This window comes from Zootoca vivipara, chromosome 3 (assembly GCF_965207765.1).
Source record: "Zootoca vivipara chromosome 3, rZooViv2.hap1.1, whole genome shotgun sequence".
Classification (NCBI taxonomy): Eukaryota; Metazoa; Chordata; class Lepidosauria; order Squamata; family Lacertidae; genus Zootoca; species Zootoca vivipara.
The window spans coordinates 37,408,387-37,530,282 of record NC_142586.1 but is presented as its reverse complement, the minus strand read 5'-3'; the positions used below and the strand labels follow the sequence as shown (position 1 = coordinate 37,530,282).

Below are 121,896 nucleotides of genomic sequence, written 5' to 3'. Positions count from 1 at the left end.
TAAGTTTCCTGAAACTCAGCAACCCAACAGTAGTGAAAGGAATGCCAAACATTCATTTTCAGAAAGTCAAATTAAAACCATGTCACTACCACCTGTAATTATAACATTTTGTAAAAATAAAACCATAACGTCACTAGTTAGACTACATCATTGTTACATATTTTAAACAGCTATTTTAATCTGAAAAGGGGTATCTTACTTGTGTAGGACAAGCCTCATTATAACAGAAGCAGTTCACAAAGAACCTATTACATCTCAATGACAGTGGAACTAAAATATTTCTCTTTAAGGATAATGCAACTCGACACAAATGCAGGATTTCCAAAATATACTACTGGAGACCGTGTGAGAGAATTCAGAAATACATTTTTCTAGCAAAGAAAACAATAACATTACTGGGAATTAGCACAATGCACTGCTGAGATGTCACTGATAATAAGCTGTTACAATTAAAAGAACGAACAAACCTCAACATCCTCTATTCTAAATGTACAATACCAAAATAATTCTAAGACTTCTGTAGAAGAAAAAACAACCTTCATGCAAAACAAAAGCCAATGATCTTATTGCAGAGAAATAATTTTAAAATTATAGAAGTGCACCCTCTGCTTGTATTTTTAGTGTGCTATACTACTGATAATAGAAATGTCAGTGTTTTTGCATGTGAATTCAAGCAACAGAATTACTGTGGGATATATAATACAAAAAAGGAAATCCATTATAGTCACAATAATCTTTCTTCTAATTAAAAACTAATTTATTTCAGAGTAAGTAACATTGAAATACAGATCCAATATCAATAGATCATAATTCATATAAATACCTTAGCTATATTTGTACACATATAAGCAACTATAAAAAGAGCAGGATAAACTTGCAAATCTTATTAGCACTGCCTATTCTGGTCTTTATTCACATTCTACATCTTAAATATAAGACTCCAGAGTAACTGAAAAATATAGTACTTTGTTAAAAGATTGATGAAACTAAAACCTTCATACAATTCTATAATGTAAAATAAAAGTACCAGGTTCAAATGGGGGCCACAAAAATAGTAGGAAAATGAATGGTGAAGATGCTTAAACAGAAAAGCTTGTAGTACAAAATGACTTCAGTTCTAACTTAATATTAATCCTGTATTAATTTGTTACTCACCTCAGGGTGACATGTGTACCTTCTAGATATCAATTTTTCTAATTCCAGAAATAACTAAAAGCAGTGTGGGACTTACTGCAAATCATACCTTCATACATTTTCCAGATATATGGTCTCTCTTTTTTGTGATATAATGATGCAAATGACTACTGTAACAATTGCTCTTGCAATGCAATCATATTCAAGTTTACTCAGAAGGAAGACCCACCGAGTTTAATGGGGCTTATTTCAGGATAAGTTGGTGTAGGATTGCAGTCTTACTACAGTTCCAGTTTTGTGCTGAAATAAGCATATATGTGAGCTGGGGCCTTAATAACTTGAGACTTAAATATCATTAATACAATATATTATGTAAGTAATTATTTACTTGAAAACTACATACCTTATTTTAGTTCAAAGCTGCAACATTGGAGAGAGGAAATCATTTTGGCATCGCTTGAGCATCTCTGGAATATATCACTGTAGCTTTATTTGATAAGCAGTTTTTAACTGATCTGCACTAATTGATTAAATGGCCGCTTTTTTCTTTTTTGGAAATACAAAAAAATGCCCTATGCCCAACTTTCAATCCCAAAACATTGATATATTACATAACAAATGCTGACCACTGTTTACTCTGATAAAATTAAAACTACAGTATAACACATAATGCCTCTAAAGACACTTCCCTAAAATGGAAATGAACACTTTAGGCAGGTGAGCCCTGTTCATTACCTAAATACAGCATGAAACACAAAATGTAAATATAACCATTAATCATGCAATAACCCTTCTGTATGTTATCGATCCAGCTGTAAATTACCTCAAGTCCAGCCATAGGTTGCATCCATTTTCATCCTTTTCACTTGTCTGCTTTCATAATAATATTGCTGTCTTAACCTGCCGTCTCCCACTATCTAAGTAATAAACCAGGGCAAACGCAAATGTTAACATCGCACCTTTTAATAACACCAGGAAGTCATTTCATGCTCATCTTTAAGCCAGAGGGAGAGAGTCAATAACAAAGGAAAAGCTGTAGAGACAAGGCGTATGAAAAATATATATGCATTTTTATTTCTTGCTCACACACAAATACATATACACAAGCTCGCCCACCCATAATGAGTAACACTTAGGAAAGAGAAAGAAAACAAACCAAAACCACGCATGACATTGCAACTTACAAGCAGATGGGAATCTGTAGCATTTAAAGGCGACAAGGAGGCATGTGGAAGAAGAGAGAAAGCCTGGAGATTACGGGCCCGACCTGCTCACCCCCTCCCCCAGTAGGCCCTGGCACGACGACGGCCGAGAGGAGCCTCTCACGCCCGCCTCGCCCAGTGGGTCCTGCGGTCCCTGGGGGCATTTTTTTTTTTTGCCTCATTCGGTTCCCAGTTCGGCTACATTGAAACTGAGCAACTTCCAGCGCCACCGCTGCCAAAGGGCCTCTCGCGTTCTCTCTCGCACAACCCCCCTCCCAATCGCTCCTCCCGCCTCCGCGCGCGTCGTATCCCTCCGCCGCCGAGGCCTCCCAGCCCTTCTCTACAGAGAAAGCGCCTTTCAGCCGAAGCTGCCCGCCCACCCTTCCACACCCCGCCTCTGCCCGCTCGCTCCGACATCTTCTTCGCTCGGCTCCCCCCCCAAGTCCGGAGCGAGCTCCAGCTCGAGCGCGTTGTTGTGTGGGGAGGAGGAGGAGGAGGGGGGAAACAGGCAGGGCTCTCTAGGGCGGGGAGCGCAATACCACCACCACTACCCAACCCCGGGGGCAGGCGACCTGAAGGAAAGGGAGTGAAGTGGGTTGGGGGGCGTGCGTGTTTGTGTGTGTGTGTGTGCGCGCGCGCGCCGAGGGGAGGGGGGCTGGGACTCTTTGTCTCGGCGGAGGGATCACGCTCTCTCCTCCGCCCGCCAGCTCGCTCGCGCCCGAAGCTGGCTGGCTGGCTGACGAGAGCGGCAGCAGCGGCAGTAGCAGCAGCTCTTGGGTTGGCGGCGGGTTTTGCTGCGAGTTGTTGTTTCCTCCTCCTCCTGCTGCTGCTGCTGCTGCCGCCGCCACAGCCGCTGCTACTGCCGCCCGGGGCTTGAATGGTGGAGCTGAGCGCCTTGCTGCTGCGGCTGTTGCCGCCGAACAAACAGTGACAGCTCCTGGGCGAGCGCCGTCGTGTTCGGCTCGCAGGGCCCCGCCGCCGGGGGAGCTCGGCCTCAGCCAGCCGGGCTCCTCTCGCTCGCCATGTCCGGGGACGGCGGCGGCGTTGGGAGCAACAACAGCGGCAGGCACACGGCGGAGCTGCGATCGGGTGAGTGAGGGGCCGGGCTGCCGCCTCCTTCTCCAAGGCCGTGTTCCCCCCCCCCCTCACGGTGCGTGTTTGCCTTTCTCAACCCCCCCGTTTTTCCCCTTCTTCCCAGAGCTCTATTTCCTCATCGCCCGCTTTCTGGAGAACGGACCCTGCGAGGAAGCGGCTCAGGTAAGCGCGCTGGCGCCGGGGTCTGGGCCTGCGGGGTGGGCTGCTGCTGCTGCTGCCGCCTCCTCCGGCTTCTGACGGCCCTTCTTCCGCTCCTCTTTTGTTGCTCCCGCAGGTCCTGATCCGACAAGTCGCCGAGAAGGAGGTAAGCGCTGCGAGCGCCTTCCAGCCCGGCGCTCTCCATCCGCCTCAGCGCCGGCGGCTGCAACGGCCTCCCCTCCTCCCCTCCCCTTTCCTCCGCCATCCCGGGCGGGCGGGCGCTGCTGGGGCGTCGGGTGGGGGGGTGGGGTGGGGGGCGGCTAGTAGCCCTCGGTGACCGGGTGTGTGTGTCTTTTTTTCTCCCCCCAGTTGCTTCCTAAGCGCACGGACTGGACGGGGAAGGAGCATCCCAGGAGCTACGAGAGCCTAGTAAGAGAAGCGGCCGGTCGGCGTGGTTGCGATGTGATGTACTAGGGAAAGTTTGTGAGCAGCCCTTTAAAAATTGAATTTCCCGCAATTTTTTTTAAAGCAACTTAAAAAAAAATAAGGGCCAGTTTTTCAGCTCCCGGTTTCTGCTTCCTGGACGTGGCGGTGTGTGTTGTTTATAGGAAAGCAGATGGTGCCTCCGAAGTCAGAAATCTGGGGTCCCCGAGTTAGGGTAAATAATAATAATCCTACTAATGCGAGAGCCCTAGAGTCACTATGCTAGAAATAAAGGTACGTCATGGATGTTGTGCGGGGAAAGCGAGAGAACAGGGAGGGGAGGAGCGAGCAGGAACTGCTTGCGAGAGACAGGCAGGCCTGTAGGAGATGGGGGCGCTCTATTCCATGCAGTCTTGCTTCACATACACAATGGGGCTGAGCAGATATTGAGCAACTGTAAGCAGGCTTTATTCAGGGAAGCCCTACAACTTCCTTAAGCTTTTATCTTTTGCTTGGAACATAATTAATAAAAGCTGCTTTCTGGTTGTAGTCTCAGTCAGTAATCATACCGTAATCTGCTCTTTGTGTTTGAGTTCTGGTAATGTGGAATTTCAGAACAGAACAATAATTTTAAATAGAGATCTGTTAGGCAGTGACAACTTTGTGGACTAGCGTGCTGTTTTATGGAACAATTATTGTGTGTTCATACAGGTATATTGTTGCAGAATTTGTTTTTTTCTGTCCTGCATTTCATTCTGCTTGTCAGTTTTAGGTGGGCTTTGTTTTCTATACTTGATTGAAGGAGTGCTTGCTTTAAAAAAGTCAGGCTAAACTAGAAGAGGAACTCAGATCTGGTTTTTTTAGGGGGGAAGTTCAAAGTACTGTAGCATTTAAGATGCCTGCAGGATATATTTTACTCCCCACCCTTTTCAGGCCAAGTAGCAGGTGGGTGAAGAGTTGTAGATCAGGAAAACAGTACAGAGGTGAGAGCTAAACATCTTTTCTAGCAATTTCACTCCTTCACATAGCTGCTTTTAAAATGTGTGACAGAGAAATCTGTGAGAAATTTAATCATTTAGCTTTCAGTGGTTTTCCTAGTTGTGTCTAAATCAACATTTTTCAAACTTCTAATAGTTGGGACACACTTTTTATGAGCTAAAATTAGAATTGTGCCATCATTTGTACACTCCCCAAACCATACTTTCATAGTATATCGGAATAAGAATTATCCACTTAAAGAACTGTTCATCCTGTGTGTTTATTTGAGTGAGTGATCTGGCCATGCCTCCCTGACAGAAAGCAAGCAGGACCAGAACAGTGACTCACACAGGATAGGCCCAGCTAGCTGCAACATCCAAGGGCAGGTAGTTCTGCTTTGTTTCTCAGCAGGAGTGACTGAATGATAATCACACCCAAAATTTCCAGTGCCCAGTGAAGTCTTTATTACAAGGACACAAGGCCAAAGCAGTAAAATATGCAGATTTGCAGTGGTCTGCCTCTTTTCTGAGTGGGTACTATTGGCTCACAGAAGCTTTTAAAGTATTTTTGACATTCTAACAGTTTCTCATGCAATGTCAGTTTTGGCATGGGCCTGAATATTTTTAATATGCTAGTAGTTCAGATCAATAAGCTGGAAATGTTTAGTGAAAGATAAATGACTTGTTTTCAAGTCAATCTTTGGCTTTACCTGCATGTTAAACTACTACAGTCGGAATGTTCTTCTTTATACATCCATTGCAGCATGTGAGTGATATCCCTGGGGAGATAGCTCTCGAGTGCTTATGTTTTCCAGTGATGTTAATATTTGAATGAGGCACAAAGGCACATGGAAGGCAGCAGTGTCTTTGGAAAGTAAAGTTTATGTATAATTACTTTATTTTTGTGTGAAGTCTTGGATTTTTTTAATTTGTTGGCTCTCCCCCCCCCCCAAGTTATAAAGCCAGAAATCTCTCTTGGCTCCTGGTTACCAGTACTGTACAACAGCAAACTTTTATAACGGCACAACATGATTTGAGGTCATGTTTGTAAAGTTCACTTTTAACAAATTCCTGAAGTGCTTTGACTTGACAATGAAAGAAGAGGTGAGGTGAGGAATCATAGGAGTGCATTCCTTAAAGAGGAATCAATACTCCTACAGTTACTTAACTCTTCTTTCAGTACAGAATTGAAGTGCTTTTAAGAATTTGGACTCCAACTCTTCTCAGTCGCAGCCAGCATGGTTGGGGATAATGAGAGTTGTGCTCCAGCAGTATATGGAGGGTTCAGGTTCTCCATCCCTGCTTTAGATCAATGTAACTTAGTTTTAAATACTGTAGTGTTGATGAATTAACTGTTCTGCATTCCCAGAGTTATATCCATGTTGAACATAAAAATGCTGAATGAAATTGCTTGTATGTATCGCATTCTAAGTCAACAGCCAAATTCTGTAGTCTAACTACGCAGATTCCTGGTACTTGGACTCTTATTATAAGCAAAACAGTTACGGTATCACATATTCAGCCAGCAGTGCCCAGCTCTACCAGCATGAAATAGCAGAATTAAAATAGTGTTAAACAAAAGGACCTGTAACACACCTATCTGGTTTTTTCCAATTGCATAAGTTCTCAATCATTCATGTTGCAATGAAACAGTTTTCCTAGCAACACCATAGAGAAGACACTGGTTGGGATGGCTTGGTGCCAATGCAGACAGCCAGTTTGATAATTCCCAATCGTAGCCAGTGACCAGGACTGAAACCATAGGTTAGAGTGCTACAATATTAAATGAAGGACGAAAGTCCAAATTCTATTCTTCTTAATTGATGCCATTTATTTCTTATTAAGGACAATTTTTTCATTGCTTAATAATAAGAAAACTGTGATGTATATAATAAAATTATCAGCAAAACAGATAAAATAAACAAGAAGTTGTTAAACACACATAGATAACTATATTATATGTTTGGGTAGGCTTGCTGAAGTAAAATGTGCCCCATGCTCACTCTGGATTTGAAGTTGAGCCCAGTTTAATTTTTGCTGCAGTGAAATTTGTGGATACCTACATTAAAATACAGTACATTATGTCTACATTGTAAAAGTGTGTGTGTGTTAAAGAATGAACAAGAAGGAGGCACAGTTTTTCAAGAAAAAATAGTGAGACTAAAGTGAAGGGTTAGTCAGTGGCTGATGCAGTATTGGGATCTAATCTGGCTCCTGATAGACATTACATTGATTTTTTAAAAAAATATAATGATATTATATTTATTTTAAATTGAATGATACAGAAGCAAGGATGAAGTTAGCCTTTCCTTATAAATCTGATACACACCTTACTAATCACATGAATTCTTGCTAACCTGTCTGTTTGCATATACAGTGGTACCTCGCAAGACGAATGCCTTGCGCAACGAAAAACTCGCAAGACGAAAGCGTTTTGCGATCTTTTTGTTGACTTGCAAGATGAATTTTTCTATGGCTGTGCTTTGCAAGACGAATTTTTTTGCATTTTTTTTGCTTTGATTTGTTTAAATTGGAAAACCGAAGACGAAATTTTCACAATACAAAATGATTCGCGGAACGAATTAATTTCATCTTGCGAAGCATCACTGTACTACATACTAATTTGTGTCATATTAACTGCATGAAGGAAGATAAATAATCAAACCTTAAAATAAAACAGATAAAACCCCTTCCTTCTCTCACAGGGGTTATTCTTAATTGTGTCAGGCAGCCTGGCAAGTAAGTGTTGTAAACTCAAATGAATAAATTCAGTAGTCATTGAGATTAGAATCTTGTTTCTCAATTGGAGACTTCCTAAACAGTGTCAGACACCATTCACAGTAATGCTTATTTAATCTCCATTAGACCTGAACTGTGAAGTGCCACTTCCTTGTCCTCTCACACCCTCAGTTTATTCCTGGACCCCTAAGGTTTTGGGTGATGTTGTGCACCTTCAAACCACAGCTCTGGGGGAAAGCATGTGGCTTAAGGTCTCAGGTTCATGTGTGTCTGGAGACAAATCTTGAAGACACTGGAGGGAGCTATGCTGGTCAATATGTTTGGATTTAACGAGTGATCCAACACAGTACTATTGACTCCTTACACCATTAGTCCCTTTCTTCCTCATCTTTCCACTGTTGTCCACTTGTATACTCTTTTGGTTAATTTCTTGTACACACACACACAGAAACCAACTAAGTTTGTTCTTGGTATGAGCTTTTGTGTGCATGTTCCGATACAATGAAACAGAAGTCACCAGACCTTTATATATAGTGAGAGGGTGGGGAGGCGTATTACTCAGAAGGGTGGTGGGAATGGGTGATTGGCTGATAGGTTTGGTAAATCTGTTGACGACTGTTATCGACTGCAGTTGGTCTTACAGGAAAAAGTAAGGGAAGAGATGGCCAATTATATCATGTATGGCCATTATATCATGTATAATAAGATAAGAATCCAATGTTTCTATTCAGACCAGGTCTCTCCATTAGTTTTCTAAAGGTGTTGCCTTTATTGGACCCCTGCTGTTAATTACTGAATGAACAACACTGCATGTTTTATTGGGCATATGGTCAGTAATACCAGAAGTGGCTGTTGGGGATTGCTTAGTCATTTCTTTAGAATCTTCGCTCTACTCAATTCAGTCACTGGGTTACTGATCGCTGCACTTCTGTGTTCCGTTGTGAACATATTAGATGTATGTTTTAAGGATAAAACATGTGTTTTGGATGCCTTTAACCAAGTATCCCCTCCTTCTCGAATGCTAATGTGTGTTCACATTCTCAAGGTGATTCCTATTAGTAGTTTCACTTCTCCACCTGCACTTTCCGCAGTCCTTTTTGAAAGTCCAAACTTAGGTTCTTTGATGCTGCTTGTACAAGGGATAGTGGAGATGCCTTTTGGGTTGGTTGTATCTATTGGTGGAGTACCTGGTCCCCTCATGGTAATTTATGCTGTTCTTCCTTCTTTTTCTGAAGCCTTCCAGGGGCTTGTGGTGGTTTGTCTATGGAACTTTTTTTTTACTCACTTATTTTTATGACAGTAGTTTGTTTTTTATGAACTGCTGTGAGATCTTCATATGCCTCACGTTGTGTGCATGGTTTGTGGTACAGAAGTGCATTGTTCCAGTTGCAGAATTGGAGTTTTTAGTAGCTGGTCATGTCTGCAAAGTGGAGAAGATAACACTGTGACCATTTCTCATCACCAGTTTGTCTTCCACTCAGTGATCCTGTTGTGTATTTCTTGTTGCTTGCATTAAGTATTCACGATCAATTTTTTCATAATGTTGCAGAGTGTGGAGCAGAGTAGTGATATGTGTGTTCCTCATCCTCTGGTTGCAATTCAGATGTGACTGTGCAGCATTGACTTATTGTGGCAATGTGTGCTGGCATTTGTTTTTAGTTGTGGTGCTTCATAAATATGTATTACAGTATGTGTTGATAAAACATGGCTTCTATTTTCATAGCAGAAGCATTGTGAGATACATTGAGTCTGCAAGAACTGAAGTTCAGAAGGTATTTATGTAAAGTTTATGCAATAGAAATCCAGACCTGTTAGATGCTCAAAAAGGGATGTGCAGAATTGAACTACTTTTATTCTAGAGCTGCATGTGTGTTTTGATGTTCACAAATACCTCCTGTAGGAATAAGCTTTCCAGTCATTTCAGTGGAAGACACAGCAATTCATGAGTATCAGTAATGTTTGCTTCTTTTGAATTGAGCTTTAGAAATCGTACTGGTATGAGAACTCTGCTTGTTCATTGAAGCTCCTGTGCCTGTGAGATGTTACTGAACTTGGGAATTACTGGTACTTGCTAGCATGCTTTTAATGTGCCACTTAATGTATTGGATTCCTAGTTCTCACTGGGGTTTCTGAGTACTTCTGCAGTTTTCCTGTTCTTCCATAAACTGGAAGGATATGTTTAGTTGTCTGAAAAATTAGATAAGTGTAAGAACATAAGAAGCCCTGCTGGCTCAAAGGCCCATCTAGTCCAGGACCCTGTTTACATAGTAGCCAACAAGATTCCTATGGGAAGCCTGCAGCAACACTCCTGCTACTTGTGTTCCCCAGCAACTGGTATTCAGAGGCCTGCCACCTCTGATACTAGAGAAAAAATTCAATATTGGGAATGCCAATGATTTAAATAACTACCTGATAAAGCTACATGTCCCAAGTTGAGAATGCAAATCTAGACACTGCCAAATTCTTCTAAACATTTACATCTTTCAAACCAGGCTTCCCTAACTTGGTTGCCAACTGGTCATTCATTCAATGGAAGGCAAGGATGGGATCTGTTTGTGTAGACTAGGGACCCTTATTGTGAGTACAGATTCTTGTTTGTAAAGCCTTTTTTGACTTTCTGCTAAAAATGTGAAAGTGGGGGCACTCTGGCAGATTCAATACTACTCCCCCCAGCCATGTTTTGATAGAATGTGTGGCTGGAACATGTAAAGAAGCTGTCTGAAAAATGTAATCACACATCAGAAACCATTCAGTTTACATGTATCATATCAATTCATTATGTTGTTAATTAATTTTATGAAGCAATGCCTTTTTAGAAATTGATTTTTTTTCTGTCAGCAAAATATATCAGCGGACAATTTTCTGGCACATATCTGTAAGTACAGTATAAGGTAAAGGTAAAGGGACCCCTGACCATTAGGTCCAGTCGTGACCGACTCTGGGGTTGCAGCGCTCATCTTGCTTTATTGGCCGAGGGAGCCATGCATGTGGCCAGCATGACTAAGCCACTTCTGGTGAACCAGAGCAGCCCACAGAAATGCCGTTTACCTTCCCGCCGGAGCAGTACCTATTTACGTACTTGCACTTTGACGTGCTTTCAAACTGCTAGGTTTGCAGGAGCTGGGGCCGAGCAACGGGAGCTTATCCCATCGTGGGGATTCGAACTGCCGACCTTTTGATCGGCAAGCCCTAGGCTCTGTGGTTTAACCCACAGCGCCACCTGTGTCCCATCTGTAAGTATAGTAAGAATTAAATTAGACTCTTGGAAGTGGCAAATGCACTTGCTAATTGTGGTATCACAACATTGAGGATGATTCATATATGACCCTTACTCTGATAGGTGTAGAGTTGTGTTGGGAAAGAAATATTTGTTTAGAAGTTCATGATAGTTGCTTTTCCGTCTGTGCTATATGATTGCTTAGGGGAAGAAAAAGTTATAGCATGTAGCATTCTTGTTATGACGTGGCTGGCATAGTCTTTTTTAGCTGTATGTATTCTGCATACTGGATTGGAGCCAGATTAATTTATTTGCACTTTGATTTTGAGTGAGAGTATCAAGTATTTCTCAGAATGCATATACAGAACAGGAAAAGATAGGAAAAAGACACCTAAACTGATTTAAGGGCTGGAGCACTTCCTCTACAATGAAATACTAAAGCAATTGCATTTCCTTGTTGAGAAAAAAGAGAGATCGTGGGAGAATAAGGAAGTTGGTAACATTTTCTTCTTTTAGAGTGAGGCTGGGCTGGTAGCTTCGAGGCTAAGTCTCAGTGGTAGCAACTGAGGATGAGATTGGTAATAACAAGCAGCAGAAAGTTTTTGAAAATTGCATGTGCTATTGCATAGTTTATTTTCCTACTATCTATTGTGTTTTTAAATGGATTGAATTGTTCATTTTTTAAAAAAAGTTGTGGCCTGTCTTGAATAGCAGTAGACCAGAAAATAGAATATGAAATAATGTAATAAATGCTTTTATTAACACTTACCACAGCTGTCCTTTCAACTTTTCTATTGTGTAAGCTCTGCGTATTACACTGCTGGGCACATTTACTTGCATACCCACACTACATCACACCACATACAGAAGCTCTCGAGTTGTCCTGTTCTTCCAGGTCTTGTTTATCAAGCATTTACAGCTCCTCTCATGTTGATTATTATAGCTGTGAAAGTTCCTAAGCCCATGTTGGGATCCCTCACTTTGTCTCTACTTTCCAATAAGTATTATAAACCTAGTCATATTTCTGGACCAGTCCAGACCAGAGTCTATTGTCTTGCATTCTATTTAAAGTAGTGACCAGCTGCATGGTTTGGAGCCTCTCCTATTTGTTGCTGCCTCTAAAGTGGGGTATCCGTTTTAACACAATTATAATCCCTAGAGCTATTAACCACAAATTTGTGTAATCCCTTATACTGTCATCTAAAACTAGTGACAACCACCATATTTTAACTTTTCATTCTAGCTTTGTGTCTCTGTTTACATTAAAATCATACTGAGTTTGTTAGTTTTTGTTTCCCCCTAAACCTTTTTCTGATTTCATCTGTTTGGAAGCATCTTCTCACTTTTTGGTTTTAATGCTTTTAGTGGCTGTGCTTGGTTATCATAGGAATGAGCCACACTGAGCCTTGAACTTGTGTGCTCCCCCTCCTCTGGCATGGCTTTAAGGAAGCTTTTGCTTCCATTTTTGATTACGTTCAACTTGTCATTATGCCTAAATCCTAAACTTTTGTTAATCTATGGTTTGTTGCTTCAAACTATGCATACACCAGAGTCATGTTTTCATTTACTCATGGTTTTCTTGTTTGCTTGCTTTAATTGTTTGTTGCTATTACTTTAATTTACAAATTCTAGGGAGTAAAGCTACATTTAAAAAACATCTACGTAATTTAAGTACTTTGTTAAACTGGTTCACATTCATTGTTGCAAATTCAATACTTGCAACAAAAGTGTCTATGAATTGAAAGTTGTTAATAACTCTGCAGGAAGTTCCCCCGCCCCCACCAGTTCATGTTTGCTGAGCAGCTACTTCCAAATGTTGGAGAACCAGGAGCTGTAATCAGAAGCATCAGTTGCAGAAATCCTGGTGCATGCACGAAAGTGCTTGAGGCGATTGTATGGGGATATTTAGATGCTGCTGTTATTTGCACACTTGTAATACAGTACCACATTTTCAAGAATGAATTAAAGTGCTTAGAAGGAGAATGAATTTCATCCCTCCAAATGATCATTCTATGATAGTTCCAATTGTGGTTATACTTTTCTAATGTAAACTAATTGATATCAGTTAGGTTTATTTTTATGGTTATGTGTGCATCTCCCCCATAGTACAGTAAACAATATTTTTACTTTTATTGACAAGGAAATAATACTTTCAAACCTCCACCCATGAAGGACCTATGCATTTGTGGCCCTTGCTTTGTCTAGGCAACATTCGGCCCTCCAGGTGTTTTGGACTACACTTCCCATTATCCCTGATCACTGGTCCTGTTAGCTAGGGATCATGGGAATTGTAGGCCAAAATATCTGGAGGGCCGAAGGTTGCCTATGCCTGGTCTAGATGTTTTTATGCTTGAATTGTCACACACTTTGGGAACCTGCTAAGGTATCTGAAAGTAGATGAAAACTGATATATATTAACAAATTAATAAGATTGTTTAAAGAGGAAGGATGGACTTTTATTTAAAAAGGAAGAGGGGGAACAGTGATGGCACATATTCTCTTCCTAGGCCTTAGATGTTGCCACTTCTGTGTCTGTTTCAACTGCTGTTCTCTGAAGGTTCCATGGAAGCCATAGAGGATAGTAGACCCCTCCCTTGTTTGTTACCTATAAATCAGGGCCAGGGAGTACCAGATGTTTCAGTCCCCAAGAGAATAGAGCATCTTTTCACATGGGCAGCTGGACAATCAGCAACTCCTGGCGTTTTCTGATGACGAGGGCCTGATGAAGGTTCTGGGGGGACGGTGATGGAAAATGTCTTGTCCCTGAGCTTTGCTACTGATGCTGTGATTCTTTCAACTGCTGCTTTTTAAAAGTTCCATGTTGACACTATGGGTGAATATCACCCCTCTCCAAAAAAGTATGCTACCTTAACCCATGACTAACAGATATATTAGTAATCATCTGGTGTTGCAGCTCCAGACTCGCCATAATTTAGTTCACTCTAATGGTCCAGTATTTTTACCCCGATTCCTTCAGTTCCCCTGGTAACTGGCAAATGGGTACTGATTATAATTTTCATGGGGCACATGATTGAGTTCTTCCCTCCAGCCCCAAAGAATTTTTTCCCACCCTTTCACAGCTAAAGAAAGGATCAAAATTCTTCCCTGCAGGGAAGCAGTTGAATTGGTAGCAAGTACTTTTTAACTCTACAGTTTTTATTTGAAGTATTTTGGGATGTCTAATGCAACCTCTGAAGTTCAGGATGGTGGCATTGGATACAGCCTTTCTCTCACTAGTTGGAACATGGTTCCCTTCTGCTAAGTGATTATGCCTGATTCTCATGGCAATGGCCTCAGTCACAGCAACAGGCTTTGCCTCTGTTGCCCTTTGAGATTGAGAGCATGGACAGAATTCATGATGAATAGATTAATCAGATGATGTTCAGTCATGCACATTGTCCTTCTGCACAGCTCAAATTACCATCCATGTCTATGGGTCTGTGGAGGAGGATGGATCCAGCTGGCTGGCTAACTGGATCCAGAGGCTGCTGGCTTGCGAACTGACACAACAGCTGAGACTTCCTTCCTGTTCACCTGTTTTGGTGCTTCTTTCTGGACATGATTTGGCCACCATGAGGCCCCTTTTATGTCTTTGAAAAAGCTATTTGACTGGGCTCAGTTTTCCATCTGGTGAGTGCTCTTGGCAAGGCACTCTGCGAGTCCTGTTTACTCCACAGATTTCCGTGGCAGCGGTCATCACATGATTCTCATCAAGCTTGGGGAGTAGGTTGTATGAAACTCCTCATTTCTTCTTTGTGGTACAAGGCCCTTGAAATGTCCACGTCTTCCACACATTTTGGCCTGCAAGATTCCCCTTGGAAATATCTCTTCACAGCATAGCAATCATTCCCAGAATAAGTAATTAGAGAAGTATTGAATCAAGTGCTCTTGCCTCTGAACTTTAACATAGCAGTGGGGCGTACACAGTGGCATCATTCCTACAGCAGTTGATCTCTGGGAGAGGATGGGGATCTCACAGGCTTCTTGGTCAGATGGGATGCTGATTGCACTGTGGTCCAATACCTGTTCCATTTCTGGGGATCTCTATCTCTGCTAACAACGAGTACCTCTAAATCTGTTGCTGAGCAACCATGGGTTGTTGGAGAATGCATTTCTTTTAAGGTGGGATGAATATTTCCTTTCATACTATCTTGCTGATAACAAGGACCATCACAAATATAAGATGGGACAAGATGGACTACGTTCTTTCCAAGACTGCCATGGTTACTACTGTTTGCTGGACTTTTCAGACCTTTCTCCTTCAGATTAAGAGCAGACTTTCCTTCCCAACAATGTCAGATCTCAAGAGGATAGTCTATCAGGTCTTTCAGATGAGACTGAGGGGCACACAAACAGCTTATGTGGCCTCCTCTAAGGATCTCGCCTGACAAGGACCCCAGGGATGCTTTGGAAGAACAACAACCCTACAGAGAACTCCAGCACAGCTGGGACCTGGAAGAACTCTGTTTCTTTGCTGATTAAGCAAAGTCCCCCCCCCCCAGTTTTTTAAAGGGGCAGGGGAAACCTTAGGAGAAGTGGAAGGTTATGCAGTATTTTCTTATAAAACAAAACTTCTCTGCTTTAACAAAATAAAATGTATCATAACTTAGAATATAAAATTGCACCATTTAATATATTTTTAATGAAATTTAAAATGGTGAATGCAAATATCCCAAATTTTAGTCTACTTCTGTGGTTGGTGCTCAGTTCTTACTCAGACTTCCAGATTTTCCCTTTCAGGCTCTGGAACCCATAGTTCCTGTTCCACCTTTTTCCTGACCTTTTTAAAAAATCATCCAGCAGGCCAGGGCAGTAAGTTACTTGTTTCTTAGTTTGTAGCCAGGTGTCTGTCACAGTCATTTTGAGGGAAGAGGTGGAAGGGACCACCTTTGAAAGCATTCCACTCATTCTAAAAGAAAAGCAAATTTCATAGGACACTCACCCACAGTGCTCTCCTCACATTTCCACTGGAAACATTTTTGAGGGGAAATAATTCTTCCCTTCTCTGTATCTCTCTCTCTCCCCCCCCCCAACCTGGGTCTTGGCATCTCTAACTTGACCTCTTTGGGCCTGGAGTATTTGCTGCATATGCTGGAGGGTCTTCAGAGCAGGGCAGCAGCTTTTAGCCAGGATTTCTCAGTGGATCCTACAAGTTCAGAAGCACTCACTATCAGGGTTGGGGGGAGGCAGGAGAAGGCTGCTTCTAACCCTAATGTTTCACTCATCTTTAATTAACCTCCTCGGTTTCAGAGATTGCAGTTCTGAAAGCTGAAGCAAACTATCACCTATTGAGGAGGAACTGTAATGAGGCTGCTCAAGTTCTTGTTCATCAGATCCTTGACCAAGTTTTTTAAAAAAAGAAAACAAGTTTTTGTGTTTCCTCAACCTGTAATAAGAGTGCTGCTGTTGAGTTCCTCATGACTCTCTATGACTTTCTCCAGAATGCTAAGCTGTAAAGTGCTCATAGAGGCCAATTTTGTTCCCCCAACATATTGCCCCGCCCCATAGTTTCTGGTGTATACTGAGTGTGCTGAGTCCTCATTCTGTTCTTGTGAGGTCTTGTACCTTCTGCAAGCATGCTACATCTTCACCTTTTTCCCCTCAGTGTCTCCAGTTTGTCTCCATTGCTGTAGGTATGGTTTTCCTATTAGAGAGATAATAAACCTTTTAGAAGCCATGCCAATTATCTTGGAGCAGTGAATTTCATAGTCCCATCATGTGTTTTATGTAAAAGTTTTTTTGTTTTTTTTTTGCCTGTTCTGAATGTACTTCCAATATGTTCTGTTGGGTGGCCCTGAGATCAAGCATTTTTCCTTTCAGGCTCTGGAACCCATAGAGAGGACAAAATCATTTCTCTATCAGCTTTTTCTACACTGCATAAGTTTATGCAGCTGTCACACCTCACTTCTTAATCCTCCGAAACTAAAACACTGTAGCTCTTCCTTACAGGGGTGATGCTTTAACCCCTTATTTTGGTCACTGTTTTCCACATTTCATTTTAAAAGATATGGTATTGGAAAAATCTAACATCTGACATGCCATTTTAAGAACAGTAACTACTTTTTATATATTGGTTTATTTCAATTTGCATTTACTTACTTTTTAATGATTATCTTAAATATGTTTTTAATGTTTCTTATTTTATCAGTATTTTAATTTGTGTGGGTCGCTTAAGTCTCTGGGTGAAAAGCGGAATATAAATATAATAATTATAATAATATTAGTTACTAGTGTCCTTTTTCTTGCTTGTTAATATAAAAGTAAGCCTCTAGAGGAATACATTAAAAATACATTTTTGTTCTTCCTAATTCGGGGCCTTACTTTCGTGCTTCTAAAATTTTGCTTGCATATTGACTGATAGGCCTCATTGACAATCATAAAGGCATTTATATACAATCATAATGATAGAAAAATCGCATTAAAAGAAAAAGGGAGAAACCTTTTAAATTTTCTCTAGAAGCTATAACTGGTAGTGATAAAAGCAAATAGAAATAATTTTTCACTTCTAGAACTTTGGTTTTGATTTATTGTTATGCAAAGTGTGGCCAGAACATGTTGTAAATTTAAGTTCTTACTAAAAAGTTAGTGATGTCCTTTAAATCTAGCAGTTTGTGTTAATTCAAACCATGCCCCAATTGGTTTTTATCCATTCACTTTGGTGAGTACAGCAAAATATTCTCCTGTGCACTAAATAAGTATGAAAGGGGAAGGTGTGCCACCTTTTTCTTTTATAAAAAAATAGATGTGTCATTCTGCAGCAATAGACAAAAAGTGCAGTGAGAAAAACACCACCACACCTATCTATAAAGGCAAGGTAGGGGTGGGAGGACCCTTTAAAAACAAAAAAGTTTTTTTTTTAAAAAATATTTTGTCAACTACTTCAGTGAAAAGGGAGAAAGCTGGGTTGCTTGTCACTTGATTACATCATAAATTGTCTCCTGTAGATTGATGAACTTGGATAATGACATTTTCATGTGGCAATTAAAATAATAATGAACATTTTTATCTGGGGAAGAGTACTGCATTTTCCTGAATTCTGAATATAATAACCTTGTAACTTAAGTGCTATTGAGAGAAAATACTTGCAGATGTGCACACAAATTAGAAAAAAATATTCTTTTAATATATAATAAACTAGTCATCTGGGAAAACCCGTTGTTAAAAAGAGTATCATCACAACTGATATTGTTTGAGTGTTTGAACAAGAAGTGCATGAATTGCATGATGGAGTTCATACTGAGAGGGAAAATACGGTGCGAAAAAGTTTCCCTGCTGAGATATAAAGAATACACAGTTCTGTCTTTGCAGATCCAAATTTGGCTGCATTTGCATATAATGGTAAGCCAGGGTTTCTGGCTTATTGTGGTATACTATAAATAAACTGTGCTAGTGCACACTGTGCGATCACTCCTGCTTTGCTTCTCTTCTGGTGCAGTAAACAATCCAGGAAGCCTTGGCTTTCCATTATGTCCAGACCCAAGGATCTTGTTTTGTTTCTCCCTAATAAGTCATGATCTATAAGTTATCAACAAACCCATGGCTTAAGATTTGACGAGAAACATACCACAATCCCTGGTTTGGTAGAACTGACTTTGGTAACTCCTCCTAGTTTGTAGAGAAACAGACCACAAGCCTGGGTTCAGACAGCATTACAAACCAGACTGTGAGGCAGCCAGAGTAAGGGAGGTGGTCAAGGGAACTTCAGTGTGCACTAGCACACTCATTCATATTAAATGCATCAGGCCTATGTATGTGAAGTGTTTTAACTATCAAAACTTTAACATTAAAGTGTTAATGCTTGTTTTCAAATCAACTCATTATGATACTGCATATTCAATACTATTTCTGTAGTGATTCAAATAATTTTGTTTTCAAATTCATTAATATTTTAAACATCAGGTTAGGAAAAAATCAGTCTAGATTTTATTTGTGTGCATTTGAGTCCTTTTTTAAATACTACTTTCACTGCTGTGTATACTACTAGAAATCACAGAAGCATTTCAGGTGTCAAATACTGTCCCCTTTTCAAAACACCACACCCCCCTTAATAGTTTTCTAAATTAACAGAAGAATATTGGATATTTAACTCCTCGCTTCTTAACAGGTAAAATACTATAGACATTTGGCACCTGATCACCTGCTTCAGATATGCCATCGACTAGGACCACTTCTAGAGCAAGAAATTCCTCAGAGCGTTCCAGGAATCCAAACATTATTAGGAGCTGGAAGACAGTCTTTGCTTCGCACAAGTAAAAGTATGTTTCCCCCACCCCCCCAAATGACTTGAACACTTATTTTGTTATGTTTCTATGTTTATGTTTTATTTTATATAATCAAATAGGCTGCAAGCATGTCGTGTGGAAGGGATCTGCTCTTGCTGCATTGCACTGTGGAAGACCTCCAGAGTCACCAGTAAACTATGGCAGTCCACCTAGTATAGGTAAGAGTCTTACTAAATAAGTGCAGCATAGTTAGTGCAGCAGTTGGATTTATGTCAGTAAGGTGGACATTTGTTGCTGTGGTGTGTGTTACTTCTACCACTTAGAATTCTTCTGTATGTTAGTCCTAGTGCTCATAAATCCTGGTATTACATCTGATTTCAGGCTTTAGGAAGGTATCTACGTATTCAAAGAGCTGATTAGGTGCCTTTGCATGTGTTTGTAACCACCACCCACATCCCAGTGTCTGGGAGACTTCAGCACTGACTGTGAAACCTGCCAGACATTTGATTATAGTGTACATCTCATGGAACATCTAATCCTGTGTCTACAGCATTAGGAATATTACATTCCATATTAGATAAGTTATGATCATTTTCTGATTATTTCTGCATGCATGCTGTCTCTTTACACTCTTGTTTTTTTGCCCATCAGTCTAGGTAGCAAGTCCAAATTGCTCCCATTTCTTGTAGTTAGTAGTTTCAGTGCAAGAAGGTACTTGGGAGCTTGGAGAAGATTACATGTTTGCAAGTTAGTATAGAGAATGGCCAAGAGGAAGTCATAATCTGTTTCTTTCCACATTTGTTGTCTTCCTATTGAATAGTAACAGTGAAAGAATTGGGGGATCACTGGTGGTCAACTTTGTACTATCTAAAAAGGAACAATTTTTGTATTGCTTTAGGTATGGTATTTGCCTCTTTCTGGATAGCCACCTGACTGACATACAAAATGCTTTTTTTTAAATAGCTGAAACACTCTTTTCAAGAAAACTAAATGGAAAATACAGACTTGAACAACTTGTTCCAACTGCTGTATATCAACATATGAAAATGCACAAGCGAATCCTAGGACATTTGTCTTCGGTTTATTGTGTAACGTTTGACCGAACAGGCAGACGGATATTCACTGTAAGTGCAAATTCATGAAAATGTGCATAGTCATGAAAATGTTTAAATATATCTTTAAGGATTTCTCCACTTGTGTACCTTCCGTTATTCTGGATAGGAAAGATTAAAGGTTGATTGGGAGTGACTGGAGGATAACATGGAATAATTCCCATTTCAGTTGGATGTAGTAGGTATCCAAGTAAGTTATGTACCCTCCTGCTGCTTGGAAGGCAGAAAACCATGTATCATAGCTTTGCTGAAGTTTTCCCCATCAGCTGAGTCTTCATTTCATTTCTTGACTCAGAACAATCCAGTTTCCTTTCTTCCATTGTGTTTATTTCTCAAGCTCAGAGAAATGTGCTTTCCCCCTTGTATTATTCTATTTTTCCTGCCATTTTTGTCTTTGCCTCTTCTCCGCTGTTGCTGCTGTCTATCATTTTTTATGTAAAAAAGAAGAGAGAGATCATTCTATTCCTATGCCCTTCTCCTCAGACTTGCTCCTTGCATTCCTGCTGCTCAACTCTTGGGAAGGGAAGCGCCTAAGGCTACCTCTTCTGTAAAGCATATCTTAGTGGTCAAAACTAAACAAGTGGGCTGTCTGAGCAATGGCTGCAGTGAAATTTCTGCTGACCTCTTCACCCGTTTTACTTGTTCATCAGGAGCAATCAGATTGTCTCCTGGAAGGGCTTCAGCTATCCTGGCTGTAGATGCAACTAGAGCATTGATTTCTGCCATTTCTCCTTTCACTCCCAGTTGACAGCCCTGTGTCTTCCCCGCTCCCCACAGAAGCAGCTAATACTGTCTCCTGCCCCTTTGTCTTCCACTCTTTGCCCCGCAGGCCTTAACTGAATTGCTTGTAACTGTACAGTGCCTTATTATATGAACCAGCAGAGGGTGCAGGGTCCCAACAACTTGATTGAAAAACACAATTGGGATGGGTAGGGGACTCTTAATGCAGCTCTTGTTGTAGGTGCCATGCAGAGGTTTGGATAAAACATTGGAACATTGATACCACTTCTAGGTCTAATATAGCAACTTCACAATCCTAAGATTGCAGCATTTCCTACCTGCATGGCAACATTAAATGCAAGATATCTGGAAAAGGTTAAAAGTCTAGTGGTGGCAATATTTGTATTAGTAACTTTATGGGTTCAACTCCCCCTGCCCCCAGACACAGTCATGGCTATATGTGCTTTGTATTTCTCTCTCTATTCCTCCCCCCAATGTTTGGAGGTTTGGAGGAAGGCTTAGATGGGCTTGAGCCCTTTTGTTCTGGTGATCATGATAATTGGTGATGGTTGTGGTGGCAGTTGAAGTTGCTTCCTGTTTGCTTTTTCTGTTCTGGTGAAAAAGTTGGAAGTTGTTTATGTATGGGGTCACTGGGAAAGATGTAGTCTACTCTCCCCTCTCAATATAGGTATCACTGAACTTCCTTTCATACATTCCCTTATTAAGAGAATTTGCTGTCAGACTTAATGTTGTAATGCTTAGATCTCAGCGAAAGTGATAATTAAAAGTAGGCAATCAGACGAAAAGGATTTTGGTTTATTTTCTTCTCCATGAATTAACCTATGCCAGCACTCATACACTGAGAACTTGTAAATGATACTAGGGATAGAAAATCTTTCTTAACATAGTTCAGTAAATAGTTACTAAAGGCTTATTTTAACAGAAATGCTGGCATTTAATGCAGTGTTTGGAATTCGATTTAATTGCGTTAGTTTTGTAGCTTTACTATCATATCATTAATGTTTTGCTCTTTCTTAATTTTTAACGTGTAACTTTTGCAGTGGTTGAAACATATATGTCTATTTCTGCTGCAGAAGGAAGGTGTGTGATGCTATTGGGCAGGGCAGGGAGGAGAGATTCACATTCGGTACAATGACTGAATAGGAATCAGAAGCAAACTTCATTGCAGAAGGGGTTGCTTGGATCCAAATGTGTGTATATTAGGGTCCGTATCAGGATCCATATGAAATCTGTATTAGAGTCTCCTAAACTAGCTGAGCTCTTACATGAACTTCAATTGGGCAGTAATTGTGGTTAATCTGTTTTAAGGGTTCTGATGATTGTCTTGTGAAAATCTGGGCGACAGATGATGGAAGGTTGCTTGCTACTTTAAGAGGACATGCAGCAGAAATATCAGACATGGCTGTTAATTATGAGAATACCATGATTGCTGCAGGGAGCTGTGACAAAATGATCAGAGTGTGGTGTCTCCGAACATGCGCCCCTTTGGCTGTTTTGCAAGGCCACAGTGCATCCATAACATCACTACAGGTAACAGTTTGCTTCCTTCTATGGCATGATTTGAGCATTATTAATGTTACCTTCTCACTTGTGGATATCTATGACACTTGACTTAAACAAGGCAGGGCCTTGGGCTGCTCAGTCAGATATCAAATGCCTAGACAAATGCTTATGTGTGAATTGTTAAGTGGATTATTTTGCATTCCTGTTAGAAACAGTATATGTTTTAACTGTTCTGAACAAAGAATGGCAGGGGAAAAGGAATATTATTTGTGATTTTGTGTGTGTGTGCGCGCGTTCTTCTGCCTGCCGTGAAGAGCTTTCTGATAGATTTATGCATGTGGCTGATTAAGTAACTTTTTATAGAAGTGGTAATTATGATAGAAATTTCACTTTATACTGAATCATTTGGATCACTTGTTTTCACTGTTTGCTAAAAATCAAGAATTATAAATAGCTTTATTTGTTTTGCAGTTTTCACCACTATGCAGCGGCTCAAAGCGATACCTGTCTTCAACTGGGGCAGATGGCACTATTTGCTTTTGGTTATGGGATGCTGGTACACTTAAAATAAAGTTAGTTTCTCTCTTGTATGGTATTAAGTACACTGTGGAATTAAACATTGCAGTTGATAATGGGTGGCTTTTGGAAGTTATGGGCTTTTATTGTTGTTGTTTAAATTTATATACTCCCCTTCACCTGAGGATCATAGGGCGGTTTACAGCAGGGGTCAGCAAGCTTTTTTAGTAGGGGGCTGGTCTACTGTCCCACAGACCTTGTGGGGGCCGGAGTGTATTTTGAAAAAAAATATGAATGAATTCATATGCCCGACAAATAACCAAGAGATGCATTTTAAATAAAAGAACACTTTCTACTCATGTACGAACATGCTGATTCCCGGACCGTCCGCGGGCCAGATTTAGAAGGTGATTGGGCTGTATCCGGCCCCCGGGCCTTAGTTTGGGGACCCCTGGTTTACAGAATGAAAGCACAAACATACATTATATAATAACAAACAAAACCATACCCCCTCACAGTTTAAAAGGTCATAGATTGTTTAAATAGCCAAAGGCCTAGGAGAAGGAGGTTTTTGCCTAGCACCAGGGGAGCTTCCCTAGGGAGAGCATTCCACAAACAGGAAGCCACTGGCGGAAAAGCCCATTCTTGTGTTGTCAGCCTTCAGATCTTTTGCGGAGGAGACACACAAAGAAGGGCTTCAGATGATGATTGCAGCATTTGGGTCGGTTCATGTTGGAAGAGGTGATCCTTAAGGTATTGTGGTCCTGAGCCATTTAAGGCTGTGTAGGTCAAAACCGGCAGTTTGAATTGTTCCCAGAAACTAATTGGCAGCCATTGAAGTCGGGTCAGGATTGGTGCAATATCCTCAAACTTTCCTGTGCTGGTGAGCATTTCTTATTCTCCCCCCCCCTAAACTCTCCAGAGGTGATTTTGTGTGTGGATTGGGGGCTGAAGGGGACAGGAGAAGTAGAGGAATTCTGCCCTAGGTTGTTTCTGTGTGTGTCGGTGCTAATATTATAATTTATATTGCTTTCTATATATCAGGAAAAAGTAGCAGAAGATTCATAATAGCATAATAGAAAAATCCTTTTTTGTGTGTAAATCATTTTTATTAAATTTTCCACTTTAACAGTCAAATAAAACCACATTAAATATTCCAAATTATACATATACATATCAAATAAGCCAAATATTTTTTCCTAATTATAATTTTTTCAGGACTTCCCATGCTTCAAGGCAATATTTTAATTTATATTGCTTTCTATATACAGTATCAGAAAAGTAGCAGAGGATTCATAATAGCATAACAGAAAAATCCTATGCCTGTTCATTCATAAGTAACCTACATTGTCTTCAGTGAGGCATGCTTCTTGGTTGATGTTCTTAGGATTATAGACTTACAGTTTATTCTTATTCAAGTCCCATTGAGTTTAATTAAACTTCTAGTCAAATATGTGTAGGATTGCTGCCTAAGCCACGAATCTTGTGTTAGGGTTCAAAAGTCTTCTTCCATTACTACTTTTGAAATGATGATGCAGCATTTAAACACACTCTGTTTACTATTTTACTAATTTCAGTTACAGTATCTTTTTAATTATAAAAATGTTTCAAAATGTCTGAGCTGAAGGTAAACATCCATGTTAAGGCTACTAATGTAACCTCTTTGGTAAATCAATGACTCTACTGCACATCATTGTGACATTGGATGATTAACAGATGGGCAGCCTTAGACACCTGTCAAATTGGGCCATGAGGGAGGAAGATAAGAATCTAGCCCTTTGGCCAGATCCAGTTCTCCACCCTCGTTATAAGTGTCTACATTTTCATAGAGCAAAATGTAGGTAGGTAGCACGGGCATAGGTTTTAGATAGTGCTTCTATGCTGTATGACAGATCTATTTAATTACAAATCAATACGTTTTTTAACTACTGTAGTATGTGTTCTTATACAGGAAATACTCTTAATGAAACTGGCTTCAATAGGCCACTGATTTATGTTAGTAACCCTTGATTGCCTTTCTCCTATATTAGAGCATAAGAAAGAATGGGATTCTAGATTTGTGTATTGAAATACTAGGAGAATGTACCTGGGATATATACCTGGGATTCACAATGTGGCTGTAGCTCTAGGGCATGTACCCACTGTGTGTTTGGAGACTTGTCTCCCTGTCACATCTTTCATATTTATTGCAACAAACACCAATGTACCTGTAGTGCAGGGAAAAGTTTGAAATAGCTCTAGGCAAAGAGTAGACAGTTTATGAAATGACTTTGTAGTCCTTTCAAAAAGAAATAAAAAGGCATGGCTCTGGAAAATACTGACAATACCTAACACAGAGATGTGGTTTCTAATGCATCACAGCCTTTATTTTATTACTAAGAAGTACTGTTCAGATCCCTGTGAAAGGAACTAAAACTTATACTGTTATAAAAACCTGTCTTCGGTAAGGTTGTATTTTGCTTTTCTGTTACAATGGAGTTTGCTTCATTATCCTAATTTGAATCCTACAATATTGTCCAGGGAATATAATTAAAGAAGATTTCCTACATGTTGTCCAGGCCTAGGGCTTGTGTCTAGATTTAGGATCAGAAAAAAACCCAGCTACTTCCATCATTATAAAGCATAATAATAATAATAATAATAATTTTATGAAACCTTGGATTCTGATGCACAGCATGGTGATTTTTGCAATTATGAAATGAATGAGACTCTGATTGATAACAAGCAGTTGGTGAAGTACTGCAAGAAAAAAACCAAGCCAATCTTTTCCCCAAAAAACTCCCCCCCACCCCTGCCCCCCATAATAACATTGCATGGAGTTGGTTGCTGAATGCAACCTATTTGTCAGAGATCACTAATAAATTAAAAACAGATTAAAATATGTACCAGCATTGTCAATATCTGGGTAGACTTATTTAAACAAAAATGTTTTGTACAAAGAGTACAGTGAAGGTGCATGCTTGATACCAATAGCCAAGGAGTTCCAAAGTGGGTACTGTGTGACACCTGTAACTATGCCAGTTCTGCAAATTGAAGCTGCTGAGTAGGAGTATATGGGATAAGGAGGTCTCACAGGTAAACTGGCCCCAAGTTGTTAAGGGCTTTATATACTAGCAGTAACACCTTGAACTTGGCCTGGCAAAGCAGTAACACCTTGAACTTGGCAAATTGGCAACTGGTGCAGGTCTCTGAACACAGGTGCTATATGCTGACAGGTCTCATTCCTGCTGCAGTGTTCTGCTTTAGCTGCAGCTTTTGGATCAAGAACATGGGAAACCCCACACTGAGACTTGAAGTTACCAATCCTTTAACTTTTGGGGCTCAACTTTCCCAGTCTAGGAATAGCTGTAGCTGTTGAGCCAATTGCAGGTAGTTCTAGCCACTGAGGCATCCTGAGCTTCCAGTGACAGAATATATCTTAACTAAAATAGAGTTCATCCTATTCTCTTAGGCTGCCTTCTTTCTCATTTAGATTAATACCTTTATGAGCTACTGACTAATTCAGTTGCTGTCTTAGATTCTGTTTATGCTTTTAACTGTGTGTTTTAACCTTGCAGTCCAAGACCAACAAAGTTTACAGAGCGTCCAAGACCTGGAGTCCAAATGATCTGCTCTTCTTTTAGTGCTGGTAAAGTGCTCCTCCTCTCAAACCCTGTATTAGTGACATATTCATAACTTTTAAAAATGTAGCAGTAGAATTTGCTAAGTAGTATCCTGATGCTGAGTTCTAGATGTCTGAATTGTAAACAGTAAGCAAAGGATTTGTTGAAGGAAATCTTGTAAGGAGAGCAGTGTCTGAGAAAGACTTGTGATTTCCCATTAAGTGGCAATGTTCTTAAATGATACATAAATGATATCCTGTACCGTTATCCTCTTCTGCCTATGAAATTTAATTGCTAAAATATGTGTTCAGGTGAAGTATCTAATAATACTAGAAAATGTATAGAAACATTGAATCTCAATATAGATTTGGATAGTGGTTGAGTAAAAGTACTATTGTTTTGGTGTTGAGATTTTTTTTGGCCATGTCCATAATGGTCAGTACACTGGAGCAGACCTTTGGAAGTGAGATGGAAGATTGTCAAATTGAGAAATAGAATATGATGATGATGATGATGATGATGATACTTTTTGTTTTCTTTAGGTGGAATGTTTCTGGCCACTGGAAGTACAGATCACATCATTAGGGTTTATTACTTTGGATCAGGTCAGCCAGAGAAGATATCAGAGTTGGAGTTTCATACTGTAAATACCTCCTCAAAATTGCTTAGCTATTTGTTTGAAGTGCTTTGGCATCTTGTAGTCATGATGTTAATTTTTTTCTTGTTTACACAGGACAAAGTGGACAGCATTCAGTTTTCTAACACTAGTAATCGGTAAGCAACTTAACCATTTGTGTATATCATAAGGGATGCCTGTCAAATTTGACCCCTATGGAATCAAAATCATTTCCCACCCATAGCCTAAGGATTTGGCAAGCTGAAAGGGTGTGTGTGCTGGTGAGCAGGGGGAGAATGGTTTTGATAAGGAGTAACAGGAGGGGAGTGGGACGCAGGTGGCGCTGTGGGTTAAACCACAGAGCCTAGGGCTTGCCGGTCAAAAGGTCGGCAGTTCGAATCCCCGCGACGGGGTGAGCTCCTGTTGCTCGGTCCCTGCTCCTGCCAACCTAGCAGTTCAAAAGCATGTCAAAGTGCAAGTAGATAAATAGGTACCACTACAGTGGGAAGGTAAACGGCTTTTCCGTGTGCTGCTCTGGTTCGCCAGAAGTGGCTTTGTCATGCTGGCCACATGACCTGGAAGCTGAACGCCGGCTCCCTCGGCCAATAACGCGAGATGAATGCCGCAACCGCAGAGTTGGTCATGACTGGACCTCATGGTCAGGGGTCCCTTTATTTTACCTTTAACAGGATTGTTTTGGCAAGGTGATCGGGGGTGGATACGTGGGTTTGGCCAACAAAGTGAGCAGGTGCAGCAGCCCTTAGATGATAAAATATATACTGGGGAGGGGAAAATGCTTTTAAAAACATTTGCTCCATCCCCATGTGAGGTTTTTTTAATAAAAAAGCTCTCTTTCATAATCCTGACCTTGTGTTCTGTAGGCTTGTGTTCTGCCTCTACTTACTTCCTTTCTTCCAGTTGTGTTATCCAGCAGTTCTTTCTTTTTAGTGCCTTTTTTGCTTGGTGCCAGACCATTACCTGTGCTGCCTGAATCCAATGGCAGCTGTAGTCCAACAGCATCTAGAGGGCACCAGTATTTGCTTCCCCTGCTTCAGATTATATAGGTTGGAAGCTTTGGCATTGGGCTCAGGTTGTTGGTTAATAAAAGTTGGGCTGCAATCCTAAACACATTTCTCTGGGAGTAAGTCCCAGTAAATCCATTGGACTTTACTGAGCATTGGTCTACTTCTGAGTAGGCATGTATAGGATTGCAGTATTGTTCTCGTTACACAGCACTTTGTGTATGTCCTGCAGATTCCATCTAAAGCTGTTAGTCAAGAATTCAAGAAACCATAAATAGACTAGTGCACTTAAAAGTATTACTAGATTGCAATATGATCTTTTGTGAAATCTGTAGAGAAAGCATTGCAAAAAAAGTTTTGCTTGTGGAAGACAATAAAAGCCATTTTTCTCGTTGTTAGATTTGTCAGTGGAAGTCGTGATGGCACAGCACGCATCTGGATGTTCAAGAAAAGAGAGTGGAAGAGTATTTTGTTAGATATGGCTACTCGGCCTGCAGGGTAAGCCATTTTGGTCTTATTTATGTTTAGGTATCATCTACTGTAATAAGGTGGTCACAAGAACTAATGTTTCCTACTAATGTTATCGGTGGTCACAAGAACTAATCTTTCCTACTCCGAATTTGAGTAAGATGTCTGAGTGGTTTGAGGGCGGGGTGTCCCAGCTGTGTATCGCTTGGTAACGAATTGATGGGTCTATGGACCGTAATAAAGATTGTTGTTGTTGTAATAAGGGGTTTAGGGGTACCCAGCGTTCGTGTGCAGAAATTCACAGGCTCAATCCTCTCATCCCCATTTAGAAGGAATGAGCTATTTTCATCCTTGCATAGTTCCTTTCAGTCCTGCCAGGGACCTTTTGGGCTTTTTGCAAATTTCATTGCAGATCCAGCTCTTCTGCAGTGAGACCTCAAAATACACTGAGAGCACCAATGTAGGCAAACTTTAGTTTTTAGAACTTCTGCTACAGATGGGAACAGTTTACCTGAAGCTGGTGGGTATTGGAATCGATTAAGTGGAGTTATGGTCTGGCAGTGAAATCCATCTCTCTCTAGGTTTCTAGTATTTCCCAGGCCAAGGAATACTGGAACTTCTCAGAATGCTGGTGGTCATTGATTTACCTTCTCACAGTTCAAGCAATAGAGATAATATGATGGCCAGAGATATTCTGCAGTACCAGGGAGATTCTACAATACTTTCTCTTTAGAGCTTTAAAGATTTAAAGGTTTGTTATCAGATTTCTAGCAATGAAGAGGTTCTAGTTAGGTTCTGCGAAGAGCATCTTGGCAGCAGCTATTCACCCAGGGGGCTTCATCTGTCAAGCTCATTGAAAGTTTATTTCGACTGCTGGAACTATCAGTTCCAATACAGAAGTGTTTCTGTTGGACCTGACTTTAGCTCTGGCTTCCATGATTTTAATGTGGTTGCTTGTAGGAATAGATAAGGACACCATGGTAGATGCCACGGATCCTTCACCACCATATTCTTCACCAATCTTGACGGATCTGTCCATTGCACTGTCAGTAGAGTCTGTCTATACTTCCACCACTAGAAAGTTTCATAATTCAGTAAGAAGGTGCTTGCTAATGTGACAGTGTTGTTGAGAATGTTGTGGCTTCCTGTAAACATTTGACCAACTTCCACAGGATATATTAACTGATGCTTTCTAGGATGAGGCAGAAGGAAGAAACAGGTACCAATTAAGGCTCTCATCCATCATTTGCAGGATTTCTTAGAGGAAGCTACATCTCAGGGGTGCATCCTAGTGCTAAAAAGAGATGAACTTCAGACATTTACTTAGTCATCTTAGAGTTTCATCTTTTTATAGACATTCACACATTAAGTGGTTACTGAAATGGGGCATTTTCTTATAGAGTTTCTTGGGTAAAAAATTGCCAGGTCAAACTGTACCTGTCAGTTAAGTACTGTATGTGGTTAGGAGTAGCTGAGGCATGAAATATTTAGAAGAAGAAGAGTTTGGATTTGATATCCCGCTTTATCACTACCCTAAGGAGTCTCAAAGTGGCTAACAATCTTCTTTCCCTTCCTCCCCACAACAAAAACACTCTCTGAGGTAAGTGAGGTTGAGAGACTTCAGAGAGAAGTGTGACTAGCCCAAGGTCACCCAGCAGCTGCGTGTGGAGGAGTGGGGAAGCGAACCCGGTTCACCAGATTACGAATCCACCACTCTTAACCACTACACCACACTGGCTCCCAGGAGTCTGTTAAACAAAACAGGAAAGGAAGGGCAGGGGAGACAGGAAAAGTGATGCCACTTAGAAATCAGTGAGGACTCCATCCATACCACAGTGGTAGGGATTGTGGACAAATGTTCTGATTCAACTAAGAATGTAAAAGGAATGAAGAATGAATATTGTAGGATAAGTTAGTAGAATGTTGGATTTTATGCATTGGAATGCTAGTTTTCAGGATAATTTCCAGCCACCTGTGTTTTTTTAATGTTCAACTTTATTGTGCAGTCTCTTTGCATCTATTACCTAGTGACTGTGTGAAAGTATCATGACAACTTTCAAGTTGACCAAATCTCTAAAAATAATCTTTGCACTCCTGAAACTCTTTGATAGTTTCTGATTAACGTTTTTATATGCTATTTTGTTTATTAATTGTAGACAAACTTTACAAGGCGTAGAAGACAAAATCACAAAGCTGAAAGTTACAATGGTGGCTTGGGACCGTCATGACAACTCTGTTATTACTGCAGTTAATAACATGACTTTGAAAGTCTGGAATTCTTTTACTGGGCAACTTATTCATGTCCTTATGGTAAGTAAATTAACGTTCCTCTTTCATTGCTGTGCCTTCCTACTGAAATTCTTCTGCTGTATATAATTTTTTTAATCGTTTCAGATAGTTTAAAATATTGATCATGCAAGATAGGAGAACAAATTTTTGGAGGGTGGAAGTGTTGGAAATATTATAGATCCTAATGGGCTGGTTTGCATGTAATACTAAACTATGGTTTAGTGCTATGTAGTTGAGCTTCAGTGAGTGCCTCTCTATTTCATCCACTTTCTGTATGGCCAGGAAGAAAACTGCTTCTGAGTTCACACACAGTTTCAAAAAAATTGGATTTAATAATAATAGATAAGAATCTATTATTAGTTGCTTAACAAGCCAACTTTATAACAGGATTCCTGGTTTTTACGTAATGCTAAATCAGGATTCTTTGAAATGGAAAGTAATCTCATCATGCCCATGATGAAAATGTCATTGTATGGGATTTGGCTAAGGGAATGCTTGGAACTTACTACATGTTAAATAATTGGATTTAACATGTACAGTTGAGTTAATTTGTTTTCTATTCTTTTTTAAAAATCAGGGTCACGAGGATGAGGTATTTGTACTTGAGAGTCACCCTTTTGATCCTAGAGTTCTCTTCTCTGCTGGCCATGATGGAAATGTCATAGTATGGGATTTGACAAAGGGAGTAAAGATCCGATCTTACTTCAACATGGTAAATAATTTGGTTACTTATATTAAAAAGGGTGTTATAGAAGCTCATTTTGCCTTTAACAATTGAAATCAAGTATGTGGTATATACTTATTATAGATGCATACATAATACAGACAGATTAGTAATGTAAACACTAGTGTGTTGATACTTTACATTTTTCTAGCCTTATTAATGTTAGATTAGGTGATTTAAAAACTAATTGCTGCTTAGTCAAGTTAAATCTGAAACCAAGAATATGGTGTAGATCCACCTTATTCATTATCAGTTACATCTCAGCTAGAGCTCCTATTCATCACTTGAGGAATACATTTGGGTAAAGTTTAGAATTTTTTTGAGTCAGCATTGTTTGATGATGTTGTGTCAGTCCATCACTAGTCTGTCCAAATCTGGTCCATAGTTGGATCAGGTTTGGGCAAACTTAAGTAATTTAGGACACCTTGAAAATGACTTGAAAGATTAGATTACGGTAAATTTCTTTTATAGAAAGAGAATGAAGAACAGTATCCCCTGGCGGAGTTTATAGAGGTTTAGGGGGCTGCATTGCTGGTGATGATCACATGTAACAGCACAACTGTGCAGATTGATGTTGGTGACATGGTGCTATATCTAGGTCATTAAGCAGAAATTAAACCAGTGTTTCTGAGTTGAGGTGTAACAGGAAACATTTCATATGATATTGGAAGTCAGGAGTGCAAAGAGGAGGGAGCCACAGCTTATTTTCCTGATATCATTAAGTAAACTGGGCCTCTGTCCAATCTTGCAAATGGAAATGTAGTGTACAAGATAGCATGTTGAAATGAGTTGGTCTCATGCCATTCATTGCATTCAGGCATACCAAGAAGGTATATACAGTTGTACCTGGGAAGTCGAATGGAATCCGTTCCGGAAGTCGGTTCGACTTCCAAAGCATGGCTTCTGATTGGCTGCATAAAGCTCCTGGTACGACTGTACCAGATGAACAAAGAAGCTCACCAAGATGCTTACCTGCTCAATGGACCAAGATACAAATTAGCCTTTTGGTCATGCTCACGTGCTCTTCCCTTCTTGCTGTGCCTGAATGCAAAACAGATGCTAAACATAGTTTTCTGTTCTGTGCAAACTGGGAAATGGTGGTTACCAGCTTTGGAACAAACCAGGATCATAAATCAAATTCAGAACATGCTTTAAGATCCTGGCTTGTTCTGAAACTGGTGGTCATAGTTTCCCAGTTCAGGCAAAGCAAGAAGCAATTATTGTTTATGTATTTCCTGGTTTAATTATGGCTTGCAAGAAAGGGCTGTGTACACTGACAAAGGGTTTGTGGATATCTTCGTTTATTTAGCAGAAGTATGATCATCTGAATGTGGCTGTGGTCCAGTTGCCTAGAACAGTTATTGTTTGCCAATAGCTATAAACTTGCTGTATGAAGGAATTAGGACCACTTCCTTTATCCCTTGTAACAGGAACATTATTTGTATACAGTTACTGCACATGACAATTAGGGGAATTCTTCTCATGCTAATATTGCTCATTTCTAAACTCTATGGTGAAATCCAACTTTAAAAGAGCACTTGAGATTTATTGAAATGTTATAATTGAATTCTTTTTGCCTAGACTCTCTTTGGATAGTATGATACTATCTACTAATTCAGAGCAAATGGGTTCTTGTAAACTGTAAATCAAGCAGAGATTAAGGTTTGTGATACTCGTGATTATTCCACATCTCATGCTCATTCAGTAAATCCCTTGCATTTTTCAGTTGTTGTCTCTTGCTGAAGATAGTGCTATATAAAAGGAATAGATAAAACTGAGCCAGTGCAAACCAATGACTTGCCTCGTGATCTTTTAGGGTGCTTCTGTTAGTAATTGTGGTTATCCCACACCATTTTGCTGTTAAGTGTAGCAGACGGCTATCCAGGTTGTTGAAAATCTAGTCTTAATTTTAAAATTAAGTATTTCACATCTCTACTGTTGTCCAGTACTTCCCGCACACCTTTTCAGCGTCTGCCACTTTTCCAACCCTAAGCCTGCACTATTAATTAGGTTGCCCTTATTGGGGATTAAATCCTGTTGAAATCAGGACTTTCTTTCAAGTAAACATGTATAGGATCAGGCTCTGAATGTTCTGTTAAGAAAAACTACTAAACTGGTAGTCAGATGACTTTTCTAAGTAAACTAATTCTGTTTAATGAATTTGTAGACAAACTTGTAAGTCTTATAGCATTGAACGTTCGAATAGCAACTGATGTGAGATACAAGGCTGTATCCATCAAAGGCATTGTTAGCACAAATGCATTTTTGAGCTTGTGCTGTATAACTTCCTCCCTTCCCATGATACAAAGGGTCCAACCTCCTTTCCCTTTGATATCAAAGACTAAAAATTGTGCCATTTAGAGCTTGAGTTGATACAAAATTTATGTAGCTATCTTTAATAAAGGTTGCTTATCCTCTTAAACAACCCCTTCTTTAACTCCTTTTTATGATAGAATAGTAAATGCTTTTCTTCTACTCCTTGGTCCTGTTGTTTGGAAGTAAATTCTATTTGAACTAAATGGAATTTACTGTCAAGTAATATGTTTATTACTATGACTTCTTGTTTGCTGATCCAGAAGCACATCTAGAATTTTGAAGAGCATGGAGTTACACCATAATATCTGGGCCCGCTATGCTGTATACACGAATCAAGACAATCTCTGTACCTTATTTTCTTGATGAGAAATAGGACTATTTATCATTCTCTTTCTTCAGAGAATGCAAGGTTCAGCTAGCTCTTATTTGTGGAAGGGAACCCCATTTCCTCACTTGCCTTGCCATGGTTAGTGTTTTGCTCTTAAGTACCACGGAAATTATTTTGCAACTGGGAATATTGGTAGAGTACATAGGGCATGAAAGTTCAGAGTGGTGATTGGTCACCTGTGCTTGGTTGACAGGTTTCAGGGAAAAACAAAAACCCATTTGTTCTGGATTAATGGAAGTGGAAAACCTGAAAATGAGTATCAGGTAAATTCTTTTTAAAAATATTTGCAGTTCGTTATATGAGTTGCAATCAATCAAATACAGTGTTCAGGTTGAAAGTAAAAAGCAACTCGTTCAAATATCCTTATTGCAGTGGCAACAATTGGGCAAGTGATTTAAATATACAAAATTCATTGTGGTTTGCAAGAAGGCCAAGAACTAATTTAGCACTTAGTCATGAGATGAGACCAAAGGGCAACTGTCAAATACTTCTGTTCCCATGTTGTAAACTAATTTTGATTGCAGCTTTTAATGATAGTTACATTAATAGCCTGATCCTAAACATGTTTACTCAGAAGTATCTTCAAATGAGACTCGCTTCCTAGCAATAGAATATTAGGATTACAGCTTTGTCTTTATTGAAAATATAGTGGAGGAAACTGTATATCCTCCTTAAGAATAACTATATGAAAGACAGTGTAAACTTAGTTGAGTAACCTTATATTTTTTCTTAAAATGTCAGAAGATAGGAAATGTAGTATTGTTTAATTAATGGTATATCTGACTTTGCTTACAAGTGATATAAAAAAATAAACTGCTGAATGTAATTTTCATCTAACAGCATATTTCCTTTTAAAAATAGGTTTGTCATGTGTTTGAAAAGAATATGATAATTTTGGTTAGAAGTTTGTTGATATTGTGTGTTGTTGTATTTTAGATTGAAGGACAAGGACATGGGGCAGTCTTTGACTGCAAGTGTTCTCCTGATGGCCAGCATTTTGCCTGTACAGACTCTCACGGTCATCTTCTGATCTTTGGATTTGGCTCCAGTAGCAAATATGACAAGGTATCGTGCAGAAATCAGCTTAAATTTGTTTCAGTTGTAGCTTTTGTACAGGATCTAGAACATGGGTAGGCAAACTAAGGCCTGAGGGCAGGATCTGGCCCAATCGCCTTCTAAATCCGGCCTGCGGATGGTCCAGGAATCAACGTTTTTTTACATGAGTAGAATGTGTGCTTTTATTTAGAATGCATCTCTGGATTATTTGTGGGGCATAGGAATTCGTTCATTTTTTAAAAAAACAAAAACAAAAAACCATAGTCCGGCCCCCCACAAGGTCTGAGGGACAATGGACCGGCCCCCTGCTGCAAAGGTTTGCTGACCCCTGATCTGTAACTTATCATGGCCATCTAAACTGACTCTGGTTTATATCCAGATATTCCTGCATTTACATAGCTTTTCCTATTTAAATAGCTTTTCCTATTTGTACCTAAAGAACACAAGTGTTTCTATAGCTTGCTAGTGCTTTATGGCTCTTCTGCAGTTGACTCTTAAAATAATAATAGGAAAGAGCTGCAAATAACAATGGAATACTAGTTTTGTCTATAATTTAAAATTTGATTTATTTACAGATAGCAGATCAGATGTTCTTTCACAGTGATTATCGGCCTCTCATCCGTGATGCCAACAACTTTGTGTTGGATGAACAGACACAACAAGCACCTCACCTCATGCCTCCACCATTTTTAGTTGATGTTGATGGTAACCCTCATCCATCAAGATACCAGAGATTAGTTCCAGGACGTGAAAATTGTAGAGAGGAGCAACTTATTCCCCAGATGGGGGTAACTTCTTCAGGTATCAACAACTTCAACTTGGCATGGGCCTTTGAAGTTTTATTTGAGTATGCAGTATTCAACAGGATTTCCAAGGAAGATGTCTTAGCACTGTTACCAGACTAAATTCACAGAGTGGTGTGCATATGGGAAAATCAGTGAGATCATGTTAATGGTTTTTCAGCGTTATTTATGCTCTCTTAATGATCACTAATAAAGGGGCAATTTCACATTCATAACCTCCAGCTAGCTTTAATGCAAAGGGGAATCACTTGCTAATATTCCAGTACTTCTAATACTTATTGAGAAATTATGGATCATCTGAAGAACTAAATTCAAATTCTGCTTTTCATAGGACTGAACCAGGTTTTGAGTCAGCAAGTTAGCCCCTTGGACAGCATGATACAGAGACTTCAACAAGAGCAAGATCAAAGGCAATCAGGAGAGGCTGGAACTAGCAACACTAACAGAGTTGGCAGGGGTAAAATAACTCTTTATTTAAATAGCCAAATAAGCAGAATCTGACTTGCCTCCTTTCCGTATGCTGTATCACATTTGTGGAAAGGGGGCACTTGAGCACAATAATAATGCCTTTCATCACTTTCCAGTAATAAATGCATTTGTTTTTAAACCAGGGAACTTCATCAAATTGCAACTAGCAGGAAAGCTTAAGGGAGTTACATAAGCTGTCTTCAGACATTAAAATAAGGAGTGGAGCGAACTCACAAGGAGGGCAGTGGGGATGAATACTCAAGTTTTATGCTGTGTTGCCATTTTGGTTACACAGCATCTTGCGAAAGGTGACTGTTTGCAGCAGGGAGCCTTCTGCTCACGAAGGTTCCCCATGCATTATAGATCCCTGGAAAATCAGAAGTTGCATTGTGTGGGGAGCCTCCTTGTACAAGAGTAATACAGAATAGTACAGCAGGTTCCCTGCATCAGATTTTCACCCTCTAGAGGGGGCAGTAGAAGTAGGGTGCTAATTTCTGCTAGCTCCCTCCATGTGTTCACTTCAATCATTGTAACACCTGAAGAAGGCAATAGTGGCACCCATTTTACAGTTTACAGCCGTAAGTAGTTGAATATAGTGGACTTACAGTAGTGCTTTATAAGGGTGGTTAATTCGGATTGCCAGGCTACCAAACTATATTTAGAAATTGTATTTTTAATCTACCTGTAATTAATTACCTTGCTTGAGATCCTGAGTTGTATTTCTGTGAACAGAACAAATATTCTGTCTGTGGAAGGGGTTCAGTTTCAGCAAAGGCTCTTGGAGCTGGGAAGGTGATTTTTCCTGATTCTACGGCTTTCAGTGCCACTTTTCACACTGTTCTGGGGGGGTTCCCTAACTCTCTGGAGCCAACTTTTGAGCCGGACCATGGGGAGATGGGGAAATTGTGAAAATCCCCCTTTCTGCCAGCAGTAACATGCTGTGAGTGAGTTTGTTCACAGGAATTAGGTTCAATCTAAGCCATTAATTTTATGCATCAGATTCCCTTAGAACTGTCTCTGAAAATATTAAAAAAATTCCTTCAGTAGCACCTTAAAGACCAACTAAGTTTATATTTTGGTATGAGCTTTCGTGTGCATGCACACTTCTTCAGATACCTGCACACTTATCTGAAGAAGTGTGCATGCACACGAAAGCTCATACCAAAATATAAACTTAGTTGGTCTTTAAGGTGCTACTGAAGGAATTTTTTTATTTTGCTTCGACTCAGACCAACACGGCTACCTACCTGTATCTGAAAATATTGTTTTTCATTTCAAAGGCTCTGTAAACTCTACCTCTGAGGTACATTCACCACCAAATGTGGGGTTAAGACGCAGTGGACAAATTGAAGGAGTGCGGCAGATGCATAGCAATGCACCAAGAAGTGAGATAGCTACTGAGAGAGACCTAGTGGCATGGAGTCGAAGGGTTGTGGTGCCAGAGCTGTCAACAGGAGTAGCTAGGTAAATTCAAGTATCTTGGTATCAAGTTGCTAAGTTTGAATAGCTAGGCTTTCCTTGGAAGTTATTTGTACATATTTCATTTAAAAGCCCCAAACTGGTATCAGTCTCCACAGGATGCTTTTGCTTTTCTTTAAATCCATATAACAAGCAGTGTTTCCAAATTTATTATGGGAGGATTGGCTGATGATACAGAATCTCTTCTTTCACTTGCTGTGCCCGGAGTATATCTATTATGTCCTTAGTGGTCACCTTTAAAACAAAAAACTACCACCCATGTTGGTTCTGGAGAATCTATACCATTAGAGTCCTGAACATCTAGCCTTGAATTAATCATTCTTTATCTTTTACAGTATCTATTCAATGTTGCAGAAAGAGATGTTCTACGGTACTGTTAAAAGTTCATCTTTATGACACAGGGAAAAATCACCTGTTTTTAAAATATGGGTTAATTTTAAAATATGGGTTAATTCTGTGAGCCAGAAGTGGGTGTGCATTCTTTGGACAGAACATTTTAGAACTCTAAAATGTTCATTACAAAATTGTTCAGTTTTGTGAATATGAATAAATGTGTGTACAGATCTATCATCTTTTTCACCTTTTGAGGGGATTAAAATTTTTGGTATGCTATTTTAAAACTGCAGAAGGAGTTTTTGATTTATGTTGGTATAACTACTTTGGAGTCCTACGTTGTCAAACATAGAACATATTGAAGTGTGTGGGCACATGGCCTCTTCTTCAGGAATTGCCATGGACCTTGTAATTCTACCGTATGTAGAATTATACTGTAAAATAACGTGCACATTAGTATCTAAATTTCTCTTTTGTAGTAGGCAGGAGGAATGGAGAACAGCAAAGGGAGAAGAAGAAATCAAGTTATACATGTCAGAAGAGAAAAGAAAACACATTATTGCTCATGTTCCTAGAGAGAATAAAATACCATCTTTACCTAAGGTAAGCAGTGAACCATTGTCTCTAATGTAATCCCTCATGAAGGATGCAGCCCTAAACAGAATTTCTTGCAACTAAGCCTCATTGCCATCAGTAGGAATTATTGCTGAGAAGACTCAAATATAATTGGGATAGAAGTCTGATATGATTTAGAACAGGATTTCAACCATATCAAGGCAGATCTTATGGAAAGCTGAGGGTATATGGGATAGTAGGGCATGGCTTTTTAGGGGTGATTTTTTTTTTGCGAAATTTCTTCTATGAGGGCGTCTTTAAAATATGCTTTTGGGTGTGAGGAATTCAGCACATAAATTGCTTTTGGAAAACCAAATAATTTTAATTTTACTTTCTGAAAATGTAAGCTAAATGTGAACGCTGAATAATATTAATATATAACTGCAAGTACTTGGAAATTATTTTTACTGATTTCTGTGTAATTCTACACACATTTTACTTACCAAGCAAAACTAAATTATATTAATTTAAACAAAACATTTTTGAATTCCCAAGTTGTGTTACCACTTTTTAGTACCACTCATTTTTTGAATTTGAAAAATGAAAAATTCAACATGCCCTAGGACATTGTAGCAGTATGTGAACTGGATCAGTTGCTACAAGCAGAACCCTACTTTTGTATACTTAGATAAAATGTTGCAGTTGCTTCATCCCAATCTTCTATATCATAAAAACCATATAAAGTTAAATCTTTTTTAAAAATTCAATCTACATGTTAAGATCGTTCATCAAAAATAATTTGGGAACAGTGACTTCTTGTGTATCTTCTTGTAATGGCTATTTCATGTCTTCCTAGAATCATTCTCATGATCATCTATTAGATGTTGGTGATTCAAAAAAGCAACAGGCCAACCAGCATAACTACCGTACTAGATTTGCATTGGAAGAAACTGCCAGGCCAAATGAAGATGCGGAAAAAGGAAGCAGTTCCTCAGAAGTAAGACACTGAATTATATTTTATGGGACGGTCACAGTAGCATTCATTCAAATTTATGTTGGTGGTGGGTCAAAATTTTTGTGTGACATTTAAGTATACATCAAAATTGACATACTTGCTTTAGCAAGGCAGTGCTGCAGTGTGGAGGGCTTCTGTTCATCATGCCAGGCAGCCAGACCCCTCTACCAGGAAACAGCATGTGGGTGGGGGAGTGCAGGGAGCAGTAGATGAAAATTGGAGAGGAATCTACAACAAAGGGACCTCTGCTGGAAGCTGATTCTGCCTTTGTGAACAGAAGGAGCCCTTTGCTCATGGGGGGCAAGTCTAGACCCAACCCAACTAATATTTATTAGAAGAAATATTATTGGACACACATTATATATATATATATATATATATATATATATATATATATATATATATATATATATATATATATATATATATATATAATGTTTATATTATGTTGTTTATGTGGATAGATATTATATTCTAGTATGTATTACTTGCTATAAACAAACATTATATTCCCTTGCTCTTAGGAGGGAGAAGTAGTTGTTGCAAATGGCAGAACATCTGAAGATGAGAGGAAAGCATGGCACAGTGATGGCAGTTCTAGGTAAGAGACTGAATATAAAGGTCCATAAAGGCTGTTAAATGCCTGTGTGTGCACTCTCTATATAGCATAAAGGAAAGAAAGAAATTTAAAAAGGAAAAAAATAAAAACAATGAGATTAAGAAAAGATGGATTAACAGTTATGGAATGCAAAAAAAAGGGAAAAGAAAGAGAACAGAAAATACTTAGCCTTGTATCCAAGCTGCTGTACATGCACAGGGGATTTTCGTCCTCCCCTTTTAAGCACCAGTCTCTTCCATACATCAAAACCCACTTTCAAGGTAGTGAGATGCTCTAGGGTAGCAGTCCTATATCCCTTGCATATATAGTTCAAGTGTTTCTAGGTCCCAGCTATAGTCTATAAGATTTTCTGGTCTAAGCTAAAGCAAAAGTTGAACATTGAGAGTTGATTTCCTCTAGTTTGAATAGTTTAAGATAGACATTGAAGAAACATGCATAAATATATTTTGGTCTAGAGGGAAACTTTAGTTTAAGTAAATGAAGGAGCTGGAAATTTGTCAAAAATATTCTGTATTGATATTTTTGCAAAGTCTGTATACATGGGTCACTAGATAAAGGCAAAGCATTGTTGAGCCAATGCACAAAATGAAAAAATTTAAATAACAGAAGAGGCAGTGTAACAGTGATTAAAAGCAGTACTTCGTGGGTCTATTTTTTGAGGCGTTCAGTAGGACAATTATTCTTAAATATTTAATTGCAGAAGTATATTTAACGAGATTGGAAAAGTAGTTCTCCATTTTTGCAAGTGACTGATTTCATGTGTTACACAGAATGGTAACCTAAACCTGGTTAGTATAAACTAGAAAACAGGAAATTTTAAAACATTAGAAATGTTACTTTAAGTACAGTAAATGTTAAATATAAGTAGCATTAACCTATATTTTCAAGCTTATATTTGTAATTGGGATCCAAAGCTAACTGCTGTATTAGAAACAAGATTAAATATGTGTTAATTGGAATATTTAAGGAAAGTTTCATAATTTGGTAGTTTTTATTTTTTAAAAATACATTCTGCTCTTGTATACCTGTTTTTATGCTTAGGATTATGTTTTATGAAATCCCATCTGTTCATCCCTTAGCAATTCATTCAGGAAATGCATGTAGATTCAATCAATTCTAGTTCTAGTAAAGGTGGGGTAGGAAACACTTAAATCTTCTTAGCATAGCTCTCTAGATTTTAAATCCTAGCTGGATGAATTGCATGAATTTAGTATTGGCTTGTTCTTTCTTCTAGTGACTATTCTAGTGATTATTCGGACTGGACAGCAGATGCTGGAATTAATCTGCAACCACCAAAGAAAGTTCCTAAAATTAAGACTAAGAAAGCAGAAAGCAGCTCAGAAGATGAGGAAGGTCCTGAAAAACAGAGGCAAAAGCAAATCAGAAAGGAAAGAAAAAAAGATACTGAATACAAAGACGGTCCAACATCACCAAAGAAAAGGAAACCCAAAGAGAGAAAGCAAAAGGTTGTATTATAGTAGTAGAATATTAGCTAATACAGTATAAACATTCTTCTGATTAGCAGTAATGTTACTTTAATTGTCGTCAGTATTGATCCCTATGAATGGCAGTTATAATTTTTAGGCACCCACCACACTACATTAATGTACTTACATGTTTATGAACTTGAACGTGCTACTTTCTTTTTTACTTTGCAAGAGTTTTGAAGTCTTGCATGTGTTAAATACACAGGAAAGGAATCCTTTCATCAACAGAAGAGAATCTCTTTGATCCAACCCATTAGTAGAGTAGTTTTGTTCCCAGGCAGTGTGACTTTCATTCAGATTAAATGTAGTGATGGTAGCTGTCCTCCTTGTGCATTTTGAATGCACTTTGGTGTTTTTTTAATCATTCACCTGTGAAATGCTTTTATGTTAATCCATTGTCATAGAGGACAGCCACATAAAAGCTGTTTGGGGACTTGGAACAACAACAACCTTGGTTGTATTCCTGTATTGCTTCTGTGTTTTCTACTACTTTGTAGGGCTTTTCCAGATAATGGTTTGGATCTTAAGTTGACATTTCTGTCAAACCCCTTCTCTGTCTGTAGCCCTCTGTACCATATCCCACACTGTTCATTAGGGCTTCCCAATCCCAGAGCAGATTTCTGAAAATTTACTTTGAAGACCTCAATTAGGCTTTATTTTAATAATGTGGATGTAAGCACAACCAAGGTAAATTCAAGCTTGTAGAAAATTTTGATACTGTGCGTTTAGATTCTAATAGACTTGTTTTCTACTTTCCAACTGTATTCCTCAAAGCAACTCCAAACATTAAGGAAAAGGAATGGACACATTGAAAACCATATACTTAAAACAAACAAACAAGCAGCTGAGCTGGAAAAGGATCAGCCACTTAACATAGGCTTTCCCTTTCTCCCTCTCCCTCCTGGAATCCTTTCCAGACTGTAGTTGCTGTTAATGGCTGTGTGGTGTGACAGAGAACAGTGTAGCTAGAGCAGCGTTGCATTTGGACATTTTTTAAATTAATGAAAAACATTTTGGGTAGTTTCCCAAATCACACAATTGAATTTATTTCAGACCTGATAGTTAGAAAATACAGATTCAGTAAATAACAGTTTGTATGCAATAAGAAGATTCTCTCTGTATTACAGAGAGCTGTTTCTTCATCCCTGCACTATTCTATATATCCACCCATTGAAAAAAGTTAGCTCCCAGGGTTCCATTATGCTTAGAATCATAATGAGAACTGAATCTTGCAACAGAGCTAAATTATGCAGATAGAGTCTGGGTCAATTCTTAGTGGCAACCAGTGGATCAATGGGATGAAGCAAATGAACTGCAAATTGAGGTATAGCGGAAGTGGTTGAGTTGCCTTACAGTAGTGCAATATGTGGCTTCCCACAAAGCACCCACCCACTTGTGCCTTCCCATGGTCCCTCCATGCACACATGGGAACAGATGTGCTAGTACAGGCACCCCCAAACTGTGGCCCTCCAGATGTTTTGGCCTACAACTCCCATGATCCCTAGCTAACAGGACCAGTGGTCAGGAATGATGGGAATTGTAGTCTAAAACATCTGGAGGGCCAGAGTTTGGGGATGCCTGTGCTAGTACATACACAATCTTTCATTTCCAGAGTTCTATCACAATCTAGCATAAGAAGCAGGACCTGTGGTGGGAGTCCTATGTAGGCAAGGGGTGTTACAAACATTCTCCTATTTCGTTTTTTACCCCAGGATGGCTAACCAAAATATTTCAAATAAAATATATTTTTCAGTAAATGCAGTTTTTTAAAAAATAAAATAAAAAATGCTAGAGATTAATTTGGATTTATTGGGGGGGTTTCTTTTAGAGGTTGGCTGTGGGAGTGTTGGCAGAAAATGGCTTGACATTGGAAGATTGGCTGCCTTCTGTGTGGATCACAGACCTTGTTCCTCGCCGATGTCCATTTGTACCACAAATGGGAGATGAGGTACATAAATAAAATCCCCCCCCTTTATGCTGTGCTCTGTCTAGGCATCAATTGTGCACAAAAGGGATGGCAGCAGCAGAATTGGGGTAACCCTGAGGTTTGCAGAAGTGCAAAGAAAATAATGGAGTTGTGGGGGGGGGTTGGCCCGGGGAGGGGGGCAACACAATGGAAAGTGCCCCTGGAACAGAGATGGAGGAAGAAAGAAGATGAGGGGGTGGGAGGGAGAGAAATAATAGAACAGAATTGCTGTCAGGAGAGGATAGAAGGAAAAAACACATATATGAAAAGGGTAGAGAGAACCATTTCACTGTCCCATTGTTTACACAGGCTATTTATGGTTCATACTGAAAAGCTAATTTTAAATGTCCTCAGGGATGGAAGAGAGCTGCCTCTGGACATTTATGAAAAACTCTTGAGTTTTTAATGTTGCTGGGATTGGGCGCCAGTTGTCTACCCCACATAACCCGTGGATGGTAAAAACAAAAGTAGCCCAATAAGAGCAGTATATTTTGTGCCCATGGAATTCTACGTGAATGTTGTGGAATAAAAATGAGAGGGGAGAGAGTGGAATGCAGTAGCTGGAACCCTTAACAGAATTTGCCACGCTATAACACTTTGTTGCAGAGCCATACTTGTTCTCTGTGTTTATATTCAGGTGTGAGTACAGTGGCTTAGATAGTTAAAACAGCACCACTCCTGCAGAAGTAGCAGCAGGCTTGGAGGAATCCCTATGTCTGCAGAAGTGCAAAGAATCATATAGGGGGGTAGATTCTTAAAGGACCCCCACCATCAAAACCCCCAGTGATAGAGGAGCATGCTCAGTAGCCATGGAATGCTGTCTGACTGTTGTGTTTAAAAAGGAAAAGGCTAGCGGGAGGAGAAATAGAATTGTAGCAGAGGACATGACTGGAACAGTGAAAATGAGGTAAGGGAAGAGGGGGCCGCTGGTCAGGAAGTAGAAATGACAAATTGCATGTTCTCTGATATTTAAGTATGCGTTATGCAGCTGGGTAAATGGACTTCCCAAGTTTTAAAAAGAAAAGAATATCAAGAAAAATATCTCTAGACATTTAATGTTTTTGAATCACCAACTTCTTCACACATCAAGTCAGGTGGCATTTTTTAAAAGTCTCTGTTCTTTTCTTAAGGTATACTATTTCCGACAAGGCCATGAAGCGTATGTTTTAATGGCAAAGAAGAATAAAATATATAGCATTAATCCCAAGAAACAGCCATGGCATAAGATAGAACTACGGGTATGTCTCTTCTGTTTCCCCCTTTAAGTTCTGTACATATTTATCTTGGAGTGACTCCCCTGAACTCAGAAGGATTTATTACTTTGTAGACATAAATAGGATTGTCCTCTAAAACAAACCATGGCAAGGTGGCATTATTTCTCCTTGAACCTCTCCTATCTTGTGTGCATTTCCCCCCATCCCTTGCTGCCATTGACTGTTCCTAACTTCTTGTAAGTAGGGGGCAGTTCCAATGTTTTGTGGACATGACAGCAAAGGATAAATATATTGTCAAATGAAGAGTTGCTGTTAACACAGTCCTCTTTCTTATGTTTTTGTATAATGTTTGCATATTAAGTTTCTGTATAATTCATAGACCACCTTGCCTTCTCCTCAGCACCCTCTCATGTACTGTAGTATTTGAATCACATTCTCTATCATCTTAAGACACTGAAGCAATGTACAACAGTAAATACATCAAAAAATTAATAAAAAGTAGACTCCATTTCACTTCAGAATACAAGGAAATATATGATAAAGCTTAGAACTCTCAGACTACTTATGCTGTCATATGTTAGATATTTCTGTTGTGTTTTCTTAGTATATTGAATGCAAGGGCTTTTTTTGTTTCCATCAGGAACAAGAACTCATGAAAATAGTTGGAATAAAATATGAAGTTGGGCTACCTACACTTTGCTGCCTTAAACTTGCTTTTCTTGACCCAGATACTGGTAAATTGACTGGAGGATCTTTTACAATGAAGTAAGGACCACTGTTCACATATGGCTGTTGTAATATTTGTGGCTAAATAAGTGTTTGTAATATGCTCTCAATAGATCTAAATTAAAAGGTCCTTATAAAATGAAGCTTAAAAGGGCTTCCTAAGTAACTTTCAAATATTCATCTCTTTGAGCTTCTGAAAGACATTCCTGCTTCCCTTTCTTTTACCTGTTGAAAATAGAAGTCAAGAGAAGATAAGAGAGCAGTAATGGGCTATACTTCTGTGTGCGCGCTTCAGTTTAATCAGCCCTCCCCCCCAACATCCCAGCAATTCAGTGTTAATTTGGTCTCCTACCAAATTTCTACTTTATCCCTCAGTGTATTTGTGGGGGAAAAACACTGAAGTTCTTCTACAAGGTCTACTAAATCTTTACTTGGCATTGATATGTTCTCAAATACTTTTGGCTATGAAATAGCAAATGCCTTTCTTAATATTTTGGTCTTATTTTGGTTATATCCAGGTATCATGACATGCCAGATGTTATAGATTTCCTAGTCTTAAGGCAGCAGTTTGATGATGCAAAACACAGACGCTGGAACATAGGTAAAGTACCTGTCAGGGGGCCTTCCTACAGGGAGCCTCCCCCAATCATCCCGACCAACACTTCGCCCAGCAAAAGCGGCAGCAGCGGGTCAGGGAGAGGAAATGAGGATGGGAGCGGAGTGGAGGAGGGACGGCTCAGCGATGTATCTGAGCCCCTGCACTACTCCAGCCAACAAGTAGGAGAGGGAGCACAGCCGCTTCCGGTGCCCGAATTGAGGCGCGCCCAAACGCAAGGTTAGAGGGCGGCGTTTCGGGGTTCCCAAGCTGTTATGCTGGCCCAGGAGCAGAAGGGCACCATTGCCGGATTCTGCGAGTGACTAGGAGGTCATGTATTCTGTAAATACTATGCACAATAAAACCGTTAAAGACAGAACAGACTTGGGCGTGTTTACTTGGGAGTAGCCGCAACAATCCCCTGACAGTACCTTTAATACAATCACTGTATCAGTAATTTTGGGAGGCGTTAATTATAATTCTGAACATTAAATATAAATATGGATTATTTACTCAAACCAGCTAAGTTTTCTGCTTTGAATTAAGAGATGCCAGGTTTAATGTATTTTCCCAATTTTGCATTTACTTTTTTAAGGAAGGTAAAAGCTGAGCTGACTAGGTCAACGCAGAAAACTGTGGCAACATGGCTTATTCGCCAGCTAATTAAAGGCCTGCAAAGCCTGAGCTTCTTGATTAAGAACAGAAGTCCTTTGAACCAAGATCTCAGATTTTGGGGTGGATGAGTGAAACAGGAAGCCATATAGAGAGTCACGTTAAAACAAGTTACCTCACATGAATTTTAGAAGTAATTATTAAAGTGGAAAATTTTAAAAATTCGTTTCTATACTATACAATTGACTATAGAATTATGATACAATCTTTTATTGCTTGGCAATACTAATCAATATTAGTATTGATTAGTAATACTAACATAGATAACATTCAAAATCAATATTACTTTTGCAATACAGTTGGGTATGAAAAAAAAACCTAACTAACTGAAGAGAATTTAAACATTTTTGTTTTAGAATATTTTTAGGAGTATGTTCTGAATGAATAAACTACCGTGTTTCCCCTTTTTAAGACATAGTCATAAAATAAGCCATAGCAGCATTTCTAAGCATTTGAGAAATATAAGCCGTACCCCGAAAATAAGCCATAGTGATAGGCGCTGTGCGGAAGAGAGCACTGAGCTCCCCGAGTCAGCAGCAGCAACGCCGGCCGCAGCAGTGTTTGCTGAGTCCTTTCTTGCTTTTGGGACTTGGTTACTGTGCTGGCTTGGGATTGTGTGTGTGCAATTGCTGTTGCTGCTTCGTGTTTTTCAGCCGGATTCTCTGGGTTCTAAGCACTTTCCCCCGTTTGTTTGCGAAGCAGCACTCGGCTGCAGCCCCTGCCTCTCCCGGCGGCTGCATGAATGCGAGGCTGGTCGATCCCCAGGAGGCTGCAGTTGATCGCTGGCTCCTTTTCCATTTCTTTTGTCTTTGAGCACCCGGCCCCGCCCCCTCTCCCCTTCGTGGAATGAAGAACGGAGTTTTAGCAGCATTTCCTCATTATAAAAAAAAGGTCAGGAACTTTTACTTTAACCTCAAAAATGGGATATTTCCCCTCTCTAAAAACAACTTTGACCTGAACACCAATAAAACGGGGGTAGATCACCTCTAGTTTATAAGTCCGCGAGTAGATCGCAGTCTCCTGGAAGTTGGGCTCTATACTTTGCCTGATTGCAAGCCTTTGCATCTTTAAAAAACAAAAACCATGCGCTTCTCAGTCTTAATTTTCCTTTAATACATCCCCCTATACCCTCCTCCAACCATTGCCTCCTTCCATTCCTTACCCCCCCTCCCTCTCTCCCCACTTCCCTCACTCCTGTGCGATCTCATTTAGTCATATACTTGCTTTTTCTGTTGTGTTGTCTATTTTATATTTAACATTATTACCCTTTATGATGTTATTTTTTCCCTTGCGATAATTATTTATTTTTTATCTTTAATTAACTTTCCATATTTTTCCATATATAACTCAACACTTTCCCATTCCTTCTTAACTCTTTGGATAGAGTGCCCCCCCCCATTATTGTTGTTAATTTTACAATTCCTGGGTTTTTTATGGAACCGAACAGCTCGGGTGCTTCAGAATGCGCCTTCTGTTGCTACAGGGCTATGGGGCTTCACTATTTGACCCCCCCCCCAGGTTGGGATTTTTAAAGTAGTTCTGTGGGTCCCGAGGTGCAGAATCACCCCCGATCCTTTCCTTTGTCTAAACAGACCTCTTCCCCCCTGACTTTGGAAGGCTGTGCTTCAAGGGTGCTACCAGGGTTTTTTTTAAGACCTGCGCCTCTTAAGGATTGTTACGGTCCATAACTTCCATTGCTTTCTACAGGGTTGGGAGTTGAAAGCACTGCCACCCCCACCCCACCCTGCAGGCGCTCGGAACTGGCAGCGCCAACAACGCGCCCAGCAGCGCGCAGAAGAGAGCACCGAGCATCCTGAGCCAGTGGGTCCCAGTTGTACCAGCACTTTTTTTTTAAAAAAAGACACCCCCTGAAAATAAGCCACTGTGTGTTTTTTTGAGGGAAAAAAGTTGTAAGACTGTGTCTTTAAAAAGGGGAAACACGGTATTGTCTGCCTTGTCTTCTCCTGTAATTGTAAGTCAGAAAATGGGATTTCAGGGCCCATCTTTTATCCCTGGAACAGCAGTTAGTGCTGAACAGATAGTTAGTGCTGTCAGTACTGATCACATATAGGGGAGGGGAGAGAGGACTGAATGGAGAGGAAACAGCCCTCGCCCTCTAAGCCAGGTGAACAGAGCTGGCTAAAGCCCACATGCAGAATGCAGATCTGTATTTGAACTGTTCATGTCTTAGATGTTGAGAAAATGAATGCTGTAGTAGGAGGAAGGAATATGGGCCAAATTTATGGTTGCCTTTATATCTGGAAACAGACTGCTTCTGTCATACAGTCTCAACATGAGATTAGAGGATGTGACACAGACCTCTTTAATAACAAAAGGCCTCCGTGGCATCTTACCTTTGGGAGTATTTTGCAGCCCGCTGAAATGAATCTTCCTTTGTCAAGCTTATCTGGTTGTAACAGTGTCATTAGAGTGCTGAAGCTTTATGCAGTCCTGCTAATGGAAAGTTGTCAGGGTGTTTCATCTTCTTGTTTGTTCAATAGTTGGCAAAACGTACCTCTAATAATATTGGTAATGATTATAAGAAACTGTTAAGATACAGTTCTATCCCTTCTGGAGTAATGACGTGACTTTGTATTCTTGTCCAGGTGATCGATTTAGATCAGTAATTGATGATGCTTGGTGGTTCGGAACAATAGAAAGCCAAGAACCTCTTCAGCCTGATTATCCTGACAGCTTGTTTCAGTGCTACAATGTCTGGTTAGTAGCTTTTGCTTCATACATGGGGTTTTATTTTTCTCTTTTTGTTTTTAACCTCATGTGTGTTTAATTATTAGCTGGTATGTTTTCTACCTGCATTTTGTTGAAAATATTTTTGGGGTAAAGTGTTGATCATCTACATATTCAGATAAGTAATAGTAACTTTAACTTGATTGTAATTTTCTCTCGCTCTCTTGAAGTTGGGACAATGGAGATGCTGAGAAAATGAGTCCTTGGGATATGGAGCCTATACCAAACAATGGTATGTGTCTACTTTCCCCTAGATGTACAGAAAGGAGACAGAACTTACTATGTACGTATGTGATGAACTATAAAGAAGTTAAGCTGATTATGCTATAAAAGAAGGAAAAACGAATCAATTTCTTTATTACATTAATAAAATGTCTGTGAAATAACTAGTTACCTGTTTTTTAAAAAATGAACATTGCATTTTGGTTGCCTGGTTTTCAGAAATTAAAACATTTTTTTGTTTAACTACTTGGAAGCAAACATTTTGCAAAGATTCCAAAACTTGTCCTTCCAATGCATTGCTGGGGTGAATTTCCAAGGTCAGAGTTCATAACACTGCTGGATTCACTGTAATAAATCCTTACTCTGTTAAGTTCAACAGATAATGATATATAAATTGATTAAATTTAACACTTTAGAAGTATTATGATGATTGCTCCTACTCATGAGTGGTAAAGTGGTAGAATGAAGACTCTGTCCAAATTAATTTGTTTATGTAGGTCAGGTGTGGGGAACCTCTGGCCCTTCAAATGTTGCTGAACTACAACTCACATTAACTTTAGCCATTGGTCATGGTTGCTTTGGCTGATGTGAACTGTAGTTAAATCCCCCACTTTGCTGTTGGTGATCACTTGAATTACAGCTGTATGGAGATAGCGGCACTTGGCAAGCTATTTGGGTCCCCAACCCTCCAGAGCTGATTGGATGAGAGCTGCAAGGGAGACGGGGAATCGTGGATAATTGCATTCCTTCCTGTTCCACTGATAAAAATCTGTCTGCTGAGCAATGCTTTTGGATACAACTTTCAGTCAGTGACTATATTTGTATTCTGTTCTTCTATACAAGTACACCCCAAAGCAATTCACAGAAAAGTATGAAAAACAAAGGGAAATAAATAAACATCAGTGATACATTGTTATACACGTCATTTCCTATAAAATACAAATAACATTAAAATACGTAATTTAAAGAATCTCAATCAATGTAAACAATTCATCACAAACAGGAAGAGAGAAAAGGCAAGAGGCAAGAAGTGCTAGTCACCTCCTCAACAGAGCAACTAAATAACTTTCTGCCTTGGTTCCAACCTTGGAGCTTGGAAAAGGGGCAGGAATCTATGCAACTGCAAGAATGTACCCCACCCATCTCCATAGTTCCAAAGGTGGAAGTAATGCTGATCACTTGCCATGTTGAGTGCAGTGAGAAGAAAAGTAGAAACTTCATAAACCGCTTGTTATATGGAACAGCCTCTACTTTTATAAAGAAAAGCTTTTACTACTAAATGTTGGAATTGTCAAGGTTACAAAGTGGTTTAATGGTTTACAAAATGCTTTAGTGTACCCTAGTGCTAGGAGAGACATAATTTCTCCTAACTATAAGTTTCTTTTGTGCCTTCTAACATTATTCTTCAAACTTAGCTACTTAAGAGTCTCATTTTAGCTCTTCCCTAGAAACCCTAAATGCTTAATGCCAGACTCCAGACTGGTTAACAAGAATGTTTATCATTATATTTGTGTAATGTGGAGAGGAATTCATTTACATGCTGACCTCAAGCAAGAAGATTTGCAATAATGTAAAAATAATTATATATATTAAAAATGTAGATTTGTAGCTCAAATGTATACTGTATAGCCTTTCATCCATATAACTGAGTCCAGCCCCTTAAGGATAGATAAGACATTTCATTCTTTAAACAAAAAAACACCATAGCTAGCTATGACTCTGTATAAGTAAAAGGGGAGAGAGAAACCTGCATGTTAATAATGGAAGATGCTCTGTAATGCAGAAATATTTGTTTTTCTTCCAAATGCATTTATAATATTCCACAATCTGTTAGCTGCTCTTAATAAATAAGAGTGGGCTGTGAATTGTTCATATCATTGTGGGTTTTTTAAAAAATTGGTATGGAATTTCTTAAGTTGCAAGGATAATTATATCAGCTATTATGTTCATTTTGTGTCTATTTCAGCTGTGTTTCCAGAAGAGCTTGGAACTAGTGTTCCTTTAACTAATATTGAAAGCAGATCATTAATCTACAAGCCTTTGGAAGGAGAGTGGGGTTCCAGGACTCGTGATGATGAATGTGAAAGAATAATTTCAGGGATAAACCAGCTGATGACTTTAGGTAATGTTTAATGTGAAAGAAGGGAAAATAAGAGTGATTTTAATCATTTCTATCCATTAAGATAGTGTCACATTCCTGCATATTTTTTATTTGGCTTTCTGTATTAAAATTCTTCTCAAAGCACTTACTGAAATTCAAGTTTTTCAGTCCACTTCATCTGTGGCATTCATTTTTATGCAGGAAAATGGCATGCATGAGATGGACTTTGTAGAAAATATTTTTGTGTGTGTTGGTCATAGAATACAAATATTCAGTACCTTACAAGTAAAAAAAAAGTGTCACTTCTATATCACATTCTTACTGAAAGACTAGTAGAATTAGCTTCCCTCTTTAGCTAGGCACTCTCTCACTCAAATTACTGCTGCACCTTAAGAGGATTGTTTCCCTATTACTGATGTAGTAATGACATCTTTGTTTTGTGTTTAGATATTGCTTCTGCTTTTGTGGCTCCTGTGGATTTCCAAGCTTATCCAATGTATTGCACTGTCATTGCATATCCTACTGATCTTAGTACAATTAAACAGAGGCTGGAAAATAGGTTTTACAGGTTTGTTTTAAGTTTATTTTATTGTTGGTGTTTCCAAAAATTATTAGACATTTTGTTTGTGATTTTATATATGTTAGGGTAATTTCTTGGGCAGCTTTTGCTTCTAGCTGAGCTGTGTACAGCACAGATCAATTACTGTGATGTACAATGAAAAGTCAAACTGGTGTATAAGACTTTCTTGTCCTATGGTTAAATATCGCAATGCTAGCCTACTGTACCTTGATGTAGATTGCCTCTTGTCTAAAGGAAATCCTAAATGGCTTATGGGTCCCTTCTTTTCTTAACTGTTTTTCTAACTGAGCAAGTACTTAGGTTAAAGCTGCTGTTCCTCTTGGAACTGCTTAAAAGGAAGCTGCAGGAGGTGTTTTTGATTATAAGCTCATAATTTTATCCCTTTGAGCCTCCTGTCCTTATAACCCAAGCAACCAGAACCAACCAACACAGTACAGTGGTACCTCGACTTACGAAGACGATCTGTTCTGCAGCCGTCTTTGTAAGTCGAGGTGCAGGTGCAGAACCCCCGCGCGTGGTGATAAGACTTCCGGGGTTGTCGACTTCGGAAGTCGAAACCTTCGGAAGTCGAAGCGTTCAGATGTCGGGGTATGACTGTACAGTCATACCTTGGTTTAAGTACGCTTCGGTTTGAGTACTTTCAGTTTAAGTACTCAACGGACTTGTCTGGAATGGATTAATCCACTTTCCATTACTTTCAATGGGAAAGTTCGTTTCAGGTTAATATGCTTCAGGTTAAGTACGGACTTCCGGAATCAATTACACTCATACCTCGGGTTAAGTACGCTTCAGGTTAAGTACAGACTTCCGGAACCAATTGTGTACTTAAACCGAGATACCACTGTATTCTGTGATCTCTTTTCTCTAGGCCAACTGCACTGTTTTCTAGTCCATTTCTGGGACTAATTCAGAGTGTTGGCATTGATCTTTAAAACTTCATGGCTTGGACCCAGGGTAATTATAGGGCTGCCGTTTGCCAGATATACATACCTATACATTTGCAGTGGAGGGCCTACAGTGAGTGCTGCTGCCATCTGAGATAAAGTGGGCAGCTAACAGAACAAAGGCTTCCTCATTGGTGGTGCCGCAGTTATGGAAGACCTGTCCCCAATCCGATCCATTAAAATCTAAATATGTAATGGTGGCGCTGTGGTTAAACCACTGAGCCTAGGGCTTGCTGATCAGAAGGTCGGCGGTTCGAATCCCTGTGACGGGGTGAGCTCCCGTTGCTTGGTCCCAGCTCCTGCCAACCTAGCAGTTCGAAAGCACGTCAAAATGCAAGTAGATAAATAGGAACCGCTATAGCGGGAAGGTAAACGGCGTTTCCATGTGCTGCTCTGGTTTGCCAGAAGCGGCTTTGTCATGCTGGCCACATGACCTGGAAGCTATACGCCGGCTCCCTCGGCCAATAATGCGAGATGAGCGCGCAACCCCAGAGTCGGTCACGACTGGACCTAATGGTCAGGGGTCCCTTTACCTTTACCTTTTAGTGGTCAAAGGCAGGAAGTAGGTAGGTCCCATAATTCAGTTTGTGCCTGCCTTGACTGAAGCAGTCATGTATTAAGCTCACAATTTTTTCTTCTCAGGATGGTTTTATATTTCTGACAATTTGTCCATATTATTAATTTAGCCCTACTTTGAGAAATGTGTATCCCAAAAATTGTTCCAGAAGTGACCCTCTTTAGAAGATTTCAGGGATGTGGAAGGGACAGAGAGGAAGGTTATCAGAAGTTTGCTTGTACAACACTGAACATCACTCTTCGTTTCCATGTCTTTACATATTTTGAACAAAATTTCAAAACTTATTTTTTTCTGTGATACGCATGTGTTCTTTTTTTCAAAGGCGACTTTCTTCACTTATGTGGGAAGTTCGGTATATTGAATACAATACACAGACGTTCAATGAACCAGGAAGTCCCATAGTTAAATCTGCCAAATTTGTCACAGATCTGCTGCTGCACTTCATAAAGTAAGCTAATGAACAGACCCACAGTGCATATTGTGGAAATAGCATAAACCATAGGAATTATTTACATGCTTTTAATCTATAGTGAATATTATTTACAATGTATGTTTACAATGGGTAAGAGTGAACCATTAATTGTTATTGTGAATAAGAGAATTCATTTTTTCAGCAATTACCACTCTTCCAGAAACAACATCCATTGAAGTAGTGTGTTGTAAATTCCATTGTGGACTCATTTAATCGTGTTCTTATTACTGGAAGGCAAGGAATTGGGAATATAGTACGATTGCATCTTATGCGTGATTAATTTGTGTGATTTCAACTTGGTGTGGTTGAAAGCCGGGTAGTTGAAATCCTGCAAATTAATTGCTGAAAGCTTAGAAGCTGCTTGTGCATGGGGTTTTCCTGTTTTGTTTTGTTTTGTTTTTGAGTAGAAGTGGCTTTGGATAGAGAGGCAGGAAAAATATAATCTGAGAAAGATACAAAGAAAGACAATGTTTTATACTAGGCATATTCTTTACATGTTTAGAGGAGAAAACATTGTTAACATTACCATTTAAAAAAATGGCATATTGATACTTAAAACCTTCCTAATGTTGGGCAGTATCCCATGCTCCCATTCTGCCAGTGCAAAAGCCTTGTGATAGCAGAATGGAACTTTCTATCCTCTCCCCTGCAGCTCTGTGCACACCATAGCTGCCAAGTTATCCCTTTTTTTCAGGGATTTTCCATTATGCTGAATAGGCTTCCTCGCGAGAAAAGGGAAAACTTGGCAGCTATGGTGCACACCCTCAAAATCAGCTCTGGAAAGTTGAGGAAACTTCTTCAGAAGATTGGGGAGAGGGAATGGAAGCATTGCACCAGGGGACTCTGCTGGCATTACTTTGGCTATAATCCAATAACATGAAACAATAAAATTTTGTATTGTATAGACATTTAGATCCTGATTTGGTTTTCCATGAGCGTAAGGGTTCCTTCCATTAATAGAAGGGACTCTAATCCAGTGGAGGCTCCCACTGGTGGAAGGGAGAGGGAAGACTCTTCAGTTCCACCTCCAGCCCCCAGTGCCGTCTCCCAGTCTACTCTAGTGGGTCACCCAGTGAGCAAGGAGCTTGCAGTGGAAAAAAGAATCAGCCAAAATTGCTTCCTCCCTGCATCTGTGGCTGCAAATAAACTCATTAATCCAAAGTGTTTTATTGAACAGAGATCAGGCTTGCTATGACATAATCCCACTGTATAATGCCATGAAGAAAAAAATCCTGTCTGATTCGGAGGAGGTAAGCTAACTCAATATGTCATGCATTTCTTTAGAAAGTAGTTATATATATTATTTAAAGTATTTTTCTGCACAAATTTAGCTTTCAGAGAGGGGTTCGGCAATGATAATCAAATTCCTTCTAGTTCAAGCTCCTCATGTTCTTTACAGGAAGGATGGTTTTTAGTCCCTAATTTATTTGAAGTAGTATTTGTGTGCTTTATTCATTGCAACAACAATTTACTTTTAATGTGAATTATGAGAACATTATTTCTACATACAAGCTGCATGAAAGTTTATGCATCACACATACATGTACACACCTCTGTCCCCAAATATAATGCAATTCTAGTAAAATCAAGTATTTAAGCCTTAAGCATTCTGTATGCAGAGAATTTCATTGCAGGTGTGTAGCTTCCTCAGAATCTCTGTCCTTAGAGCCACTGCTATTGTTTTGATGATATGCTGGTACAAAGCTATATACTTTTGCCAGCTCTCTCACATCTGGAGCATAGTGTGCAACATAAAACCCAGTTGACTGGGTCCATAGAGTGCATTTTTGGATAAAAGTGCAGAATTTGGATTCTAGTTTACAAAGAATACTTGTGTAGTTCAGATTAAGCTAGAAAGATAAATTATTGCCTGGTTAATGTTCTTTATGTTAGTACAGTGGTGCCTCGACTTACGAATTTAATCCGTTCCGAAGGCACCATCGTAGGTCGAAAAATTCGTAAGTCGAAAAACGCCACTGGAAACATTTGTAAGCGCACGGCCATTACCCCCATTTGTAAGTCGAAAAATTCGGTTGTCAAGTTGTTTGTAAGTCGAGGTACCACTGTATAAGAAAATGTTGATCAGATCCATAAATTCTGATATAATGTAATTTATAACTGTCCCTATACACGTGTGTGTGTGTGTGTGTGTGTGTGTGTGTGTGTGTGTGTGTGTTTTAAACAGTCACCATTTAAAAATTTGAGATTCTGGAAAATGCATCCCTATCTTAATACGAGATTCGTCATAGGGTACTCCTTGTATATAATAAAGTTTGTGCTTATACCCCGCCCCCAAAGCGACTCTAGTAATAACTTTACAGGTATTTGTGGACCTTGTATCACACACTGAACTTCATGCAGGCAAGGAAACGATTGGAACTAGTAGCAGCAGTAGCAAGCATAGGCAGTGCCCGTGGCTGCTGTTTACATATGCTGGTTTCTTAAAGTGTAAAAATATTTTCAGACTTACAGGTTCTTAATAGAAAGGAAGTAGAACAGGCATCCCCAAACTTCGGCCCTCCAGATGTTTTGGACTACAATTCCCAGCATCCCTGAGTACTGGTCCTGTTAGCTAGGGATCATGGGAGTTGTAGGCCAAAACATCTGGAGGGCCGCACTTTGGGGATGCCTGAAGTAGAAGTAAATAAATATGAAGAAGTTAAGTATATTTCAAATGCTTAGTATTTCTGCATCATGTCATGAATATTTTATTGCCCAAAGGAAGAAGAGAAAGACATTAACATGCCAGGCACTTCTACTAGAAAGAGGAAGGTAATATTTGTTTTACATCAGATTTCTGCTTTGGTTATGTATGAAGTGGGAACAAACAAATTTAATAAGGCCTCTTTGTTTATGTGTATCTTCATGTTTAATATTATTTATTATTTCAATAAATGTTAAAACTATTGATTTCCAAATGGTGGGTACCACCAGCAGCCCATCTTCCTTCTCCTGATTTTTACCAGATAGATATTAAAAATTGACTGGGTTCAATTCAAGTAACAGTGCAAGGCCTCAAAATTTGAGAGAGGTCACAGAATATTGTTCTTTCCTTCAGCATTTTTCCACAAGGGGATAATCAGTTTTCTCTTTAATTTGCAAGAACAGCTACTTATTTGATAAGCCGTATTCAATATTGCTGTTCCAGGATCATCAGCCCAAGCGGAGGTTACGTAATAGAGCTCAATCATACGATATTCAGGCATGGAAGAGGCAGTGCCAGGAATTGCTGAATCTAATTTTTCAGTGTGAGGATTCTGAACCTTTTCGCCAACCAGTGGATCTTCTTGAATATCCAGTGAGTATTTTGAAAATATTATGTTCTTCTGAAACATTCACCTTAGAAAACTGAAGTGGAAGAATAATGATAACATTTTATTAAGTAAAAGACAATGATGTTGAGTTTTCAGCAAAATATTATTCTCTGTCTCTCTTACAGGTGTGGTTGTATTTGGTATTTCATGCATTCTGTTTGTTGAGGCTGTTCATCTGCCAGTACATCTGATTTGTAGTACATTCAGAAATTTTAGGCCTTTTTTCCATTGGGGGATTTTGCTCCTAGGCTTAAAAGACAGTATAAGATTTATGGTTTTTCATACAGGCTTGTGCAGTTATTTTCTGCTTTTTCATTAATTAGTAATATAACATTAGATTGTTGAAATCAGTTCATTAATGTTTCTAAACATTTCTAAAGGATTACAGAGACATCATTGATACACCAATGGATTTTGCCACGGTTCGGGAAACACTAGAAGCAGGGAACTATGAATCGCCAATGGAATTGTGTAAAGATGTGAGGCTAATCTTCAGCAACTCCAAAGTGTATACACCATGCAAAAGATCAAGAGTATGGCTTCGCAATTTATTTCTGGATATGTACTGATGTTCTTTAAATGTTGGGTTTGTTGCTAGAGAATGTGTAATTGATTTTAATATGGACAACAAAACAGGTCTCAGACGTTAAATTTAAAGCATATTTAAAGATATAGTTGGTGTTACCTGAAATAATACCTTATTTTGGGTCTTGTGCCTGTTCATGGAGAATCTTGATACAATTCAACAGATCCTTATTCCCCCCCGTCTACCTATTTTTCCTGCACTTGGACATACAGACAAGCAATGTAACAGGAAAGAACAATAGTGTAGATGTGAAGTCTGTGGCCCCTTTCCTGTCCCCATCCAGTGTTCCCCTCTATCCGTGTTGGCTCCTTACATTCTGACCAAAAGCACCTGCTAAGTTGTGGAGAGTACAAGGCTGGGTGAAGAACTGTGCACATTCCTTCTAATGTTCCCATTGGAGTGCATGGGAAACAGAGAATGTGATGCTGTGGAGCCTTATGGAGATCTTCTGTACAGTTAATCTTGCTTCATGTGTCTACTGATTTGTGTAAACTACTACGGGCAGAAATTAACATGTGAGACAAACTTCAATTCTTTTGTCATATTAATACACTTTAATATTTTAATAGATTTACAGCATGAGCCTGCGCCTGTCTGCCTTCTTTGAAGAACACATTAGTTCCATCTTATCAGATTACAAATCAGCCTTGCGTTTTCATAAAAGAAGCACAATTAAAAAGATAAGGAAGAAAAGAAGCAGAAGCAGTTCTCTTTCTAGTAGCGTTGCATCAAGGTATGATACGAGTTCTTCATTCTCCCAAGTGCAATATTTGAATGTTTTACATTGGTGTGGCAGCACTTGTGGCTTCCTTTTATTAATATCGTTCACTGCATAAAAAGATATTTCCTAGCTTACTCCCATGAACAGGCCCAGGGCTAGCTTTGATTCTTCCAGTCCAGTTATCAAAGCTGGCACTATCAAACATGAGGCCACTAGGCCCCTTGGTTTAGGAGTTGTTTTCTCCCTGAGCTTCACCCACACCCATCTGAGAAGATGATTATGATGATAATTTTTATTTGTATCCTGCCCTCCCCGGCCGAGGCTAGGCTCAGAGCGGCTAACATAATAAAAACAACACCATAAGCATAAAAACAGACATCAATTAATTAAAATACATCTTAAAATTAATTCAGACAGGTTAAAATCCAGGCAGGTGGCAATTACCAGGGTGGAATTGAGAGTGGTTAATAATTGCCAGGACCAACTGTTTCCACTGATCATACAAGGCAGGCATCCCCAAACTGCGGCCCTCCAGATGTTTTGGCCTACAACTCCCATGATCCCTAGCTAACAGGACCAGTGGTCTGGGAAGATGGGAATTGTAGTCCAAAACATCTGGAGGGCCGAAGTTTGGGGATGCCTGATACAAGGCCTCCTTCAGGCTTGTTTTATACAAAGGAAAGTAAGTCAAACTGCATTCTGCCCAAAGGCCTGACTGAACAGCTCTGTCTTGCAGGCCCTGCGGAAAGATGTCAAATTCTGCAGGGCCCTGGTCTCTTGTGGGAGAGTGTTCCACCAGGCCAGGGCCACGGCCCAAAAGGTTAATACTTACTAACCATAAGGTAATACTTGCAGACCAGTACTTAAGCAGTGGTTAAAACTTAAAGCCTACTAAAAAGATATTTAGAAACCTAGACATTAAAAAGGTCTTAGCTTGATAAGCTTTAGACATCAGACTCATTGGCTAAGGGAGAACATTCTAGAGTCATAGAACCACAACATACAATGCCTTTCCCCAGTTTGCCACCCACCTAATATACAGCAGCAGAGGCAATCAATTTCTACTGAGAATTCCTGACAAGACAGAAGTACTGTTTGTGGGGGACAGGAGGCGGGCGGGTGTGGAGGACTCCCTGGTCCTGAATGGGGTAACTGTGCCCCTGAAAGACCAGATGCGCAGCCTGGGAGTCATTTTAGACTCACAGCTGTCCATGGAGGCACAGGTCAACTCTGTGTCCAAGGCAGCTGTTTATCAGCTCCATCTGGTACGCAGGCTGAGTCCCTACCTACCCACTGACTGTCTCTCCAGAGTGGTGCATGCTCTAGTTATCTCTCGCTTGGACTACTGCAATGCGCTCTACGTGGGGCTACCTTTGAAGATGACCCGGAAACTACAACTAATCCAGAATGCGGCCGCTAGACTGGTGACTGGGAGCGGCCACCGAGACCACATAACACCGGTCCTGAAAGACCTACATTGGCTCCCAGTACGTTTCCGAGCACAATTCAAAGTGTTGGTGTTGACCTTTAAAGCCCTAAACGGCCTCGGTCCGGTATACCTGAAGGAGCATCTCCACCCCCATCGTTCTGCCCGGACACTGAGGTCCAGCTCCGAGGGCCTTCTGGCGGTTCCCTCACTACGAGAAGCCAAGTTACAGGGAACCAGGCAGAGGGCCTTCTCGGTAGTGGCACCCACTCTGTGGAATGCCCTCCCACTAGAGGTCAAAGAGAACAACAATTACCAGACCTTTAGAAGGCATATCAAGGCAGCCCTGTTTAGGGAAGCTTTTAATGTTTGATGGATTTCTGTATTTTAATGTTTGATGGATTTCTGTATTTTAGAATTTCTGTTTTGTTGGAAGCCGCCCAGAGTGGCTGGGGGAACCCGGCCAGATGGGCCGGGTATAAATAATAAATTATTATTATTATTATAATGCTAAGACCTGGGCAGGTTCATGTGGGATGAGGCAGTTCCTTGGATACTTGTGGCCCAAGCCATTTAGGCCTTTAAAGGTTACAATCAGCATTTGAATTGCTGAAGAGGCATTGAGAGAGATGTGTGTGAGTGAATTGGACCACATAAAGACAAACTGGCTTATGGATAGAATTAGTTGATAACCAGGGCCTATTGCTATTACATACTTTGCACTATAAAATAGCATGAGTTGTCAGACTTGTCATCTGTTTGTAGTCCGGACAGGAAACGAAAAATAATAAAACCACAGCTGAAAGCTGAACCCCCTGCTAAACCTTTGCCCTCTGCACCGTCACGTTCAACATCCCTGAGAAACACTGCTGCTCAGATGAATGGAAAAGCAGATGTGACTTTGGTCCGAACAAGGAGTACCAGGGCAGTAGCAGAAATGGCTGTTAATGAACAACCATCTACTTCTTCAGGAGGAAAGCCTACAACTGTGAAACCTAGTGCTACTGTTACATCAGGTAAATCAGGTGGGTAAACTTATTAATAAGTGGTACAGATCTGGAACCTAAAATATTATGGCTTCCACTGCAGATGCAACATCACATTTATATGTTCGTATTTAGATTAGGAAGACTAGGAATGCAATCCCTAAATGAAGTGGGGTTGGGGATGCAAAGGGGAAGTTTTACTGCTACTTCAAAAGGCCTGTCGGGGGTGGGGTGGGGGGTTCAAGGCAGCAGACTTGTCTTTTTTCCTTCACTATGTAAAATTTTCATTTCTGACCCCTTTCCCATTGCAGATTCCAATGGAGGCAAATTTAGTTGTCAGCTGCAGGCTTGTAGAGAGAGGGCCTGATTTCAGCACTTCTCTAATGAATGTAGGGACTTTGGGTACTACCTCCCCCTCCCAAATACACTATTTTGGGGCCTAATGCCAGCTACTTCTTGTCAAAGTACCATTGTGGACATGTCCCAATATTCTTCAGTAGCAGAGAGCCATGTCTCCTTCCAGACCCTATACAGTCAGCAGATTTGGGGGTTGTGTAAATCGTGGAAGTATAGAAAACCATAGAGTGAGGATAAATGGGTGAAATAATATTAAATAGAACCCCTCAACAATGTTTTGTTGAAAATATATTTCAGAAGAAATAAGGTATGTATTTATTTGGCCAACAAATATATAGTAATTGAAAATCTTGTTTAAAACTTACCTCTTGCTCTCTGTTGTCTCCCAGTACTAGAGGATTCCACCAAACATTCCAAGAACCAGAATATTTTATCAGTCCATAATCAAACCAATTATACTCATAACACTAGGAATAATACTGCAAGAGAAAATGTGGAGAAGGATAAACAAATTAAACGTAAACCAAAATCTTCCACTCTCAGCCCACAAGGTAAGCTTCTTGTAGTTTTAAATGTTGGTTATTATGGAATATATAATAATGTGCTGCAGTTTTAGATTGATTAAAAGTAATTCCCACTAAGTAATTTATAAGGCAAGTTTTTAGTTTATCAGTTTACAGCCCTGATTAATACTAGAAAATGTTACGGGTTTTTTGTGTTTAATCATTCAGATGAGTCTCATTTGTATGCAACTAAATTGAGGCCTGATTGGTCCTATACTTAGGATTGCTCTGCACTCAAGTTATTATTTGTTTGCAAAGGAGATGGGTAATGCAATCACTGACATGTTACTCTGTCTTTATAGCAGATTGCAAGAATAATGTCATGGCTTTGGCATCAGGAAGCATCCAGGTAAATGGACATGGGGGACAGTCTTCAAAGCCTATGTTTAAGAGGGGTCCTGGACGGAAACCCAAGATTGAAACAAACAACAATAGTTGTGAAGTGGTGCACAAGAAAAGAGGGAGGAAACCAAAAAACCTATTACTTGCTCAGCAAAAGAATTTAGGGCAGAACACAATCCAAACTGCTAAAGACTTAACACCACCACCACCACCACCACCAGAGGAAGCATCTGTTTCCACTGCATGCAATTCTCTCTCTGAAAATAATGTGAAGGAAGACTTGCTGCAAAGAAAAGGGCGTGGAGGCAGAAAGCCTAAAAGAAAGCCAGAGGCCCAAGAGCCAGGATTAGAACTTGCGTTTTCTGCAGATCCTAAGATTCAGACGAGAAGCAAGAGAAAAAAGACAGAAGAGCCTATTGTAGAAGAGCATGAAGAACTTAAAGATTCTGAACCCCACATGAGAACTAGAAATCAGGGTAGGAGGACAGCTTTTTACAATGAAGATGACTCGGAGGAGGAGCAAAGACAACTATTGTTTGAAGACACCTCTTTGACTTTTGGGACATCTAGCAGAGGCAGAGTCCGCAAGTTGACTGAAAAAGCAAAGGCTAATCTCATTGGTTGGTAACCAGCATTTAAAAATGCTAATGAACAGGTACAGCTGAGGAAGTGGTAGAACTAAGGATATCTGCTTTCTGCTGCTATTTACAAATGAGAATACGTTCTGATTTGGAAAAAATATAGCAAAAACAAACTGAACATTTCTTTGAAAGAAGTATGTATTTTAAACTTTTGCTATTTATTGCTCTCCAAGTAGGTTATACATTTCAATTCACTTTGTTCAGTTGGTATTGAAGATTGTATAAATGGAAATTCTTGATTTGCAGAAATGTTACTGTAATTTTGGACAGTCAGTAACCTCTATTTGATTAAAATTGATAGAATTTTTAATGTAACAGACTGAGAACAGAACTCCTATTTTTGAATGAGCAAGGTACAGTACATTTGTATAGAGTGTAGTATCTGTGTTTTGCAGGATATTAGCAGAGAGTGGCAGTAAATGCCATTGAGAACAAATGCAAAATTCCAAACATTGCTAATAAGATGTTTAATTTCAGTAGTAATTGGGCACACAGCTTTGTACAAACAAACCTAGAGCAGCTTGTTGGTTTATCTACCGTGTTTCTCATATTTTAAGACATGTCTTATTTTTTTTTTTTCGAAGAAAATAAGCCTATGGCTTATTTTCGGGGGTGTCTAATTTTTTGCCGAGCCACGACTGAGCGGGAACCAGCAAAGGCAGCAGCCCGCCGCCGGCTTGGAGCTCGGCAACGTGCGCGCTGCTGCCTTTGCCAGCTCCCGCTCTGTTGGAGCTCGGCAAAGCGCCGCTGCTACGGTACCTTTGCCGGCTCGAGCTCCAAGCCGGCGGCGGGCTGCTGCTTCGCGGCTTCTCCTCCTCCTCCTTCTCCTCACTGCCGCCTTTTTCGGGCTCCAGCTCCTTCTTCCCCACAGGCTCCTCCGCGGAAGGCCCGTCCAGCAGCTCGGCCTCTGAGTCGCCGCTGCTGCTGCCGCCTCTTTCTCCTTCTCCGCCGCCGCCGGGCTCTCCTCCTCCGGGCCCCTCGTCCTGGGCGGGAAGAGCGGTGGCGGGGTTCTCGGCGGCCGCCAGGCTCTCCTGGGTCTCCTGCCTTCCCGCTCGCCTCACACGCGCGGCACACGAACAGGCAAGGCGGCGCGCTGGGCCGAAAAGGGGGAGGGAGGGGGGAGGGTGAGCGCAGACGCGCGCGCAGGGGAGGCTCCCTCTCACCGGGCCATGTGCGCGAGAGCGGACCCGGCGGCGAGTCTCGCGAGAGGGGGCAGGGAAATTGAGCGGGACAGCAGCAGCCCGCCGCCGGCTTGGAGCTCGGCAAAGCGCGCACTGCTGCCTTTGCCGGGTCCTGCTCATGTCTTATTTTTGGGGTATGCCTTATATTTCGCAAGGTCTTGAAAATCCTGCCATGCCTTATTTTTTAGGGATGCCTTAAAATATGAGAAACACGGTAGGTTCAGCCAGAGAGAGAAATCACACTATGTAGATATATATATCCACATTGGAAGAAGTTTGACTAATATGTCTAATTTTTCAGACCTTCATTCTCGTATCAATCAAATCTCTGTTTATTGTGCCAAAGACTGAAAACCGGTGCAGTAGAAAAGTTTTTAGTGTCAGTGCAGCATACATTTTTCGATTATGCTTATGAATCTATGTTCTAAATATACACTGTTCTGAAAAATTATCTCTACTGGTACTTTGTAGTAAAAACAATTAATGCACTGGTGGGATCCTTAGGCAAAATGTATAATTGGGTTAAAGGATTCAAGGAAACTGCAGGAAAAGTGTGAGATTCTTATGTTTACGATGTGATCAGATCGATAGTTTATACAAATTGTGTTAAAACTAACTAAAATTTTGAAAAAGTGTGTGTATGTATATATTATGTACACAAGTGCATAAATATATACAATATTACCCAGGAATATTTTTTTTCAGGATTTTTTAGATAATACTAGATAAAATTTTAAAATGTCATACTTTTATTTTAAGGGGAAGATTGGTTATTTTCAATTATTAAAGATAAAAAGGCCAAATCACTTTTTATGCAATCATGTTTTATACAGTGTTCTCATTGCACATTGTTTTTCTGCACTTTTTACAGTGTACTTATCAAGCTGACATAAGTCAATATATACACCCTAAAGGAAAATCCCACTTAATGATTGTGCCTTGTAGTCTATTATTTCGTGCATCTTTAGTAAACTTAAGTTGTCTATTGTAAATGACTATATGACTTAGGGGAATGTATTGCTGTATGTACTGCTATGGAAAAAGAAACAGTTATTTATTTGTTTATGGTACATTTACTTATTTTATACCTTTAAAACAAAGTTTGTGTTACAACAAACTTTAATACCATTTCCGTTGTTTGAAAGTATAGTCCAGTTTAAAAGAAAACAAAATACATCTTTAAACAGTTGCATGGTACAAAAATGTAACCATACTTTTCATTTAACACCCTTTGGGAGAAGTAAGCCTCGATCTAGAGTTTCAGATGTATACATACCTGTTCAAAATATAATTGGTGCTGTCAACATAGCTGTTTGGAGAGTAAGGATCTGAATATAACCTCCCATGCTTCCACTGGTGGGGGAAAAATGTTTAAGGGGCTGCTTTTGCACCTCCAAATAGATTATTGGCTCTACCATGTTGGCAGAACACAGCTAAACCTTAGGTTATGTGAATATAATACTGGTAACAACACACACAAAATGTAACAGGCTGTTTGTGACTATGTAACTTCTATTTCAAGAACAATTCAACATGTAATATACAATATCACAATGTGTAATTCCATAAATCAACAGAACATATTCTGATAAATTAAAGTCCAATGGATAATCAGGAGATACAGTCCATTTGGTTATTAATTTGGCAAACAGGCAATAACCACGATATGGTATGCTTATCCTATGCACGGCTGACGAAGCCTGATTGGGCGAAACAAGGTATTATCCCGGAATCCTTGTTGTGCCATACTTTCAAGCTTTCCATCTGATATCTACATGTAAGGAACACTAGAACGCTAGAATCCTCAAAGCAGCGAGACGAACACCACAGGATAAGCATACCATATCGTGGTTATTGCCTGTTTGCCAAATTAATAACCAAATGGACTGTATCTCCTGATCATCCATTGTACTTTAATTTATCAGAATATGTTTATGGAATTACACATTGTGATATTGTATATTACATGTTGAATTGTTCTTGAAATAGAAGTTACATAGTCACAAACAGCCTGTTACGTTTTGTGTGTGTGTCTACCATGTTGGCAACATTGACAGTCTGTGTTAATATGTAGTTTCCAGTCTGGGTTTGAGGACTGCAGGTAGAAGCAACTTCAGGAACTATGTATGCAACACATCTATCAACATGATACTCAATTCATTAGTGCACATATGTTGCGTGCAGTGGATGGCATCTGAGGTTCAAGATTAATATGCATCTTTTATTCATTTGGAGAACTGTGTCCATGGCAATTGGTTTTTAAAATGCAGTTCTGATTTTATCGCAAATACTCCTAAACTTAAAGATAATTCATTTTTATTTGAAGTAGACTAATTGACATTATGATCAGGCCAGTTTAGAAGATTTGGAGGCATGGAAGATTCTGTTTTGGTTGGTAGTTGCCATCACCATCTCCTCTAAATAACCCATTGGCTTTTAAGAAAATAGCTCCAACTAAGAGTATTTGCCAAATCATGATTTGCAGTGGAATAATAAATTCTACTGGCACTAGTCATCCTTGGATACCTATTTTCATTAGCATATTATAATTATGGGATTTGGGACACTGACTTTGTGTTTTTATACATGCATTCTTACTAATGCAGACATTAAACATGAAAATATTTCAGCAGCCTATGTACAGTGATAGTTCATTTCACATTTCACAATGGAAGCATTACAGTAGATTTATCTTGTCCATTTAAGAATTTCACTGTTGATGAAGGCAATCAATTTCAAATGTGTGATTTCCTTTTGTTATCTGCATTGTTATATAAAAGAAATTGGCAAAGAAACATGAAACCCCATTGCTGTAAGTTACTCCATTTATAACTATGTCCCACTTAGCATATATTTATGTATATACTTGTATACATCAAGTATGTGTATGTAACATTGGAGAATGTAATAGTACACATCACCATCGTAGTGTCTGAAAATTACACATTTCAGAACAAAAGAATTCTTATTTGCAGTACACAAATGAATTGTTCCCCATTCATGAATAATTTTGTACTAAGAATTCACAAGCTTATTTTTTTTCTAACATTATTTTGGTAATACATTTGTGTAGAAACACATAAAACTGTAATTGTCTTAGATATACTATATAAGTGCTTTAAATTGCATTGGTTTGACTTAAATTACTGTCATTGGTTAGATTTGACTGATTTGCAAAAATTTTATTGTACCAACACAGAAGAGCTTTTGATTTAGCACATTTTAATATAAGCAATAAATACTGGTTCACTAACTTTTGGAGGGGGAAACCGTAATGAAATGTGTTATGGATAATACTATTGAGAGCAAAGTAATATTTATTTTATGGCACATTTACATGGAAAATACTATGTAGACACTCTTTCTGTTGGTAATTACAGATATTCACACAAGCAATTATCTTGGCAGTTTAAGCAATTAAACTTGGCAGTAATGAAAACAAATGTAAAATGCAGTCTACTGATACAGCTTCTGATACAGAGCGGTCCATTAGTTCCATAATGCTGAACATTAAATTACTTCAAATATTAACCAGTGGTTACTATACAGCGATGTCTGATAGCTGCACATTCCATTTTCTTTGATTGGGAAATAAGTTCATTTTCACTCCAGTATTCAGTCCCTTGTTTGGCTAAGCGGGTTTGAAATTTAATGGTTTCCCAGGGATTAAGGTTGAATTACATTGGTATAATACTGGGTACTGAAGAAATTATCTTTATCATTGTGGTATGAGTAGTGATGCAGCGTTACAAAACCCGTCTTCCTATAGTACTGCTGTGATGTAAACTTGCACAAAATTATTCGTACCATACTGTCAATTTTTCCATGTGTGGTTAATTCAGTTGTTTAACACACTTATCTTAGTTTGGATTGATCTTTTGTAAAGTACCGATTCAAAAGCATGTAGTACTTCTCAACATTTAAAAATGAATGGGGACATAGTTTCAGTACATAAGTCATGTGCTGTGTTACATTTCTTTGTGAAATACCAATTTGAACTTTTAGTTTCATGAGCTTTAGTACCTCTAAAGTGATATTAAGACCCCAGCCAGAACTCAATACACACAGCTCTTAGTGTGCTGATTTCTGCAAAGAGCTGAATCTACTGTGCTGAAGAATGTGGATCCTTTGCTTTGAATCAAGAGCTCCCGGTGGTCTATTTAGTGAAAGCTTAGGGCCACAATCCAGTCGTGCCTTGCATCCTCTAGATGGAATAGGGCATGCAGGAGTTTCCTGCTACCCACCTCCCCCACCCCCCGGCTATCAGACTTCCCACAACTGGAGAGGTGCACTTGTGGGACACCTGTGTCCTAGTGTGTGTGTAAGGGACCGACTGGATTGAGCTTTGTTGTAAATTTTTATGTATCTGAATCTTGCATTTCATGTTCTTGGACCTAAGCATTCATCTGATAAAAGGGCTGTTCAGTTTCTGCTGTAAATAATGTACATATGTTTATAATTCAAAAAAGGTGTACATTTCATATATAGTGGCCAAGTCTGAAAATTATTTCTAATATAACAAAATCTGGTATTGTGCTTTTTTTTTAATGTGCTAACTTTACATAATTTGTATATTAAGATAATTTTAATTACTCATGGAATAATGGTGAAGCAGAGATTTACTTTTGTTGCTCTCATTTTCCCATTTGGTTCACAACATTTTGGAATAAAAGGTACCCTCTGTTTCAGGAAGGTTACATTTATTGCAGGATATTTTTGCTAAAGTATCGTAGATGTGAGATGGCATTTTGAAGATGGAAATAGCATATTTTCTGTTAAAAGACCCAACCCCAAATCTGCCTTTTTAAAGGGTAAATAATTTAAGGAGCTATTTATATGAAAAATCATTTTTCTTTTGATACCAAAAAGGGAGCCGAATGCTGAATATTTGAATTTTAAATAAATGCAGATAATTGCTTCAGGATATGGTATAAATTTTTGTTCATGATATAATTAGTGCTGGAAATTACTACACCTTTAAAGATACAGCACCAAATTTCTACACTATCACATAAGACATTTAACATGGTATATTTATCTCAGATGCATGTTTTAAGGATAGGCTATTGACACACATGTTGAAGTTACATTTTTGGACCATTACACTGCAAAACTTGAAAGTTATTGAGAGAATACCTTAAATCTTGCCACTTAATGTTGAAACATATAATGTAGTGTAACTTAAGGAAATTGTCTGGAACATCTAATTTTGAAACTGACACATTTTAAGGCTTTGCTTACTTTGTACAGTATGGTGTAAATCCCAAAAATGTTCATGTAACCAACATACAGTTTTACAAGTTTAGGTTTTATCAAGGTTATTTTCTTTCTCTTCTGCTTTATCAAGTTATAAAGTGCAGTCTCACACCTGGATGAACAGTGCCCTTTCTTTTTGTACATTACTGATCGAAACTTTTATTGTTATGTGAAACACTTACGTTGGTTTTGATGAATAATACTTGGAATCCTTTTATACAAACTAGAATGTATGTGTATGAATTACTGTCACTGCAATGTAGTAACTACAAACCTATTTTTAAATAAATAGAAAACTCGTTTTTCTAAGCTTTGCTTTTGTTATTAAACTAATATAAATGTGTGACGTACATAAGTTGTGTCTAACAACTTGAACCAATGTGCAATCCTACGTTGACCCAAAAATAAGCCACATCAAGTTCAATGAGTCTTAGTCCCAGGTAAGTTTCTACAGGATTACAGCCTCAATGACTTAAATATAAAGGATATTGATTGGCAACGAGAGTAACTTAATTTCTTAACACAAATGCCCTAATGGAACTGGTAAATTTTACTACCATCATTACATGTGTGAGACAGCCTTACAAATTCTATTATCTGGAGATGTGTGATCAACTTTCTGAAGACACTTATTCTTAACATATACATAGGCAGGTATGATAATAAAATATAAAATGGACATTGTGTTGGGCTAGGAGAATGAAAAACATCTGCATCATTTCCTTGTTAGGAAAAGCTGCCCCGCCCCCTTAACTTTGCTTCCTTACATTAGCAAAGCCAGAATAAATTCCACAAAAATAGCAAACTGCAGATGAAGTGTGAATAGTTCATACAGGTTGGAAAGTTAGAATTTTATTAAACTGGAGATTAAGAAACACTAGGCAGAGTTGTAAGTATAGTTCTATCCTTTTTGTTTAAACTGCATTCCTTAATCTGTGAAACTATTCAAGTAGAAATCACTCATCACCAACACCCAAAAATTAGCAAGTTTTTCATCAACAATGCAGTTTTACAGTATTTCCATTTCTTATTCATAATTTCTTAACTCAGACTGGTTATATTCAAGAAATTTCTCATGTCAGGCGGTAAATAAATTTGAAGCCCAGGAGCTGGCATCCAAGGGATTTCTCCCCTGATTAAACTGCTCTCAGCAGAGATTTCTTGGAACTACATTGACAATGTGGCATTTCACCAAATGCAATTTGTCCAGTGTAAAACACTGGGGAAAAAAACCTGGTTTCTGTCATCAGCCATTAAGAAAAACCAAGTGGCCTTTATGCAATCTCTTCAAACTTGGGAGTAAGAGGGTATCTGGACAAAACTGTTGCCCCACATACACAGGTCTGAAAGACCTATGCGAAGAAAGCATGCCTCCATTCATTTGCAAATCTGAAAATAATCCACATGTACAAAGAGCTGCTGCTTCCTGTTGTAGGAGACAACTTCCAAGTTCATCTCTCTTAAGTTACCAAGCAAAAACTTCCTTGCTCCAGAAACACGCTAAAAAGGCAGACCAGTTCCTTAAAAACTACCAGTAGTATTCATTTTCAGAGTTTATTTTAGTTTCAAATATTCATGATTTCACTTAAAATGTGCAGTGCCTTGGAACATAACCGCTGTGTAAATTGGGAGTTGCCTGTATTTAAATTATTCTAAACAGTATATTAAAAATGTACTTCTATCTATGGCTTTCACAAGCATTCACTAGGTTGATTCCAAAGTTTGTTTTATTCATGGAAGGAGCTGCTGATCATGGAAAGTGTCTTCTATGAACATGAGGGCTTCTTCATGACAGGAAGTTTTCTTCCAAGAAACGAAACGTAAATTGGGATCCAAGCCGCAGCTTGCGTCCAAGTGCGGAGAATTACAACCCGTGCTACAATTTCATGGAACCGTTTAAAAAGTGAACAAACGTCAGAGTCACTTTAACATTTTGATTATGGAAAAGCAAGTTAAGCTTCCCAAGAATAATGCTCTTCCCTAAGGAAAACACAATGATTCAGGACTTCAGTAATAAATCAGTTTACATTTATGTGAGCTGCTTTTTTCCTCTTCCTTTCCCCCTTTATTTCAAAAACAGCATATACCCTTGAGGAAACATAGATAGTGGCACTTTGGAGTCTCTGCTGCAAACCCAGTGAGTCTGGGGTGTTGGCCAAGTGATTTTCCAGGTGGCCCTCCCACTCTTTCACTTCCTCTTCCCTTATTAGCAAAGGCTTCCCAAGGGGCTGGCCAAGCAACTGGCAAACTTCTTGAGCTTTTTGCTGGGCACTCCCAACAGCAGCAAGACAAACCTGACGACTGCAAAATAAACAAAAAAAGATTTAGCTAATTAAAGCAACGAAAAGGGAGTGTGTCAATTAAAACCATTAACCAATGTAGTACCTACTTTTGAGTACTGTATACTCTGCTTGTCAATGAGAAAGAACTTCACAAAGCAACTAACAGTACAATCCTATACAGGTCTACTCAAAAGTAACAGGTAGGTAGCCGTGTTGGTCTGAGTCGAAGCAAAATAAAAAAATTCCTTCAGTAGCACCTTAAAGACCAACTAAGTTTATATTTTGGTATGAGCTTTCGTGTGCATGCACACTTCTTCAGATACACTAGAAACAGAAGTGTCAGACCCTATATATATACAGAGGGTGGTGGGGGTGGGTGGGAATGGGTGATGGGCTGATGGGAGTGGTAAACCTGTAGATGGCTGTTAATGGCTGCTGATGGCTGCAATTAGTCCTGGGCTGAGGTGCTAAAGAAAGCTTGATCATGCATAATGAGATAAGAATCCGATGTCTCTATTCATCCCAGGTGCTTCCATGGTTTTAAGCTTGGTAATGATTTCCAATTCAGCAACTTCTCTTTCCAGTCTGTTCCTGAAATTTCTCTGTAATAAAACAGCTGCTTTGAGATCTTGTATAGAATGTCCTGGGAGATTGAAGTGTTCTCCTACTGGTTTTTCAGTCTTATGGTTCCTGATGTCAGATTTATGTCCATTTATCCTTTGGCGTAGGGTTTGGCCTTACTCAAAAGTAAGCTACTTTGAGTTCAATGAGATTAATTCCAGGTATCAGTGTAGGATTTCAGCCTCTATATTCAGTGATGTTATCACCTCCCCCATTTTACGACATTTAAAATTTATGCAACTTAAACAACTAAATTAACCCCTGTCCCCCACTCCACCAGTTTACATTGTTGTGAAAAACAACAACATACATGTTCCATGTCAGATTGGAAATCCAAGGTAAGTTTGTCAAAGGCTGAGAAAGGCAAATAAAGTTCCGATCTCACACAGAACAGAGTTAATTTGTCTTTTCTTTCCAGAGGAAAGAGCAAAAACCCAGCTCAATGTGTCCAGAGGGAGGTGTATGCTGGTGGTGGAATCTCTCATGTTCTGATATGTTAACACAATTAATAAACACGTAACAAACTAATGCAAAAGTATTTTTCTCCCACAGGCAACGTTTAACTTTTGTGTTAGTTTTGCATGAAAAGTTAGCTGCCCTACCCTTTGATACCATTGATCTAGATTCACTCTTTGAAAGTTTTACCAACTGCATGCTTTCACAGACCCTGCTGCTGCAGTTAAACAGTTTAATAGTTCTTTATGCTTCAGATCTGAATCAAGGCCTATATATACACTTCAGTGGTGGTGTTATATACATGCACTGTCATTTCAACCTTTCCATACCAGAAAGGCAAAACTCTGAAACTAAGTCAACATATTTGTGATTGCATTTATTTTCATTCATTTCTTTTTAGCCTGGCATCCTGCTCCTCATAGGCTGCAATCCTGTTCCCACGTTACTGGGAGTACAGGATTTCACGGTTATTCATGTATCAGCATTGGGGTGCTTGACTGAATGTTTTGTCATCTTAATGATACATTCCAATTTAGAACCTTCAGAAGAATATGGAGCCTTGTTTCGCTTTTTTGTCTACTTTAATATTATATCAACCTCTTTCACATGTCAGCAGTGCTACCGCCACTCTGCTGAAATCATGGGGGATTTGCTCCTGCCATGGCTTGGCTTAGTGCTTCTGGTCTGCTTCTCTCCAAGTCATGAGTAGCAATCAAGGTTTGTTCTTGGTTACTGTTCATGGTTTATTTGGGGAAAACAAAAGATGAGCTTGAATTCTTACATAATACAGCTTGCTTTCCAGCAACGGGACAAAAGTAAAACACCTGCAGTTTCCAACTGTGTGCACTAGCACATTCACTTTAAACCATCATTTATTTTAATGATGGTTTTAATATTATGTAGGAGTCATATCTATATGAACGTGTGTATTCCACCAGCTGTTTTCTTGGACTGGGCAACAGAATAGAAGCTTTGGCTACTTATTATGAGAACAGATTCCCAGAGGCATGGCACTGGTAAATCAAGCTAGCAAGACGTAACTTTCTGGTAAAAGGAGGAAGACATAACTTACCGAAGGGCATCTACTGCCTCCACTGTATGGTAAAAGTGAGGTGGGCTGATTATGATAGAGCTACCTAGCTTCTCAACAAGGAAGTTACAGACCTCTTGCATTTTGCCGAAATCACGGAATGTAATGCAGACCTATATGGGAATGTAAAAATTTGTAGGTCTTTTCAGTGCCTTAGCTAAAAATTGGCTAAAGATGAATAATACAAGATCAATTATAATATGCATTTTGTACAAAGCTAAATTAGATTATACTTTCATTTATATGCTACCTCGGTACAGAGGAAGTTTTGCTCCATGTGGCTTACATAGCTTTCAGCAATACATGAAAAATACTCATATCTGTATGCTTATTATCATATGGAATTATAGCAGACAATTTTTGTCATATTCAAGTTTTTAGAATAACAATTGTTTTGTAGAACCAACTACTGAGAAGCAATGAATTTACAGAGTTGGAAAGACACTCAGGAAATCAATATTAACCCCTGGTTTACAACCGCACATCGATATGCTCCTAATATTTTAAGACAATTCAATCCTTTTTTTTTTAAACTTGGCAGTAACTTCCAAATAACCATGCTACAGAACTGCCTTAGAAGTAAACAGTGAACAGTGCATGAGAAGTCCCGTTGTGTTAGGGCTGCCATACGTCTGGAATTGACGTCTTGGCGTTTTTGTAAAAAGCTCAACAATTTCAGTGGCTTCCTTTAAAAACAGCAAACTTTTGGGCCTTCCTAAAAAAAAAGCTCAACAACTCAACTTTTTTTACTACCGTACACTGTGTTCAATAAGACTTCCAGATAAGCATGTATGGGATTGAAGCCTAGATCCAAGGCTGCAATTCTAAACACAATTCGCATAAAGAAAGCTTTTCTTAGTTTCAATATGAATGTTTTGAGGATTGGATTGTAAATTTGGTAGATGTTTCAATTTCTGCTTCCATAAATAACCACCAGTACCGGTATCTCATTATCCAGTGTGCTGTGATGCTGACATACCGGTAGTTTTGTAAGGCTATTAAGATGGTATTGCAGGAAAATACTTCAGGAGTGGGATGGCAAAAAAGATAATATATAAACTACCACAAGCAGTAATGCTGTAATGCATGGGTGTGGAACCATTTTCACCCTTGAGCAAAAAAGCATATTAGGACATAGTTTCACATTTCTTGTTTAATGCTCAAGGTATAAAAAATATGGTATTTGAGAAACATTACCAATACTCATACTTAAGACACTTGCCTCTGCTTCCATCTTATACACGTTGTCTATTCTACTAAAGTTCTTTGTCACAGTCATGTCATTCTCCTAGGGAAAAAAACAGAACATCTTTAAGTACAAAACTAAGGAAGAGAATGCATTTTGGTGACATTATGGTTGCTTAATTAGTACTAAGCAACGCAGCAGAGCATCCTATTTCAAGGTAAAAATAAAAATTAAATCTGGCTTAGCATAGATGAGTAAATATTGTCTTCACCCACAATTACTGTATCAAATACTATTCTGGACTGTTAACCCAACCTAAGTAGAGCATGAAATAATTTATCATCCAGCCTGTTACTGTATAAATATATCTCGTTGCACAGAATACAGAGAGCAATTTTAAAAACCTGGTTGCCATCTTCAACCTGTGTGCAGCCTTGAGTTCACTGGCAGCAGGGCAGGATGGAAATGCAGCAAATACACAATCAGGAAATACACAATAAACTTGGGCTTGTAGCCAAGGGTTTACTCTCTAGCCTAATCATTCCACTGCACTGGTTTTGCTCGGTTTGAAGGGTATGGTGTGGAACCACTGCCCCTCCACGTGTTGCAGCTCGACTCCCATCAGGTCAGTGGTGTTGAGGATATCTCTAGGGGTACAAGCGGCCCACCCCTCCCACCCAACTATAAAAGAGAGTGAAAGCTTTTCGGGTGCAGAAGACGGTGATGATGGAGAAGCCCATATCCTCCACCCTCATCCATTTTTGAAGTGCGAGCTGAGGTGTAGCCGCAGAGAAAGCCGTTGAGGCTGCGCGCATGCGCGAGAGGTGGGTCGGATCTCCTTCGCGCCCTCCAACCCACCGAGATTCCTCCGCGCTGCCGGGCGCTCTGGGCGACATAATCCAGCCTCCGAGTGACGCTGCTCTGCGCCGCTCCGGCCTCCCCTTTCTTGCTCTTCAGGTAAACGGTGACTTTCGCCCGGTCCGGGCTGGCGCTGAGCTCCGAGGTGCCACTGACGTGAACTTCCCTCCCCGGCGGCCTCGGGACTTCATTCTCCCGGCTGTTGTCCCCCCCGGCGGGAGGAGGGACCAGCTCGGCAAACACCCGGGCTGGAGAAAGCGGCGGTAACGGCATCTCTCCCGCCGCGCCGAGGGAGTTGAAGAAAGGAGACCGTTAAGGCGCCATGGCAACGGAGCCCTCCGCGCCCAAAGCATCACGGGGGATGTAGTTCTTGACTCGGCCGGGTCACGTGGCCTATCCGGCGTCCCCTGTCGGGAGTGGCTCCTCGGCGCTTGGGAGCGCGGCGTCCCAGGATTCGTAGCGCCATCTTCCCGAACATGTGACGCCTGCCGAGGTGCGCTGCTTTGTTCTGCCGAGGGAACCCGCTGCCCTGTTCAGTTTGAGTGCTCGGAGCTTGTGGGAGTTCCCTTAAGCAGCTTAGTCGAGTTTTTTATTCTCTCTCTCTCTACGTGGAGTGTCCTTAGAGAATAAGTTGGTAGTTTTCCTTCCAAGCAGCGTTAGCTCGATTCCAAGGAAAGGGTTCGTTAGCAACACGGGAGAAAACTCGCCTGCACATGAGCCAGCTAGCATAGGCTGCACATGCACCCTTTCACATATTGAATTTCTTTGGCGACGTTTTAGAAATGAAAATATTATGCAAAAGCAAGGCATGTTTGCCTACTTAAGTGCTGGAGAAGCCCGTCTAGCTGTATGAGGCTTAGTCGAAACGGAATAATTTTCTTCTTCCAGTAGCGCCTCAGAGGCCAACTAAGTTTGTCAATGGTATGAGCTTTCGTGCGCATACACACTTCTTCAGATACCTGAGCTTTCATGTGCATGCACACTTCAGATACATGCATGAGGCTTGTTATGCATAAGATTAAACCAGCTCTCTATTTTCACATGGAGTGAACTGAAATAAAAACTCATAGTCACTTCATTTTGGTGCAGCTCCGAGGACCTTCTGGTGATTCCCTCACTGCAAGAAGTGAGGTCACGGGGAACCAGGCAGAGGGCCTTCTCGGCAGTGGCAGAGCTTCATGCTCCAGCACGAGGGTGGTGGTGGAGAGCAGGTGGGGGCGGGGCTGGTGCGTGTCCTGGGGGCAGGGTACGCCCCCTGTGGGGGCGTGGTGTCCAGCGCGGGGGTGGTGGTGGCAGCCGTGATGACACCCTGCCAGGATTGTGCTGCTGGGGGTGGTGCGCTCTCCCCGCACTCCTCATTCTCCGCCAGTGCTTCTCGGTAGTGGCGCTCGCCCTGTGGAATGCTCTCCCATCAGATGTCAAAGAAATAAACAACTGTCTGACTTTTAGAAGACATCTGAAGGCAGCCCTGTTTAGGGAAGCTTTTAATGTTTGATGTTTTACCATGTTTTTAATATTCTGCTGGGAGCCGCCCAGAGTGGCTGAGGAAATCCAGCCAGATGGATAGGGTATAAATAATATATTATCACCACCATGACTTGGTGTACATGTCTTTGATTCCATAACCCCTATCTTAAAGAACTGAATTAGGCTCTAGTCCTAACCCCACTTACCCGAGAGTAAATCCCACTGACTTCAAGAGGACTTCTACAAAGATGTGTTTAGGTCTATTTTGTTAGAATACTTTTTTGGCACAATTTTTAAAAGCGTATTTTCAAATTGGTGTTACAAGCAGATCCTAAACGTAAGCATGGACTTCAGCAGGAGGAAGAATGGACATAAAATTATTATTATTAATAATAATGAGCACAAGTGCAATCTAATAAAGCCCTCCTTGCTAGTTAAACCCACAGAAACCTGGTTTGAGCAGTTTCCCCTCAAATCAGTTTGTGGTGCAACAGAGGGCCTCACGTCAGTCTTGCATTATGCATCAGTTGAATGTAGAAACTGTAAGATGATTCCGTTGGGCATGTGCATTGGGAAGCTTTTACTGATGGAAAGTAATCTCTCCCATTTCTTCAACACCTCCATTCAGTTGGGCTGTCCAGTGCTTTAGAAATACATATATACATCTCAATTGATGACCAGATTTTGCTGTTGAGGACAAATTTGAAACACCTGACTGGTGCTTCCAGTAGCAGATTCAGCAGTCACCTACATGCCACAGACAGACAAGGAGAATGCTTATCCAATGTGCAGTGCTCATTTGATTGCATTGTCATTTAGAGTGATCACTGAAGTGTGTTTAAGAAGAAGAGATTGTAGTTCATTTCATAAAAATCAATACAAATCTGACCTGCGTTTTGCTTTTGGGATAAGAAAATGCCTGAGAATGCTTGCGACCAGCATATCAAAGAAAAAATGAGCTAGTTTGTGATTGTTCGGAAATAAGAAGAAGATTGCAATTGCAGAGATGCCAGTGTGGTGTAGTGGTTAAGAGCGGTAGTCTCATAATCTGGTGAACCGGGTTCGTGTCTCTGCTCTTCCACATGCAGCTGCTGGGTGACATTGGGCTATATGATATATCTTTTAAAAATATATCATTTAAAAAGTGGTTGTACTCAAAGGTTTCAGTAATTTAATTTTTTAAAAATTAAAATAAATTATTTTATTGTGCATTGTTCATTAAATCTCAAATAAATCATTTTATTGTGCATTTTATTGTGCATTGTGTTCACAATGTTATTGGGGTGGTTACACACAATCCGGCTTTCAGTACTGTTTGCACATGCAAAAGTTTTGAAATAAACATACTACTTCATTGTAATCAGTGCGTGTTCTGTAGCTTCCTGTGAAAACTCACCCCCCCAAAAAAACAAGCCATTCCAGGGTGTTTGTTTTGTTTTGTTCCACTTTTTGTGCTATAGTTCATTGGAGGAGCATATCAGAACTAATGGAATTAAGTGCTGACAGTCCTGAATAAATCCACCACGCATGCACTATTATTGTATCAATAACAACTTGTAGAATACATACCCTACATACCAACTGCATATGCTCAAGCAACAGTTAATATTGCATATGCAAGTTTACTTATTTAGCCATGCCAGATAACTATGCTAGCAATTTCTTAACAAAAGCATTAAGTCAATTACAGTATTGAAGTGTGAAATGAATTTTATTATTTTAAATGGTATTCCCCCCCAAGAGCACTGATTTTATATAACTGTGATTTTATTGTGTCTATGTGCTTTGAATTTACTTTTGAGTTGGACTGTCCACAAGGGACAAAGTATACGTCTGGCACTTGCACTCTTCCCAGAAGAATAGAGAGGACAGAAGTTGGGCACTTTAAATTTGGAAGACGAGGATCTTCCAGTATCGTATATACCTTAAACTCACCTTGTTTGAGAAGGTGGCTAGAGTCACTGCATGCAACAGAAAAGCTCTTGTATCTTTAATAGCTATGGAGAAGAAACAGGCTATTGTGTCATACTGCCATACATTTTGAGAAAAGATGCAGCTGCTGTAATTCTCTCTCAAATTGTAGAATTGGAAGGGACCCCAAGGGTCATCTACTCCAATTGCATGCAATGCAGGAATCCAGCCCACATCCTTCCCTGGGTGGGCTCAAACCACCAATCTTCTGGCTAACAACCAGACACTGACCATTTGCGCCACAGTACAGAAGACCTGTCCTGTCACTTATCTGGTCACCCTAAAAACAACTGACTAGGATGGGGAAATAAAGTTCACTATATGCAATGGCAAGAAATCACATAAGGTGGCAGTAAGAGACTACGAAATAGTCAGTCTTTCAGAGTGACACATTTCAGTGATTCATTATTCACTGAAAGCAACTAAGGGCAGAGCCATACCAAACCAAACACTGAAAGCATATACAACACACATTTAAAGGACATGGCTTTCCCCCTCAGAGCTACAATTCCCAGCCCCCTCAACAAACTACAGTTCCCAGGATCCTTTTAAATGTTTTAAGATTTTCTTATTCTTAATTTTTCTGCATTAAGTGTGCATTCGGTAGTTTACTTCCTTTGCAATGTTTCATTTTGAAATCTTTAAGATAATATTTTAGTTTCCTGTTAATTATGTCGCTTTGAGGGTATACTTTATATCTGATTTTCTTCAGTAATGTTTTATTCTGGATTGCTGTATTCAGTGTTTTAATGTGTTGTAAACGGCTTTATGATTTTTTCCCTCTAAAATATTAAGTGGTCTAGAAATGAAATGAACAATAGCAATAATAATACACCTGAACCCAGGCTCGTCTCCCCCCAGACAAACTGCAAGCCCCCATTCAGATGTGATGCTGAGCCAAACCACGGCTTAGCCCTGGGTTAAGGCAGCAGCAAGATTGTGGGGAAAGTGCTGTGGCCATGATTGGCAGTTTGAGAAGCTGCTTGTTTGCACTAAGGCATGGTCTGGTTTAGTATGCTGCCCAGACTAGGACATTATTTACCTGCAATTCAGGAAGATAGAAATGATGCGACCTGTTTGCTCAAATAGCGGAATATGACATACATTTACATACCTGATAACAGCACAGCAAGGAGGCAAATCAGTTATTTATATATGCAGACTTTTTATTCTAGCCTCTCATGCAAAGTCACTGGAAACCACTTCAAGCTGATCTGATAGGGACAGAGCAGAACAAGCAATTGAGCAGGAGAGGTCTACATTTCTCCATAGAAAATCACAATTTAATTGATTTCCAAGAGCTTAGCTCATGTCGCTTTTTAACAAGACTGAACCTGCTACCTACCACGACAAGGAAAACTGTATGAAATACGTCAAAGAGAGATTGCAGTAAGAGGCCTCATAGTGATTTCTTTAAATCTCAGGGCATATATGTCACTTTTCCAGGATATGGATTCTTCCCAACAGGTGAAAATTGCAGCACAATATCCTTGAGTTCTGTGCAAACTACTTTTACACGGGGATATTGATCATGGCCATGTGAGAAAGGCTTATGCCTGTACAGTATAACAAGTCGCAATATGAGAAAACTAAACTCGGGAGAGTGATATTTGAAAAGGTATGTGACCATGACAGGGTATAAAATGGTCAGAGCTGCATTGCAGGCCAAAAATCCTAACAATTCATTTCTGGAAAATGCTAGAGCTCCTAAATCAACACATTCTGGGTTAACGCTTGAATGTGAAGAAATGTACATGTTTCAAGGCATTCTTTTTACACATTGGAGGGCACTGCAAACTGAATCTAGGTTCTGAGCCCTGTATGAGAATCAAGTCCATTGAGAGGGCCAATGCATGCATAAAAGTCAAAGGGTGTATTTTTGGCATGCAGAGACTCGATACAAATGTTTTTTAAAAAAATGTTCGTGAGAGATAAACCCATCTCCTCTACATTCTCTATTGTGCAAAGATATGGAGTCTTTTGCTACGTACAGAGCTACCAAGAAGGTCAGAGGCTATCCATTCATATCCATAATAGCAACTGAAATGAAATGGTTCCATGCCCTGGTCTATTTCATGCGTATCTCTGGACGCTGGAGCTTTACTCTCCTCCCCTGAGCCCTAAGGTGTCACCTCTGCTGCCAGATTGGAGGCCAGTCCACAGACTCTCCCTGAGGAGAGATCCCAAGCCCCTCATTACCTCAAAGGAGTCAGTAGCTGCAGAAGAAGGCACCAGAAATTGTTAGGAGGCAGTGAATGACTGGCTATGCCTGCTATGAAACTCAGCCAGTTGCTCCAGGATCTGAGCCAATGGGATGCTTCACTTCAGCTTCAGGAGCACTGTCCATGGTGCTAGAGTCACACCTTGATCTCTGTCCATGGTTCTGACTTTTGTCTTGCCCTGCTGCTCTCCTGCCTGTCTAAGGAACCAGAAAGTACTGACTGCTCCCCTTGCTCGGACCATTGCCTCCCTTTGGTGAAGGGACATTGCCGGTGTGAAACTCCAAAGTAACTCCTGGATAAAAACAATTGATTATTATATAAAAACCTGTGTATATGTCTATATCAATAACGGACATCCACATCTGCTTCTTTTACAGTAAGAAAAGGAACCAGGTTTTAAGCTGCCTTTGCTACGTTTAGACTGCCAGGGTGAGGAGAAATATAAGGCAAAGCATCAGACCAAAAACAGAGAACGGTCAGGGGCAGTCTTCCAACTGAGTTATCATTATTGGCAAAGGAAATTGTGGGACACCAGACCCTCACAAATTTATTAGTAAATATTTAGAACACGATCCAAACAGGCTTCCGGTTGACCACGCCATCTTGCTCAGACGGGGGTCCGCACAGCGGAGCGGACCTCGGCGCTTCAGAGGTGGAGGGAATCGTTCCAGCGAAGCGAAACCTCCTTAAAAGCCCCAAATCGAGCTTTTTGGGGACAGATTTTGCCTGGCGGCGCCAAAAGCGGGCTCTCTCCTCCCCGGATCGGCTTTGTTTAAGCCCCCGAGAGCGAGGAGGTGAACCGCGGCGGACAGGCTGACATTGCTGCTCTGAGAGTGCGAAGCTGCGAGTCTGGGAAGTGGAGGTGGCCAATTCTTCAAAGAACATTCAGCAAATGAATAGACTGTGAGTAATTTGGATTCTTTGGAATGTAAATTAAGGCAACAATTTGGACCTGGGAGAGAGGGGAAAAGAGGAAGCCACCCCCCCCCCCTACGGTAACATAAGAGACAGTAAACAGAAACCCGAAGCCGTAAACAGAAGATTTCAACTTAAAGGGATTCCTCAAAGGCATCAAAGAGAATCTCCCCTAAATGCAGGGTAAAAGGGGAGAGAGACTGTGGTTGTGATTGCCCTGCAGAAAGAAGTTAAGACTAAGAAAGACCTTTCTGTTCCTCGGGAGCCGGCAGCCCAGACAATCCAGTGAGTTGATCAGGATTTATAGTTAAATTCTATTTCTATCTTTATCTCTGGACTTTTTGGAAATTCTTTTTTGGTTTATATACTTTTGAAATGCGAGTTCGAACTTTATTTTTAAGAATGCAGCCAGCTTGTTAAAATGGAGTCGAGAAAATAGACTGCGATTATATTCCACCCCATGTGACAAGTTTTGACCTTGACAGGACTGAACTATGTCAACAAAAAGGTACCCGCCTGAGTTTCAGCGGACTGTTTTGACCTTAATGTGGGAAGCAAGAATAGAACTATGTCAAGAGGAGACACAACGGCAAGTGTTACAGAAACAATTCCAGATGATGATGGCAGAATATGATTTCTTAGAAGATGAAGCTTTTGAAACTGAAGAAGACGAATGTGAGAATGACAATGATGAGGACTGTGATGACTTAACACAAAATGAAGCCCATCACGAAAAAAATGATGATTTTACTCTACAAAAAGTTGGATGGAGTGCCTCCCCTTCGAGGGGGGCACGATTGGACTTACTGGAACTCCAGAATGACCACAGGGAAGAAGGAAAAATTAAGCAGAGAAGAGAAGAAGCTCAGGGGTCTGATATGGAGGCCTGGATGGCAAAAGACTGTAAACAGGGGGTGGGGTGAAGGGAAAGTGAAGTTGTGATTGTAAGGATGGGTTAATAGGACTATAACTGGACTGCTGACTATGGAACTTGCTGGATTGGTGGGGTGGAGCCAGTACTCGGGGGGGTGTAAGGTTAGTTTGGGAATAATTATAGGTTTAAAAAGTGAATTGATTCTGGAAAAAGGTGAAAATATGGAGGCCTATAGAGGGGTAAAAATTAGGCACGGGAAGAAAAAATGGGAGTTTGATTTCTCAGTGAGTGGACAATAGGCGAAAATGATAATAGTTAGTTTAAAAGTGGTATAAGATATAAAGGTGTATGTTATAAAATATGAACTATGAAACTGTTGAAGATGATAAATAAGGGAGGAAAACCGGGGAAGGGGGGAGGGTGGGGAAGCCCACAAAATATGGTTTAACAATTATGAATTTAACAATTATGATGAATTTTTTTTTTGTCTTTTTTCCTTTTTGTCTTTTTTTTTCTTCTCTTTTTTCTCTTTTTCTCTTTTTGTATTTTCTTTTTTTTTGGTATGACAATAGATGGTTGGATGGATGAACTCCTGCGTACTGCCCTGGTTCACTGGAGCTCCCTGGTGGCAGGGGGGGGCTTCGGGGGCAGGGGAGGGGGAGGAGGACAGAAACCCAATCATAAAATGGACCACTTCTGACTGTTCACCTGCGTGGGATACTTCTGTGGCAGGGGAGGACCCATGGAGGGGGGTGGGAAGAAGGTGGAAAAGGTGTATATGTATGTACCATCTTTTGTAATTTGTAAAATCAATAAAAATTATGTTTTAGAACACGATCCAAACAAAGTTAAACACTTAACTTGAACTTTATTTTGTCTGTGCTCATTTAACTTTGATTTTCTTAGCTTTTCCTTCTTTTCTCCTGAGTTCAGGTATGGAGAGCCTTTGGCTTTCCAGATGTTGCTGAACTACAACTCCTACCATCCGTAGCCATTGGTCATGCTTGCTAGAGCTGATGGGAGTTGCAGTTCAACAACATCTAGAGCGCCAAAAGTCCCCCACCCCCCCACCCCCGCTGTAAAGTGCTGACAAGCCGTTTTACACTTATGTTTTTAGGCAAATAAAGTTCTTTCAGAGTAAAACTGCTTAAAGCCTAAAAACTAAAATTCTCTCTAAGAAATGTAATGCGACACTGAATAACATTAAATCCTTTTCTTCCCTGCCTTTGCCTTTATAAGCCTTTTAAAATAATGTAATTGGTCTCGGCTATCTGATACTTGCCTTATGCAAACGTCAGTTGAAATAATTGAGCTGAAGTTTCCATCTGGTCCTCTTTATAAAAGATTTGTGCACTTGAATTTTTGTTGAGTGGCAAAATAGACTTGGAAGAGTGGTAAAGCCTCAAGGAGACAAAAAGTTCATCAAATAGTAAAATTGTTCTCATGCTGCACTATTTCAGACTACATGTAAAGGAATGCAGATGCCTTCTGAACAAAGAAACTATCACCCTACACACAGAAAATGAGCCATGCTGGGGAGAAAATCAAATGACATGCTTTTGCCCGGACACCTCTAGTTTTCTAGGGAAACATGTGGGTTTTTGTTTTTTGTTTCTATATGCTGTGTTTTACCTGCAGCCCTGTGACAGGCCACAGGACTAACTGGTAAGCTGCCTAGATTAGGGGTAGGGAATTCCATGAGGCCCTCCAGATCTCTCTATCCAGTCCTTGGGCCACATCCCTCATTAGCTCTCATGAGCTTTTGCCAGACTGGAATGTGTCATTGAGTTCTGATAACACCTTTTGCTTCCCGCCATGGAAAGAGGTGTGTGTGCAACAGGGATGGAGTGAAATTCAATTCAGTTCGTATATAAAGGCAGATCTTTAAAATTTGCTTTTCCCAAAACGATATGAGAAGGGAAACCCAGCTAGCCTTGGAAATTCACACTTATCCGAATTATGCAAAACAGTTCTCCAACCCATGTTTGCAAAAATGCATATACTGTATTAGGGGAAAGTGTACATACAGATTAATTGGGGGGACGGACACACATACAAAAATGCATTTCATTTTTTTTTTGCAAGAATGTGAACACTGCATACAAAAATGACATGGGAAATTCACACAAAAATGCTGGTGCGTGTTCGTGAGGATTTTAAAATAATCACAAACTGATGCAGAGATGCAGGGAACTGAATTTAAGATAGGAAAAATGAGAAGCAGCAACAAAATGTACATATGTGGCCTCAGATATGCTGCCATTTACCTCATGTTGCATGACATTTTAATGTGATTTGCAAGAACAGTCCCAAAGTCCCCAGCAAGATCTTTACTCTGCAGATTCCATCTCAAGGTGAATTAAAGACCAAGCTTTCTCTTCTCCACTCATATATTAAGGTCCATCAGAGCCAAGCAGTGAGGAACACCCACCTCCAGGCAGTTGTAGGTAGAAAGTTGTTATCAAATTATGATGTGAGCATTGGTAAATCCAAGGACTTACTATCATGTGCACCAAGGATTAATCTAATAAAAGGGGTGTTTTCAGGAGTATACTTGCACCACTTATCTAGCACAAGATGGTCCTACGTAGTTGTTTCAAGATTCCTAAATTGCAGTTATATTGTTTTTGTGTCTGTTTTAAACCATTTAATTTTTTGGTTTTCAGATTTGCAGGGGGGAAAATTGTGAAGACAATCTTGTTTGGGGACACATCGGAAAATAAAAGGAAAAGAAGTGATCATTCAGTAAGCGCAATAATATGACAGATGCAAATAGATACGATTTAAAACAGATAATGCTAATAAACTTGGATGCATGCTTAGATTTCAGTGAATGGCACTGTGGTCCTTGGAAGTGAAGATCGGCCGATTATGCAAGACTAGTAGGTACAGGAAAGAGGACAGATGGCAGGAGCTTTAAGTGCAAGTTTTCTTTATGTAGCTATCATTGCCTTCTCTCCAGAAGATATTTTGAATCCCTTGCACCTGTTCTCTTTCCCCCCACCCCGCTTAAAAAGAAAATCTGTTTATAAATAAATCAACATTGGCTTGACTCAGCTGTTCAAAATTCGCCAGCTAACTTTCTGTGCCACCTGAGATGAATATTGTAAAGCTTTTTTTTTCTGTTGAGCTTATGCTGGGTAATGCATTTCATGCCTGAAAGAAGTGTGTATGTGTGTGTGTTACACTTCAAGTGTATTCTTGGCATTTAAAAATGTAAAAATACACAGGGAACTTATGGGATATTTAGCATGAAAATGCAATTTGCTGCTCAGTCCTAAGAGATGCTACACTCAGGGTTGGGTGCAAGGGTATCAGAACCTTAAACTCGTGGCTCCCAAAATATGTTCCTGTGGAACATGGGCTTTCCATGAGCAGGACCAAAGTGTCCTGTCACTGGAATCTCTCTCTCTCTCTCTCTCTCTCTCTCTCTCTCTCTCTCTCTCTCTGTGTGTGTGTGTGTGTAAGAGAGTGTGTGTGTGTGTCAGTCAGACAGTCAGTCAGCCAGCCAGCCAGAGAAAAACTGTTAAGGGAAGAATGGATTCTTGGACTCTTGCTGTGACTCATATGGGAAACCATCACTCATCAGTGCTTTCTGATATTTTGTCCCACCTCCACCACTGATCATGGTCAATGGCTTAGGAGAACAGGCAGACTATGGGTGCTCAAACTTTTGAAAATGAATAGCATTTGTAAACAAGGAGTAGCCATTCTCTAGAATCTAGAAAATATATACTCATTGTCTCTCCCAATGTTCACACATAATTTTGCGAAATGCAAATTTCTCAGAATAACAGAATCATTAACATAAAAATAGACAATATCTATGATCATTATAACCAATTAGCAAACTTTAACAAAGAACAGATGGTAAGGGAGAGGACGCTATGGAGAAGGGGGTTTAAAATAAATTTTAAAATCTATATATCTCAGGTTCTGTGAGATGTTGTTTATTACATTTGGTTGTTCTTATGTCCTAAGGAAACAAAGAAAGCAAAATGGCTGGTGCTGAAATGGATACTTTTTCTTCTCTAACTGTGTCATACTGTAATTAAAATGATCAACGCCTGCATTATTCTGTAATTTGGGTTAAATGCAGGAATTTCGGGAGTATAGAGAATCTTGCCTCAGTGGGTGGATTAGATTGACACTGAAGCCTTCCAGCCTGTACTTTTATGCAAAGTTAAGTTTTGTTGGAAATAATCTGCATATTAGTCATGGCAAATCAGGTTTAAGACAACTTTCCTCAATACACAGAAGTTAATACTTAGCATTTTATGGCTGCTGATGTCTTCAAAGCACTGCATGGCATTAACTAATTAATTCATTCACAAGCACTTAAAAGAAATTCATCAAGAAAATTTGAGAAGTGTGAAATAGGAACAGTGAGTACCAGAGGTGATATTTCAACCTGGATTATTTGAAAAAAGAAGAAGAAAGCACTCAAAGTGAAACATTTCATCGTTATAAAATTGCTACCAAAAGGAAAATTAATTCCTGTCAGAGCTTGCCATAATACCTAACACTTAGTGTGGGGTATTAATTTTGGATCTAGATTGATCTGTGAGAAATAAAGATTCCTGAACAGAAGGTCATGGCAATTCATTTATACTTGAAAGGCAACTATCAGTGTGGAATCTACATTAACATTTTTTTTAAAATATATTTTATTAATTTTCCAATTAAAACCAATTATATCACATTCATTATTTCAAATTATACACATATATATATCAATCAAACCGAATGTTATGCCAAATCGTCTAAAGAATTTTTTATTAGGGTTCCCATGCTTCAAGAAATTGGGGATTCCTCGCAACCGTCCACTGCCGTCTTTTTTCTAAAGTTCAAATCGTCCTCCAAGTTCATAATAATCCAGATCTTCCCCTTACAGTCACATAGATGTTTTCCACTTTCAACCGATTGTTTCCCAGCTGCTGAGATAAATATCAAACGAGGTTTCACAAATGTTCTTTCTCCTGTGTGGGTTAATCAGTCCAGCCTCCCCATAAATCTTCTTAGTCTGTAGCTCCCTGTTGCGTCGAAGCAGCGCCATCTTAAAAAGCTCAAATCACTTTCGTTTTCTCTCATAGCCATGAAGATTAACGATCTTTATAAAATTTACAGCTTTTCCAGGCAGAAGACCCAAACATCAAACCATAAACTCTTGGTAAATTAATGGATCTCCTTGCCCTATAGCTGAACTTAGCTTCAGGTCGCTGCTCCAATTCAAAGTGCGTCACAGCTCATAAATCCTCCGAACGCGTCCAGGACTCCTTCCGTCCGACTAGGGGGGGGGGGCTTTTCTCATCGGCAACTCCACATCTTTAAAAAATATGCTCAGTAACAACAGTTTATAAAGTTCAACTCACACAGTCTTTTGCTTCTCTTTCACTCCAAACAAGCCAGGACATCGCGTCTGGGAAGGTACGAAGTAACTCATATGAAGAAAAATAAAACTCCATTCCCTTATCGCTCCGTCCCCATCAATCCTTCTTCCAGATGATATACAGCCTTTAACTCCTCTCCCTCAGCAGCATAGATTTCTCAGCAGTAAACAGCGCTTCTTCCCCTCCTTCTGAAGTATGTCCATAGATTTAAGCCTAATTATCTTCTTTAACCATGGAAATCCCCGCCATGCAGATTAGCGTCCGGGAGTCCTGGCCCTCGTAAGTGCTTTTCAGCCCAAAGCTCCCCCCACTCCATAAACAGTCGGAGTGGGTCTGGGGGCATCGCGGGCCAGCGGCCCCTCTCCGTAACCCCCGGAGAGGGTAGGGGGTTGCCATTTACTCCCCTAGCAACCGCCAAATTCCTTACGAAGGTCAGAGGGATGGAAAACAGGTCCGCCATTCCTGCCGGCGGAAACCGGAACCTCTCTACATTAACATTTTTTGATTGGTATTCAATTACGTTTCACTAGAAGACTCACTGAAATTAACAAACATGACTAAGTTAGAACAAAATAAAAAAAAATCCTTCCAGCAGCACCTTAGAGACCAACTAAGTTTGTCATTGGTATGAGCTTTCTTGTGCATGCACACTTCTTCAGATACACACTACAGATACATGACTAAGTTAGGTCCATTAATTTCAGTGGGTTGCTTTGCATAGAAGTTATTTTATTATTACTAGCCATTATTGGAGCCTGAAGGAGCATCTCCACCCCCATTGTTCTGCCCGGACACTGAGGTCAAGCGCCGAGGGCCTTCTGGTGGTTCCCTCGCTGCAAGAAGCCAAGTTAGAGGAAACCAGCAGAGGGCCTTTTCAGTAGTGGCACCTGACCTGTGGAACGCCCTCCCACCAGATGTCAAAGAGAAAAACAACTACCAGACCTTTAGAGGACATCTGAAGGCAGTCATGTTTAGGGAAGCTTTTAATGTTTAACAGACCAGTGTATTTTAATATTTTGTTGGAAGCCACCCGGAGTGGCTGGGGAAACCCAGCCAGATGGGCGGGATATAAATAATAAATTATTATTATTATTAGTGGCATAATTTTAAACAATAAAATCATAAAACCATACAAATATGTTGATAAGCCAAACAAATACAATATATAAAAGGCTAGATAGCCACCATTGAATAAACCATGCAACTTTAGCTTTAGCTTTAAAGATCTTGGCTAAACACTCCAAACCAATACTGGATTACAGACTTTTTGTAAACCAATATTTTAAGCTGTAAGGGAGTCACTAGGAGATCTCTGTGAAGGGTGTTGAGAAGAGGGCAGTCCATAATTAAGTGATGTATTGTATCTGGTGTTTTCTCATAACAGGAGCAGCATCTGTTCTGGAAGGGGATTTTTTTGAAACCTTCTGAACAAAACAGATGAGGGCAATGCATTTAGATGAGCTGGCATAAAAGTTCTGCAATGCATTGGAGTATCTAAATCATAGAAGTAATTAGGCATTGCACCATGGTGGGGCTGCAGTCCTAAGTAAGCAGATGAACATACAAATGGTAGAGTTTCTGGATTTCATGGTCTAACATTCTCTGCTTGATGAGAAGATGTGTGACTCATCTGATAGAAGAAGGGAATCCATTGCAATCCCTATATGCCTGAGGATAATATCAGAAAACCATGTAGAATGACGTGTATCTCTCAATAAAGAAGTTAGTAAATTTATTTACTAACTGGTCCGTTTTGGAATTTCGTATAATGAGCACCAGCTCAGCATCAGACAGCTGAACGCCCTGCAAAAGCAAGCCCCTGGGAGCCCTTCCTTGGGATGACTCCAGCACCACTTCACCCACACGCAGTGCACCAAAAAAAGGCTGCCGAAAAGAGTCTTGTCTCCTAAATAGACCAGCAAATTAGTCTCAGCTTGGTGCGCACAGCTCATAAAATATCAAATGTGATCGGCCTCCTACCTGGCAACTTAGGTGGCTGCAACCTGGCCCAGCCCTCAAGAGCCTTGCACACCACAAACTTTGCACAAGGGTCTCTAGAACAGAGGGATTTACAGAAAAATGAAATGGCAGAAGACTGAATTTGGATGGACTTCACAGCAAGACCCGTAAAACGCAGGTGAGCCAAATACTGCAACACCTGCTGTGTGGATGGTGACTCTGTACTGTCGCTAGTCAAAAGCTGTGCTCTAAAAGCTAAAAAGTCCATCCAGGCCTTCTTATAATACCTCAGTGTGGAAGGAGAAACAGATGCTACTACTCCCTGAAAGACTAGCTGCTGCCAAGGTTCCAAAGCTGAACCAGGAAATATTCCGGAAGCTGCTGGGGATCTGGAGCCAGGGATCTGAAGCGCTCCATCTGAAAATGGGATAGGGCACCAGCAATATCGTTATTAGCGCCAGGAATAAAACAGGCAGAAAATACAATATTAAATTTGAGGCACCGCAGCACAGACATGCGTAACAGGGCAGAATCTCTACTGGAGCGGGATGACTGCTTTGCCAAAACACTCACCACAGCCTGATTATCGGACCAGAAACAGACCTGCCGGTCCTTGAACTCCGTGGTCCACATGTGCACTGCCACTACAATGGGGAAAAACACAAGAAAGGTTAAATCACGGGTAATGGCTATACCCTGCCAGTCCAGCAAAATCTGGAAAGCCACAGCATCCTAATCCCTAATTTGAAAGATGTGAGGTGCTATCTTAAATGTGTCTATTCAGGAATAAACCACATCGAGTTCAATGGGATTTACTCCCAGATAAGTGGGTCTAGGACTGGAGCTTAAAACACAGAGTTTTGTACTCTGGAATATCTTGGCAAGATACCAACAGAGAGATTTTTTGAAAGCATTGACATTTAATATCAGTTAGGTCGGCGGTTCGAATGCCTGCGACGGGGTGAGCTCCCGTTGCTCGGTCCCAGCTCCTGCCAACCTAGCAGTTCGAAAGCACGTCAAAGTGCAAGTAGATAAATAGGTACTGCTCCGGCGGGAAGGTAAACGGTGTTTCCGTGTGCTGCTCTGGTTCGCCAGAAGCAGCTTTGTCATGCTGGCCACATGACCTGGAAGCTGTACGCCGGCTCCCTTGGCCCATAATGCGAGATGAGCGCCGCAACCCCAGAGTCGGTCACGACTGGTCAGGGGTCCCTTTACCTAGGTCAGGAGATGTACTCTTTCATGATACTTCACACTGAAATCTTGGTGCTTTTGATGGTCCTGAAAACAGTGGATTGTATTGCAAGGTAAGGCCTGCCCCACCCCCTCTGTCATAGCTAAGCTATGGATTGATGTGCTTTCTTTAATGCACTTTTCTTCTTGTGCTTAGGAAGAATAATATCTGTTCTGCTGTGCTATGCCAAAATTGCACTGAAACAGCTGTCTCTCCCTCGCTGGTCTAACCTTTTAATCAAAAGGATTGCAGACTTTAGTATAACTAATTAGAGTTTAATGTCTACCATGTCAGGATCTTTCCAAGCCGCAGACTAATTTATTTATGCTCATATGACTTTAAATATTTTAGGAGAGATGTCTTTCTTCTGTTTAAATACCCTTTTGGAAAGTTAGGGGGCTGACTCAGCAGCTGTTTGAAATATATGGTGCTGCTTAGCAAGTTAGCAACCGGGGTCCTAAGCCTTGGAGACCTGCCCTTTTCTAAGCAGATCCTCTCAGATGGTCTTCTCCAAAATTTCCTTCTGCTCATATATACATATACAGAGAGTGGTTGATCCTTTAAAATGAAATGCTGTATCCTTTAACCCTTTTGTTGTTCAAATCAGAAAACATGTGTATAGACAAATGGTTTGGGGCATGGATATTTCGACCCAATGGTTTGGGGCATGGATACAGGGTCACATTTTTACCATTTCTGTTAAACACTCTGGGTAAACTCTAGAAACCAGCCTTGGGGAACATTTCTCATGCTGAGGGCTGTATTAATGTGTAGAAAGCAGGTGGGGGCCATATACACACAAGCGCAGCTATAAACCCTTAGCACACATACAATCACGTGGACATACAAAGCTCCTGTAGATTCACAGTAACTCAAATTCCACCTTTTTATTTTCTCCATTGACTTTTTCTTTTACAAAGCTTGCCAAACAAACAAACAAACCTCTCAAACACCCTTTATTTGTCCTGAATGTGCAAAAGGCAAAAGGAGCTCCGTAATCCCAACAGATGTATGTGTGAGAAAGACTAAGACAGGATGTGTCTCAAAACTCAGTGGAAAGTTCCAGGGTGCCACGTCAGCCAAAGTTAAAGGGTGCTATGTCAGCTAAGTTAGGGTATAGATAAGGAAGTATAGCCCCTGCTTGCTTCCTAATAAGGTTAAACTTTAAAATAGCGAGCGTAGATTGGTTAATGTATAGAAATGTGTCTTACTCAGATAGATTGTAAGCCAAGCCTCTAAAAGAGGGGCGGCAGCAGTAGGGATATAAGCTTGAGCCTGTACATTGCTCGGGGCTCTTCGTACCACTCAGGTCGAGGAGCCCGCCTTTGCAAACGCGTTACAATAAAGAGGAACTGGTAAGACTTACTTCGGTGTCTCCTTGTCTGATTGCAAGTCCACGTAAGGGACTTCTCACAATTTGGCGCCCAACGTGGGGCCCTCGACGGTCTGCACGACGGGAATCTCGGGAGAGGGTCGGCCGGCACTCCGTTCTTTTCGGAGAGACCCACTGTCCGGACCCCGTGGTGACAGATCCCGAGGGCTGGACGACGGAGAACCGATTTAAGTGTGTCTAAGGGAGATAAGAGAAAGGAAGCGGTCAGGGACCGTTGCAGTCAGGGACTGCCTTGCCCTGCAGGGACGCCTGCCAGTTTCACCAGCCACCGAGAAGGAGGCACTGGACTGAAAGGGGTGAGTATTGTGTGATTTCCTGAGAAGGAAAAGACTTGGGAGAAGGAGGGTTGTGTATGTGTGAAGTCTCTGTGTGAAAGAGAGGTTCCAAACGGACGCGTGAGTGTGGACCGGGGCCCGGGACCCGGCGAGAGGATTAGCTTGCGGTTCCGTCTTCCCGCGAGGGGAACGGCCAGGCGATTCCGTGCGTTTGTGTGAGCGATTGAGAGACATTTTGCTATGGGGAAGGCACAGAGTACGTGTAGAAGAACGTCAGGGACAAGGGACAAGGATCCCATTGACCCCAATAGCCCGTTGGGACAAGTACTGTTACAGTGGGATGAAAAGGAAATCAAGCCATACAGCCAGGGACTATCTAAGGCAACTATGATAAATCTCTGCCGGATAATATGGCCAGAATACCCTATAGGGCCAGGAGGGGAATTTAATTGGAACTCCAACGGAGAAACAGATCCATATTGGATAAAACAGCTGAAGTACTATTTGATTAGGTCTAAGAAGGATAGGGAAAAACCATACATCGAATTATGGTCCCATATAACCTTTTTTGGCCCAGATCCTCCTCCTCCTTTAAAACAATTTCCCCTAAAGGAGAAAAAGGAAGAGTCGGAGGATGAGATGGTGTCGGTACCGGCCAGCACACAAAGGATTCCCAACCAACCAGACAACCACCAGGCACAGGAAGGAGGGGCAGGGTCATTACTGAATCCAGATTTGGCACTAATTAGTCTGGGAATGGATGATGAGCCCCCAGAATATTCCCTGGGGACGTCTAAACCGACCGCACCTCCCTTTCATACCTCCACCCCAGCGGCCCCCCTTCATCCCCGTATGTGGAAAAGAATAGACCAACTGAAGAAGGATGTGATTAATCTTCCACTCAGCCCCCCCACCCCTCGAATGGCTTGCAATTTTGGACCTGACAACCAGCCTGATAGTCAGTCATCCATACAGTCGTTCCCACTTCGAGAGACCCCGGGTGGACTGACTGCGGCAGGAAATCCAGTGATGGTATATGTAGTGAGTCCCATCAAACCCTCGGAATTGAGGGAACTTAAGCAAACCCTACCAAAATTACATGAGAATAGTCAAGAAGTAGCAAGCCTGCTACAGATGTGGATGGGACCTCACCTATATACCTACACTGAATTAATGTACATTCTGGGGCACCTCTTCACCCCAGAGGAAAGGGCTATGATTAGAAGGGCAGCAATGGCATACTGGGAAACCCGGCAACATGCACTGCAGCCCGCCCACCCAGTAGTAGCACCTGATGTGAAATATCCAATGACGGATCCCAATTGGGACCCTAATAATAATGATCACAGGACACACATGAAAGATTTAAAAGAAATGATTATAGAAGGAATTAAGACTGCAGTGCCACAAAGCACGAATCTCACTAAAGCATTTGAGGTAAGTCAGACTAAAGAAGAGTCACCTGGAGATTTTGTACAAAGGATCAGGGAACATCTGACCAAATATTCTGGAGTGGGACCAGACTCGCCAGCTTTTGATAACTTATTGAAAATGCAGTTTGTTACCAAAGCTTGGCCGGATATTCAGAAGAAGCTGCAAAAGATGGATTGGCAAAATGCCACAATAAGTGAACTAGTGAGAACTGCGCAGCAGGTTTTTGTAAATAGGGATGTTGTGAAACAAAAGCAGAAGTGTCAGATGATGGTAGCAGCCATACAGAAGGCGGGGGAAGGGGGAAAGAAGTCAGAGGAACGGACAGAAAATAAGGAACAGAGGATGACAGAAGGATATCGGGGCAGAGGAGGATATAGAGGGAGAGGCTCCTATGGCCCAACTAGGGGAGTGGGACCCAGGCCTGGGGGAATAATGTGCTACCGGTGCCAAAGGATAGGTCATTTTGCTAGGGATTGTAGGACACCACGGGAGCAAATACCTGATGTGCCTAGACAGAGACAGGAACAGCCACAGACCACCAGGACAATGGGGGAAGTGGGGGCTGAATTGTACAGTTTGTATGATGAATAGGGACTCTCCGGCTCAGGCCCCGGGACCCGGAATGAGCCATTGGTGAATCTATTTGTGGGTCCCTCCCAGAAACCTATTGTGTTTCTGGTGGATTCTGGGGCAGCCCGATCTTCAGTCTGTGTAAATATACCGGGAGTAAGTAAAACATCCAAAACGATTAAGGTTGTGGGAGTAAGTGGGAAACCAACTGAAGTACAGCAGTTAGAACCAAGCAGAATCACCCGAGGAAAATGGGGGGTTGAAAGTTCCCTTTTGTTTATACCAGAATCAGGGGTAAATTTACTGGGAAGGGATCTAATGGTTCCCCTGGGGTTTAGATTAATGGATGAAGAACAAGGGACACCAATGTATGTGCTCCAAACAGAGACTGAAGAACAGATTAACCCCAAAGTGTGGGTGGATGGGAAAACTATGGGAAGAATAGATATGGAACCTATAAAAATTATGGTCAAGCCCGGAATTACTCATCTCTGGACCCCACAATATCCTATGAAGAGAGCAGGAAGGATAGGTCTGCAACCAGTAGTAAACGCCCTTTTGAGTCAGGGGCTCCTAGAGCCCACAATGTCACCTTTTAACTCCCCCATCCTGGCAGTTCAAAAGAAAGACGGTAAATACAGGATGGTGGAGGATTTGAGGAATGTCAATGGGATAGTTATACCCCGATTTCCCACAGTGCCCGACCCTTACACCCTGTTAAGTAGAATCCCTCCCTCCACTCGATGGTACACGGTCATTGACTTAAAAGATGCTTTCTGGGCATGCCCACTAGATGAAGGGAGTCGAGATCTGTTTGCTTTCGAGTGGGAGGATGTGGAGACTGGTCAAAAGAGACAATATAGATGGACAGTCTTGCCCCAGGGATATACTGAGAGTCCCCTGTTGTTTGGACAGGCATTGGGGGAAAGGCTGAAGGAGTTTAGACCCACCAAACCCAATAAAATCTTGTCATATGTTGATGATGTGTTATTAATTGGAGAAAAGGAAAAAGAAGTTAAATTGGATTCCATACGATTGTTGAATTGGCTGGGCGATCTGGGAGTCAAGGTATCAAGGGAAAAGCTGCAGTTCACAGAAAGGAGAGTAAGATACCTAGGGCACATATTGGATGGGGGAACCAGACAATTGGATCCAGACAGGGTAAGAGGTATCATGGAATTGAGACCCCCGAGAACTAGGACTGATGTGCGAAGAATGTTGGGATTGCTGGGATATTGCAGATTATGGATAGACCAATATTCAAAACTAACCCAATTCTTAAATAAGAAGCTGACTGGGAAGGAAGAGGAAGTATTGTGGGATGAAGGAGACAGGGAAAGATGGGAAGAAATTAAGAGATCCCTAATCGCCAGTCCGGCATTGGCCCTACCCAATTTACAACAGCCCTTCCACCTATATGTGACAGTGGCATCCCAAACCGCAGTGGGGGTGCTAGCCCAGAAAAGGGGAGGAAGATACCAGCCGGTGGCTTATTTGAGTACAACATTAGAACCAGTGGTTAGAGGGTGGCCAGCGTGCATACAAGCAGTAGCCGCAGCAGCCGAACTAGTACTAGAAAGCCGAAAACTGACTTTTGGGGGGGCCTTGATTGTACACAGCCCTCACCAGATCGGGGCGGTCATGACAGGAGCCGCTCCGACCTGGATGACGGACAGACGTCTGGTACAATATGAGGGAATTTTGAGAACAGGCTCAGACATCACTATTGGGACAGACAGGAACTTGAATCCCGCGGAATTTCTTAGGGGAGAAAGAAAGGAATGGGAGCCAGATGAGCATGACTGCCTGAGAGATATAGAATTGATGGCAAAAGTAAGGGAAGATCTAAGTGAAGTGCCGTTGAAGGAAGGAGAAAGGTGGTTTGTGGATGGGTCCAGCTACGTCAGGGAAGGCAGAAGGAGGTCAGGATATGCAGTGGTAAAGGAAGATGGGGAGGCTATAGAAAGCGGGGCGCTCCCCAACACTTGGTCAGCTCAAAAATGTGAAGTGATGGCATTGACTCGTGCCCTAGAATTAGCAAAAGGATTGGATGTAACCATATGGACAGATTCAAGATACGCGTGGGGAGTGGTTCACACTTTTGGCAGAACATGGAGGGAGAGAGGTTTTATTAAGGCGGATGGGAAACAGATTGAGCATGTAGCCTTGTTAGAACGGTTGCTAGAATCTCTAATGGGACCACGGAAAGTAGGGATTGTGCATATTTTAGCTCATACCAAAGGACATAGTCCAGAGGAGCAGGGAAATGCATGGGCAGACCTCAGGGCGCGAGAAGCAGCTGAGGGAGAGCCCAGAGACGAAGTAATTAGGCAATGTGTCCTACAGGTTCCGGTGATAGATCCGCAGGACCTGAAAGATTTAGTCTTTACTCAAAAGGAAAAGGAATATATGGAAAAGGAGGAATGGAAAAAGAAAGGAGATGGTTGGGAAACCCCAGAGAGACAGATGGTCCTTCCTAAATCGGTGATGCTAAGCATTTTAGAGAAAATACATGGGGGGAGCCACTTGGGCACGGAGGGAATGATTAATCTGGTGAAACCCCTGTATTGGAGCAGGGACATGTGGCCCATGGCGCACACTATTGCATGGAAATGTTTAATATGTCAGAAGGTTAATAAGGCCCGAGCCAGGAAGACAGAAAGAGGCGGGCGACCGTTAGCGGTGTGGCCATTCCAAAGGATACAAGTAGATTTTACTGAGTTACCAGAAAGAGGGGGGCAAAAGTATTTGTTGGTGTTTAAGGATCATCTCACAGGGTGGGTTGAGGCTTTTCCCAGCCGCAGAGCCACGGCCCAAGTGGTTGGAAAAGCCATCCTGGAGCATATTCTTCCTCGCTATGGGATAACGGAAGCAATAGACTCAGACAGGGGGACCCATTTCACCCAATTGGCAATGCAAGAGGTGATGAGGGCGGTGGGAATCACATGGAACTTTCACACCCCCTGGCATCCTGAGAGTAGTGGGAAAGTGGAACGGGCAAATGGAGAAATCAAGAAACATTTGACCAAGCTGTATCTAGAGAATGGGTTGCCCTGGACAAAGAATCTCCCCTTGGCCTTATTGAGAATGAGGGTGGCTCCTCGGAAGGACACTGGATTGTCCCCATTTGAAATGATGATGGGCCACCCCTATCTAGCTCCCCTAGGAAACCCTCAGATTGAATTTAGGGATCAGTTCACCCGGAAATACCTGCAGTCACTGTCCCAGTCTTTGTTATCCTTTCACAGGCAAGGCATACTAGCACAGAGACCCCCACTTTTGGAGCAACAGCACAGCTTCCAACCTGGAGACCTGGTCCTGATAAAGGCGTGGCGGTCGGAGAAACTCACCCCGAGTTGGGAGGGCCCATACCAAGTCCTACTCACCACTGAGTCAGCAGTACGGACCAGAGAGCATGGATGGACCCACTACCACCGGGTGAAGAAAGCCCCGCCGGAGAGTTGGACGGCAACGGCCAGTCCAGATAACCCGCTAAGAGTGACTCTTACAAAATCAGGAACCAGAATCCAGCAGAGCACTCCTAGACCGTAAATGTGTCTGTTCTGCACGTGTGAGTGTTTCTTTGAATGCTGTTGCTGTGCGCATTGTGAGGGGTGTGTGCTGTGTGTGCATTGTACTGAAGAGTGTAATATAGTTTTCATAGAGGAGGTTATAATTCAGCATTGTAGGATCAAAAGAAGGGGGGAAATTCAGTGTGAATTATTAGAAAGCCCAACAGTAATACAAGCATTGGAATCATTGTCCTCTGGGAGAGCCTATTCCTTTATACCTCACAAAGAGAAATGACAGACATGTGGGAAGAACCCTGGAACCATTGGTGGTGGTGGGTAGGGGTGGTGTGCGCTGCATTAATAATATATATGGTCACTTATTTTTGTTGGCATGAAAGATACCGGATATGTGGGAGGCGACGTGGTACCGCAATACCATTGGGGGTGCTTGCCCTTTGCCTCACAGCAGAATGCGCTGGGAACATAAGGTCAGGGGACAAGATTTCCCTCTATAACATCACGGAACGAATGCATGAGTGGGGGGCCAGGAACCCCTATAATAAATGGCTACAAGTGGCTGAAATAGTGGCACAAACGGTTAACAAAACTATGTGCCTGGTATGTACCCTTGGCCCAACAGACGCACAAGCAGGAATGCCATTCCTCCCACTACCATTTAATCAGTCATCCATTCGCAACTTTTCCAGGCTCCCAGATTCCGAGCTTTGGGCAACATGGCAGCACCCGTCCCCCTTGAGGGTTCTTGAGGTCCGAGGGCACCTGTGTGTCCACCGACGGAGATGGACCACTCAGTCCATCTTTGTGGGCCAATCTCATTGTAATTGTTCCTGTGACGACGGCGATGTGACAGTCGCGAATAGCAAAGTTACTTATAGTGGGTGTGATGGGAAGTGCCAATCATTGGTCGAGCTTTTAAACCGAGTAGTGCTGAATTTCGCAGGGAGGGGTGTCACGCGTGTCACGCAGGCAAAAGTGGGCCTTTATTGGGTATGCGGGAAAACCGCGTATACGACTCTACCCAGTCGGTGGTATGGGTCCTGCTTCCCTGCGTTTCTGTTACCACCCATGTGGGTCCTGCCCGGTAGCCCTACCAGACGCAGCCGAAGAAGCACCAGCGTGGACACTAGTAAATTCAGCGTGGCAAGTGGTAGCACACAGAATTGGGGTTCAGCATGGCCCCCTGAAAGAATAATAGCCCATTACGACCCAGCCTCATGGAATCAAAATGAGCCAATAGCGGGAGCAAGGGAACCCATCTACAATCTGAATCGTATAATTCGGCTACAGGCTGTGGTAGAAATAGTAGCAAATGCCACCGCCGAGGCACTTCGGCTGGTCGCCACCCAGCTTGACGAGACAAGAACAGTTGTAATGAAATTGAAATTGGGACTGGACTTTGTTCTGGCGAAGGAGGGGGGCTTCTGTAGAGCCCTTAATTTGACCGGAGAGGCGTGTTGTTTTAACATCTCCAACCACGGACAAGCCATAAGAGACCTAGCGGATAAAATCCAAAAAACAGCACATGTCCCAGTACAGACCTGGGAAGGGTGGGACATGTCCTGGTTAGAGAAGTTTTTACCCAGTGGATGGTTGAGGGGGATCCTTCTTGCATTAGCGGGACCCCTTGTGATTTTAATCCTTTTCTGCTTCTGTATGCCCTGCTTGCTACGATGTTTACAGACAATGATGGAAAGAATGATGGATAGGACTGTTCCCCCTCGCATAATGATGCTAATGCAGGCTTATAAGCCCCTCCCAACAGGTGCGCCAGAAGGTAGTCTAGAGGAAGATGAGGAAAGTGGGCTAGGCCACGAACTACTCTGTGAGTTTGAGACAAGATACAAAAATAGGGGGGATTGTGAGAAAGACTAAGACAGGATGTGTCTCAAAACTCAGTGGAAAGTTCCAGGGTTCCACGTCAGCCAAAGTTAAAGGGTGCTATGTCAGCTAAGTTAGGGTATAGATAAGGAAGTATAGCCCCTGCTTGCTTCCTAATAAGGTTAAACTTTAAAATAGCGAGCGTAGATTGGTTAATGTATAGAAATGTGTCTTACTCAGATAGATTGTAAGCCAAGCCTCTAAAAGAGGGGCGGCAGCAGTAGGGATATAAGCTTGAGCCTGTACATTGCTCGGGGCTCTTCGTACCACTCAGGTCGAGGAGCCCGCCTTTGCAAACGCGTTACAATAAAGAGGAACTGGTAAGACTTACTTCGGTGTCTCCTTGTCTGATTGCAAGTCCACGTAAGGGACTTCTCACATATGCAAGTAAGGTCAATACACAGCTGAGCAACAAGCCCTGCTTTGCAGCTATTTAAAGCCTCAACCTCCCAAATGTGCAGATGGTCTTGAAAATTGCATCACAGAGTTACAAAAATGTGTGGGCTGCTTTTTGCGTATTTGCAAGGAACACAGGCCTGCGGAAGATCTCCCCTTCATGCTGTAATCTTCGTTCCTCCATATTCTTATGGATGCAGGTACGCAAGTTACACAGCATCAAAGCCCTTTCCTCTCCCTACTGAATAACTGGTAGGCCTGCTGCCTGACACTCCCTCAAATGCCTACTTGCAGTTGAGGATTACCATTCCATGCATCTGGTGAAGTGAGATCATGCCATAGTAAATGTGTGAGCCAGTGTGGTGTAGTGGTTAAGACCGGTATACTCGTAATCTGGGGAACCGGGTTCATGCCTCCGCTCCTCTACATGCAGCTGCTGGGTGACTTTGGGCTAGTCACACTTCTTTGAAGTCTCTCAGCCCCACTCACCTCACAGAATGTTTGTTGTGGGGGAAGAAGGGAAAGGAGAATGTTAGCTGCTTTGAGACTCCTTCAGGTAATGATAAAGCGGGATATCAAATCCAAACTCCTCCTCCACTTCTTCTTCTTCTTCTTCTTCTTCTTCTTCTTCTTCTTCTTCTTCTTCTTCTTCTTCTTCTTCTTCTTCTTCTTCTTCTTCTTCTTCTTGTCAAGGTGTCACAAGGCTCTTTCTTCTATTTTTGACTGTGCAACTTAAACAAATAGGTAGTTCTATGGTCTAACAACGGAGCCTCTTGGGCTTGCTGATCAAAAGGTTGGTGGTTCAAATCCCTACAACAGAGTTAGCTCCCGTTGTTCTGTCTCAGCTCCTGCCAACCTAGCAGTTCGAAAGCATGCCAGTGCAAGTAGATAAATAGGTACTACTGCAGTAGGAAGGTAAACAGCGTTTCTGTGCGCTCTGGTTTCCATCACAGTGTCCTGTTGTGGCAGAAACGGTTTAGTTATTCTGGTCACATGACCCGGAAAGCAGTCTGCGGACAAGCACCAGCTCCCTCAGCCTGAAAGCGAGATGAGTGCCGCAACCCCATAGTTGCCTTTGACTGGACTTAACCGTCCAGGGATCCTTTACCTTTTACCTTCTATACCATACCTGTCTCAAACTTCAAGGTTCTGCCCCCTTGCTCCATCCCAACTCCCTTCTTTGCCCTGGTCACCAGCATTTAATTCCCCCCTCCAGGTAACCCAGGAGAACAGAGGGATACACATGTGATAGATATATGAGACTCATGTCATTCAAGTCCTCTTCTTAATCCCATAAACTATAGCAAGAATTGTAAAATCATTCCAGGTTTCACATCATACACTATTATCTTGTATTTTTTTTAACACAAGATAGCTTACACAGGATCAAAATAATACAATATACAATAAGAAAACTAGTCTGAAAGATCAATGGTCATTAAGACAAGAGGCAGTTAAAAAACCTGGAAAAGCCCCCTCTCCCAATAACACTCGGAAAACCTCCACTTAAACCAGAGGTTATTTTGGGATTCAGACAAGGCAAGGGGCGTACTGGGTGTGTTCCTTGATAAAGATTTTATTTACAGGCAGGATGAGAAAACAAAGCAAGAAACAAAGCAAAAGCTCTTCCAAGGGTACGTAAACTGTTCCCAGGATTCTTTGAGGGAAGCAATGTGCTTTAAATGCGCTTTAAATGCATGGTGCTTTAAATGCATGGTGTGGCTGTGACCTGGATGGACCTGTGATCATTGCTTTATGTATCTACAGTATAGGGTTTTCCACTTTCTTTCTAACAGACAACTAGAAGGGGACACCCAGCAGCACAAGAAAGGCGACAGCAAATCTCTGGAATTCTTGTACAACAACTATCTAGAGACCTCCTTGCATGCCGTGATGGGCAGATGCATCACATCTTGAGAGAAAGAGGAGGAAACTGCCCACAGGTCTGCCATGGTCCCTTTTAGCTTGGCCCCAAGGGAGGGCTTTAAGGAAGAGAACAAGACTCTTAGAGGGGGGGTCGACTCGCACAGCCTGTTTGTCTGCAGAACATGGCACCAAATGACTTTCCCTGTTATGAAATGGGAATCCCTCACATTTCTTTTCACACCCTCTAGTGTAAAATACTTTATCTAAGTAGAGGCAGAGTGTGAGGGAGGGTTTCTCTTGAGACAGAGCCTGTGTTCCTCAGCTAAAGAGCAGTGGGCAGAAATGACACTGATTGCATTTTCTTGTTCTGCTTTAGGTTAGAGCACCCTAACTGTTCTCTGGCAATTTCTGAAGTCAATGGCGCCGGTGTTTATTTATGGCCTTTTGCAAAGGACTTGAGGTTCAAGGAGATGCCTTATTTCTGTCTCTTCTTCTTCTAATATAAGCAAACATCACCTTTCAGTAGATCTCAGAGGAGATCTTTAGGTGGCATATTTCCTCACGGATATCTCATGAAGCTATACTTCCCCACTGTAATCTGAATTTTCTTACACCGGCCTGTAGTACAAGGCGCAGCCACTGCTCGCAGGGTGTGATGGGCTCCTTGTAGGTATTGAGAAGCAAAAGTACTACTCATACAGGAAATGAAATCCCAAGGCCAACGTTTGGGACTTCAGCTGCACCAGTGGCCCTTAGCAGGGGGGCAGAAAAAGGGTAAAGAATTCATGTTCCTTTCAAACAACAACAACAACAACAACAACAACAACAACAACTTATTATTTGTACCCCACCCATGAAGGTAACCAGCCTTAAGAGCCTTGTATACTTTTACCTGAACAGCTTCAAAGGCAGCCAGATTGTAAGAACAGACTGTGTGTTTATTTTTAAGTCTTTTGGCTACATGCCGGGTGGTGGTGGGGAGCATGTTAGATTTATTTTAATATATAGTAGATATATGTAGCCATAAATAATGCTATCCCCTAATAAATGAGCAAATGAAGCAGAAGGCTTTAAACAAATAAATACAAAGAGGAGACTGCTTAATTAGTGCAGAAGCTGAGAATTTTTATTGCTTTACAAGACATTTTTTTTTAAGCTCAATTGAAAGAACAACAAAATAATTCAAATTATAAAGTGGAGGAAAGGGGGGAATTAGCATGTTGGCTTGTTAAAAGCTGAGAACTAAAGATGAGGAAGGAGATAAAATGATGTGGCAGCCTTTAAATAAAAAGGAGGAAGCATTAAGGAAGCCTTTAAAGAAGAAGAAGAAAATGTTTTTATTCTCTTAGAAGAATTCAAACCAACTTTTTTATTTTTATGGATAGTGACACTTTGCTGTTCTTACAGATGACGAAGCAGCTGCTCTTCCTGTCTGCGCTAAAGAGGTTACCCTTCTGGTATCAAGATGATATACCCCCCCTCCCTGTTCTTGGTTTACTGCCATTACACCCACTCCCCCACTCCCTGAATAGTATTAATACTTAAAAAAAGAGGCAGCAAAGGACAAAAAGTACTGTTCTCATGGCAATAACACAGCACCCCAACCCTTTGCCATAATCATGAACGTACACAGAATACACACAGAGCGTGCTCTCTGACTCTGTTATGCTTCATTCTTGTTTCATAAGCTGAGTTCACAAGGACAAACGAGACGAGCTGTGGGTGCTATTCAGGAGCAGCTTTTCTTTCTGAACTCGGTGTGCACGTTTTAAACCTAATCTACAGTCGCATTTGGGGCTACACAGGCCTAACTCGAGCTAGATACTCTGATTAAAAAACGAAACTGGGAGAGCAGCTGTTGCAAATGGACATGTGTGTAGCTCTAAAGAAATCTTTCATGAATGGGCTTACCTCCCTAGAACAGGGGTCAGCAAACTTTTTCAGCAGGGGGCCGGTCCACTGTCCCTCAGACCTTGTGGGGGGCCGGACTATATTTTGAAAAAAAAAAAGAACCAATTCCTATGCCTCACAAATAACCCAGAGATGCATTTTAAATAAAAGGACACATTCTACTCATGTAAAAACACGCTGGTTCCCGGACCGCCCGTGGGCTGGATTGAGAAAGCGATTGGGCGGATCCAGCCCCCAGGCCTTAGTTTGCCTACCCATGCCCTAGAAAAATAGGTGCTGCTACTCACAATGAAGTTGTTACAGTAAGTGTCACAGTTTTTAACAACAGAAAAAGAGGTGCTAGTCCTGCATACCCTCAAGTACCCGCTGGAGAGAGGAAAAAACACTGAGCCCCAATAATGAAGAAGTAGTATGTTAACTTTTTGACATGTACATTTTCATCTTACAGAAAGGGAGGAAGAAAAGGAAGAGAAACTTCTAATAATGGGGGAAGAGGGTGGATGATGCCCAAAGCTGAAGCACATTGTCAGACGTAAATCCATACAGGAAATGACATCACAGGAGGCTTAGCCTAAACAGGAGCCTTTCAGAGCTGTGTTTCCTTTTTAAATGCCACATATTTCCCAGAGCTTTGAGGCCATTTCTAGTGATGAAATCGCCTCACTGTTGCTGCTAATGAAGAACACCTTGAGGAACGAAACCTCAAACTTTTCATCTGCTTAACTAGAGAATTAACATAAATCTGCAAAAGCCCCACAGATGGATCACAAGCACGGCACAGTTAACACGTTGATGGCCTTTATGGATTATGGAGATGCATTTCCATGAATAAAAACACTTTATCTCATTCTTGCCTCTGCCAAATGTAATAAATTGCACCTGAAAAGCATTGAATCACAGCGGCCTGTGATTAGCACTTAGCACGGTTTGCATTTTGATGCGGCAGTCAGTCTAAATTAAACTCAGACATGCACAGACATGCCATCAACAGCTCAGCAGCTACCCTCTCCCCACATTTTTCAGGTGGAGCAGCTATGTGGGAAGGGCCAAAGCACAGGGGTAGAACATCTGCTTTGCCTGTGGAAAGTCCCTGGTTTAATCAATGATATCGCCAAGTAGGGCTGGGAAGATCTTGGTCTGAAACCCTGGAGAAAACTGCTGCTGCTAGTTAGTTAGGCCAGGGATAGCCAAGGTGGTTTCCTACAGATGCTGTTGGATTCCAACTCTCACCAGGCCTAGCCAAGATGGCTGCTGGTCAGAGATGAGGAGTCCGAGTCCAGCAATATCTGGACGTTGGCTACGCTAGGTGGGCCAATGGTCTGGCTCAGCATAAGGCAGCTTTCAATGTTCCCATGATGCCACAGGTTCCATATTTCTAACTGGGGCACTAGGCTGGCAAGGGAAATGGAGGCGCTCTTCCTAAAATACTCTGAGGTGAGGGTTTTGCAACCAGGCTTCTAAAATCTTTGAACCCCTAACTATCCCTTTATAACAAATCTGTTCAGAGTCCTTATGGTATTTAATTTAAATACATTTTCCAAAACAGTAAGTAAACTTTGGGACCTGCCTGTGGTTTGACGGGCTAGAGTCTTGCTCATTCTTCTTTGCGGGTGAAAGCTGACTGCATGAGCAGCCATCATTGAAAATTATTGCCTTTGGGAACAGATGTCTTTGGTGGCTACTTTCATTTCATGTTGCAGGCACCTTGGCCCTACTAGGCAACATCAGGACCAGCCCTATCATTTGACAATGTGAGGCAGGTTTCTCAGGTTGCAGAGTGGGGAGAAGGGAAACGCAGCAAGGTGTTGGTTGAACAGAGCTGTGTGGGCCTTCTGGTCTACCTTGCAGCCCTAAGCTAACCTGCTACCCTTAGGTATAGGATAGGGTGTTATCCCATCATCAGTGTCGAAGTAACATTTACCTGCCAGTCCAGGTGGCTTTTTTATGTGCAGCGTCTTGTGTTTTTGGCACCTGAAACAACATGTCTATGTCCCTTAAAAACTTGTCCCTGATGTTTAGCTTCACACATGGAGAACCTTTGATGTGGGAGGTTTTTTCTTTTTTAATCAATCAGCAACCTGCATCAAACCCAATGGCTTGTGTGATAGTACAGTCCCATGGGAAGATGGGCCATATGTTTGAATAACATCCAAATAATACTTTGGTGAATCCTGAGGAGACACTGTGAGAAGCAAAGCTACAGGGAACCAGGCAGAGGGCCTTCTCGGTAGTGGCACCTGCCCCGTGGAATGCCCTCTCATCAGATGTCAAAGAGATAAATAACTACCCTGACATTTAGAAGACATCTGAAGGCAGCCCTGTTCAGGGAAGTTTTTAATGTGTGACATTTTAATGTATTTTTAATCTTTGTTGGAAGCTGCCCAGAGTGGCTGGGGAAACCCAGCCAGCTGGGCGGGGTACAAATAATAAATTATTATTATTATTATTATTATTATTATTATTATTATTATTAACCTTCCAGCCCAGCTTCAGGCACAGGAGATTCATCTTGTTCTGTTTTCTGCTCCCTACCTTGTTTTCACATAGCACCAGGTTCTCCATCCCTTCTATCACTTCTGTAACAAAAAAAAAATTCCTTATTTTAACACCTGATTTTAGTTCATCGCTGCCCACTATCACACACATGGCTAAAATCTATGGTAGAATATATACATCATTTGAAAATTTCTATCCTGCCTTTCCTCCCAAAGGAACCCAGGGCAGCAATTATAGGATAAATATTGTTGAGAGTTTAGCTGGTGTCTCCTCTTTGTCCTCTCATGCTCCTGCTGAAAGAATATGTTCCACTTTTCTTTTTATAATCTTGCTAGTCAGATGACAGAATCCTCAGAGTATTTTAAAATGTCAAGTGCTCCATGTAGCTTTGTTTGTTTTAAAGTTATATTCTTAGGAGAGCAGCGTCCTGAAACTTGATAAAATGTTTACCACTTTTAACTCTTGCATTTCCAGCTTGCATTTCTAACTTGATTATCGCAAAACTATAAAGTCAGCATATTCCAGTGCGGAGGGCTGGTGTGGTTGACAACTGAAACTCTTTGAATGAGTGAATGAGTAGGTGGGTGTCATGGACTGGCAGGATGGTGGGGAGGAGGAAGAGGATCCAGGTGAGGGGTGTAGCCGGGACTGGGACACCCCGGGGCAAACAGGGGGTGAGGAAGGAAGTACTCACAGGGTGATGGAGGATGCCAGGGGATGGGGGTCAATGCACAGGAACCAGAGCAGCAGGACCCATCCCCAGAACCAGAGGGACCCCTGTCTCCATGAACACGGTGGGGTCTGAGATGTAGGGAGCTTCATGGTTGAAACCTTTGTTATACATCTGTTTTAAATATGCATGTGTTCACAATGTTTATTGTGCTTTGTTATGGATTACCTTTAAACCAAAACTGTTTCTATACATTTGAATTCACTCTGCTAGCTTCTTATACAACATGTGGAACATGTAATGTACTTATACAGAAACATTCTTTTTGCACTATCCATATGCCAAATGATGATTGCTGTGATTATCATATTTTTAATCACTAGATACTGAGCCATTCCCCACCAGGTTTTATAAGACATAAAAACACACACACACAAAAGCTATAACCGGTACCAAGAATAAACCAGTGTTGCTGGGGATAAGGGTTCTAAAATATATCATCTTGCATGCAAAAGCATCCTCTGATAGTAAAAATGGCATGAAATTAAAGAGAAATCAACAAATTGCTTTCCTCATTCTGGCAAACGCAGACTTACAGGGAGAAAATACATTTACATTTTCCTTCTCTAAATGAAGTCGCTAAAATGCTATTTATGAATAATAATTGGTCTATTTGCATACAAAGCTAACTGCAGAGTAGGGAAAAAAGTTTGCATTTGCATATTTCTTCCTATAATGTTAAAGAATAAGGACAACTGTTCCCAACATCAGTGCTTGGTATCTGGTATACTTAACGTTCCTTTTCAAAGGAATGAGTAGGCCAATCTGTAGTGTAGTTAAGTCTGAGGGATGTGGGTTATGCAGATTTGGCCTAACTCAAGTATTTTGTCTCGGGCCATAGAACCACAAGACTGACTCTTACAATGCTGCTCAAGATAGAACCTGAAGCCTTTGATGTTGCCCCCTAAAAGGTAAAGGTAAAGGGACCCCTGACCATTGGGTCCAGTCGTGACCGACTCTGGGGTTGCGCGCTCATCTCGCATTATTGGCCGAGGGAGCCGGCGTATGGCTTCCAGGTCATGTGGCCAGCATGACAAAGCCGCTTCTGGCAAACCAGAGCAGCACATGGAAACGCTGTTTACCTTCCCGCTGTAGCGGTTCCTATTTATCTACTTGCATTTTGACGTGCTTTCGAACTGCTAGGTTGGCAGGAGCTGGGACCGAGCAACGGGAGCTCACCCTGTCGCAGGGATTTGAACCGCTGACCTTCTGATCAGCAAGCCCTAGGCTCAGTGGTTTAACCACAGCGCCACCTGCCCCCCCTAAAAAGTCATCCACAAAGTTGGGGGCTTTTGCCTGTGATAGTTCCATTCAGGGGAGGATGGTACACCTGCATCTTGGAGACACCTGATGGATTGTTGGATAAGAGGTCTCTGCTTTGCCTCCCCCCCCCCAATGGATAAATATGCATCAACATATAAATTGCAATATTTGGCCTGGATTTGTTTCATTTTAATTTATGTTTTTATCTCACAATTTCTCTAAGGAACCTGGCATAGTGCACATCAGGTGTGGGGAAACTTTGACCCTCTGCAAGTTGCTTAATGCCATTTTCCATCACCCCTGGGGCTGATGTTGCAGTTCAGCAACAACTGGAGGAACGAAGGTTCCCCATGCCTAATATACATGGTACTTGACTATTTTACCCTCTTAACAAAGCTGTGGTGTAGGTTAGGCTGAGAGGCAGTCACCCAGAATCACGCAGTTAGTATTATGCCCAAGTGGGGATTTGAACCTTGGCTTCTCTGGTCTAATCCCAACACTCTAGTGACTGTTTCATCACTTGTCATCCTGGGAAGTGGAAAATCAAATCCACTATCATCTGGCAACAGCATACAGAAAGCCACAGCCTAATCAGACACAATGTACCCCATGCTCCGTGTTATGAATAGGGACTTTATTTGCACAGATTCATCATTAACTTCATTTAGCAGTTTGGGAGTTGGTAGCAGTAACGGTAATAAGGATGCCAGTAGGGTTTTAATTCAGTTTTAATTTGATTATTAGCTTTATCGTGCAGTTTTAGCAGTGGGAAAAGGAGGGCACCTATGCATTTCAAATCTGGCCTAGTTGACACGGAGGAGGCCAACTCTGCAAAGTCAGCAAAGTTATATGGCTTGTGTGCACACTGTCCAATTAAAGTGCATGGCTTCCGCCAAAGAAGCCTGGGAACTGCTGTTTGTTAAGGTTGCTGGAAATTGTAGCTCTGGGGTATGTAAACTACATTTCCCAGAATTCTTTGTGCTATGTGCTTTCAATGTGTGGTGCGAGCGCAGCCCTATGTGAACCCTAGCTTTATCATTTGTGAGTGGAATATATGACTGCAGATGAGGCAGAGCACAGAACAATATCTGGCTTTCCCCCACAAGGCTCGTTTAAACTGGTTTGAGAATTTAGCTGGCAGCCAGTGCGCGATAATGGTTAGACTGAACTTTCCAAACTGTGTGTCATGACACGTTAGTGTGTCAGCTGCAGTCTGTAGGTGTGTTGCACAAGTGCTCCCTGCACTCCTCCTGAGGCTGGAAAAGGTTAGTTTAACCTTCGGTTTGCTAGTAAAACTGAATTACTACATCACGGAATGATGCAAAACTGAATTACTGTGTCATGAAATGATGCATGCCCAAAAAGTATGTCACAAACTTAAAGTTTGGAAAGCTCTGGGCTAGACTGTAAGGCTAGGACTCGTGCAGACCCAGGCTCGACTCCCCACTCAACCATGAAGTTCCCTGGGTGACCTTGGGCTCACCGTCCCACACTTTGTCATACCTTATGGTGTTGTTGTGGTTAAAATGTGTGTGTGTGCGTGTGTGCAAGAGAGAGAAAACTGTGAACATTTATTCTTTTTAAAAAGAGTGGAATATAAACAAATGTTCACATCTTCAACCTTTTGCATTTTCAGGGAAGCTCCACATGCGAAATTTTAGGATGCACCTTTTGGTTTGATACTTTCCCTCCCCCACCTGCCCAGTAAGGTACAAACACAGCTGTTTTCTTTTTAAGGAACTCTCCTCCACAACATTCCAGCCCAAAGTTGTAGGAATGTTCCCCCCGCCATCCTGCATGTGTGGATAGTGGAGATCACCACAGAGGGGGAGAGAAACCACACACAGGCATGCAGAAAGATTCCCAGCTGCCCTATTTGCCTACAGGTAAAGGCAGTGATAAAGGCACTTATAATGACACACACCTTTATGATAGTGTCTGTTCACAGGAACAGGGTAATAGGTAACTTCTGCCAGGTTATTTGAATGAAATAAGACACATTTCTCTGGACTGTGGTTTGAATTAGAAAGGGTTATTTTCCACATTACATGCCCCATTAAACATATTCATACAGAAAACATTTACAGGCCAATTCTTACTATCATTTGGGAAAATAGCTTCTGTCTGTGTGAGACCCTTTCTGCCCTTTACATTTTACTGCTGTTGTCATCATCATAGCAGGTCTCCAGTGTGGTGGAAAGGAAACGGCAAACTACATTGTGAAATCCATCCCGATTGTGAGAGTATTAAAAACAGCATGAATGGCACCCAAGGGAAGAGGTTCACATGGTTAAAATGTCCTCTGTTGGGTTGCAACAACCTGTGACAATCGGCAGCAACTTGGACATTAACCTTTAATTCCTTTAAGATATCTCATAACACAGCCCACTCAAAATTAATGTTTTAAAAAGGTAGAATAAATATTAGAAAAACCCTTTAATGTCTGACAAAGAGATAGGCCTATTATAGACAAAAACAGAATATCTTAAAAAGATGGCAGGTGTGTTGGTAGGTATTTAAAAGCATGCAGGGCACAAGCCTGTGACAAAGATTTGCAAAAAAATGCATATGCTAATTTATATGCATGCATGCCTTTGGGAAATTAAGATGGTGGCTGACTTGGGGTCCCACCGACACTGTGCATTGTAGTCTGCCTAGCTGCCATATAGGCAAAGTTTTTTTTAATGGGTGGAGATGAGGGGCAGGAGATTTGGGACCTACCGTAAAAGACTTAAGTATTGCTCAGGTCTCCTGGCCACCCCCTGATCGTAACCAGGCAACGTGGCATCAGGTCATAGTTGAGGTTCATACTCTTTTCCTCCATGTTTCTTTGGAGCATGGAAATCCCTGGAGAACAGTCAAAAGCGAAGGAAATATGGGAAGGCTTAAAACTAGCATGAAGAGCAGGGAAACCTGGAGGAAGCAGCTGTTGAGGTAGATGATTAGGAGAAACTGCCCATCACTGACTTACACCTGTAAAGGAGGCTCCAATACCTTTCTATGTAAGAAAGCAAAGCTGCTTGGGGAGATGAGGATTCACAGTGGAGAAGCATCAGGGAGATGATGCTTCACCCTTTCCCTACCTGTTGTTTGTCCCCCACAGCCAGTAGCCGAGGACTAGGCCCTGATGAAATAGAGTAGGGATGGCCCTCCAGGTATTGCTGGACTCCAACTCCCATCAGTCCTACCCAGGATAGCTAATGGTTATTGGTAATGTGAGGTGAAGTACAGCAAAATCTAGAGGACTACAAGTTCCCACACTGATACGGTTGGCTAAAAAAAGATGTGAGAAAGTACAGAAAGAGGACATCTTGGGAGGTCAGAATTATGATAGCAGAAGGATGGGCATTTAAAAACTATTCTGTTTTGAGTGACATTTTAGCCTGCTTCCTTTCTTCAGAACAGATTCCTTAATGATCAGGATGCCTTGGGCTATAAATATGAATGTATTCTAAATGACTTGGTTTCAGAGATCCCATGAGTGGAATTCCGCTTGTGCAATATTGGGGAAAGAAGGTGATTTTGGCTGCTTTTCCCCTTCCTTCTGTGCCCACCTGCAGCTTTGCTCGGGAGGGTTGAAGGGTCCCTCCAAAATAGTGGGAGGGGAAATTGGGAACTAGGGAAAATCATCATGTCCTCTACCCCAAGTGGGCCCAAGACCTTTCCGTGAGTGGTAGAGCAACACTAGATCCAAGTTTTTAGTGTTTTTGTTTATGGTGTTATTGGGAAAACACATACCATGATGTACATTTGTAGTAATATGAGGTTTCCCAAGAGGATCTCGTTGTTCCTATGCAGTGCTTTCCCCCCCGGGGGTACGCAGGGGTACGCATACCCCTAAACATTTTGTGAATCAAGTTTGGCCCCATTGAGGGGCAGTATTTCAATATGAGAGGAAATACTGAGGAAAATGAGAGCACCCCTAAACATTTTTTAATAGAAAAAAGCACTGCTCCTATGAGAAAGCACAAAGCATGGGAATAGGAGAAACAAGAATGTGGTAAAAGAAAATATAGTACTTACTTCCAACTGTCAACATGCTTGTGGAGAAACATTTCTCTCAGATTCCCAGAGGACAGGGACATTTCTATATTGGATGCATTTGGGGGTTTAATGTGACAGGTTGACACCACCAAGTGAGTGGAAATACAACATTGCCCAAAGGACTGTTGTCAAAGCAATACTAATTATCCCCCCTCACACTCCATTTTGCACCATTTCCATGATGACATGGACAGGCTATTGTCTTGCTTGAATTAGTAATATACCTGCCTGACAATCTGACAGATGTACAGAATGCAGTACACGGGGCCTGTAGCTGCCATGCCCCCCCTCCACAATATATCCTCCTGGGGATAAAGAAGCGCAGAAGTGTTTTTCATGTGTGAAACACCCTAGAATAAGAAGCCACTCACAGGAGGCGAAGGAACTGACGAGGGAGGAGCCAAAGAAAGAGGACTTTCTTCACCTCTTGTTTTGCCCATGGAATCATGCTTGTTTTAACACTCCTTATTTCTAGAGTCTTGAGCAGGTGGGGGCAACCTGTGGGCCTCCAGATGTTGCTGAACAGCAACTCCCAATTTTTCTGACCGTTGGCCATGCTGGCTGGGGCTGGTGGGAGTCTTAGAATCATGGAATTGTTGGAAGGGTACACAAGAGTCATCTATTCCAACCCCTTGCAATGCAGGAATCTTTTGCCCAACGTGGGACTCAAACCCATGACCCTGAGATTAAGAGTCTCATGCTCTACCAACTGAGCTATCGGAGTCCATGTTATATGGCTTTTGCTGGTGGCCTCCATTTTGTGTCCAGAAGTGAACCAAAGATGGATTTGGCTAAAGTGGGTGATACTAGGAACTGATCGCCCCCAAACTACCTTGACCTTATGTACAGTCTTGTATCTTATGGTCTCTGTGCATGACTTTCTTGTCAACTAGGTCATGAGGAAGCACAAAAGTCCATTCCTCCTTAGGAAGCTAGGTTGCAATAATAGCAATACTTTAATAACTGATTAGTAAACAAAAGTGCACCAGGTATGGGCTTTGAAATCCTGACGTCTCCATTTTAGATCCCACGGAGAGGCTCTTTCTTTTTTCTTTTTTAAATACATTTTATTCCAATTTTCCAAATTCAACAAATTAACAAAACCAATATTTTATACAAAATCTTATATTCACATCTTTTACCTTGCTCCGCCGAGCTATGACTTCCCCCCCTCCCTTCATGCGGGTTTCTTGTTAATTCCCTTTTTTGCAGTTCCTTTTTTAACATATTGGTCAATTCGTAAGGTTTATTTTAATCCTGCGAGAGTTTTTAATGATCTACAGTTTTTCTCCATATAGTCCACATATTTACTCCAGTCCTTTTGAAACCTTGTCTCCCCCTGGTCACGAATCTTGCATGTCAATCTAGCAAGTTCAGCATAGTCCATCATTTTTATCTGCCACTCCACAATTGTAGGTAATTCCTGTGATTTCCATTTTTGGGCTAACAAAGTCCTAGCCGCGGTTGTTGCATACATAAACAGTGTTTGATCTTCTTTTCTAATCTCTCCTCCTATTATTCCTAACAAAAATGCTTCTGGTTTTTTTGGAAAAGTATATCTAAACATCTTTTTCAATTCGTTATATAAACTTTCCCAAAATCTTTTAACTTTTTCGCATGTCCACCACATATGATAAAATTCACCATCTTTCTCTTTACATTTCCAGCAACTTTTATCACTCATTCTATACATTTTAGCTAATTTAACTGGAGTTAAATACCATCTGTACATCATCTTATATACATTTTCTTTCAAGGCAGTACATGCTGTAAATCTTAAAGTTTGATTCCATAATTTCAACCACGCATCATATTCAATATTATGCCCCAAATCTTTTGCCCATTTAATCATCACTTCTTTTGTCAACTCATCTTTTGTATACCACTCCAACAACAAATCATACATCTTTGCCAAAAGCTTTGTTTTGCCTTCTAGCACTTCTATTTGAAATTTGGATCTTTTATCCTCAAAACCTATTTTTCTATCTTCTTTAAGCACATCATTTATTTGATGGTATTCTATCCATCCTGTTAACACTCCTTTAATGTCCTCAAAAGGTTTTAAACTCCATCCTTTTTCAGTTTTCGTCAAGATTTCCTCATACGTGGCCCGCCTCTTCTCCATATTTACTTTCTTAACTGTTAATACCTCTGCTGGTGAGACCCACCAGGGTGTTTTAGTCTCTAACAGCCTTTTATTTCTTTCCCACACCTCGTACAGAGATCTTCTTATCACATGATTCGTAAACCCGGTATGTGATTTCTTTTTGTCATAACATAAATATGCATGCCATCCAAATCTATTGTTAAAACCTTCCAAATCTAACAAGTCCGTATTCTCTAGAGTTATCCATTCTTTTATCCAACAGATACAGGACGCTTCATAATAAAGTCTCAAGTCTGGCAGGGCGAATCCACCTCTTTCTTTCTTATCTACCAAAATTTTATGTTTTATTCTAGGTTTTTTCCCCTGCCAGACAAATCTTGATAAAATCTTTTGCCCCTCTTGGAATTGCACGGAGAGGCTCTTTCAAGTGAAAGTACTCCTAGCAGGGAGTACAGTGAAGCATGCATATTCCAGCCCCTTTGAAGAGGAACATATTAGTGAATGAATCCTTTGGCAGTCTCATATCAGCTTGCCTGAGAGTCACATTAATTCACACAAACTAGATACTTTCCATTACAAAACACCTTTTAAAAGCAGCAACATGCCCAATTGAAACACTTACTCAGGTTGTTGTTGTTGTTGTTTAGTCGTTTAGTCGTGTCCGACTCTTCGTGACCCCATGGACCAGAGCACGCCAGGCACTCCTGTCTTCCACTGCCTCCCGCAGTTTGGTCAAACTCATGTTCGTAGCTTTGAGAACACTGTCCAACTATCTCGTCCTCTGTTGTCCCCTTCTCCTTGTGCTCTCAATCTTTCCCAACATCAGGGTCTTTTCCAAGGATTCTTCTCTTCTCATGAGGTGGCCAAAGTATTGGAGCCTCAGCTTCACGATCTGTCCTTCCAGTGAGCACTCAGGGCTGATTTCCTTAAGAATGGAGAGGTTTGATCTTCTTGCAGTCCATGGGACTCTCAAGAGTCTCCTCCAGCACCATAATTCAAAAGCATCAATTCTTCGGCGATCAGCCTTCTTTATGGTCCAGCTCTCACTTCCATACATCACTACTGGGAAAACCATAGCTTTAACTATACGGACCTTTGTAGGCAAGGTGATGTCTCTGCTTTTTAAGATGCTGTCTAGGTTTGTCATTGCTTTTCTCCCAAGAAGCAGGCGTCTTTTAATTTCGTGACTGCTGTCACCATCTGCAGTGATCAAGGAGCCCAAGAAAGTAAAATCTCTCACTGCATCCATTTCTTCCCCTTCTATTTGCCAGGAGGTGATGGGACCAGTTTACTCAGGTTATAGCCAGTAAAACATACTGTAGGCCTGGTCCTCCCACTAAGCAGAGCAAGACATCTGCCTCAAACAACTGATTTTGGGCCTGTGAAAGAGCAGCTAATTGTTAGTTAATTAACATAATTACTGCATTGTTCATTCCTAGGGAGATTTTTCTGCCTCAGGTGACAAAATATATTGGCTGGCTTTGGGTACTGTGGGGGGCATGTGTTATTTACCAGCCACCCCAGGCAGCAAAATGTCTTGGCCCTGGACACAGGTACCCTCCCCTCTCAACTTCCCAAAACAAAAACCCACGTAATTGCCCTTCTAATACCCACTCTCCCAAATAGCAAAGCTCTTAGTTAAATGGTTAACTAAGCTCCCAGAATTGATTGGTAAGCAGCCGCTGAGGTACCATATAACAGGCTGGGATTTAAAGCAGTGGTTTATGACACACTGACAATTTCTGAAAGACAGCATTGGGCTTCAATAACTTCCAGGGGGATGCTTGTCTGAGAGATCCAAGCCAACTTTTAAGCTCACAGCTATAGGTAGAATTACAGCTTGCTGCTGTCCGTGCGGCAGCGCTGCCAAACGTGATTAATTCACAAAATGTGATTAAACATTTTGGCAGGATTTTTCATGGTTTTTCCTCCGTGAATTATTTCTTTTCCGACACGGCCATTATGTTTTGACAGACCACAGTCTCTGAAAAAAAATGACATCCTGATTTTTTTCCTTTAGTGTCTGTGTCTAGTACTTGTATTGTAAAAAATTGCAACATTCAGCTAAGCAGGTGCAAGATCCTGGCACGGTTTTTGATGCAGCGAAATTAAAATCACATGCATCACTTTTGGCTTGCGGCAAAAGTGAAAACAGAAAACTGGGTTCTGATGGAGGCTTTGGCCCTGCAGAACAATATCTTAGATCTATGTTAGTATTAAAACAGGAAACATTTCGGTGTAACATGCAATTTATACAATAAAGTTGTCAAACAGCACTTAAGTGAATGTTTCCATTACATGTGCCTTTCCCATTGCTTATCTTAGGCTCCTCCATTACCTTCCACCTAGCTGGTGTAATTACTGCTATTTTAAGCTGAGTACTGTAGTCATCCCATGTGTAAACAGTGCATAATGTCAGAATGAGAAGCATTTTCACATCATAGAAATTAATCGAAGTGCTGGTACCCATGTATGAACATGAAGATGTCAATCACGCCACAAAGAAAATGGAAAGTTTGCAGGGGTTGAGGGGTTAGAAGCAGACTGTTCTGTGGGTGTCACTAGGCAACTATCTTGGAGGAAAACAACCCTCACAATTCCTTAGACCTTGCCACCCTGAACCACAGTGTAGATGCAGAGAAGCAGCAAGAACTGGAGGCATGAGCAGGGTTCAAGTATAACAAAGGCCAATGCTAGCATGACTGAGGGTACAAAGCAGGGAGATTTTCTGGAACTTAAAATGTGGTGAGGTATGTGAGCCTCAGCAATTGATTGTTGGGATCTGTAAGTGGTGGGGTTTTAGAATCACGGACTTAGTTGGAAGGCATCTCAAAGAACATTGAGTTCAGCCACAGCCAGTGCAGGAAATCTACTATTTCAGGGTCTCTATTAAAATGCTGTACTTAAAAACCTCTAACAAAGGAGTCATGTAAGGGTGTGTAGCATATTTGGACAGATTCTGAACTGAAGAGGGCAATCTGGGACAGATTTGAGGCTTCTCAGAGTCAAAGCAGGACTTCTCTGAAGCACCCGGCTCATAAAATAATGGAGATTAAATGAATCCCTTTTAACCATCCCCAAATAGTAATAGCTTCCCTTTCAGGAGCACTGCTGCAGTTAACCTTCTGAAATTTGATAGGACTCACACACACACACCCCGGTAGGAACTACATATCAACAAAATTTATCAAATTCTGCCTAAAAATAAAGCTACAAGTAGTTTCTTCTCCTTTTATAGTTAAAATTATAAAGGTATCCAGCACAAAACTCACTGGACCTATTTCTCTGACCGCATAGGGCAGTTCTAAAGCTGGCTCAGACTGAATCAGGTGAAGTACCAAATTGGGGTCAAACCCAAATCTTGTGGTCAGTGCAGCAGACCCATAGCGTCTACCATCTTTTAATGCAGAGTGTTCCACTGTCAAACAGCTCAAACCACCAGAAAATTCTCCTAATGTTTAGTCTAAATCAGGGGTTCCCAAATTGTGGTCTGTGGACTACCAGTAGCCTGCAAGATTTATTCAGGTGATCTGTGGCATGTCTCTATTAAACATCCATATTGATTTTTTAATTTTATTGCTTTTTTAAGGTTCTATTTCATTGTGTTTCAATTTGAATTTTGTGGAATGAACATTGTAAATTCAATATAAGAAATAAAAGAAGCAATAAAAACACCATGAATCATACTGCATCTAGCACAGCACAGCACAGCACAGTTGCTACAACAGGCAGAAAAATTATTAAGCGGTTCATGAAGAATGCCAGCAATTTTCAGGGGTTCTGGAGGAGGATGGAGTTTAGGAACCACTGGTCTAAATATTGTTTTCTTGAAATTTGAACCAATTAATTCAGCTTCTAACTCCAAGCTACAGAAAATAAACTTGGTCTATCGTCAATGTGATAAATATTTGTCACACAGCAATCAGCACCTCTCAATTACCTATTTCCTCAATCCTTTCTCGTAAGACTTGATCTCCAGGTTCTTCACCATCTTTGTTTTCCTTGTCTGGACATGTCAAGGTCCAGTTTGTCAATATCTAAGGCCCCCAGAACTGGACTCCTGGTGATGTCTGCCCAAATAACAGATTTGGTGCTCTACTTTTTGCAATCTGAAAACTGTATGCCTGTTGATGCAGCCAATCACATTCGCTGTTGCATTGCACTGCTGAATTGTGCCTAGTTAATGGTCTGCTAAAACACCTTGACCTTCTGAAGAGCATGTACTTCTGTCAAGCTAGTGTCACCTATCCTGTATATACATCTCCCTTTGCACATTTTAATGACTTTCAATTTGTAATTTTCTTTTCTCTTTCTCCGCTCCATTTATACTCCTCTAGCATACGACAGCTGCTCCCTAAGCTAAATGATGCCTTGTTTGGGCTAGCAGGTAGCCCTGAGAACCTGAGTGGTAAAAAGAATGTCAGGAGTGGGGAGTAATTTACCTTCTGTATTTTGCTCATCCCTTTAGTTTAGCATGTGCATACTTGTCAAGGTTGAAGCAATTCAAAAGATGGCAGTGTCTGATAACTAACCACACAATCCTATTCATTCATCTCTCAATGGATGGGAAGGATACCATTGCTCAGTTACATTTTAGCGCTACAGCAAGGAGAATTGTAGTTAGCATCTCAGGTACCCTATGTATGTAGCATTATTAAAAAATGACAAACGGCACCAGCTTATGCAAGTATATAGGTGTCAGGGTTGTTGTGACTACTCTTGAGTAACGACCTTCCACATGCTTGTCTTTCAGAAGCTTTTATTAGTGCACATTATTTACAGTGTAACGAACTGCTGAATCCATGTCTACTCGCTCGAGTCAGATTCCTGCACTGCCCCTCTCTGCGTTTTAGACCAACATAAAAGCCTCGGAACTGTGAAGCGCCTCCCTTTTCTCCTCCTCCTCAATTCCGGCGTCGGGGGGAAGGGTCTCTGTTCTGACTGATTCCTGTCCTCTCTTTCCCCCTCCCTCTCTCTCTGCCTATGGAGCAGGGGCTCTTGGATGTTGCCAGAGGCCTGACACTCCCTT

At 41.0% G+C, this 121,896-nt stretch overlaps 3 protein-coding genes and 1 long non-coding RNA gene across 9 annotated transcripts; 3 read left to right on the top strand and 1 right to left on the bottom strand.

The window, feature by feature from the left end:
* Nucleotides 1-2,808: 2,808 nt before the first annotated feature.
* PHIP (PHIP subunit of CUL4-Ring ligase complex) lies at nt 2,809-64,331 on the top strand. 6 transcript variants are annotated; one of them, XM_035109559.3, is made up of 40 exons: nt 2,809-3,425; nt 3,535-3,593; nt 3,706-3,735; nt 3,939-3,998; nt 19,030-19,180; nt 19,267-19,365; nt 20,111-20,271; nt 22,309-22,530; nt 22,975-23,075; nt 26,577-26,647; nt 27,164-27,264; nt 27,355-27,395; nt 28,659-28,757; nt 30,884-31,037; nt 31,594-31,728; nt 35,381-35,509; nt 36,076-36,301; nt 36,635-36,760; nt 38,052-38,235; nt 39,063-39,186; nt 39,995-40,135; nt 40,678-40,754; nt 42,007-42,238; nt 44,088-44,207; nt 45,356-45,463; nt 46,080-46,204; nt 46,684-46,766; nt 50,039-50,150; nt 50,351-50,412; nt 52,369-52,524; nt 52,951-53,071; nt 54,927-55,052; nt 56,254-56,326; nt 57,798-57,848; nt 58,225-58,374; nt 58,771-58,923; nt 59,546-59,709; nt 61,889-62,148; nt 62,856-63,017; nt 63,332-64,331. In XM_035109559.3, exons 1-40 carry the CDS (start codon nt 3,359-3,361, stop codon nt 63,997-63,999), a joined length of 5,484 nt encoding a protein of 1,827 aa, XP_034965450.2. In that variant the 5' UTR covers nt 2,809-3,358; the 3' UTR covers nt 64,000-64,331. The 6 variants fall into 6 exon arrangements, with proteins under 6 accessions (XP_034965450.2, XP_060128539.1, XP_060128538.1 ...); XM_060272556.2 differs by having other exon boundaries at nt 50,351-50,463; nt 61,889-62,139; XM_060272555.2 differs by having other exon boundaries at nt 50,351-50,463; nt 63,335-64,331.
* Nucleotides 48,245-49,279, top strand: LOC148686218 (uncharacterized). The gene is made up of 2 exons (XR_015948914.1): nt 48,245-48,323; nt 49,140-49,279. It is a non-coding gene; the product is annotated as an uncharacterized LOC148686218 (long non-coding RNA).
* A 6,939-nt stretch (nt 64,332-71,270) lies between the features above and the next one.
* IRAK1BP1 (interleukin 1 receptor associated kinase 1 binding protein 1) lies at nt 71,271-77,288 on the bottom strand. Its single transcript, XM_035109560.3, has 4 exons — nt 76,943-77,288; nt 76,121-76,186; nt 74,881-75,011; nt 71,271-72,750 (listed from the first exon to the last, which is right to left on the bottom strand). Exons 1-4 carry the CDS (start codon nt 77,213-77,215, stop codon nt 72,468-72,470), a joined length of 753 nt encoding a protein of 250 aa, XP_034965451.1. The 5' UTR covers nt 77,216-77,288; the 3' UTR covers nt 71,271-72,467.
* Nucleotides 77,289-100,644: 23,356 nt separating this feature from the next.
* LOC148686217 (syncytin-2-like) lies at nt 100,645-102,384 on the top strand. The gene has a single exon (XM_088665919.1). The coding sequence runs from the start codon at nt 100,684-100,686 to the stop codon at nt 102,046-102,048; it is 1,365 nt and encodes a 454-aa protein (XP_088522045.1). The 5' UTR covers nt 100,645-100,683; the 3' UTR covers nt 102,049-102,384.
* Nucleotides 102,385-121,896: the final 19,512 nt, after the last annotated feature.

Bases quoted from the DNA above. Each gene is read 5' to 3' on its own strand.
- PHIP (XM_088665921.1), top strand. From the start codon at position 3,359: ATGTCCGGGGACGGCGGCGGCGTTGGGAGCAACAACAGCGGCAGGCAC. The intron at 50,151-50,350 runs GTTAGTAGCTTT...GCTCTCTTGAAG, and splicing joins TTTCAGTGCTACAATGTCTG to TTGGGACAATGGAGATGCTG. The intron at 52,525-52,950 runs GTAATGTTTAAT...TTTTGTGTTTAG, and splicing joins AAACCAGCTGATGACTTTAG to ATATTGCTTCTGCTTTTGTG.
- IRAK1BP1 (XM_035109560.3), bottom strand. From the start codon at position 77,215: ATGCCGTTACCGCCGCTTTCTCCAGCCCGGGTGTTTGCCGAGCTGGTC. The intron at 76,187-76,942 runs GTGGGTTGGAGG...TTTTTTCCCTAG, and splicing joins GGCAGCGCGGAGGAATCTCG to GAGAATGACATGACTGTGAC. The intron at 72,751-74,880 runs GTAAGTTATGTC...TTTATTTTGCAG, and splicing joins GAGGCAGTAGATGCCCTTCG to TCGTCAGGTTTGTCTTGCTG.
- LOC148686217 (XM_088665919.1), top strand. From the start codon at position 100,684: ATGCATGAGTGGGGGGCCAGGAACCCCTATAATAAATGGCTACAAGTG.